The 144179-nt window shown below is 45.3% G+C and overlaps 3 protein-coding genes across 3 annotated transcripts in view; 1 reads left to right on the top strand and 2 right to left on the bottom strand.

Moving 5' to 3' along the window:
• LOC142704199 (uncharacterized) overlaps nt 1-1982 on the top strand; it is a 6049-nt gene extending 4067 nt beyond the window's left edge. The window contains exon 4 of the mRNA XM_075848261.1: nt 784-1982. Within this exon, the coding sequence (XP_075704376.1) occupies nt 784-1982 (1199 nt within the window). The remainder of the gene's footprint in view (nt 1-783) is intronic.
• A 60229-nt stretch (nt 1983-62211) lies between these two features.
• On the bottom strand, nt 62212-103303 carry LOC142704037 (uncharacterized). Its single transcript, XM_075848257.1, has 4 exons — nt 103192-103303; nt 99628-99725; nt 99347-99461; nt 62212-64476 (listed from the first exon to the last, which is right to left on the bottom strand). The coding sequence occupies exons 1-4, from the start codon at nt 103301-103303 to the stop codon at nt 63167-63169; spliced, it is 1635 nt and encodes a 544-aa protein (XP_075704372.1). The 3' UTR covers nt 62212-63166.
• Nucleotides 103304-106931: 3628 nt separating this feature from the next.
• On the bottom strand, nt 106932-111945 carry LOC142703875 (oocyte zinc finger protein XlCOF29-like). Its single transcript, XM_075848255.1, has 3 exons — nt 111770-111945; nt 107641-107804; nt 106932-107165 (listed from the first exon to the last, which is right to left on the bottom strand). Exons 2-3 carry the CDS (start codon nt 107716-107718, stop codon nt 106932-106934), a joined length of 312 nt encoding a protein of 103 aa, XP_075704370.1. The 5' UTR covers nt 107719-107804; nt 111770-111945.
• Between the last annotated feature and the right edge of the window lie 32234 nt (nt 111946-144179).

Here is a 144179-nt window from a genome sequence, read left to right as displayed (position 1 = left end):
CATGCAGCCTAATAGGACATAAATGTCTGCTATGTGTTTTGAAAAATATAAAAATCACAAAATCAATTTTTAATCCTGTACAGGAAAGTTTACCGCTCAAACAGCACTGGTTACAGTCCAATATCACATCGGTATGGACACTCCCAGAAAAATGCAGTAGACAATCCGCAATTTAGTGAGGGTGTAGATGGAAATTCTTGTCTCTGTTGTCCCACAGAGCTCCGTATCGTCTCTAGACTCCTGGTAGGGAAAAGATCCTATATCTCTAAAAGTTGAACGAAGGAGACATAGTGCAACACCCTCTGAAAACTGATCGCTCCAGGCTAAGTTTAATCCATACTCACAGAAATAACAAGGAATAAAAGCATCAAATTAGGCAAAAATTCCTAGGCGGCACGCAAAACACTATCATAGAGGGTGTTGCACTATGTCTCTTTCTTTCATCTATTAGAGATATAGGATCTTTTTCCTTACCAGATGTCTTTTAAACATCTAGAGACGATACGAAGCTCTGTGGGACTACAGTGACAAGAATTTCCATCTACATCCTCACTGAGTTGCGGACTGTCTACTGCATTTTTCTGGGAGAGAGTGTCCATACCCATGTGATATTGGACTTTAACCAGTGCCATTTGAGCGGTAAACTTTACTGTACTTTATGCCATTTAGGGTATTCTTTGGATCATACCCGATTTAATTTTACCTGCTCCGGTCTGAGGAATATACTGTGGGTATTAGAGCCAGGAGAAACTGCTGCATTTGTACAATTTTTAATCCTAACAGAAGATGCCAATGAGAACTCGATCAATTATGAAGTAGAAGATATCAAGCAGCAGTCTTCAGGAGAAAACCTGATTACCATTAATGTACATCCAAGACATCACAGTAAAGATCTGTTGTATATTTCCCCTAATCATGAGGAACCGTCTTCTGACCAATCACAGATTGTTACCACAAGTATAGCTCAGAAAGGGGGTAAAAGATTTCAATGTGGTAAACAGGTCACAAAAATCTCAGGTCTTTTTAAGCACAGAAAGTTTCACACAAGGGAGAAGCCATATTCATGTTCAGAATGTCGAAAAAGTTTTAAACATAAATCAAATCTTGTTATACATGAGAAAATACACACAGGAGAGAAGCTATATTTATGTTCAGAATGTGGGAAATGTTTTGCACAAAAACAACATCTTGTTATACATGAGAGAAGTCACACAGGGGAGAAGCCGTATTCATGTTCAGAATGTGGGAAATGTTTTACAGATAAATCAAATCTTGTTATACATGAGAGAAGTCACACAGGAGAGAAGCCATATTCATGTTCAGAATGTGGGAAATGTTTTCCATATAAATCAAGTCTTGTTAAACATGAGAGAAGACACACAGGGGAGAAGCCATATTCATGTTCAGAATGTGGGAAATGTTTTCCATATAAATCAAGTCTTATTACACACAAGAGAATTCACACAGAAGAGAAGCCATATTCATGTTCAGAATGTGGGAAATGTTTTACAGTTAAATCAAGTCTTGTTAGACATGAGAGAAGTCACACAGGAGAGAAGCCATATTCATGTTCAGAATGTGGGAAATGTTTTCCATATAAATCAAGTCTTGTTATACATGAGAGAAGACACACACGGGATAAGCCGTATTCATGTTCAGAATGTGGGAAATATTTTAAATATAAATCAAGTCTTATTACACATGAGAAAAGTCACACAGGAGAGATGCCATATTCATGTTCAGAATGTGGGAAATGTTTTACAGATAAATCACATCTTGTTAGACATGAGAGAATTCACACAGGAGAGAAGCCGTATTCATGTTCAGAATGTGGGAAATGTTTTACAGATAAATCACATCTTGTTACACATGAGAGAAGTCACACAGGAGAGAAGCCGTATACATGTTCAGAATGTGGGAAATGCTTTGTACAAAAATCAAATCTTGTAGTACATGAGAAAAATCACAGAGGGGAGAAGTAATTTTAATGTTCTATATATGGAAAATGTTCTCATGAAAATAAAATTTTTAAACTTATCAGAGAATTAAAAAAAATATATATTCTTGTTTGGAATGTGGGAAAGGTTATATGAGCAAAAAAAGATTTTAAACTCATCAGGTTATTCACAGACAATAACCCCTGGGCGATGCAGCCAATTATGGCCGTGTGAACACAGCCCCATTGCTTTAAAATCTGATGTGTCACTTTGTGAGATTAATTTAATCGTCCTTTAACCTTCATATCTGCCGTGTAGCAATGTTGGAAAATCATTTCCATAAACCGCTGTACATGTATGACAGGGAGTCTGCCCCATCACCAGTGCGTGTCAGCTGTACAGTCCTGGCCAAAAGTTTTGAGAATGACACAAATTTTGGTTTTCACAAAGTTTGCTGCTTCGGTTTTTATTGTGGCAATTTGCATAAAAGGGGTTGGCCAGTTTACTATGAAAGGCTTTTAATATGTGGCTGGAGGCAAAACAAGACACTTACTGATATAAACTCTTCAGCCCTTCTGCCTTATTCTCCACTTTAAGAAAGCCATGTCCCAGGTGAAGAAAATCCTGTCCCCCTCTATCACGCCGCCCTCTTCCACAGTAGCACGCGATATTGGCAGGCAGAAGACTGAGCTCGTCCATGCCTAAACTATACTGAACTTCCGGCCCCTCTTCTGCGCTTGTGCTGGTTTCTGACTCGTCCAGAAACAGCGCAAGCGCACAGAATACTCTTCGGGTGCCATCTGTGCATGTCCTTTTTAAGTTCATTATTTACACATGCGATCGGCCTGTCAGTTCAGGGTGATCGCACATCAATTTATTGACAGTGGTACTTCTCTGCTCTCACCTAAATTCAAGTATGCAGTTCCCCACTAGTAACTCAGAGAAAGATAGAGGCTCAACCTGGGCTATCCAGTGTCCACCCTATGTTCCCGATCCGGTGACAGGCAGCACACAGATATTGGAGCCTCAACCAGCGGCTGCCTTCACAAATTGCAGTGAGAACCTCTCAGTGGCATGCCTTCCCACCCTGCTTCCCACACGTTCCAGGAGCTATAGGTCATCAAAGGCCTCTTCTACACTCCACACAACCTGCTATATACTACTGTGGATTCGGTCTCCTCTCTGGGTATCTAGCACAGCGCAAAAGACTTGCACAAAGGCCGTGACACAGGTTCCCCACCGATTCCTCTGATAGGTGACTGGCCTGCAACCTTACCAGCTCCTACCCTGAGCAGCCACATTAGTACCAGTCATACTATTATATATATATATATATATATATATATATATATATATATATATATATATATATATATACACTACCGTTCAAAAGTTTAGGGTCACTTACAAATTTCCTTATTTTTGCAAGAAAAGCACAGTTTTTTTCAATGAAGATAACATTCAATTAATCAGAAATACACTCTATACATTGTTTATGTGCTAAAGGACTAGTCTAGCTGCAAACGTCTGGTTTTTAATGCAATATCTACATAGGTGTATAGAGGCCCATTTCCAGCAACCATCACTCCAGTATTCTAATGGTACATTGTGTTTGCTAACTGTGTTAGAAGGCTAATGGATGATTAGAAAACACTTGAAAACCCTTGTGCAATTGTGTTAGCACCGCTGTAAACAGTTTTGCTGTTTAGAGGAGCTATAAAACTGACCTTCCTTTGAGCTAGTTGAGAATCTGGAGCATTAAATTTGTGGGTTCGATTAAACTCTCAAAATGGCTAGAAAAAGGGAGCTTTCATGTGAAACTCGACAGTCTATTCTTGTTCTTAGAAATGAAGGCTATTCCATGCGAGAAATTGCCAAGAAACGAAAGATTTCCTACAACGGTGTGTACTACTCCATTCAGAGGACAGCACACACAGGCTCTAACCAGAGTAGAAAGAGAAGTGGGAGGCACCGCTGCACAACTGAGCAACAAGGCAAGTACATTAGAGTCTCTAGTTTGAGAAATAGACGCCTCACAGGTCCTCAACTGGCAGCTTCATTAAATAGTACCCGCAAAACGCCAGTGTCAATGTCTACCGTGAAGAGGCGACTCCGGGATGCTGGCCATCAGGGCAGAGTGGGAAAGAAAAAGCCATATCTGAGACTGGCTAATAAAAGGAAAATATTAATATGGGCAAAAGCACACATACATTGGACAGAGGAAGATTGGAAAAAGGTGTTATGGACAGACGAATCGAAGTTTGAGGTGTTTGGATCACACAGAAGAACATTTGTGAGACGCAGAACAACTGAAAAGATGCTGGAAGAGTGCCTGACACCATCTGTCAAGCATGGTGGAGGTAATGTGATGGTCTTGGGTTGCTTTGGTGCTGGTAAAGTGGGAGATTTGTACAAGGTAAAAGGGATTTTGAATAAGGAAGGCTATCACTCCATTTTGCAATGCCATGCCATACCCTGTGGACCGCGCTTGATTGGAGCCAATTTCATCCTACAACAGAACAATGACCCAAAGCACACCTCCAAATTATGCAAGAACTATTTAGGAAAAAAAAAAAACACTGAAAAAGGCCATACTTACAAATGGACACAGCCGGGTCAGAAACGCTGATGAAGGAGAGTGAGCAGGTGCTTTAAATAATAATAGCCACTCCTACTAGTCTTGAGGGGAGTGGTGTATGGTGCATGGGATGTGTAGTAAGAAATAATAAATGAATAGTGTATGTGCAAGTGTAATAATGTAAGTGAAATATATGGGGCAGTAATGAGTAAAGTGCCTCAAAAATAAATGAATATTGGGGTGCAAGTGTGTGAAACATGGAGGGATAGTGTGTAAGTCATGAGGCGCAACGTGTATAGCCAGGTAGAAGCCTATTTGTGACGCCTTCATATCATAGAGCGGGCTACCCTGCTTGCTAAGCCAAACAACAACACACCGTGCTTTCCCAGCATCAAAGACCCGGCTGTGTCCAAAATAAGGAAATATAAGTAATAATGAAAAATACCAGACTTGTGGGAGTGGCTATTATTATTTAAAGCACCTGCTCACTCTCCTTCATCAGCGTTTCTGACCTGGCTGTGTCCATTTGTAAGTATGGCCTTTTTCTGTGTTTTTGTATATAAGAACTATTTAGGGAAGAAGCCGGCAGCTGGTATTCTATCTGTAATGGAGTGGCCAGCGCAGTCACCAGATCTCAACCCTATAGAGCTGTTGTGGGAGCAGCTTGACCGCAAGAAGTGCCCATAAAGCCAATCCAACTTGTCGGAGGGGCTTCTGGAAGCATGGGGTGAAATTTCTCCCGATTACCTTGGCAAATTAACAGCTAGAATGCCAAAGGTCTGCAATGCTGTAATTGCTGCAAATGGAGCATTCTTTGACGAAAGCAAAGTTTGAAGGAGAAAATTATTATTTGAAATAAAAATCATTATTTCTAACCTTGTCAATGTCTTGACTATATTTTCTAGTCATTTTGCAACTCATTTGATAAATATAAGTGTGAGTTTTCATTGAAAACACAAAATTGTCTGGGTGACCCCAAACTTTTGAACGGTAGTGTATATATATATATATATATAAAATAAATAAATCTTGCAGCACTCCAACAGGATGAATGAAAGAACTGTGATTTATTCAAGCCAGCATACAGCGGTGCGACGTTTAGGTCCAACATTAGGACTTTTTTCAAGCATGCTTGAAAAAGTCCTAATGTTGGACTGAAACGTCGCACCTCTGTATGTTGGCTTGAATAAATCACAGTCTTTTCATTCATCCTATTGGAGTGCTGCAAAATTTATTTCTTCCGAATATTGATACAGTCCTAAGATCTGGACTGCTTGCTGGCACCCGTTCACATATGTAAGCCTTCTCTTTTATATATATATATACATATATATATATATATATATATATATATATATATATATATAAAAGCAACTTATGAGGAGCACTCAAGTAACATAAACATTTTAATCACCAGGACATCAGACAGCGACGTTTCACTCTCTCAATGACAGCTTTTTCAAGCAATACAAAGAATAGTGTTTACAGGGTGTGTATATAAGGAGCCAGAGCTCATTACACATCATATGTGAATAGTTCTACAAAAATCCAACATACAGTGAAATATCTACATGCAATATACCATACCAATAAAATATCTATGTGCAATATACCAAAAAAGTATAATAAAAACAGTGATAAAGTGCAAATTGCCATATACAATGTTTAAAAAGATCTAAAATGTTAAGTACATAATTACAGAGTCACGTTTGTTATCCCCATATTCAAATTAAAAACAAATCAGCAGTCGCCATTACACATGACAAGTTAGATACCGCGTGGAGAAGGTACAGTGAATAGCGGCGTCCCCACCGCTGTACTGCACAGAAACAACGAAGAAAGATGTTCATTGGATAAAACACGACATGTGGTCAGAATCAGCTGGACCGCACATAATAGAGGTACGGGATCGGTTTAACACCAGTGCAGAGCTTGCTCAGGAATGGTAGCAGGCAGGAGTCAGTGCATCTGCACGCACAGTGAGGCGAAGGCTTATGGAGGCTGTCGTGGTGTCAAGAAGGGCAGCAAAGAAGCCACTTCTCTCCAATAAAAACATCAAGGACAGACTGACAATCTGCAGGAAGTAGAGTGATTGCACTGCAGAGGACTGGGGTAAAGTTAATTTCTCTGATGAAGCCCCCTTGAGACTGGGACATCTGGAAGAATGATTGTCCGGAGAAGAAAAGGTGAGCGTTACCATGAGTCCTGTGTCATGCCAACATAAAGCGTTCTGAGACCATTCATGTGTGGGGTTGCTTTTCATCCAAGGGAGTGGGCTTACACAATTTTGCCTAAGAACTGTTCCATAAATAAAGAATGGAATCTAAACATTCTCCAAGAGCAACATCTCCCAACCACCCAGGAGCAATTTGGTGATGTACAATGTTTTTTCCAGCATGATGGAGCAAAAGTGATAACTATGGATAGAGATGAGCGAACTTATGAAAAGTTCGGTTCGGCTAGTTCGCCGAATTTCACGAAAAAGTTCGATTCGGACCGAACTAGTTCTGACCGAACCTGTAATTTCTGTGCGCCAAGCATGGTACTATTCAGGATGCTGAAAGAGTTAATGGGCTGCACTAACACTTTCAGCAACCTTGACAGTACCATGCTCGGTGGGGAAAATACAATTTTAATGTAACAAAAAAAAATAAAAAATACGTTCATACTTACATTCCTCCTGTCCGGCCTCCAGCGATGACATTTCATCCATGTCTCCGCTTGCTGCAGCCAATCACAGGCTGTAGTGGTGGTCACGCACGTCACGTGACCGCCTCTGCAGCCAATCACAGGCTGCAGCGGCCTCTGCAGCCAATCACAGGCTGCAGCGGCCTCTGCAGCCAATCACACGCTCCTCTCCTGAAATATTCTGTGCTGCTGTGAATTTTGCTCTTACCATTACGTAGCTCACAGTCTGTTGCCTCTCCTCCACTCCTGTCCTCAATAACACCTTCACATGATTGGCAAGTCACCACCCTGCACAAGATCCGCACGCTCATCTCCTGAAATACTCTATGCTGCTGTGAACTCTGCTCTTACCATTACGTGGTGACTTGCCAATCATGTGAAGTTGTTATTGAGGACAGCAGTGGAGGAGAGGTAACAGACTGAGAGCTACGTAATGGTAAGAGCAGAGTTCACAGCACCACAGAGTATTTCAGGAGATGAGCGTGCGGATCTTGTGCGGGGTGGTGACTTGCCAATCATGTGAAGGTGTTATTGAGGACAGGAGTGGAGGAGAGGTAACAGACTGAGAGCTACGTAATGGTAAGAGCAGAGTTCACAGCAGCACAGAATATTTCAGGAGAGGAGCGTGCAGATTCTGTGCTGCTGTGAACTCTGCTCTTACCATTACGTAGCTCAGTCTGTTGCCTCTCCTCCACTCCTGTCCTCAATAACACCCTCACATGATTGGCAAGTCACCACCCCGCACAAGATCCGCACGCTCATCTCCTGAAATACTCTGTGCTGCCTTAAACTCTGTGGACAGGTCAGGATCCTGTTTCTTTTAAATGCTGCTGGGGAACCCGCTCGATCCACTATATAAGGCTGCGCCTCCATCCTCTTCTGCCCCAGTCACTTATTCCCAAGCACTGTAGTGCATCTTTATATAGTGGATCGAGCGGGTTCCCCAGCAGCATTTAAAAGAAACAGGATCCTGACCTGTCCACAGAGTTTAAGGCAGCACAGAGTATTTCAGGAGATGAGCACGGCCGGCCACGGGCAGCCGGTCGTTTTTCCGAGCCGTGCTCCCATTATAAAGTATAGGAGCACGGCCCGTAAAATAAAAAAATAGAACATGTTCTATCTTTATAACGGCACGGGCACCTTCCCGTGAGAAAATGGGAAGGTACCCGTGGCTAACAGAAGTCTATGGGCCCGCTATTTCGGGTCGTAATTACGACCCGTAATAATGGGTATTTTTACGGTCGTGTGCATGAGGCCCCGTAATGACGTGTGGCTACATGTGTGCACCCGTCATAACGGCAGCGTTGCTAGGCGACGTCAGTAAATAGTCACTGTTCATACTTACCGAAAACTTTCTGCTTCCTCCAGTCCGGTCTCCCGGCCGTTGCCTTAGTGACGCGTCCCTCTCGACATCCGGCCCGACATTCCTGGATGACGTTACAGCCCATGTAACCGCTGCAGCCAATCACAGTCTGCCGCGGCCTCTGCAGCCAATCACAGGCTGCAGCGTCCTCTGCAGCCAATCACAGGCTGCCGCGTCAGGAAAGAAGGTCAGACTGGAGGAAGAAGAGGGACTCGTCACCAAGACAATGACCGGGTACGCATGAAATGCTTTTTATTTTATTTTTAATCAGCAGCCTCTTTTCTCTATCAGTGATTGATAGAGACAAGTGGCTGCCGATTTGTATAATATTTTTGACCGGGTTCGGTCAAAACGCGTTCGGCCGAACCCGGTGAAGTTCGGATTCGCTGCGAACAGAACTTTTCCCGATGTTCGGACCGAAACCGGGTTCGGTTGTCCCGGTTCGCTCATCTCTAACTATGGATGTAGCCAACTTTAACTTGACTCTGATAACTTGCTGCAGTGTGATGTCACACAACAAAAGCCATTGTAAAGTAATAGAGAAAGTCAAGATAAGGGTTCTAGCCACTGTTTTTTTAATGTGTTAAAAGTCAAGGTAAAGACGGCTACATCTGTAAGGGGCTCAGTGAATAAAACATTACAATTTTGGGTCCACGGCCAGGAAACTCCCCAGATCTCAATCTCTTCGAGAACCTGTGTTGAATACTCCAAAAGCAGGCGGACAAACAAAAACACAGAAATGGTGATAAACTCCAAGCACTGATTAGGCAAGAATGGGTCATCAGTCAGGATTTGGCCCAGAAGCTGATATCCAGCATGCCAGGGCATATTTCACAAGTCTTGAAAAAGAAGGATCAACACTGTAAATATTGAGTCTTTGCATAAACTTGATGTATTTGTCAATAAAAGTGTCAAAACGTATGAAATGCTTATAATTGTACTTCAGTTACCATAGAAACATCCGACTAAAAGATCTAAAAACACTGAAGCCGCAGACCTTGTGAAAAACAAAATTTGTGTTAGTTTCAAGACGTTTGGCCACTACTGTGCACTGACACTAGCCAGAATCGGCGAGGATCTGAGCTACCACCGATTCTGGCTATTTAACTCATTAGATGCCGGGATCAATAGCGACCATGGCAATTAAGTGATTAGAACACTTTTGCCCTCCCCCTCTGCGATGCAATTGCAGATTGTCCATTGTAGCTTTTGCAACAGCAGGCCTAACAATTGCCTCCATGATTGTTTCTATGAAAGACTGTTAGTATAAAGCTGACCAGCATAATGAACTGAAATGACATCGTTACATAGTTTGTACGGTTGAAAAAAAGACGCATGTCCATCAAGTTCAACCAAGGGATGGGATAGGGGAAGTAAAAACTATCTACACATAGGAGCTAATATTTTTTTGTTCTAGGAAATGATCTAACCCTTTTTTAAAGCCATCTCCTGTCCCTGCTGTGACGGCTCCTGCAGTGTCTACTGTCCCTGCTGTGACCAGCTCCTGCGGTAGGCTATTCCATAGATTCACAGTTCTCACAGTAAAGAAGGCTTGTCGCCTCTGCAGGTTGAACCTTTCTTTTTCCAGACGGAGGGAGTGCCCCCTTGTTTTTTTAGGGGGTTTTACATGGAACAGGATTTCACCATATTTTTTGTATGTGCCATTCATATATTTATATAAGTTAATCATGTTCCCCCTTAGTCGTCTTTTTTCAAGGCTAAATAGGTTTAGTTCTTTTAATCTATTCCTCATAACTTCGATTCTCCATGCCCCATATTAGCTTCGTTGCTCTTCTTTGTATTTTTTTCTAACTCCAGGGCATCCTTTCTATGACTGGAGCCCAGAACTGGACTGCATATTCTAGATGAGGCCTCACTAATGCTTTGTAAAGTGGTAATATTACATCCCTGTCCCGCGAGTCCATGCCTCTTTTAATTCACGACAATATCTTGCTGACCCTTGAAGCAGCTGGTTGACATTGCATGCTGTTATTCAGTTTATGATCTACAAGTACACCCAGATCCTTCTAAAAAAGTGACTCCCCCAGTGTAGCTCCCCTAGGACATATGATGCATGCAGGTTGTTGGTACCTAAATCTGCTTGCAATTCACGAACATCTTCCGTAGCCCGAACTATACTACATAGTGTTATCACAGGTGTTATCTACAAAAATAGAAATAGTGCTATTAATCCCATCCTCTATATCATTAATAAATAAGTTGAATAATAGTGGTCCCAGCACTGAACCCTGTGGTACACCACATAACCGGGGACCATTCAGAGTAGGAATCATTTACCACAACTCTCTGGATACGGTCCTTGAGCCAATTCTCAATCCAATTACAAACGATACTTTGTAAACCTATAGTCCTTCATTTACCCATTAGACGTCTATGAGGGACAGTGTCAAATGCCTTTGCAAAATCCAAAAACACTATATACACAGCGGCCCCTCTGTCTAAGCTTCTGCTCACCTTTTCATAAAAACAGATCAGGTTGGTTTGACAGCTTCTGTCCTCAGTAAAACCGTGCTGGCTGTCACTTATAATACTATTTATTGTCACAAAATTCTGTATATAGTCCCTCAATAGCCCCTCAAACATTTTCCCCATAATGGATGTTAGGCTTACTGGTCTATAATTACCCGGGGAAGACCTAGAGCCCATGCATACGTATTGCAGTAACTAGCCTCCTAGTGGGACTATAAAAAAAAAGTAAAACATTTTGGCACAACATATCGGGGACTGAAATGGCATATCTGTGCAAAAATTGCAATTTTCACATCGCTACATCCAAAAAAACCTGTGCCGTCAAATGCTCACTACACTCCTTGAAAAATGCCTTGAGGGGTTAAGTTTCCAAAATGGGTTTCTTTTATTTCACCTCAGAGCCACTGTAATTGTGAACCAATGTTCTATTAAATCGCCAAATTTGGCCTCAAAATACGCATGGTGCTCTTTCACTCCTGAGCCTGGTCACATGTCCAGGCAAAGGATTAGGGCCACATGTAGGGTGTTTATAAAACCAGGAAAACGGCATAATAATTAAAGAGCTGTCTTTTCACAGTGGCACAAGCTGGGCACGCTATATTGGGCACTGAAGTGGCATAATTTTTTTTGTTAATGACCTTGTGAATGGGATTGATAGCAAGGTGCCAAGTTTTGCTGACAATATAAAACTTTATAGGATATTTAAAACTCAGTTTGACTATAAAATATTACAGAAAGACCTAGATAAGCTGCAGCATGGGCAAAGACATGGCAGATGAAATGTTGATAAATGTAAAGTAATGCACATAGAACGCAATAATAGTATTAATGCATATACATTAAATGGAATAGAACTGGGGATAACGGAACAAGTAAAGGACCTGGGTATTCGGGTTACAGATAAGCTAAGCAGTAACACTCAATGTCAGGCAGCAGCTGCAAACGCAAATAGGATTTTAAGAAAAGAGAGATTAACCCATTAGTGGCCGCCCATTAGTGTTTTTACGGTGGCCACTTACAGGCTTTATTCCAATGCAGTAGTCATTTTACGGCGCTGCATCAGAATAAATAAACAGAGCAGGGAGCCATTAAACCTCCTTGCTTTTTTGCTACCAGAGGTAGCTGAGAGCAGGGAGCAGCCCTGCTCGAACTGGCGAGATCGATATCAGTATCGGTCTCGCGCTTCTAACCCCTCAGATGCGGCGCTCAATAGCGATCGCCACATCTGAGTGGTTTTGGAGAGAGGGAGGGAGCACCCTCTCTCACCCCACTGGCACCCTCTGAAAAGATCGCAGGTTACCTGTGTCTTCTATGGCAGCCAGGGGCCTAATAAAGACCCCCAGGTCTGCCTGTTGTGGATGCCTGCTAGGCCATGCCTCTGGCATGACCTAGCAGGTGCCTGTCCGTTTTATACTGACAGGCAATAATACGCTGTAATACAGAACTATAGCAGTATATTATAAAAGCAGTCGGATGATCACATAGTGAAGTCCCCGAGTGGGACTAAAATTAAAGTTATCAAAAAGAGTAATAAATAAGTGAAAAAGAAATGAAAAAAAAACAAACACTTTTTCCCTTTACAAAATGCTTTATTATTATTAAAAGAAAAAAAGTTACACATATTTGGTATCGCCGCATCCGTAACGATCACAACTATGAAGTGTTTACACTATTTAACCCGCTCAATGAACTCCGTAAAACATAAAATAAAAAACAATTTAAAAATTGCTGTTTTCTGTGAATCCTGCCTTAAAACATGTGATAAAAAGTGATCAAAAAGTCGCACCTACTCCAAAATGATACCAATAAGAACTACACGTTGTCCCGCAAAAAAAAAAAAAGCCTCTCATACAGCTGCATTAACAGAAAAATAAAAAAGTTATGGCTCTTCAAATATGAAGACACAAAAACAAATCATTTTGAAGAAAAAGTGTTTATACGGTGTAAAAATAGTAAAACATAAGAAAATTATATAAATTTGGTTTCGTTGCAATCACAACAACCCGCTGAATAAAGTTATTGGGTTATTTATACCACACAGTAAATGGCATAAATTTAGGACGCAAACTAGTGTGGCAAAATTACTGGGTTTTTTTCTATCCCCCCCCCCAAAAAAAGTTAATAAATCACATGTACCCCAAAATGGTGCTATTAAAAAATACAACTTGTCCCACAAAAAACAAGACCTTACACAGCTATGTCGACTTTCAATGAGACGATGGAAAAACTTAAAAAAATAGCTTTGGTCATTACGGCCTAAGACAGGCTGGTCACTAAGGAGTTAAATACTGATGATTAAAATGTAATATTACCCTCTATAAATCCTATGCAAGGCCACATCTAGAATATGGAATTCAGTTTTGGGATACAAATTGTAAGAAGGACATACAATGCACTCGGAAAGGCTTCAGACCCTTTACATTTTTCACGTTTTGTTATGTTGAGACCTTCTGCTAAAATAAAAAAAAATCAGGTGATTAATTTTTCCCCATAATTCTGCACTCAATACTCAATAATGACAAAGTGAAAACAGAATGTTAGTTCTTTACTAATTTATTCGAAAGGAAAATATAGAATATTATATCGACAAAAGTATTCAGACCCTTTACTCAGTACTTAGCTGAAGCACCTTTGGCAGTGATAACAGCCTCCAGTCTTCTTGGGTATGATGCCACATGGTTTGCACCTGGATTTGGGATTTTCTGTCATTCTTCTCTGCAGATCCTCTCAAGCTCTGTCAGGCTGGATGGGGACCGTTGGTAGACGGACATTTTCAGGTCTCTCCAGAGATGTCCGATTGGGTTCAGGTCAGCGCTCTGGCTGGGCCACTCATGGACATTCACAGAGTTGTCCCCCCCCCCCCCCCCCCGTCACTCCTGTGCTGTCTTGGCTGTGTGCTTAGGGTCATTGTCTTGTTGGAAGGAGAACCTTCGGCCCAGTCTGAGGTCCAGAGCACTCTAGATCAGGTTTTCATTAAGAATATCTCTGTACTTTGCGCCATTTATAATTCCCTCAACCCTGACCAGTCTCCCTGTCCCAGCCACTGAAAAACACCCCACAGCATGATGCTGCCACCACCATGCTTAACTGTAGGGTTGTACTGGGCAGGTGATGAGCAGTGCCTGGTTTCCTTCAGACATGACACTTAGAATGGAGGCAAAAAAATTTAATCTTGGTTTCATCAGACCTCACAATATATAAGGACGTTTCGGCCTTTGTCACGGTCGCTGTATGAGATGTAATAAAGGGCCTGTTAATCCACAGGGAGCATCTGGCAGATGCTATCACAGCTAACAGGCCCTTTATTACATCTCATACAGCGACCGTGACAAAGGCCAAGGTTTGGCCGAAACGTCCTTCTATATTGTCGCTCGCTACTTCATTACATGAAATTAATGTGTGAATAAATTTGCAACAAAATCTCTAAGTATTATTTGCATCCAGAGTGCAGAGGTTGTCTACATCCTGATTTAGGGGTTACCCAACCTAAACCTTGCCATCACCAGAATTTTTACCATAAGGAGTGCATCCCATCTTACTTTCCTGTACTCATCAGTAAGGGCTGTGCCCGGGATTGCAGCTCAGTTTCATTCACTTGAATGTGATGAGAACTGCAATCCCAGACACAGCAGCTTCAGAAGTGTACAAAGCTGTGTCTGTAAATAGCCAAAAGGCTGCATCAATGAAAGCTGCGGCCCTATCAATCAGGTAATTGGTGGGGGAGTCAGACCCCCACCGATCTGATATTGATGACCTATCCTAAAGATAGGCAATCCATAAAAAATGAAAATGCTGTTAAAAGACAGGTGTTTAAGTCTTATCTCCTCTAAAGGTTTAATGGGAGGTTTAGAGAGGCACTTAAGGAACACATTTAAGCCCTATTGATATGTGCGTGTTCTAATTGAGGGTCTCAATGTCAAAGTAGCTTTCTCAAAAGCATCTTCACCCTAAAAATGCACTCAAAGTAGAGGCCCGAACTCTGAGGGTGCTAGGTTTTAATCCTAATTCAAGGCCTTGTTGAATGAAATCTAAAATCTGATATAGGGTTGGTTTAGTTTTGTCTTGAATCCCATTCCCACACCATGAACAGAATCTTCTCCAGAACTTTAAATATATGAATGGTGTGTTACTCTGAAGAGTGGAAATTACACTGACAACCCTTATTCAAGAACGCCCTCTCAGGATCTAAGCTGATAGCTGAAATTGTTATAGGCTTTGGTGAAGCAACAAACCCTGGCAGAGAAGATGGTGTCTGGGTGGAAGAATTAATAGATCCTCTATTGCTAGTAGAGGAAAGAGAGCCAGCTTCTTTTTGCTCAAAGAGAAACAATAAGTATTACTGTAGAGAGTTCCCATTGTATATTTTAAAGAACATTTGGTATTAGAAGGAAAAACATAGGCCATATCTACCTTCCACTGCTGAGAAAAGAGCATCTACTTATCTGGACTTGTCTATGGAATTTATTGAGAATAAAGTAGGAGACTACCTCCTTTGTAATAGGAACATCTGTCCAATTTTTTTTTTCTTATATGCCTGAGTTTGAAATTTAGGAATCCAAAAGGACTGATTCTTTTTGATTTTTTTTTTTTCCTCACGAAAGCCCTTCATTTTGTCTACGATGCTCTCAAAAATACTGTCAAACACGGGCTTAAAGACATATTAAAGACATATACCCTGCTAAAACTGATGGAGCACCTCTTATTTTTGGACACAGTAGCTCCATCCAGGATATCATCCACAATGCTCCTGTAGTGAAATTAGAAAGTACTCATTCACAAGCCACAATATCGATTGTTTCGGCAGATGCATCATTTCAAATGATTCTTCAATTCCTATACATTATATATATATATGTATATAGCAGACAAAAAGAGTGTACCATCTCTTCTTCCTCCCACTTCAGTCTTTATATTATGTATGTACATTCACCTCACCACCGATGCATATTAACACACTTTTTGATTACTAATGTTCCCATCTATCTGATGGATATTGATCACATTAATGGTACATTTACATTACATGTCACATGACCAATAGGCGATATTATGAGTTGCACAAACACTAATTATTACTATTTTTTTCACAATGTATATTTGCTTTTACTTATGTACATTTGATTTTAACACTGTATGACCAGGGTATTTACCCACACTTGAGTGTCAGTCACCGCTTCAGAAAGATCCCAGTAAGCCGGATCGAAACGTTGCCTGTGGGGTGAATAAACGTACCTCTTTTTCACTCACTACTTTGGAGTGCTGCCTCAATACTTTTTGTCTGCTATTTATCTGAGGCCTAGTAGCCGGAGCCTAGGGGGAGTTGCACCCACTACTGGAGCTGTGTTGCTTTCTTTTTTTGTCTAAATTCTTGGCCTATAAGCTAAGCACGCATTTTTTTCAACAATTATGCTTCGTTCACAGGATATTAACCATGAATCTTCACCCTCAGATGTCTTCTCCTACAGCAGCATTGAGGAAGAACACATACTGCGTGGATTACAGGGTGCCTGCCTTTTTACTGACTCCATCTACCATCGATCTTAAAAAAGAAATATGAGAATGATTCTAAGAGACGCATCCACTTGGAACTGCATCTTGCCACCCTTGGGGAATATCCCAAGCTACGCAGGATCCCACGAGGTATGAGGTCTCAAACCTTTTTGCCAATGATACTGACTTTAAAATACGTTTTGCTCAGATTGCTAATAAGTATGCACTTGATACTATTTTACAGAATATTGAGTTTCTCTCCAAGGAATTAAGTGCATTGAAACCCAAGATCTCTGAAACGGAGACAAAGTTAAAGACTGTTTTGACCACTCAAGAGCTTGATACATATTTTGACTCACACCATTTTTAAGCAAACATAGGATGGAGCTTGAAACGACTAAATGACATAAATGGTGAAGAGACGCTGATGATTACGGAAAAGGTTACATTTATAATTGCCAAGCCAAAACCAGGAGATCTGAACAGCGTGATGACGGGAACAGGAGAATGATTAAGCCAAGTACTTACCCACATGGCACTTTCACTTAAAGGGAATGTGTCGCAAATTAAACCTTTTTTTTAAAGTGTCGTTACTTATTTCTATTATATTTTTTAAGTTTTTTGCTGTATTTTTTTTTTTTTTTCCGTATGGTGGAAAGTATTAAAAATTAAATAAGAATTTGACATGTTTTCCAATGTTGGCCACCAGGGGGAGCACTTCCCAGAATTACAGCAAGGTGAATAAGGCTAAGCAACCTGACTCACAGCTGCTGTAAATGTGGGAGGGAACCTCACCCCCCATCTCACAAGCCAGGTAAAGGTGTCTTCAAATTGCTAAGAAGTGTCCGGCAGCCATATTGGGTGTGTTATAGGACACACCAAAAGGCTAAGGGTATGTTCACACGCTTACTAAACAAAGGGAAAACAGCTCCTGATTTTCAGCCATATTTAATCAAACTCACATTTTTTAACGGCCGTTTGGTGTGAACCCAGCCTTAGAATGATGAAAGTGAAGTGAATGACTTTTCAGTTGACCGGTTCACACGCCGTATATTTGACATTATAAGCGGCTATGAAGTATCAGCGGCGCCCGTGCACACTCCGCTCTGCCACACACACAAGGGAAAAGTCTTAAAGGGGTCGTCCAGGAAAACATGGCGCCGCACCTGTCCGCAGGTCGTGTGTGGTATTACAGCTCTGTCCTATTCACTTCAATGGAGGTGAACTGCAATACCAGACACAACCTGAGGACAGGTGCGGCGCTGTGTCTCCAATCCGGACACCCCTTCTGTCCTGAAATGACCCGACGGGGAGGCGGGTGTCAGAGTCACCCACCGCCATCACCGCAGACAGAACCACAACTACGGCATGAGGGCAGGGCTTGTCCTGAGTGCACTGTCTCTTGTTATGGACAGATTTATAGTCGCATGAACCCCGTCTGATGAACCGGTAACCTAGGTCCGATCACATGACAGAGGGGGATCACCAAAAACCCTGTGCACCCTCAGCCCGTCCATCCAGCCCTTTCCTGCTTATATCTGCGTCTGGGAAAGCTGGGTGACCACCATTACCCCTCCTACTGGAGTGTTTAGGGATGTGACTAATGAATCTCTCACACTCCAGTAGGAGGGGTAATGGTGGTCACCCAGCTTTCTCAGAACTCTGAACGATAAATCTCTCTAGTTGTGCTGAGACTATTTGGGGATGTGACTAATGAACCTCTCAGTCTTAGCACAACTAGAGAGATTTATCGTTCAGGTGTCTGGGAAAGCTGGGTGACCACCATTACTCCTACTGGAGTGTGTTTGGGGATGTGACTAATGAACCTCTCACACTCCAGTAGGAGGGGTAATGGTGGTCACCCAGCTTTCCCAGACCCCTGAACGATAAATCTCTCTAGTTGTGCTGAGAATGAGAGGTTCATTAGTCACCTCCCCAAACAGTCTCAGCACAACTAGAGATTTATCGTTCAGGGCTTTCCCAGTACAGTTTCATCATGTGTCCTTCATACAAGGGAGGGGAGGGGGGGCTGTTTCGGGGGGGGCCGTCGGAGGGGGGCCGTTGGGGGTCACGAGAGCGGGGGTCTGTGAGGTAGAGAGTGGGACATGCAGAGACACACATCTTACCTGCAGTGCAGCTGGTCTTCAAGATGGCGCCTGCTCTCTCCCTGCAAACAGCTGCTCTGCTCTGTGTGACTCTGACCTGCGTCTGCGCAGTACAGAGCCATAGAGCAAAGTCAATGGAACGTCTCCCGTTCATTGACTCCTATGCACTGTAGCTGCCGTATTCCATCACTGTATGTGTCGTTAATTCGACACATACAGAGATGGAAAACAAAATGGCAGCCCCCATAGTAAAGTAAAAGTTAGAAAAAAGAAAAAAGTAAAAAACAAACACACACATAAATAAAAGATTTTATAATAAAACACTAAATGCAAATTGATATAAAAAATTTTTTTTTCGTGACACTGCTCCTTTAAGCCCACTTCAAACCTTTTTTCCATCAATTCTTTTTTCAGGCGACCGGACCAAAAGAGGAGGCAGAAGGCAGCACAGCAGGAACAAAGACCAAACCACCGGAATCTCAACCAACATTGACTCCACGTCAGGCGACACTGAGGATGAAGGATATCACACAGATTTAGTGGTAAATATCTCCCCTAGTACGGTGACTGTTGAACAACATGGGAATTTAAACAATGGCCTTTCTTTTTGCCCAAGCACCAAGGCCGACTGGTTTAATTTGGAGGTGGATCTTCACAGATTCTTCCACTCCATTAAGCTGAGGACCTGGTTTTCTGAGGGACAATGCATTACAGATGGTACCATTGACTCAAATCACATTGAACTCACTTTAACCCCTTCCCGACATTTGTCGTAAGTATACGTCATGGAAAGCCAGTGCTTCCCGCAAAATGTCGTATACTTACGACAAATGTTTGGCACCGGCTCAGAAGCTGAGTCAGTGCCATCATCGCCGGATCTCAGCGGTATCTTACCGCTGACATCCGGCTGTAATGGCGAGGACCGAAATTAGCTTCGATCCCCGCCATTAACCCCTTAAGTGCAGCGCTCAAACGCGAGTGCTGCACTTAAGGTGTTTGCAGCTCATCGGAACCCCAGCAATGAAATACTGGCCTCCCGGTCTGCCTAGCACTGAAGCCGGTCAAGATCCGCCCGGCAGCGGAGCCTGATCGGCTTCTGTAGCCGCCGGCAAGATGGCGCCGGCTCAGGAGCTTATCCGGCGTCATCAGTGGTGGAAGTTAGCTGTATGTTACAACTGACATCCACCTGTAACGGCAGGAACCGGAGCTAGCTCCGATCCCTGTCATTAAAGGGAATGTGTTGCCAGAAAAACATGTTTTTTTTTTAAAAATTAAACATTTAGTGTGTGGGTGATTAAACATTGTTCAAATTTTTTTTATTTTTTTGCACGAGTCCATGTAATATTATAAATTATTTCTAATTTATAATACTACCCATTTTTGGTCACTAGATGGAGCTGTTCCCAAAATTGCAGCATTGCAACATTGGGTTAAAAGCCCTCGCTCTAGTGAGCTCTCAGCATCCCCCCCTCCTTTATCCTGGCTAGTGCCGGGATAAACGAGGGGTTTGAAAGGTTTAACCTCCTACACTGTGTGTCGCCATTTTTTGAGGTAACCCACAGTGTAGTAGGTTTACATACAGTAGTAAACACACACAAACACTAACATACATTGAAATCTCTTACCTGCTCCTGCCGCCGCGGCTCCCTCCGGCCCGTCCGCTCCCTTTGCTGCCGCTGTTCCATGTGCACAAGTCCGGAAGCCGCGACCGGAAGTAGTAATATTACTGTCCGGCCGCGACTTCCGGTCCACAGGAAAATGGCGCCGGACGGCGCCAATTTCGAATAGGACTGTGTGGGAGCGGCGCATGCGCAGTTCCCACACAGACGCCGTACACGGCAGTCAATGGGACGGGAGCCGTTCGCAGTCCCTATGGGACTGTGGCTGCCGTATTCCATGTCTGTGTGTGCCGTTAATCGACACACACAGAAATGGAACAAAAAATGGCAGCCCCCATAGGGAAGAAAAAGTGTAAAAATAAGAAACAGTAAAACACAAACACACAAATGAAAATAAACGTTTTTATTAAAGCACTAACATCTTTAACATATAAAAAAATTATTTGTGATGACACTGTTCCTTTAACCCCTTCGATGCAGCAATCAAAAGCGATTGCTGCTTCGTAGCGGTTACTAGCAGATCGCCAGCCCTGACAGGCAATCAGGACTGGCTATGGCAACAGGAGACACAATGGTCTCCTGCTCTGCCAATACGGAAGCCGATTTAGACCCCGCCGGGAGGCGAAGCCTAGTCGGCTTGCTGTCAGTGAATGACTGACAGATCTAATACATTGCACTATGTAGGTAGTGCAATGTATTAGAAAAAAAAAAATCTGACCGTTGGACCTTCAAGTCCCCTAGTGGGACTTGAGAAAAAGTGTAAAAAAAAGTATAAAAAAGTTTAAAAAAAAGTGCAAAAAATAAAAGTTTGAAAACAATAAAAGTTTCAAGTAATAAAATAAACACAATCCCCCTTTTACTCTTATCAAGTCCTTATTTGGTATCTCCACAACCGTAACGACCTGAGGTATTAAAATATGATATTATTTGTTGCACGCGGTGAACAGCGTAAAAAAACGTAAAAAACTTTACCAGAGTTTCTGTTTTTCGGTCACTTTGCCCTACAAATATTGGAAAAAAAAGTGATCAAAAAGTCGCACGTATCCAAAAATGGTACCTATAAAAAAGATAGCTCGTCCCGCAAAAAACAAGCCCTCATACAGCTCCGTCGACGAAAAAATTAAAAAGTTATGGTTCTCACAACTTGGCGACAGAAAAAACACATTCTTTTTACAAAAGTAATTTTATTGTGCAAAAAGTTTTAAAACATAAAAAAGTGCTATAAATTAGGTATCGCCAGAATCGTACTGACCCACAGAATAAAGTTAACATGTAATTTATAACGCATGGTGAACGCTGTATAAAAAAAACTAAAAAAGCTGTGCCAGAATTGCGTTTTTTTGTTTACCTGGCCTCCCAAAAAATAGGATAAAAGGTGATCAAAAAGTCGCATGTACCCCAAAATGGTATCAATAATAACTACAGCTCGTCCCGCAACAAACCAGCCCTCATACCGCTACGTCTATGAAAAATAAAATTAGTTATGGCTCCAATAAGTCAGGAAATAAAAAAATATGCATTTGTGCAGGACCGAGGGGAACGTTTCTTCTGTTTCAAGAGGCGATTTATCAAGGACCTAAAATTAGGGAACCAGGAAGGGGAGAGCCCAAACATATCTGCTGGAAGCGAGGGTGCCCGTATTATTCCAGGACAACACTTCCCAGCAAAATTCCCCAAACTGCAATGGTGCGGAGTGTGGACCAAAAGGGGGATAAGAAAGGACGCCATTTATCAGTGCGACACCGGCCTGTGCAGAAAGGATTGCTTCACAGCGTAACACACATCTATGGATCATTTTATTATTTTTTGACCGCATTATTTACCACCTGACTATGCCCCTTATATACTCCGCCCGGCTTACATGTACCCCCACATTATAAATGTAAACACCAGCAATACTCAAATAAATCAACTACCAAGCAAAATCCGCTCTCCAAAAGGCAAATGGCGCTCCCTCCGCTCTGAACCCTACAGCGTGCCCAAACAGCAGTTTTCTTCCACATATATGGCATCGTCATACCTGGGAGAACCCTTTTAAAAATTTTTGGGGTGTGTGTCTCCAGCGTCATAAGCTGGGCAAGACATATTTGCCACTGAATGGCATATCTAGGGAAAAATATAAAATTGTTAATTTGCACTATCCGCAGTGCAATCATTTATGGAAAAGACCTGTGGGGTGAAAATGCTCACTACACCCCTTAATAAATGCCTTGAGGGGTGCAGTTTCCATAATGGGGCCACTTCTCAGGGGTTTCTTTTTATTATTTCACATCTGAGCCTCTGCAGTTGTGAACCAATACTTTGTAAATCGCCAAATTAGGCCTCAATTTGACATGGTACGCTTTCACTCCCGAGCCTGGTCGAATGTCCAGGCAAAAGATTAGTGCCCCATGTAGGGTGTTTCTAAAACCAGGAAACCCAGCATAATAATTAGAGAGCTGTCTTGTTATGGTGGCACAAGCTGGGCACCACATATTGGCATATATATGGAAAAAATCCCATTTTCACTCTGCAACATCGAGTGCACACCAATTTCTGCCAATCACCTGCAGGTTTAAAATGCTTACTAAACCCCTAGGTAAATGCATTGAGGGGTGTAGTTTCCAAAATTGGGTCACTTCTGGGGGGTTTCCACTGTTTTGGGCCCACAGGCGCCCAGAAACCAATCCAGCAACATCTGCACTCCAAATGGCGGTCCTTCCCTTCTGAGCCCTGCCGTTTGCCCAAACAGCAGTTTATGACCACATATGGGGTATTGCCGTACTCGGGAGAAATTGCTTTACAAATGTTGGGTTCTTTTTTTTCTTTATTTGTTGAGAAAATAAAACGTTTGCGCTAAAGCTACGTCTTATTGAAGAAAAAGGATTGTTTTTATTTTCACTGCCCAATTCTAATAAATATCTGTCGGTCAAAACGCTCACTACACCCCTAGATGAATTCCTCAAGAGGTGTCGTTTCCTAAATGGAGTCACTTTTTGGGCATTTTCATTGTTTTGTCCCCTCAGGGGCTTTGCAAATGTGACCTGGCCTCCGCAAACCATTCCTGCTAAATGTGATCTCCAAAAGCCAAATAGTGCTCTTTCCCTTCTAAGGCCTGCCGTGTGTTCAAACAGCCGGTTATTACCACATGTGGGGTATTGTTTTACTCAGGAGAAATTGCTTTGCAAATTTTACAGTGCTTTTTCTCCTTCAGTCCTTGTGGAAATGAGAAAAAATTAGCTAAACCTACATTTTCTTTGGAAAAATTTAGATTGTCATTTTCAGGGCCTACTTCCAATAATTTATGCAAAAAACCTGTGGGGTCAAAACGCTCACTATACCCCTAGATAATTTCCTCAATGGGTGTAGTTTCCAAAATGGGGTCACATGTGGGGGGGTTTCCACTGTTTTGTCCCCTCAGAGGCTTTGTAAATGTGACATGGCCTCCGCAAACCATTCCTGCTAAATGTGATCTCCAAAAGCCAAATAGCGCTCTTTCCCTTCTAAGCCCTGCCGTGTGTCCAAACAGCCGGTTATTACCACATGTGGGGTATTGTTTTACTCGGGAGAAATTGCTTTACAAATTTTGCGGTGCTTTTTCTCCTTCAGTCCTTGTGGAAATGAGAAAAAAAATCGCTAAACCTACATTTTCTTTGAAAAAATGTAGATATTAATTTTCACGGCCTACTTCCAATAATTTCTGTAAAAAACCTGTGTGGTCAAAATGCTCACTACACCTCTAGATAATTTCCTTGAGGTGTGTAGTTACCCAGATGGGGTCACTTTTGGGAGATTTTCACTGTTTTGGCACCGCAAGAGCCCTTCAAACCTGACATGGTGCCTAAAATATATTCGAACAAAAATAAGGCCCCAAAATCCACTAGGTACTCCTTTGCTTCTGTAGCCTGTGCTTCAGTCCAGTAGCACGCTACGGCCACATGTGGGATATTTCCTAAAACTGCAGAAACTGGGCAACAAATATTGAGTTGCATTTCTCTGGTAAAACCTTCTGTGTTATAAAAACAATTGTATTAAAAATTTATTTCTACAAAGAAATATGAAATTTGTAAATTTCACCTCTACTTTGCTTTAATTCCTGTGAAATGTGTAAAGGGTTAAGACATTTTCTAAATGCTATTTTGAATACTTTGAGGGTGAAGTTTTTAAAATGGGGTGACTTTTTGGGGGTTACTAATATATAAGGCCCTCAAAGCTACTTCACAACTGAACTGGCCCCTGCAAAAATAGCCTTTTGAAATTTTCTTGAAAATGTGAGAAATTGCTGCTAAAGTTCTAAGCCTTGTGATGTCATAGAAAAATAAAAGGATGTTCAAAAAACTATGCCAATCTAAAGTAGACACATGGGGGATGTTAATTAGCAACAATTTTGTGTGGTATAACTGCCTGTATTACAAGCAGATATATTTAAATTGAGAAAAATGCTAATTTTTGCAATTTTTCGCCAAATTTTTGTGTTTTTCACAATTAAATACTGAACAGATCGAGCAAATTTTGCCAATAACTTAAAGTGCAATGTGTCACGAGAAAACAATCTCAGAATCACTTGGATAGGTAAAAGCATTCCGACGTTATTACGACGTAAAGTGAAACATGTCAGATTTGAAAAATGAGGCTCTGTCAGGAAGGTCAAAAGTGGCTAAAGAGGGAAGGGGTTAAAAAAATTGACTGTTTTCCATAAGAGTGATTTTGTCCCTCCATTTTCCCACCAGCTATAGATACATTTATCACTGCAGTCAAATTGGATGTAGGTAGACTGAGGGATGAATATAAAAGTACACGACTAATACAACCCAACATGACCACCAGGGAGATAGGAGCACTGTCTGAACTGACTAAAAACAAAGAAATAACAATTAAACCCGCGGATAAGGGGGGGGGTGCAATAGTTATTTTGAATACCTGTGACTATATAGAAGATTTTCAGACAGTTACAGGATGATACGGTTTATAAAAAGGTGAGTAATGATCCCAAATCTGATATTGCGAGGAGACTCAGGAGAGTGATGCCATTTCTGACAATCTCATAGATGAATCGGTAAAGATGTTTCTGATCATAGATCACCTTGTAACCCTTACTCTGTATATTTTACCCAAGATGCATAAAACCCTTATCCACCCTCCAGGGCGCCCGATTGTCTCAGGCATGGATTGTATTTTTTCAAGTGCAGCTATTTTCTTGGATAAAAACCTTAGGGATTTTGCGGTTAATAGACCGTCATATATCAGAGATACAGGTGATTTCTTACTTAACCCCTTAGTGACCAGCCCATTTTAGGCCCTAATGACCAAGCTATTTTATTTGTTTTTCTATAGTCGCATTCAAAGAGCTATAACTTTTTTATTTTTTCGTCGACATAGCTGTATGAGGACTTGTTTTTTTTGCGGGATTAGTTGTACTTTTTAATAGCACCATTTTATGGTACATATAATTTTTTTATTAACTTTTATTAACTTTTTTTGGGGGGATTATAAAAAAAACCCTGAAATTCCATCATTGTTATATGCGTTTTAAATTGACGCCGTTCACTGTGCGGCGTAAATAACACGTTACCTTTATTCTATGGGTCGGTATGATTACGGCGATACCACATATGTAGAGGTTTTTTATGTTTTACGACTTTTGTACAATAAAAACACTTTTGAACTAAAATTATTTGTTTTTGCATCGTCGCTTTCCAAGAGCCGTAATTGTTTTATTTTTCCATCAATATAGTGATTTTTTGGGCTTGTTTTTTTGCGCGACGAGACGTAGTTTTGATTGGTACTGTTTTGGGGTGCATGTGACTTATTGATTCATTTTTATTATGACTTTTTTGGGGGGCAATGGGAAAAAATTGCAATTTCGCCATTGTTTTTTGCGTTTTTTTTTTACGGTGTTCACCTTGCGGTTTAAATTACATATTAACTTTATTGGGTCATTACGGTCGCAGCGATACCATATATGTGTACTTTTAATTATTTTTTACACTTTTACTAAATAAAACCACTTTTTATGGAAAAAAATGGTTTGATTTATTTTTTTACTGTCATTTTTATTATTAATCTTTATTTCACATTTATTACTTCTTTTATTAGACCCACTAGGGGACTTTACTGTGCGATCTTCAGATCGCTGCTATAATGCTTTGGTATACTTCGTATATCAGAGCATTATTGCCTGTCAGTGTAAGGCCTCATTTACACGAGCGTAATATACGTGCGTGCGACGCGCGTGCTTTTCACGCGTGACGTACGCACCTATATTACTCTATGGGGCAGTTTAGACGATGCGTGAATTTTGCGCAGCGTGAGTGCCTTGCGTAAAACTCACGACATGTTCTATAATCGTGCGTTTTTCATGCAACACGCACCCATTGAATTCAATGGGTGCGTGAAAACAACGCATGCCACACGGACGCTACTGCGTTGCATGCGCGAAAATCACGCAAGAGCTGTCAAAAGGATGAATGGAAACAGAAAAGCACCACGTGCTTTTCTGTTTACAAACATCCAAACGGAGTGTCAAATTAGAGATGAGCGCACCGAACTTCACCGGGTTCGGCCGAACTCGTTTTGACCGAACCCGGCAAAAAATGTTCGGGTACGCGACGTCAGGAGACAGTCACTGCCCACGGTGCTGAAAGACTTAAACTGTTTCAGCACCATGGACAGTGACTTTCGATCACAATATACATATACGTGTAAAAAAAAACAGAAGTTCGGACTTACCGATAAGTCCCGGCTCCTTCCTCCAGTCCGACCTCCCGGGATGACAATTCAGGCCAAGTGACAGCTGCAGCCAATCACAGGCCAAGCACAGGCTGCAGCCAATCACAGGCTGCAGCGGTCTCATGGACTGCCGCGTCATCCTGGGAGGTGGGGCCGGATGACAAGAAAGGGACGCGTCACCAAGGCAACGGCCGGGAGACCGGACTGGAGGGAGCAGGCAGTTCATGGTAAGTTTGAACGTCTTTTTTTATTCACAGGTTGGTGTATATTGTGATCGGCATTCACTGTCGAGGGTGCTGAAAGAGTTACTGCCGATCAGTTAGCTCTTTCAGCACCTTGGACAGTGACGGGCGTCAACTAGCCTCATCTCTATGATGGCGACTGCGCGAAAATCACACAGCCGCGCATCATACACGGATGACACACGGAGCTGTCAAATGCCTTTTGCGGGCGCAAAACGCAGCGTTTTTTGCGCGCGCAAAACGCACACGCTCGTGTAAATCAGGCCTAAATCTGACAGGCAATCTATTATAGGGCCAGCTTGCGCATATGTAATTAAATAAGTAATTATGCTCAGATCACCTTGAACTATAAAAAGGGCCCTGCCCTTTCGATCCTTGCCTGAGCGTTGTTTGTAGTTCCCATGTTAGTCTTGCAAATGGCAAATGGTCCCTTAGTGTTATCCTGTTCCCAGTGTTCCCGTGCCATGCTACCTTTATCCTGTATCCGTGCTGTGTTATTGTTCCTGATCCTGTTTAGTGATTGGAGTCGTGTCCTGCTGCTCCTGTTGTCATCCGCCATGTTTGGCGCAACCTACTGCACTTGTTGTCATCCGCCACGTCTGGCGCAACCTACTGCACCTGCTGTCTTCCACCACGTCTGGCGCAACCTGCTGCACCTGCTATCATCCGCCACATCTGGCACAACCTGCCACATCCACCTCCATCCGTGCTAAAGCCCCTGCCAATTGTGTGGACTATCTCAGGTACTTTCGTGCTACGTACTTCTTGTAGGGACTTGTGCATTGAATGTAAATTGGCCAGCTGCCTCTCCGCTATGGCGGAGTGGCCTAGTGGGTCCACATACCCCTAGATCGTGAGAGTACGGTCAGGCCATGGAACCCGCTGGCCAGCCCAAGACCGCAGTTCAAAAGATACAGACGGAGATGCATAACCTATGGACACTTCAGGATCAACCTCCACCTCCGGGTCCTTCTCCAGAGACTGCTGCCGCTCCACTGCCCGTTGATCCCCCTGTTTGTACCGGATCCACAGTTTCGCTGCCTATTGCTCCTCGTTAAGACGGTGACCCCAGAGCATGTAGAGGGTTCATCAACCAATGCATGGTTCATTTTAGACTATAAGCTCATCTCTTCCCTCTAAGGAGGCCAAAGTAGCATTTATTATCTCCCTCCTCGCTGGCAAGGCCCTTGCATCGGAAAATCATCTTGGAACAACAGGGACCTAAATCCTCATACCTAGTCTTGTTCCCGCATTATTTTCGTGCAGCGTTCGAGGAGCCGGGCCAAACATCTTCTGCTGTAGTCACTCTGCTAACTCTCAAGCTAACTCTTCTGGTTTATGTCTGTATTGTGGCCTTAAGGGTCATTTTGTGCGCCAATGTCCTCAGAAGAAGGGAAACTCCAGCACCTAGGGTTGGTTGGAGAGGCAACTCTAGGGGGGGATGTCTTTAAATGTCAAAACCTCTTCCTAATTATCTGTGACCATCATATCTGGAGAGACATCACATTCCTCCTCTGCCTATTATGATTCTGGAGCAGCTGCAAACTTCATCCAGCAGGATCTAGTGAATTGCTTACATCTACCCACAGTTCTTCTGGAGAGATACCTGTCTGTTGCTTCTATGAATGGTCTACCATTGCCCGATCCAAATGTGTTCATTATGGAACCACTGACACTACCAGTCGGAGTTCTTCACTTAGAACAGATTGCCTTCCTTGTATTGCCTAAAGCTATAAACCCTTTTCTGCTGGGCCTGCCATGGCTTTGTCTACATGCTCCGATTCTCGACTGATGTCCCGGAGAAGTCCTCCAATGGGGCCCCAAATGCCTTAACCACTGCCTGCTACAAGTTCATCCAGTTTTGCCTCCCCTGTCTCAGTCACTCTCCGATCTTCCCTCACACTATGCTAGTTTTGCAGACATATACAGCAAAAAGGAGGCAGGGACTCTTCCTTCCCATTGCAGCTATGATTGCCCAGTGGAGTTACTTTCTGACGCCTCACGACCCAATGGGCGAGTCTATCCCCTCTCCCTGCCAGAGACCCTAGCCATGCCTGCCTCTGTTAAGGAGAATCTGGAGAGAGGGTTCATCCGGAAGTCCTCCTCCCCGGCCGGAGCCGGATTCTTCTTTGTGAAAAAGCAGGATGGATCTCTTACATGGTTTGAACCAAATCAGGGTGGATAAAAAGTACACCTTGCCACTCATTTCAGAACTTTTCGATAGAATTTGTGGTGCCAAGGTGTTCACGAAGCTGGATCTACGTGGGGCCTATAACTTGATCCGTATCCGCAAAGGTGACGAGTGGAAAACCACATTCAACACCCGAGACAGTCACTACGAATAACTCATGATGCCCTATGTGACATGCTCCAGCTGTGTTCCAGGAGTTCGTGAATGACATCTTCCAGTATCTGCTGTATGTCTATGTGGTGGTATATGTGGACGACATCCTGATCTATTCACCTGATTTGACAACACATCGGAGGCATGTTCACCAAGTTCACTCTCGGTTAAGCGCCAATCTCCTGTATGCTAAACTCGAGACGTGTGTGTTCGAGAGGAACTCTGCCCTTCCTGGGTTACATCGTGACCGACCGTGGACTCAAGATGGATCCAGAGAAGGTGAAATCTGTCTTAGAGTGGCCACGTCCACAGGGGGCTTCGGTCCATACAACGATTTCTAGCATTTGCAAACTTCTATCGGCAATTTATCCCGAACTTCTCATCTCAGACTGCCCCAATCTCTGCCCTTACCAAGAAGGGGGTGAACACCAAGGTTTGGCCTCTGGAGGCAGAGTCAGCATTTATAAACCACAAGAACACTTTCACCTCAGCCTCCGTTCTTCATCATTCTGATGCATCTCGGCCATTTTCTCTGGAGGTGGACGCATTCTCTATTGGTGCTGGAGCACTACTATGTTGAAAAAAAACTCTGAGGGCAAGATTGTGGCCTGTGGCTGCTTTTAGAAACGGTTCTCTCCGGCTTAACGTAATTATTCCATAGGGGATCGGGAGTTGTTGGCTGTCAAGTTGGAATTAGAGGAGTGGAGACACTTGCTCGAGGGCACGGTTCACCCTATTACCATCTATACGGGTCACACCTCACGTACCTACAGTCAGCACAACGACTAAATCCTCCTCAAGGCAGGTGGTCGTTGTTCTTCGCCTGATTTCAATTCTTGCTTCATTTCTCTCCTGCTGATAAGAATGTGAAGGCTGATGCCCTGTCTAGATGATTTGAGACTAATGACTCTGAGGAGATCCCTCAATATATTATAGATCCTCTAGAATTATTGCCGCTAACCCTTTGCAAATTAGAGACATTGCTCCCGGAAAGACTTTTGTTCGGCTTGCAGACAGGAAGAGAATTCTCCACCGGGGACACAGTTCCAAACTGGCGGGGTACTCTGGTGTTTGAAAGAATCTGGACTTCATAGCCCGTCAGTACTGGGGGCCCAGGCTGCCTAGAGATGTTGCAGACTACGTGTCTTCATGTATCAACTGTGCCTCGAGCAAGTCTACCCGCTCCATACCAGCTGGTCTGCTCCTACCACTGCCTGTCCCTGATGCCTCTTGGCAGCATATCACTATGGACTTTATTACAGACCCTTCCCCCCCTCAGCTGGATGTACTACGGTCTGGGTGGTAGTGGATCGTTGCTCCAAAATGGCACATTTTTGTAAAGGATCTGCCAGACACAGCTTCTGTGTCGACGCCCGTGGGTGATCGTTCTGCACCTGCTCCTAAGTCTGAGGGGGTGACACGATCTTCTACCAGTCAGGCTTGGAGGCTGAGGAGTGGGAGAGCCTATCACAGCCTGGCCAGACGGAGCTAGCTCCCGCCCTCTGTCTATTTATACCTGCATTTCCTGCTCCTCCTTTGCCTGTGATTCTTTTCTGTTTCCTGGCTCTGCTGCTCCTGCTGTGATTGTTGACCTTGCTTCGTTTTTGGCCCTGGCTTTGCTGGCTGCGCTCCTGCTCTGCAATTTGTGCCTCGTGCACTCCTGGTTTGACTCGGCTCGTTCACTGCTCTTGTTGCTCGCTGTGTTGCCGTGGGCGGCTGCCCCATTTCCCTTGGCTGCTGTGTGCCCTTGTCTGTCTGTCGTGCACTTGTTGAGCGTGGGGACCGTCGCCCAGTTGTACGCCGTCGCCTAGGACGGGGCCGTTGCAGGTAGGCAGGGACTAAGTGGCGGGTAGATTAGGGCTCACCTGTCTGTCTCCCCAGGGGCGTAGCTAGGGGGGGCAGGCGGGGCATGTGCCCCGAGCGCAGCTCAGAGGGGGGCGCCAGCGCCCCCTCCTCCTGCACTATAATTGTACCTGTGTCGCAAGGACACAGGTACAATTAGAAGCAATGAATGACCGGGCACGTTCCGTGCCCGGCCATTCAGCGCCTCTCCACGAATGAAGCGACTGGTACCTTTTGTACTAGTGATGCTTCCGTCGATGAAAGTTGCTGACTGACTGGCAGGGAAAGTCATCCTGCCCAGCCAATCAGCGCCTTTCATAGACGCTGTGTTCAACCCCCTGGAGACCTGCACAGAAGAGAGCAGGTCTCCATGGCTGCCGGACGGCGTGGGAGCGGGAATAAGGTGAGTTTGAATATTTTTTATTTTTTTAAATTGTAATAGAAGTGTGTGACTGTATCTGCGGGGGGGACGGACTATATCTACAGGGGGGGGGCTATATCTACAGGGGGACTATATCTACAGGGGGGTGGTCTATATACAGGGGGACTGTATCTACAGTGGGGCTATATCTACAGGGGGTGGGCTATATACAGGGGGACTATATCTACAGGGGGGTTATATCTACAGGGGGTGGGCTATATACAGGTGGACTATATCTACAGGGGGTGGACTATATACAGGTGGACTATATCTACAGGGGGTGGGCTATATACTGGGGACTATATCTACAGGGGGACTATATCTACAGGGGGGCTATATCTACAGGGGGTGGGCTATATACAGGTGGACTATATCTACAGGGGGTGGGCTATATACAGGGGGACTATATCTACAGGGGGGCTATATCTACAGGGGGTGGGCTATATACAGGGGGACTATATCTACAGGGGGTGGGCTATATACAGGTGGACTATATCTACAGGGGGTGGGCTATATACAGGGGGACTATATCTAAAGGGGGCTATACACTGGGGTGGGCTATCTACAAGGGGACCATATCTACAGGGGGTGGGCTATATACAGGTGGACTATATCTACAGGGGGGCTATATACTGGGGTGGGCTATCTATGGAGCACCATATACATGGGTGGGCTATATCTACAGGGGGGGCTATATAGTATATAGCCCCCTGTAGATATAGCCCACCCCTGTAGATATAGCCCACCCCTGTAGATATAGCCACCCCTGTAGATATAGCCCACCCCTTTAGATATAGCCCAGCCCTGTAGATATAGCCCACCCCTGTATATAGCCCAGCCCTGTAGATATAACCCACCCCTGTATATAGCCCAGCCCTGTAGATATAGCCCAGCCCTGTAGATATAGCCCAGCCCTGTAGATATAGCCCAGCCCTGTAAATATAGCCCAGCCCTGTAGATATAGCCCAGCCCTGTAGCTATAGCCCAGCCCTGTAGATATAGCCCACCCCTGTAGATATAGCCCACCCCTGTAGATATGGTCCCCCTGTAGATATGGTCCCCCTGTAGATAGCCCACCCCTGTAGATATAGCCCACCCCTGTAGATATAGCCCACCCCTGTAGATATAGCCCAACCCTTTAGATATATCCCACCCCTTTAGATATAGCCCACCCCTGTAGATATAGCCCACCCCTGTAGATATAGCCCACTCCTGTAGATATAGCCCACCCCTGTAGATATAGCCCACCCCTTTAGATATAGCCCAGCACTGTAGATATAGCCCACCCCTGTATATAGCCCAGCCCTGTAGATATAACCCACCCCTGTATATAGCCCAGCCTTGTAGATATAGCCCAACCCTGTAGATATAGCCCAGCTCTGTAGATATAGCCCAGCCCTGTAGATATAGCCCAGCCCTGTAGATATAGACCACCCCTGTAGATATAGCCCACCCCTGTAGATATAGCCCACCCCTGCAGATATGGTCCCCCTGTAGATAAGGTCCCCCTGTAGATATGGTCCCCCTGTAAATATGGTCCCCCTGTAGATAGCCCACCCCTGTAGATAGCCCACCCCTGTAGATATAGTCCCCCTGTAGATATAGTCCCCCTGTAGATATAGCCCACCACTGTATATAGTATCCCACAAATAGCTCCCCTATAGTGCTCCACAGAAAGCCCACCCCTGTATATAGCCCCCTTGTACATATAGTCCACCCCTGTATATAGTGCTCCACAGATAGCCCACCCTTGTATATAGTATATACAGGGGTGGACTATCTGTGGAGCACTATATACAGTCATCATAGAGGTCTGGACCGGATGGAGAAAAAGAACTAGAATGTGAGACGTCACCGGTGAGTCACTTAATGTAAATGTTTATTCTGCCTCTAATCAGCACTGTAGTCACTGTATGATCTGCAGCGAGATGATGGGTGGTGTGATTATGATAGGATTTATTTTTTGTGAAACGGCATCTCCCAGCATATCCTTATCATTGTTTGGGCCATGCTGGGAGCTGTAGTTTTACGCCGTACACACCTATACGGCAGGGGTTGCACTAAATTGAGCCGTATTTGTGCTGGTGTAGTATATATGTAGTGAGCTTGCTTCTGGGGCTGTATATATGTACTGAGCTTGGTTCTGGTGTTGTGTATAGAACCATATTGCTTGTAAAATGTACAAATGTTTTTATGCTCGCGTTACATAAAAATAAATGACACGTCGATTGGTAGAGAAAACAAACACGGCGAGGGGGAAGGAGATGTCGGGAAAGAGGTTGGGGGGGGAGGGGCGCCAAACTGAATCTTTGCCCCGGGTGCTGGAGAACCTAGCTACGCCTCTGTGTCTCCCTATCCCGTCATTAGATAATCACAGGCCCATATACCTTTTCTACCCTGGTCCCTGACACAACTATGGACCCCCTTGAGACCCTGGCTCAGCAAATGCAGGGCCTCTCCCTACAGGTCCAAGCCCTGGCTCAGAAGGGCAACCAGCATGATGTTACCCTGGTAGTCCCACCCACCTTACCTCTTGAACCCCACCTCAAGTTGCCTGACCGGTTCTCAGGGGACCGGAAGACTTTTTTCTCCTTTCGGGAGAGTTGTAGGCTCTATTTCCGTTTAAAGCCCCACTCCTCAGGTTCTGAGAGCCAGCAAGTGGGTATAATTATGTCTCGGCTCCAGGACGGGCCCCAAGAATGGGCCTTCTCCTTGGCTCCTGACGCCCCTGAACTTTCCTCTGTTGATCTTTTTTTTCCGCTCTCGGGCTCATATATGGCGAGACTGACAAGACTGCCTTTGCCGAGAGTCAGCTGGTGACCTTACGTCAGGGTAAGAGACCCGTTGAGGAGTACTGTTCTGACTTTAGGAAGTGGTGTGTAGCTTCTCGGTGGAATGACCCTGCCTTGAGGTGCCAGTTTAGATTGGGTCTGTCGAACGCCCTGAAAGACCTGTTAGTTAGCTATCCCTCTTCTGACTCCCTAGATCAGGTTATGGCTTTAGTGGTACGTCTTGACCGACATCTCAGGGAACGACGACTGGAACGTTTTTGTGCCTTCCCCTCTGACCCCCCCATGATGGCTCCCGAGTTTCCGTTGCTTCATTCTTCCACGGAAAACTCGGATGCACCTATGCAACTCGGGGCCTCCGTCTCTCCCCAACAGAGAGTTCCGCAGGAAGAATGGTCTCTGCTTCTACTGTGGGGATGACAAGCATCAAGTGAACAACTGTCCTAGGCGTAAGAATAAGCAGCCGGAAGAACTTCCGCGCCTAAGTGACCTTCGGGGAGGTCATTTGGGCGCACAGGTATTTCCCGTATATATGAAACCTAATATGAAACCTAATAAGATCTTGCTTCCCTTTCAGGTCTCTTTTGAGGGTAGGTCTGCCACCGGCAGTGCCTTCGTGATATCAGGGTGTCTTGACTCGACACAGCCATGACTAAGAGCACAGCCTAGTGCTTGAAACGCGTAGGCTATTCAATTGCCACATCACCACTTTGTTTTTTCCTCCTGATGTTCTATTTCAAGCTTTGACAGCTTGCATTCAATAAAGTGGAAACTCAGTTTTTCCTATTTTTGACATCACTATCGCTGGATCCTATCTGTTTTTTTCTACTATTGCTGCCGTGTACCGTCGCGGCTTACCAACACAGGAGCGTCAGATCGGTGAGCTGGAGGTTTCCTCCCATTTCCCTCTTCCTTCTACACTATTCTGCTAATATTATGTCTGTGGAATTTGCTATGTCTCTAGCTATGCCATTGATTGACTTGCCTAAACCTGTCCCGGTAGTGGGTATCGACTCAACTCCTCTTGCTAATGGTTATTTTACACAGCATACTCCTGTTTTTGAACTCCTTGTTCGCTCCATGCATTTGGAGCAGTGCTCTGTACTGGTGATGCAGGGATTATCGTCCGATTTGGTTTTAGGCCTTCCCTGGTTGCAGATACATAATCCCACGTTGAACTGGAATACTGGGGATGTTACCAAATGGGGTAATGAATGCATGACGTAATGTTTTTCTGTTAATTTTATCTCTCTCCCTGAGAAGGTGAACACTCTACCTGAGTTTATTCAGGACCTCGCTGATGTTTTTTTCTAAAAAGTCCTCCGAAGTGTTACCTCCTCATAGAGAATTCGATTGCGCAATCGATTTGGTACCAGGAGCTAAGCTCCCTAAGGGTAGGATATTTAATCTCTCTTATCCCTAACGTGAAGCCATGAGAGAGTATATCCAGGAATGCCTGGCCAAGGGTTACATTTGCCCCTCTACTTCTCTGGTAGGTGCTGGCTTCTTCTTCGTAGGGAAGAAGGATGGTGGTCTTAGGCCGTGCATTGACTACCAAAACTTGAATAAGGTCACTGTAAGGAACCAGTATCCCCTTCCTTTGATTCCTGATCTCTTCAATCAGGTTCAGGGGGCCCAATGGTTCTCTAAGTTTGTTCTACGGGTTGCTTATAACCTTATCCGCATCAAAGAGGGGAATGAGTGGAAGACTGCGTTTAACACGCCCGAAGATCATTTTGAATACCTCATCATGCCCTTTGGGTTGTGTAATGCTCCCGCGGTCTTCCAGAATTTCATAAATGAGATTTTAAGAGACTACCTGGGGGTATTTCTTGTAGTGTACCTTGATGACATACTTGTGTTTTCCAAGGACTGGTCCTCCCACATTGAGCATGTCAGGAAGGTGCTCCAGATACCATTTTTGTGTCAAATCCTCACTCCTCATGAATTCCGCATGAACCCTGCCAAGGTTCAGGCTGTGGCTGAATGGGTCCAACCTGCCTCCCTGAAGGCGTTACAGTGCTTCCTGGGGTTTGCTATTATTACAGGAGATTTATTGCTAACTTCTCGATCATCGCTAAGCCTCTTACGGACCTCACTCGCAAGGGTGCTGATCTCCTCCGCTGGCCTCCTGAGGCTGTCCAGGCTTTTGAGGTCCTTAAGAAGTGCTTTATCTCGGCTCCTGTGCTGATTCAGCCTAACCAAATGGAGCCATTCATCGTGGAGGTTGACGCCTCCGAGGTGGGAGTGGGTGCAGTCTTGTCCCAGGGTACCAGGTTCCTCACCAATCTCCGTCCCTGTGCCTACTTCTCCAGGAAGTTCTCGCCCACTGAGAGTAACTATGATATTGGCAACCGCGTACTCTTAGCCATTAAATGGACATTTGAAGAGTGGCGCCACTTCATGGAGGGGGCTAGGCACCAGGTAACGGTCCTTACCGACCACAAGAATCTGGTTTTCTTAGAATCTGCCCGGAGGCTAAACCCGAGACAAGCTCGATGGGCGTTATTTTTTACTATATTCAACTTTTTGGTCACCTATAGGGCTGGGTCTAAAAATATTAAGGCTGATGCACTGTCGCGTAGCTTTAATGGCCAGTCCTCCTTCGGAGGAAGATCCTGCTTGTGTTTTGCCTCCAGGTATAATCATTTCCTCTATTGATTCTGATTTAGTCTCCGAAATTGCGGCTGATCAAGGTTCAGCTCCCGGGAACCTTTCTGAGAACAAGCTCTTTGTTCCCCTGCAATTCTGGCTAAGGGTACTCAGGGTAAATCATGACTCCGCACTATCTGGCCATCCAGGCATCCTGGGTACCAAGCACCTCATTGCCAGAAACTATTGGTGGCCTGGGTTGCTTAAAGACGTTAAGGCCTACGTCGCCGCTTGTGAAATTTGTGCTATGTCCAAGACTCCGAGGTCCCGACCAGCAGGCTTACTATGTTCTTTGCCCATTCCCAAGAGACCTTGGACCCATATCTCCATGGATTTTATCACCAATTTGCCTCCATCTCAAGGCAAGTCGGTGGTGTGTGTTGTAGTAGACCGTTTCAGTAAGATGTGCCACTTTGTGCCCCTCAAGAAACTACCCAATGCTAAGATGTTAGCTACCTTGTTTGTCAAACACATGCTGCGTCTCCATGGGGTTCCTGTCAATATTGTTTCTGACAGAGGGGTACAATTTGTTTCATTGTTTTGGAGAGCCTTCTGTAAAAAGTTGGAGATCGGTCTGTCCCTCTCCTCGGCCTTCCATCCTGAAACTAATGGCCAAACTGAGAGGACTAATCAGTCTCTAGAACAATATTTAAGGTGTTTTATCTCTCACTGTCAATATGATTGGGTCTCCTTCATTCCCCTCGCCGAATTGTCCCTTAATAACCGGGTCAATAACTCGTCAGGGGTCTCCTCCTTTCTCTGTAATTTTGGGTTTAATCCACGGTTCTCCTCCGTTTCACCTGGTAGTTCCAACAATCCCGAGGTAGATGTCGTTCATCAGGAACTGTACACAGTCTGGGCCCAGGTTCAGAAGAACCTAGAGGCGTCCCAGAGCATACAAAAGACTCAGGCAGATAGAAGACGTTCTGCTAACCCCTTGTTTGTGGTCTGGGATCTGGTGTGGCTATCTTCTAAAAATTTGCGCCTTAAAGTCCCGTCCAAAGAATGTGCTCCCTGATATATAGGGCCGTACAAGGTCATTGAAGTCCTTAACCCTGTCTCCTTCCGACTGGAGTTACCCCCGTCTTTTCGAGTACACGACGTGTTTCATGCCTCCATCCTTAAACGCTGCTCCCCGTCCTTGGCTCCCTCGAGGAAACCTCCGGTCCCTGTTCTCACCCCTGAAGGGGTAGAATTCGAGGTGGCCAAGATTGTGGACAGCAGGATGGTCCAAGGCTCCCTCCAGTACCTGGTCCATTGGAGAGGAGACGGGCCTGAGGAGAGGACTTGGGTACCCGCCCGGGATGTTCACGCTGGGGTATTGCTCAGGAGGTTCCATCTTCGCTTCCCCAATAAGCCAGGTCCACCTAGAAAGGGTCCAGTGGCCCCTCTTAAAAGGGTGGGGGGTACTGTAAAGGATCTGCCAGACACAGCTTCTCTGTCGACGCCCGTGGGTGATCGGTCTGCACCTGCTCCTAGGTCTGAGGGGGTGACACGATCTTCTACCAGTCAGGCTGGGAGGCTGAGGAGTGGGAGAGCCTATCACAGCCTGGCCAGACGGAGCTAGCTCCCGCCCTCTGTCTATTTATACCTGCATTTCCTGCTCCTCCTTTGCCTGTGATTCTTTTCTGTTTCTGCTCCTGCTGTGATTGTTGACCTTGCTTCGTTTTTGGCCCTGGCTTTGCTGGCTGCGCTCCTGCTCTGCGATTGGTGCCTCGTGCACTCCTGGTTTGACTCGGTTCGTTCACTGCTCTTGTTGCTCGCTGTGTTGCCGTTGGCGGCTGCCCCATTTCCCTTGGCTTCTGTGTGCCCTTGTCTGTTGTGCACTTGTTGAGCGTGGGGACCGTCGCCCAGTTGTACGCCGTCGCCTAGGACGGGCCGTTGCAGGCAGGCAGGGACTGAGTGGCAGGTAGATTAGGGCTCACCAGTCTGTCTCCCTACCCCATCATTACAATTTCATTCCATTGACTGGTCTTCCGTCTGCTCCTCGTCTGGCAAACATGTTTATTCTTCACATTTTCTGCACATTGTATCGGTTCAGGGTGTACAGTTCACGTCCAAGTTCTGGAGAGCCCTGTGCAAACTGCTAGATGTTAACCTGGACTTCTCCTCCACCTACCACCCACAGTCCAATGGTCAGGTGGAGAGGACCAATCAAATTTTGGAGAACTATCTTTGTCATTTTGTTTCCGCCTAACATGACAATTAGGTACAATTTCTGCCTTGGGAAGAATTCTTGTAAAACAATCACACAAGTGAGCCTACTGCTTCGTTTCCCTTCTACATTGTGTACAGTCAGCATCCCCGAGTTGCGCTTCCTGTGCCAGCCATGACTCAAGTACCGGCAGCTAACTCTTCAGTTGGGACTTTTATTCACATCTGGCAGCAAACTAAGGCTGCCATTCTCCAATCAGTGAAACCTAAGGGGGAAAAAAAAAAGTACACAGCGCCACATGGTGCAAGATAAACCTGGTGGATAATGTAGAAAAAAAATGCAAGAAGATGTGATTAGGCTCACCTATAAGGGTTGTACAAGTCAGGTACAACACTGATGTAAGCATGTATAGATTTAAAACAGCTGCAGCTCCCCAATCCAGATACCGGTAGCGTGAACGTGCTACCGCAATACGGATGAATATAATGGAAGAAAATGTATGGATATACAGGAAAGTGCTTTCCTGTGTATACATACATTTTCTTCCATTATATTTATTCTCCAATCATTGGCCCGCATAAAAAAGCAGGCCGACAAAAAAAGAAAAGTTCCTCCTCAATTCTCTCCTGGAGTCAAAGTCCGGCTGTCCTCGAGAAACATTAGACTCAAGATGCCTTCTCACAAATTCGCTCCCAGGTTCCTCGGTCCTTTCGAAATCCTGCAAAGGATAAACCCTGCATCCAATAAACTTCAGTTGCCTTCCTATGCTCAAGATTCCCAACACTTTCCACATGTCCCGCCTTAAACCTGTGGTCCTGAACCGCCACAGTAAAACTCATGGTCCTGTGGTTGCTCCCAGCGGTTCCCCTCATGTGTTTGAGTTGAAGGAGATCCTGGACTGCAAAAGGTTAGGAGGAAGGACTTTCTATTTGGTGGACTGGAGAGGGTTTATAATAATAATAATAATAATCTTTAGTTATATAGCGCCAACATATTATGCAGCACTTTTCAATTTAGAGGGAACATAAACAGACAATATCAGACATAACATAGTGAAAAAGCTGATTTACAATTCAGACAGGAGGATTGAGGACCCTGCTCGCAAGAGCTTACAATCTATGAGGAAATCAGGGAGACACAAAGTGTAAAAGTGTTTGTTCAGTACAATGGTCCAGCCATCTTTTATACACATGGGGTGGTACACAAAAAGCTGCAGGAGCCGGTTACCAGCCAGTGTCCGTGTATGACGGACATGAAATGCATTAGGGTGCAAGGAGTGTGAGGGAATCTTATTCTGATGACTAATGGGGCCAGGCATAGGAGTCAGATCAGGGAATTTTATAGGCCTGTCTGAAAAGATGTGTTTTCAGGGCACTGTGTGTTTTAAAATTGTGGATATTGGGAATTAATCTGATTGTCTGTGGTAGCGCATTCCAGAGGACTGGTGCAGCACGAGAAAAATCTTGGAGACGGGAGTGGGAGGCTCGGATTATGGAGGATTTTAATCTAAGGTCGTTGGTAGAACGTAGAGCGCGAGTAGGCTGGTAGACAAAGATGAGGGAGGAGATGTAAGGAGGTGAAGCACTGTGGAGAGCTTTGTGGGTGAGAGTAATAAGCATGAATTTAATTCTGAAGGGGATGGGTAACCAGTGTAGTGATTGGCACAGGGTAGAGGCGTTGGTGTAGCGGTTGGTCAGAAAGATGAGCCTGGCTGCTGTAAGGGGGATAGATTGGAGAGGGGAGAGCCTAGTGAGGGAAAGACCGACTAATAATGAGTTACAGTGTCACGGTCACAGGGTATGTGAACCCACTAGGCCGCTCCGCCGTAGCGGAGAGCCAGCTGACCAGGTCACAGTCTATACGAAAGTCAATAGTAGATAGTAACACTTGGGTACCTGAACTAGTCCAGACGGTGGCTGTGGCTTCAGCACTGATGGAGGTTGGTGCAGCAGGTAGCGCCAGATGTAGCGGGCAGTACCCGATGTGGCAGAAGACACTGGACGTGGAAGAAGACACTGGACATGGCAGAAGACACTGGACGTGGCAGAAGACACTGGACGTGGCAAACAACAGCAGGTGCAGTAGACATGACTCCAACACTGGTAGGCACAAGAACAAGAACAGCACAAGATGCAGGAACAGGTAACAGGGCACGGGTAACAACTGGAACGGGAAACACTAAGGGACCATTTGCAAGACAGACTTGGGATAACTAACAACGCTCAGGCAAGGATCAGAAGGGCTGGGGCCTTCTTAGAGGCCAGGAAATAATGGGCCGTTGATTCTCTTCTGGCTCCCAGGACCTCTCCTCAGGACCAAACCCTCTCCAGTCCACCAAATAGAAAGTCCTTCCCCCTACCCTTTTGCAGTCAAGGATCTCCCTCACCACGAACACATCAGAAGAACCGCTGGGAGCAACTGTGGAACTAGAAGTCTTGCTGTAGCAGTTTAGGACCACGGGTTTCAGGAGGGACACATGAAAGGAGTTGGGGATTCTGAGGGTAGGAGGCAGCCGCAGTTTATAGGAGACAGGGTTTATTTGTTGCAGAATTTCGAAAGGACCAAGGAACCTGGGAACAATCTTCTATGAGGGCACCTTCAAATGAATGTTCCGAGAGGACAGCCAGACTTTGGTACCCGGAACATACTGAGGCGGTTCGCTTCTCTTTGTATCTGCCTTTCACTTCATGCGATCGACTGCCAGCAAAATAGAGGACCGGGTCTGTTGCCAGATTTGCAGAAAGTCCCCATATGCAGAGTCAGCAGCGGTTACCTGAGATGAAGTCGACACTGGAAGAGGGACTCTAGGATGTTGACTGTACACAATGTGAAACGGAGTGGAAGTGGTAGATTCACTTGTGTGGTTGTTGTACGAGAACTCGGCCCATGGTAGAGGTTGTACCCAATTATCATGCTCTGAAGAGATGAAGTGGCGGAGATAATTCTCCATGATCTGGTTGATCCTCTCAACTTGCCCATTGGACTGGGGGTGATAAGCTGAGGAAAAGTCCAATCTCACATTGAGGAGTTTACAGAGGGCTCTCCAGAACTTTGAGGTAAACTGAACACCCCGGTCGGACACAATGTGAAGAGGCAAGCCATGCAAGTGAAAGATGTGTTGAATGAAGAGACTCTCCAGTCGGGGAGCAGAAGGTAGGCCGGTCAGCGAGATAAAATGTGCCATCTTAGAGAACCGGTCCTCCACCACCCAAACAGTGTTGCATCCTGCTGAGGGGGAAGGTCTGTGCCAAAGTCCATTGCAATGTGCTGCCAGGGGGCATTGGGTACAGGCAGAGGATGAAGAAGGCCAGCAGGCTTGGAGTGAGTAACTTTGTTAGAAGCACACACCGTGCAAGAAGAGACAAAGTCCAGAACATCTTTAGGTAGCGTGGGCCACCAGAAGTGACGAGCAGTCAGGTCTCTGGGTTTTACGGACACCAGCGTGCCCAGCCAGTTTAGTACTGTGTCCCCAGCTGAGAATTCTTCTTCGGTCTGCCAACCGAACAAAAGTCCTCCCCGGAGGGATGTCTCTAACCTGCAGAGGATTAGTAGTGACAATGCAGGACGGGTCTATGATAGTCTGAAGGGACTCTACCGTGTCTTCCGTATCAAACGATCTGGACAGGGCATTGGCCCTCACATTCTTGTCAGCGGGACGGTAGTGGAGCAGAAATTGGAAACGGGTGAAGAACAGCGACCACCTGGCTTGACGGGGATTTAGTCATTGAGCGGACTGAAGTTAGGTAAGGTTCTTGTGGTCAGTGTAGATCCAGATAGGGTGAGCTGCGCCCTCTAGAAGATGTCTCCACTCCTCCAGGGCCAACTTGATGGCCAGTAGCTCCCGATCTCCAATAGAGTAATTGCGCTCAGCAGAAGATTAAAAGTTTTGAGTAGTAGCCACATACTACTGCCTTTCCTTTGGAGCTCCTCTGGAACAGAAGTGCACCTGCACCAACAGAGGAAGCGCCCACCTCCAAAGAGAACTGCCGAGATACGTCAGGATGATGGAGGATCGAAGCTAAGGTGAAGGCTTTCTTGAGGCTAATGAATGCGGACTTTGCCTCTGGAGTCCATACCTTGGCATTCACACCCTTCTTGGTAAGGGTAGAGATGGGAGCCGTCAGAGATGAAAAGTTTGGAATAAACTGCCGGTAGAAATTGGCGAATCCCAGGAACCGCTGAATGGCCCTTAGGCCTTGAGGACGTTGCCATTCCAGGACAGACTTTAGTTTCTCAGGATCCATCTTAAGACCTTGATCCAAGATGATGTAGCACAAGAAGGGCAAAGACTTCTTTTCAAAGACGCACTTCTCCAACTTGGCAAATAAACTATTCTCTCTTAGTCGCAGAAGAATGTGACGGACATGCCTCCGATGGGTCATCAGATCTGGGGAGAAAATAAAAATATCATCGAGATAAACTACAACACACATAAAGGGGAGATCTCGGAAAATATCATTGACAACTTCCTGAAATACTGCGGGAGCATTACACAGTCCGAAGGGCATCACTAGGTATTTGTAGTGCCCATCACGGGTGTTAAATGCCATCTTCCATTCGTCACCCCGACGAATCCGGAATAGGTTATAAGCCCCACCCGCAGATCTAGCTTAGAAATTTTTTGGGCTCCTCGTATGCGATCAAACAGCTCGGATATACAGTGAAGAAAATAAGTATTTGATCCCTTGCTGACTTTGTAACTTTGCCCACTGTCAAAGTCATGAACAGTCTAGAATTTTTAGGCTAGATTAATTTTACCAGTGAGAGATATATTATATTTAAAAACAAACAGAAAATCACATTGTCAAAATGATATATATTTATTTGCATTGTGCACAGAGAAATAAGTATTTGATCCCCTACCAACCATTAAGAGTTCAGCCTCCTCCAGACCAGTTACACGCTCCAAATCAGCTTGGTGCCTGCATTAAAGACAGCTGTCTTAAATGGTCACCTGTATAAAAGACTCCTGTCCACAGACTCAATTAATCAGTCTGACTCTAACCTCTACAACATGGGCAAGACCAAAGAGCTTTCTAAGGATGTCAGGGACAAGATCATAGACCTGCACAAGGCTGGAATGGGCTACAAAACCATAAGTAAGACGCTGGGTGAGAAGGAGACAACTGTTGGTGCAATAGTAAGAAAATGGAAGACATACAAAATGACTGTCAATCGACATCGATCTGAGGCTCCATGCAAAATCTCACCTCGTGAGGTATCCTTGATCCTGAGGAAGGTGAGAGCTCAGCCGAAAACTACACGGGGGGAACTTTTTAATGATCTCAAGTCAGCTGGGACCACAGTCACCAAGAAAACCATTTTTAACACATTACTCCGTAATGGATTAAAATCCTACAGTGCCCGCAAGGTCCCCCTGCTCAAGAAGGCACATGTACAGGCCCGTCTGAAGTTTGCAAATGAACATCTGGATGATTCTGAGAGTGATTGGGGGAAGGTGCTGTGGTCAGATGAGACTAAAATTGAGCTCTTTGGCATTAACTCAACACGCCGTGTTTGGAGGAAGAGAAATACTGCCTATGACCCAAAGAACACCGTCCCCACTGTCAAGCATGGAGGTGGAAACATTATGTTTTGGGGGTGTTTCTCTGCTAAGGGCACAGGACTATTTCACTGCATCAATGGGAGAATGGATGGAGCCATGTACCGTCAAATCCTGAGTGACAACCTCCTTCCCTCCACCAGGACATTAAAAATGGCTCGTGGCTGGGTCTTCCAGCACGACAATGACCCAAAACATACAGCCAAGGCAACAAAGGAGTGGCTCAAAAAGAAGCACATTAAGGTCATGGTGTGGCCTAGCCAGTCTCCAAACCTTAATCCCATCGAAAACTTATGGAGGGAGCTGAAGATCCGAGTTGCCAAGCGACAGCCTCGAAATCTTAATGATTTACAGATGATCTGCAAAGAGGAGTGGGCCAAAATTCCATCTAACATGTGTGCAAACCTCATCATCAACTACAAAAAATGTCTGACTGCTGTGCTTGCCAACAAGGGTTTTGCCACCAAGTATTAAGTCTTCTTTGCCAAAGGGATCAAATACTTATTTCTCTGTGCACAATGCAAATAAATATATATAATTTTGACTATGTGATTTTCTGTTTTTTTTTAAATATATTCTGTCTCTCACTGGTAAAATTAACCTAGCCTAAAAATTCTAGACTGTTCATGTCTTTGACAGTGGGCAAACTTACAAAATCAGCAAGGGATCAAATACTTATTTCCTTCACTGTAAGTTGCAATGGGTATTTGTTCTTGACCGTGATCTGATTGAGACCACGGTAGTCAATGCAGGGTCGAAGAGATCCATCTCTTTTCTTAACGAAGAAGAAGCCAGCCCCAGCCGGGGAGGAAGATTTTCAGATAAAACCCCTCTCCAAATTCTCCTTGATATAGGCTGACATAGATAAAGTCTCTGGCAAGGAGAGAGGATATACCCGTCAATTGGGAAGAGAAGCATTAGGAACCAGTTCAATGGGACAGACATAATTCCGATGTGGAGGCAACGTCTTAGCTTCTCGTTTGCAGAAGACATCCGAAAAACTGGCATACTGAGATGGTAAACCGGAGAGTGATTGAGGCAGAGGGGGCATAACAGGACGGACTTGTGACAGGCAATGGCTATGGCATCTGGAACTCCATTGAAGAGCTTCTCCAGAACTCCAGTCAAGAACCGGGGCGTGTAGGCGTAGCCATGGCAGACCCAGCAGGATAGGATTGATAGCCTTAGGTAGTACCAGGAAGGCGATCTGCTCCGAATGAATAGCTCCAACCCGTAGTGTCAATGGCTCCGTGATGAGCATAATCGGATCGGGCAATGGTAGACCATTCACAGAGGCAATGGTAGACAATTCACAGAGGCAACAGCCAGGGGTCTCTCCAGATGGACTGTGGGTAGACGTAAACGATCCACTAGGTCCTGCTGGATAAAATTAGCAGCCGCGCCAGAGTCAAGATAGGCAGAGGAAGGATGTGACGTCCCTCTAGAGATGATGGCCACAGGAATCGATAATTTGGGAGAGGTTTTAACGTTTGGAGATGTTCTACGTAGAGTTGCCTCTCCAACCAACCCTAGTTACTGGAGTTTCCCGGTTTCTGTGGGCATTGGCGCACAAAATGACCCTTAAGGCCAAAATACATACATAGTCCAGAGGAGCGTCTGCACTGCTTCTCCTGTTAAGATAACCGGACTCTGTCTACCTGCATGGGTTCTTCAGGTAGCGCACTAGGGGAAGGCAATAGTGGTCTCTGGACCGAGGGTGCTGGTCTGTGGACAAGGCTCTCCTGTCGAACCTCTTGAGTGCGCTCCCGGATTCCCATATCAACCCGGTGGCTAACAGGATGAGGGCAACCAAGGTAGAATGAAGGTCACAGGCTGCCAGTTCGTCCTTGATGTGAGAGGACAGTCCCTGCCAGAAGGTCGCCACCAGTGCCTCATTGTTCCACGCTAGCTCGGCTGCCAGGGTACGGAAGGAGATAGCATACTCCCCTACTGTGGAACCCTCTTGCTTGAGGGTCAAGTATCTGCGGCAGAGGATGTTCGACCCGGCTCCTCGAACACGGCATGAAATGACTGCAGGAACAAGGCTAGGTCCGAGGACACAGGTCCTTGTTGCTCCAAGATTGGGTTCGCCCATGCGAGAGAAGGGAGATGATAAATGCTACCTTGGCCTCCTCCTAGACGAGATGAGCCCGTAGCCTAAAATGAACCGTGCATTGATTAATAAATCTTCTACATGCTGTGGGATCACCGTCGTAGCGAGGAGGAAGAGGCAGAGGAACTGTGGATCTGGAACAAACAAGAGGAGCAACGGGCAGTGGCACAGCAACAGCCTCTGGAGGAAGAACCGTGAGTAGATCCAGATGGACCATGATAGTATTTACCGCCTCAAGGAGTTGATCCTTTTGTGTGCGTATTTCATGCATCTTCGTCTATATCTTCTGGACTGCGGTCTTGGGCTGGCCAGCTGGTTCCATGGCCTGACCCTACTGTCACGGTCACAAGGTATGTGGACCCACTAAGCTGCTCCGCTGTAGCGGAGAGGCAGCTGACCAGGTCACAGTCTATACGAAAGTCAATAGTAGATAGTAACACTTGGGTACCTGAACTAGTTCAGACGGTGGCTGTGGCTTCAGCACAGATGGAGGCCAGTGCCGCAGGTAGCGCCAGACGTGGCGGGCAGTATCCGATGTGGCAGAAGATACTTGATGTGGCAGAAGACACTGGACGTGGCAGAAGACACTGGATGTGGCAAATGACAGCAGGTGCAGTAGACACGACTCCAACACTGGTAGGCACAGGAAGAACAGCACGGGATACAGGAACAGGTAACAGGGCACGGGTAACAACTGGAACGGGAAACACTAAGGGACCATTTGCAAGACAGACTTGGGATAACTAGCAACGCTCAGGCAAGGATCAGAAGGGCTGGGGCCTTCTTATAGACCAGGAAATCATGGGCCGTTGATGATGATGATTTCCTGATGTGCGCACGCTGGCCCTTTAAGGCCGGGCACGAGCGTGCGTGCGCACCCTACGGGATACAGCAGAACAGAGCGGAAGTTAGCGCTGGCATCTCCTAGGAAGGAGATGGGGACCAGCGCTCACGGATCCATGGCTGCGGGCGTCGGGAGGTGAGTAAACCTGACGGCCCGTGGCCATGGACGCTACGTACAGTAGTCAAGACATGAGTAAATCAGAGCAACAATAAGAATTGTGGCTGTTTCCTCGGTAAGAAAAAGGCGGATTCTGGAAATGTTTTTGAGGTGAAAATGACAGGAGCGTGAAAGTGATTGAATGTGAGGAGTAAAGGAAAGATCTGAGTCAAAAATAATCCTGAGACAGTGGGCATGCTGCTTAGGAGTTATGATAGTGCCACACACAGAGATGGAGACATCAGGTTTATGGAGGTTAGTAGATGGTGGGAACACAAGGAGCTCAGTTTTAGAAAGATTAAATTTCAGATAGAGAGAGGACATGATGTTAGAGACAGCGGATAGACAATCACTGGTGTTCTGTATTAGAACAGGGGTGATGTCACGGAAAGAGGCATATAATTGGGTGTCATCAGCGTAAAGATGGTACTGGAAGTCAAATCTGCTGATGGTTTGTCCAATAGAGGCTGTGTTGAGCGAAAAGAGGAGCGGACCTAGGACTGATCCCTGAGGAACCCCGATAGCAAGGGGAAGAGGAGAAGAAGTGGAACCAGCAAATGACACACTGAATGAGCGGTCAGAGAGATAGGAGGAAAACCAAGAGAGAGCCGCGTCCTTGAGGCCAATAGAGCGGAGCATGTTAAGTAGGAGTTTGTGGTCCACAGTGTCAAAGGCTGCAGAGAGACGCAGAAGATTCAGGAGAGAGTATTTACCATCCAATTTAGCTGCCAAGAGATCATTTAAGACTTTAGTAAAAGCAGTCTCTGTGGAGTGTAGAGTGCGGAAACCAGATTGTAAGGGGTCTAGAATGGAGTTAGCAGTGAGATAGCGGATAAGGCGAGAGTAGACCAAGCGTTACAGGAGTTTGAAGATGAAGGGCAGATTAGAGACTGGTCGGTAGTTAGCAGCTCTGGATGGGTAAAGAGTTATTTTATTCAGTAATGGGTTTATGATGACATGTTTAAAAGAGGAGGGAAAGATTCCAGAAGAAAGAAAGAGGTTAAATATTTTATTCAGGTGACTAGTGACAGCCAGGGAGAAGAAGAGAGGAGCCTAGTGACGACTTCTTCTGTTATTGGGTCAAATGCTGAAAATTAAGAAGAGGGAGTGCGGGAGGGAAGGGGATCGATGTTACTAGGGGACTGGGAGATAATATCATGCCGGATGTTGTCAATTTTAACTTTAAAATAAGTGGCCAGGTCTTCAGCACTGAGATCTGGGATTGGTGTCTGCACTTTAGGACTAAGGAGGGAGTGAAAAGTTTCAAAGAGGCGTTTTGGATTATTAGATAGTGTGTAGCTGAGAGAGGTGAAATAGACTTGTTTGACTCTGTGAAGGGCAGAGTTGTAAATTTTGAGCATAAATTTGTAATGGAGGAAGTCTACAGCAAAATGCGATTTTCTCCACAAATGTTCGGCCAATCTTGAGCACCGCTGAAGAAAGCGGGATTGAGGCGTGTGCCAGGGTTGTCTTTGTAGGGTCGTTCTGAGTGTAGGGGGGGGCTGCTTCTTCCAAAACATTTTTGAGAGTGTTATTGTAATGTTTGGTGGGCAGATTGGGACATGAGAGGGAAGACATAGGGGACAATGAGGACTGTAGACTGTCTATAAGTTGCTGAGTGTTAATGGCATGTAGATTTCTGTATGTCTGATACGTAGGCATGACCTGAGGAGGCAGAGAACGTTTGATAGTAAAGGAGAGAAGCTTGTGGTCAGAGAGTGGGAGATGAACGGCGCTGCTTAATGAAAATGATTTAATAACGGAGAATGCTACGCGTTTCGACGCCGGACCGGCGTCTTCATCAGGCATATCAACAGGATAATACAAAAACCACATATATATACACATATGTACAAAGTTAATAACAAGATGATTGGACCAGTTCAGACCAGCCTCCTGGCCAAAAAACCGCCAAAACCAGCAGGTCAGAGTTCAGCAATGACAAAAAAGGTAAACAGTAAAAAGAGGTGAATAAAGGTCACAGATAGGTTACTAACAGCCATTAAAAGCATGTACCAATCATACTTAGTAAAAATAACAGATAAGCGCAATGGAGGATGATCCGTTCAATCGAAAGAAAAAGAGTTGATGCACATAGTAAAAACATTATATTGTACATAAAAGTAAGTCGTTAGGGTGGTCAAATAATACGATGTCGGAAACAGTACGGGATCTTAATGGAGCGCATAGTGGGGCGTTGTCATGGTGACCGTAAACAACGTCATACCGGAAGAGAGGGGAAATTATGATGGAACGCATGGTGGAGCGCAGGGCACAGAGAATGCGCAGGGGGGGAAAGTTTTACCCGAATACAGATTAGCCTATATTTGTATTTAGGAAGGCATAGATAGGAAAATAGAAGCGGATAGAAGATGTGTTTATTCTAAATTTATCAAAAATAGCGAACAGACTATGGAGAAAATGTGGTCATGACGACCACTAGCAACTACGGTGGCCGGGCAGGTTCAAGCCGTTTTCTGGGGACGAAAACGCACATGGCACTAAACAGATGATGCATGAAGAAAAAAGAAAAGAAGAATCAATGCAAGGAGCAAGAAGATCAAACGGCTGAATGAGACATATAGCACAATTGCATCATAATTAGAGCAATTGGACAAAGAATGCATTGTAAATGGGTATGCCGTATGTATTGCAAGAAATAAAATAAAAAATTTAAAAAATTAAAATGAAAAACATTCCTTAGTTATGAAAGTATATATATCCTCAATTAACAAGGGCGGGGGGTTATATAGACAAATGAATGGAAAGGAGAATATTGTCATTAGTCCAATGCGGACTCTGTAATATCATTGAGGCCATTTGGATATAATGTCACCAGTTTGTATATCCAAATTTTTTTTAGGGCTTCTTAGGGGTTAAGCTGCCATCGCCAGCCTGCTACACGATAGCGGGCCGTGATGGCTACTATGGCAACCAGAATCCTAACAATGGACTCTGGCTACGCCATCGACGGAAGCCTAGTGGGTCCCGACAAAATCAGGACCCACTATGCTTGCTGTCAGCGAACAGCTGACAGCTCTAATACACTGCACTACGCATGTAGTGCAGTGTATTAGAATAGTGATCAGAGCCTCCTGCCCTCATGTCCCCTAGTGGGACAAAGCAAAAAAAGTGTAAAAAAGTAAAAAAAAGGTTGTGTAAAAATAAGAAAATAAAAGATTTAAAAGTAATAAAAGTAAAAGTCCCCCTTTTTCCCTTATCAGTTCTTTATTATTAATAAAAATATATAAACAAACAAATAAACTATACATAATTGGTATCGCCGCGTCCGTAACGTCCTGAACTACAAAACCATGTCGTTATTTATCACGCGCGGTGAACGCCGTAAGAGAAAATAATAATAAACCGTACCACAATCACAATTGTTTGGTCACTTCACCTCCCAAAAAATGGAATAAAAAGAGATCAAAAAGTCGCATGTACCTAAAAATGGTACTGATCGAAACTACAGTTCGTTACGCAAAAAATAAGTCCTCGCACGACTTTCCTGATGGAAAAATAAAACAGTTATGGCTCTTAGAATAAGGTAACACAAAAAATAAATTATATTTTACAAAATGTATTTTATTGTGCAAACGCCATAAGACATAAAAAAAACTATAAACATCTGGTATCGCCGTAATCGTATCGCCCCGCAGAATAAAGTGAATATGTCATTTATAGCGCACTGTGAACGCTGTAAAAAAAAATTGAATAAAAAAAAATAGTAAAATTGCTGTTTTTTTAGTCACCACGCCACCTAAAATTAGAATAAAAACTGATCAAAAAGTCGCATGTACCCCAAGAAAACTACAATGGATTCCTCAAGGTCTCTAGTTTCCAAAAAGGGGTCACTTTTGGGGGGTTTCCACTGTTTTAGCACCACAAGACCTCTTCAAACCGGACATGGTGCCTAATAAATTAAATTAAATTAATTAAATGTCACCTCTACTTTGCTCTAAATTCCTGTGAAACGCCTAAAGGGTTAATAAACTTTTTAAATGCTGTTGTGAATACTTTGAGGGGTCTAGTTTCTGAAATGGGGTGTTTGATAAGGGTGTCTAATATATGGGCCCCTCAAAGCAACTTCAGAACTGAGCTGGAAACTAAAAAATAAAATAAAAATGAGGCAATACTTCGCTTCTTACATTATACTCATAATGAGCCGTGCCCACCCCGAGATGACCCCAGTTTTGACCGTTTGTATAAACGGAGACCCCTATTAGACCATTTCAGTGCCCGGTTTTCCCAGCATTCACCCCCGAGAAGTGTATTTCTATAGATGAATCCCTGGTACATTTGAAAGGGAGGCTTCAATTCCGCGAGTACCTGCCGGGTAAGAGGGCAAGGTATGGCGTGAAGATGTATAAGCTGTGCGAGAGTGCATCCGGGTATACCTACAAATTTAGGATATATGAAGGGAAGGACACCAGTTCTCAGCCCCCAGAATGCCCCCCCCCCCTTACTGGGAGTTAATACAAAAATTGTGTGGGATTTGGTGCACCCACTGCTGGACCAGGGTTACCACCTCTACCTGGATAATTTTTATACCAGCGCCCCACTCTTCAACTGCCTCGCTTCCAGAAGTCCTGCGGCATGCAGCACTGCTAGAAGAAACCTGAGAGGCCTCCCTACGACTCTGCTTGGGCAAACACTCAGAAGGGGTGAGAGCAGGGCACAATCTAGCAGCAACATATTGTGTGTCAAGTACAAGACCAGGGAGATGCCACACCAGTACCCATGTACCTGTACGAGGTACCAGTACAGGGACCCCCAAACTAGACTGCATCCTGGACTACAATAGGTACATGGGAGGGGTGGACTTGTCAGATCAAGTCCTGAAGCCTTACAGTACTTCTGGAAGCGGGGCCACAGGCATCGTACCAGGGCAACACTTTTTAGGAGAAGTTCCCCAAACTGGCAAGAAGGGAAAAAGTCAAAAGAGGTGCAGAGTCTGCTATAAGAGGGGGATAAGGAAGGACACAATATATCAATGTGACGCGTGTCCCGAAAAACCAGAGCTCTGTATGAAAGAGTGTTTTCAAATTTATCATCCATCCCTTTATTTTTAATTTACCCCAGTTTTACTCGCTCTGATCCACTTCGCACAGCTTACCCCTCCTCATCTTTCCCCTCTGAGCCCTGCTGTGTGCCCAGGCAGCTGATAACAGCCACATGTAGGGTATTGCCGTACCCGGGAGAGCCAACATTACAGTTTATGAGGTGTATATCTCCGGTGGCGCATGCTGGGCACAATATATCGGACACTGAATTGGCATATATGTATAGAAAATTGCACATTTCACTCTGCACCAACTGCTGCACATTATCTTTTACACAATACCTGTGGGGTCAAAATGCTCACTACACCTCTAGATGAATGCCTTAAGGGGTGTAGATTTTAAAACAGGGTCACTTCTTGGGGGTTTCAACTGTACTGGTACCTTAGGGGCTTCTGCGTACAAGACTTAGCACAAGAAAAGCTCCAGTAGGCCAAATGGTGGTCCTTTCCTTCTGAGCCCTGCCGTGTGCCCAGGCAGCTAATAACAGCCACATGTAGGGTATTGCCGTACCCGGGAGAGCCCACATTACAGTTTATGGGGTGTATGTCTCCGGTGGCACATGCTGGGCACAATATATCGGACACTGACATGGCATATATATAGAAAATTGCAAATCTCACTCTGCACCATCTGCTGCGCATTATCTTTTACACAATACCTGTGGGGTCAAAATGCTCACTACACCTCTAGATGAATTCCTTAAGGGGTGTCGTTTTTAAAACGGGGTCACTTCTCGGGGGTTTCAACTGTACTGATACCTCAGGGGCTTCTGCACACACGACTTAGCACCAGAAAATTCCCAGTAGGCCACATGGTGGTCCTTTCCTTCTGAGCCCTCCCATGGGCCCAAACGGCAGTTTATCACCACAAATAGGGTATTGCCACACTCAGGACAAATTGGGCAACAAAATGCGGTATTTTATTGCTTGTGAAAATAAGAAATTTTGAGCCAAAACTACCTCTTATTGGAAAAAATATTTTTTTTTTAATTCACAGCCCAATTCCGACATCGTATTATTTGACCATCTCCCTGACAACGCCAGATTGTATATTCCTCTCACATACAATATGCTTATTCACCCTAACGACTTACTTTTATGTACAATATAATGTTTTTACTATGTGCATCAACTCTTTTTCTTTATCTGTTATTTTTACTAAGTATGATTGGTACATGCTTTTAATGGCTGTTAGTAACCTATCTGTGACCTTTATTCACCTCTTTTTACGGTTTACCTTTTTTGTCATTGCTGAACTCTGACCTGCTGGTTTTGGCGTTTTTTTGGCCAGGAGGCTGGTCTGAACTGGTCCAATCATCTTGTTATTAACTTTGTACATATGTGTATATATATGTGGTTTTTGTATTATCCCGTTGATATGCCTGATGAAGACGCCGGTCCGGCGTCGAAACGCGTAGCATTCTCCGTTATTAAATCAATTTCATTAAGCAGCGCCGTTCATCCCGTTTTTTTCCTATTGTATTTCTACTACCTTGGCAACCCCGTGGGAGTTTGCATTGGGATTGGCAGCAGCTTTCTACTACGAATTACATGCCGGTAATTTGCAACCTTGGAGGTGAGCATTTATGTGCGTTATCTCCGCTCATTATCTATTGATTCCGCAAGTTTTGGCGCCGTGTCCTTTTTGTTTCATTTTTAGAGAGTGGGAGAGGAGAGTTAATAAATTCAGAAACTGAGCAGAGACGGAAGACCAGGTCAAGCGAATGTCCGTCTTCATGTGTAGGAGAGTTAGTAAGTTGTGAAAGACCTAGGGAAGAGGTCAAAGATAGAAACTGGGAGGCAGATGGGAAGATTGGGTTAGAAATGGGGATGTTGAATTCACCCATGATGAGAGTGGGTGTTTCAGAGGATAGAAATTGTGGAAGCCAGGCAGCAAAATGATCCAGGAATTGGCGGGGTGAGCCCGGGGGGTGGTAGACAACTGCCACTCTGAGGGAAAAAGGGTGAAAGAGTCTGAGGGTGTGGACTTCAAAGGAGGGGAATGTGAGTGAGGGGACAAGGGGAATGACCTGGAAAGTGCAGTGTGGGGAAAGGAGTATACCTACTCCTCCACCCTGCCTGTTCTCTGGTCTGGGGTATGAGAGAAGTGGAGACCACCATAAGATAGAGCAGCAGGGGAAGCAGAGTCAGTTGTAGCCATGTTTCTGTAAGAGTCAGAAGGTTGAGAGAGTTAGAAAGGAATAAGTCATGAATAAAGGTGAGTTTGTTGCCCACGGACCGAGAATTCCAGAGCGCACAGTTAAAAGGACCAGGAGAAGACGTACTAGAAATGTTGAGGAGATTTGCAGGGTTTCTATGTGTGGCAGGTAAGGGGTTGAGCTTGGCAGAAGAAAAGGGAGGACCATGGTTGGTAGAGATGTCCCCTGCAGATAGTAGCAGGAGAATGGAGAGAGACAGCAGATGGTTCAGTGATTTATGGGAGCGACCTTTGTGTTGAGCAGTGGGATGAGATGGGTTAAGGTGATTTAGCAAAGTGAAAAGTGCATGGGAGCTGTACATGGGCGAGGGAAGGAGAGAGGGACTGATGTGGACAGAATTTACTAAAGGCATGAATGGGCGGTAGGCTTATAAACCAACAATAGCTACAATGACGAGTGAGGCAGCAAACATGCGATGGTTTGGTCGTCGGTAAGTGAGAAAGATTATAAAGTATTAATTATAATATATGCCAGTTTGTTTTTTTTAGTCCACACTGCTTACCTGTCACTTACCCTGTCTAAGTGCCATATATAACTGCCAGGACGCTTTGCCAATATGACACTTAGACAGAGATGACTTCTGCTCTCGTGCACATCTGCATGAGTGCCTTCCCTTTATGCTACATCTAAATTTATAGGGGAGTATATACTCAGATCTAGGCCTAATTAAGCTATTAATAAAATAAATTAAACACATAAGGTGAAAAAGCTCTGAAGAGATAAACAAACAGACTAGCTGGTCTGGAGGGATCATAAAACGTAATAACGGTCAAATAGTTTCTTAACATTTCAGAGATAACAGACTATATAGGAAGACAGGAAAGCAGAGTTATATACCATAAAATAAATCTTTCAGCGTTTGAAATGACATTTAGCACAGAAGATAGGTTAATGCAGGAATGGAATGGATTACATACCTGTATGAAGAGAAGGGAGGAGAGATGGATGTTAGATCTGTGCCATGGAACCAAAGGAGAACCTCAATGCCCCTACCCTCATTAAAAAATTCCTCTCTCGCTCTGGACCCAAGAAGAGGGGGCATTTGGGGGGATACTGTTACGACCGTGGTCACGGACCGCAACCTCCCCTTACCTGCCTCCCGCAGGGCTTCCTCTTCCTGCCAATGTCTTCCTCCCCGGAGACACCAGAACATGCGTCCGCTCTGTCACGCAGGGCACGCGCTGGTTCTGGCCTTAAAGGGCCAGCGCGCATATGTAATTAATTATGGAAATTTGCACAGATCATCTTAAACTATAAAAAGGGCCCTGCCCTTTTAATTCCTGCCTGAGTGTTGTTTGTAATTCCCATGTTAGTCTTGCAAATGTCCCTTAGTGTTATCCTGCTCCCAGTGTTCCCGTGCCCTGCTACCTTTATCCTGTATCCCGTGCTGTTATTTTTCCTGAGCCTGTTTAGTGATTGGAGTCGTGTCCTGCTGCTCCTGTTGTCATCCGACATATCTGGCAAAACCCACTGCACCTGTTGTCATCTGCCACGTCTGGAGCAACCTGCTGCACCTGCTGTCATCCGCCACGCCTAGCGCAACCTGCTGCACCTGCTGTCTTCCGTTAGGTGCAACCTGCCACATCCACCTCCATCCGTGCTAAAGCCCCTGCCAATTGTCTGGACTATCTCAGGTAATTTTGTGCTACGTACTTCTTATAGAGACTTGTGCATTAACTGTAGCTTGGCCAGCTGCCTCTCCGCTATGACGGAGCAGACTATTGGGTCCACATACCCCTAGATCGCGACAGGTACGTTGGAGAAAATACATTAGAACCGAAAGTATGCGTTAAGAATCACCATTTCACAATCAGGAATAAGAGACTAGATCTACCTTTTTCCAAACATTTTGCTGAACTTGGTCACACTGAAAAGCAGTTGAGGTTCAGGCTAGTCGACCACATTCCACCTCTGAAACGAGGTGGTGATAGGGTGGCATCACTGAAAAAAAGAGAAATTGAGTGGATATTCAGGCTCAATACACTCAGACCATATGGCCTTAACGTAGATTTTAAATTAGGTGGAGCAGGCCCTGGATGAGCGACCCTGTGGTCCATTGCAGTATGCGTTCTTTCTCTCCCCCTCTGTAGTAGTTGACAATATGCTTTTAAATTTATTGTATTTTTATGCTTTGTTCCTGGGGACTCTAACTTCTCCAAAAAAAAAGTTGGAAGATGAATCCTCCCCCGTTTTGGACACACATAGTTTTTCAGTATACTTTTGTTTTGATCCTGCTTTCGGTTTGGCAACTGTACTTTTCTCTTTTTTCATATTATACCAGGATCATTCTTTATTGTCCCTCATTGTCCCACATATATTGATATTATGTATTGATCGATATACTTTGTATTGTTTCATAATAAATTCTGGCTATTTATAGCACCTGGTGTCTCTGTGTCTTTGCATCACTCCACAATGTCGACACAACTAATTTCCTTACATTTTTGGGGTACTGGGTGGGGGGGGGGGAGCTTACTTATGCGACAGTAGGTGACTTGTCCCTCGACCTTTTATACCCCTGAGTTCCCTATGACGTGGGGTCCCTGCGACGGGTTGTACCCTTTTAAACTGGGCTCAGAAGTCGCATGTGGTTAAATATACTTCCCACCTGGATTTATCTGATTTTGCATTTATGAACAGGTCTCCATTCTTGTTGTTTTCCAATTTATTTTATTACAGCCAGCTTTTCTTTATTCTATATGTCTTACCTGTTCATCCTAGTCATGACATGCATTGTCTCATCTACACTGCTAGGTGGCGCTATTGACTTTTACTTCCCTTAGCATCTATTTATATATCTTTCCCTGTGCTAATTATTCATATTGCCAGGTTTTGATCCGGTTATAAAAACACAAATTATTACTATTTTTTTTCACAATGTATATATGCATTGTGACACTGTATGACCAGGGTATTTAAACCCACACTTGAGTGTCAGTCACCGCTTGAGAAAGATCCCAGTAAGCCGTATCGAAACGTTGCCTGTGGGGTGAATAAACGTATCTCTTTTTTCACTCACTACTTTGGAGTGCTGCCTCAATTCTTTTTGTCTGCTCTCTATCTGAGGACTCGTAGCCTGAGCCTATGGAGAGTTGCACCCACTACTGGAGCTGTGCTGCTTTCTTTTTTTGCCTATGTATGTATATATGTATGTTTGTATCTAGAATATGTAGGTTTATATATGTATGTATGTATGTATGTATGTGTGTATATGTGTATGTGTGTGTCTACAATATGTATGTGTATATATGTATGTATGTATGTATGTGTCTATAATATGTATATATATGAATATATATGAATATATGTATTTATGTATCTATAATATATGTGTCTATAATATGTATGTTTATATATGTATGTGTGTATGTATATATATATATATATATATATATACACACATGTATGTGTGTGTCTATAACATGAATGTTTATGTTTGTATGTATATATGTGTGTGTAAAGGGATATGTCCCTATATATATATATATATATATATATATATATATATATATATATATATATATGTGTGTATATATAATACATATAATGTCCCATGAGCCAGGGCTGTAGAAACACAGCCCTGGTCATGAGTACGGTGGTAAACAAAGCAGGACAATTAGCATTGCCCTGCTTTGTTTGGAAATCATGGAGACAGGAGATCGTTTTATATCCTGTCTCCATTTCAAATCTCCCGCGTGCACGGATGGCGGGAATACGCGCGGGCGCTCATGAGTCGGCTGGTGATACATTAGGGGTTAAACCACCCTGCGTCAGTACACTCAGCAGCTGAAAACCACTCCACCAACGAGGAGCAGCTAGGACCTGCCTGCCTCCCACACCACCACGGACCGGCTCACCTCTCCTGTCCTGCCTCTCCTCCAACGACCTGCTCCTGCTATGGCTCCTGCTCCATCAAGGATACGCTAAGTAACAAGTGTAGCAACAGCTACACTTAACCCTCTCTCCTCCTGCTGTCCCTGAAGTTAACCCTTGCTGCCCTAAGTTAACCCTTGTTGCCCTGAGTTAACCCCTTGCTGTCCCTATTAACCCTTGCTGCCCTGAATCCGCTGACCCTTGCTTCCCTGAGTTAACCCTTGTTGCCCTGAGTAACCCTTGTTGCCCTGAGTTAACTCTTGCTGTCCCAGAGTCCCTGAAGTTAACAATTGCAGTCCCTGAAGTTAACCCTTGCTGTCCCTTCTACCTGATTAACACTTAGTGTACAGGGATAGTTATGTTAGGAGGGAGTGGGACAGAGATAGTGAGCGTGTGAGAATTACAAGTAACTTATGTGTATTGTATTGTAACGTAACTTCTATGTATGTTTAGGTAAGTGGGTGGTGGTATAATTAGGATTGTGATACCGTGTTTATACTGTACTGTGATTAGTTACTGTATTTTATATATGAGAGTGATTACTGTATGTTAATAAATATCTTTATTTACTATACGGTCTTATTACCTTGAGTAGCAGCAAAAGCAATTAGATCGACGTTAGTCTAAGGAAAATGTAGGGGAACTACAAAGGCATAACCCTAGTGACCCTGATTATAAAGGAGGTAGTAATAGTGGGTGACACTAAACAGTGAATCCCGCAATTACCCCACCCTCTTTAACAGTGTGTATGAATACATTTCTCTGTAAAGGATGAATGTGATGTATGTGTTTGACAGAAATTAGTCTACGCACTGTTTTTATCACTTTGAGCACTCGCAGGCACCGTGTTTATATATTGTTTATATAAATAGCAGGAATTAGATATCAATCGAAAACCGAACTGCCATAGTCACCTTGAGAAGTACAGGGCATAGTCTACTGAAAACTGTTCTGAAGAAGATTTTTCTTTGTGGTGTGCAGAGTACCCTCAAGAGATACACCAAAATTGGTGATTGACCATGACCTGGGCAACCTTGAGAGAATAAAAAGCAGGACAATTTTATCAGCGTGTGTTCCAAACGGGACAGATTCAAAACAGCTTGTCAGATACATGCTGCTCTGACGGAAACAGGGAAGAAAACTGTATCAAATGTGATTGTCAAATGCCGCATTGTAGCCAGTGGCTTGAAGGGAAACCGTTGCTTAGGCCTATTAATAAAAATAAGTGGCTATTGTGGGCTGTAACGATGGCGCTCTGCACTCGTTGGCGTACTACCTCTCCCAGGAAGCACAACTGCCAGGATACCTGTGATACACATACCTATAGGTGATCCATATAATGTAATGATGGTTTAAACTTCCAAGCATATATCAAACCAAACAAGACCCACATAAGAGCATAGAAATCAAAAAAATCTTCATGAATATATTTAAAAATTAGTAATTTTAATTCCACATTGTTATAGCAACATAAATACAAAAAAAATATATAAAAAATGAGTAGCAAAGACAAAGTCAACAAGAAAAAAGCAGGAGACTTTGTATGTTTTGCAGAAGGGAATAGATCTATTTGCGGAATGCAACATGGATGATATCGACATAGACCTCTTGGTTTAAGGGCCACTCTGCTGTATCCAGATGGCATGTGATGGCCTCCAGTGGCGCAGTACACACCCGAAAACTATTTATCGGAAATAAGTAGGTTTTTGTAACACCCACACTTACCCCTCGATGGCTGCGACCGCAGACCTCTGTGTTCTGGCCAGCATTTCCATCCTAGGAGACGCCAGCACTCATGGCCGTACTGCTCAACAGTGTTCTCGAGGGTGTGCGCATGCTCGTTTTTGGTCTTAAAGGGCCAGAGCGCGCACATAAAAATAATTACAAATTATCTCCAGATCACCCAGGACTATAAGAAAGACTCTGCCCTTCCACTCCTTGCCTGAGCGTTGTTATGTATTCCCATGTTAGTCTTAGCAAATGGTTCCTTAGTGATATCCTGTTCCCAGTGTTCCCGTGCCCTGTGTTTGTTCCTGGGCCTCTTCCAGTGTTGGAGCCACGTGTGTTGTCATACACCACGTCTGGTGTCATCTGCCACGCCTGGTATCATCTGCCTTGTTTGGCGTCATCTACCTTCAAGTTCCATCTATGCCTAAGCCTCTGCTACTGTCTGGACTATTACAGGTACTCTTGTGCTAGGACTTGTGAAATTTAAACAAATTAAAGGTTGGGGGGGGGGGGAGTGTCTATAAATACATACTTTTTGGATCAAGTAGTACCTATAGGATATAATACTTTAGTTCAAATTTTTGGGGCTCAACCTTATAAAAAAATAGGTATACTGTACCTTTCCTTACATAAAGTATGGAAAGATATTAGGAAGCTATTATTAGCGGTTGGGTACTTTGACTGATTCAGGCCCATTTGTATATTACCAAAGAGCCTATTTGAGAATTTACAGGTTAAGCTAATGTGCAATGGTAAATACTTTTGTGTCAAAAAGGACAAAAGTATAGAAGGTATGATAACTTTATTGGCTAACCATAAAATTTCTATATGCGGCTTTCAGAGCACACAGGCTCCTTCTTAAGGCAGTTTACAAATTAATGTCTTCGAAAAAAGCACAACATTTAGATGTTACACAAAGACAATTCGTACATGAGGTGATACATGATTAAGATCCAGGGCAATAAAATTGAGGTTATAGGGGTGATGACTTAGGAGTTATTATTCTGTTAAACTATATGCACAAAGTGAAAAAAAATAGAAAACAAATATATACACTACGAAAAGAAAAACATGTCCTCTGATATCACATAATAACAGTCTGGACATGCTGGGAGTTGTAGTCCTCTCCTCTTATACCTCCTCCCTGTAATGTCCTCTGATATCACATAATAATAATAATAATAATAATAATAATAATAATAATAATAATAATAATAAAAACTTCCATCAATGCTATAATAAAGAATATCTTTCCAATACAGAAAAAAATACAAAATTCTTTATTAAGACACAAAACAGTTGACCATACCATTTAAAAAGCAGCCATAAAACCAAAATGTACATAAAATATAAAAAGAGGACAGTGTATAATCGTCAGGCAGGACATATATGGTGGTAACATAGGTCAAGATCACTCAATATCATGACTCTTCAAACACAAAACTGAGCCTTTAAGACAAAATGGATTCCAAATATCCAAGATGGAGTCCACACAGAATGTACTTATTTAAACATCTGTTAATCACTTTCACATACACTTAATTATAAGAACACAATAACAGATGATATTGGTTTCCTTAGACTTATTTCTTCTTTTGCTCTTCTGGTGAAATAATGAGAAGCAGAACAGCTAGGGGAATCATATCACTGACAAACAATCCCATTCTGTCCCTGAAATGCGTTGGAGCTTTATTGTCCATGCGGATACCCCATGCTACTATCTTTTACATTACAGTTTAGTTTTTGAATACTAACTACACCAGTCGGGCCTCTCCACAATACAAGCAATCCTCAATTACTTTAATAAATGGTAAAAAACAACAACAAACCAGGATGTGGTGCCAACTCCTGAGCATGAGAGAATAGCCCAACCGATCCTCAACACCCATCTGCCCAAGTGGCGAATTTTCTGGTATCTTAGCTAAGTATCTTCCCTGTTTACATTTTAGATGTACTAGCTTACTTACCTACTGCATGAAATACTTAGTGAGCGAAGTTGTGTGGACTGTAGGACTTTGACAAGGTGAATTATCCCTTTTTCCTGGTCCATGGTGTATGACTGTTCCCTGGATTAGCAATCCCTAGAATTTTATTTCTCACATTCCAAACAAGAATATGGTTTCATGAAAATTCTATGCGTTTAAAAAACGTATTTCCTTGTAAAATATATTCCACATATAGAGCATCAAAATAGCTTCTCTCCTGTGTGACTTCTCTGATGAACCCCAAGTTTGCCTTTAGTAATAAAACATTTCCCACATTCTGAACATGAATATGGCTTCTCTCCTGTGTGACTTCTCTCATGTATAACAAGACGTGATTTATCTGTAAAACATTTCCCACATTCTGAACATGAATATGGCTTTTCTCCTGTGTGACTTCTCTCATGTATAACAAGATGTGATTTATAGGTAAAATATTTACCACATTCTGAACATGAATACGGCTTCTCTCCTGTGTGACTTCTCTCATGTATAACAAGACGTGATTTATAGGTAAAACATTTCCCACATTCTGAACATGAATACGGCTTCTCTCCTGTGTGAATTCTCTTGTGTACAACTAGACTTGATTTATGTGAAAAACCTTTCCCACATTCTGAACATGAATATGGTTTCTCTCCTGTGTGACTTCTCTCATGTCTAACAAGAGTGAATTTATATGTAAAACATTTCCCACATTCTGAACATGAATACGGCTTCTCCCCTGTGTGACTTCTCTCATGCAGAATAAGATTTGATTTATGTATAAAACATTTCGCACATTCTGAACATGAATATGCCTTCTCCCCTGTGTGACTTCTCTCATGTTTAGCAAGATTTGATTTATGTGTAAAACATTTCCCACATTCTGAACATGAATATGGCTTCTCCCCTGTGTGACTTCTCTCATGTATAAGCAGATATGATTTATGTGTAAAAAATTTCCCACATTCTGAACAGGAATACGGTTTCTCTCCTGTGTGACTTCTCTCATGTATAACCAGATATGATTTATGTGTAAAACATTTCCCACATTCTGAACATGAATATGGCTTCTCTCCTGTGTGACTTCTCTCATGTTTAACAAGATTTGATTTATGTGTAAAACATTTCCCACATTCTGAACATGAATATGGTTTCTCTCCTGTGTGAATTCTCTTATGTGTAACAAGATGGGATTTCTTTGTAAAACATTTCCCACAGTCTGAACATGAATATGGCTTCTCCCGTGTGTGAATTCTGTGTGTAAAAAGACCTGAGATTTTTCTGAACTCTTTACCACATTGAAACCTTTTTCCGCCTTTCTGAGCTGTACTTGTGGTAATAATCTGTGATTGGTCAGGAGAAGGTTCCTCATGATTAGGGGAAATATATGATAGATCTGTACCGTGAAGTCCTGGATGTACATTAACGGTAATGAGGTTTTCTCCCTCAGACTTCTGCATATCTTCATCTTCTACTTTATAATTTATCGATAGCATGGAGTTTCCCTCAGACTTCTTACTGGAGTTTTCTGTTAGGATTAGGATGAATTTAATTTTCTTTTTTTAAACCACAAAGTAGACAATATTTATAACATTAATTTCAGACTGAAACACAAATGCAGTTTTGAAGCAGTTTTTTTTTTTTTTTAAATCAAAGCCAGAAGTGGATCAAGCAGGAAGGAGAAGAATAAGTAATTTGTTTTGATTCTACTCCAGGCTTTGGCTTAAAGAAAAAAAACTTTGATAACAAAATAAAATATATTGATGATAAAGTGCAGTTTTCTGGTCTATTTCTAGTCGCCGCTTTTATTACATAAACCGTGACTTAATAAAACAAATAAATGTGAGCGCCACCTTACCTGGCAATCAAGCCTTTCTTCCACCAACACATTTGGCCCTTCAATAACAATTAGAAATCATTTTAATACTACAACTTAAAGCAACCCTTCGGTTCCAGGACAAATGTTTTTATTATGATAGTGTATATGGTTTAACATTACCTGGTGCCCTTCAGTTGCGTCCCTCTGACGTGGCTTTGCCATTTTAGGGTCCCCTCTGTGCTGTCCCAAAATCACTGCAGCGCTTCTTTGACTTTGAGACCCTCGAACTGTTCTCGGATTTGCCAGAGCACCTAACTTGAGCAGTTCTGTCCAATACGTGAACAGATGGAGTATCTTAGACAGTCAGAGAAGCGCTATGGCCTTTTTGAGAGAACACAGAGGGGACCGTAAAAACAGTGTATCAACGGCAGAGGGGCACAACTAAACGGCACCAGACAATATTACCCCATATATCCCATCAGATTTATAATTTTGTCCTGAGACCGGGGAGGCCGCTTTAATATATTTACTGAAAATATAACCTAACCCACAGTCTACATTTAACAGGATAATTTTAGAGATTCATGGACATGAAAATGAGATAATAATGGCTGCACCGTCACCAGATCTCCATTTTATGGAACACATTAAGTAAATAGCAGATGCGGTGTCATGTCCATGGCCACGGGCTGTCAGGCTTACTCACCTCCTGGCGGCTGCAGCCATGGGTCGGCGAGCGCTGGCCCCAGTCTCCTCCTCAGGAGACGCCAGCGCTCACTTCCGCTACCTTGGCCGGGTCCCGTAGGGTGCGCGTGCACGCTCGTGTTCGCTCTTAAAGGGCCAGCCCGCGCATGCCTGACATCTGCCTGCTGCCTAAGTCCCAGTCGAGCCGGTCATTGCTGCTGTCCGAGCTGCCACAGGTACATTATACGAACTGTAGACTGTGACCTGTTGGCCAGTTGCCATACCGTCAAGGCGGTACGGTCCAGTGAGTCCACGCACCAAACGTGCGGGAAGCTAAGGCCATGGACCCCGCTGGTCAATCCAAGACCAAGATGACGTCACAAGAGATGTGGACAGATATGATGGACCTCCGGTCTCGACAGGAACAACTCCTCCAGGCCTTGAACATTCGTGCACGTCGGCAGGAGGTACAAGCTGCCGTTCCTCTTCCTACACCTCCTGGCAGTGTGGATCATTGATTTTCTTTGCCACTTCCTGACCGCTATGATGTAGACGCATGGACCTGTAGTGGATTTTTGAACCAGTGCTAGATCGACTTCACCCTGTATGCAAGGGCATTTTCATGTGATGGCGCAAGAGTCGCTTTCATCATCTCTCTCCTCGCTGGCAGGGCCCTTGCATGGGCGAATCCTATCTGGGAGAGACAAGGACCAGAGACCCGTGACAACCAGGGGTTCCTCTGGACATTTCGCACGGTGTTTGAGAAGCCTGGATGAGTCTCGTCTGCAGCAGCCTCCATGCTGAACCTACGCCAAGGAGACACCTCCGTGGGCGAGTACGCCATCCACTTCCGCACCCTGGTGGGAGAACTGTTGTGGAACAATGAGGCCCTGGTGGCTACATTCTGGCAGGGACTGTCTCCTAAGATTAAAGGGAATGTGTCGCAAATTAAACCTTATTTTTTTAAGTGTCGTTACTTATTTCTATTATATTAAATGAAATAATAATTTGACATGTTTTCCAATGTTAGCCACCAGGGGGAGCACTTCCCAGAATTACAGCAAGGTGAATAAGGCAAAGCAACCTGATTCACAGCTGCTGTAAATGTGGGAGGGAACCTCACCCCCCCCCCCCCTCACAAGCCAGGTAAAGGTGTCTTCAAATTGCTAAGCAGTGTCCGGCAGCCATATTGGGTGTGATTCTGCAGCTGGAAGAAGTTATAGGACACACCAAAAGGCTAAGTGTATGTTCACACGCTTACTAAACAAAGGGAAAACAGCTCCTGATTTTCAGCCATTTTTTAATCAAACTCGCGTTTTTTAACGGCCGTTTTTGGAGCTGTTTTTCTATAAAGTTAATGAAAAACGGCTCCAAAAACGTCCCAAGAAGTGATGTGCACTTCATTTTGGTCGGGCGTCTTTTTACGCGCCGTTTTTGGAAAACTACCACGTAAAAAACGCCCTGTCGGAATAGAACGCCGTATTTCCCATTGAGACCAATGGGCAGATGCTTGTAGGCGTTCTGCTTCCGATTTTCCAGCTGAAAACATTGTGTGTGAACATACCCTTAGGGTATGTGCATACGCTAACTGCATTTACGTCTGAAATGACGGAGCTGTTTTCAGGAGAAAACAGCTCCGTCATTTCAGACGTAATTGCTCGTACTCGCGTTTTGCGAGGCATCAATTACGGGCGTAATTTGGAGCTGTTCTTCATTGAATTCAATGAAAAATGGCTCAAATTACATCCCAAGAAGTGTCCTGCACTTCTTTGCCGAGGCTGTTATTTTACGCGCCGTCTTTTGACAGCGACGCGTAAAATTACAGGTCGTCGGCAGAGTACATCGGTGTGTGAACCCAGCCTTAGAATGATGAAAGTGAAGTGAATGACTTTTCAGTTGACCGGTTCACACGCCGTGTATTTGACAGGTTTGTTTTTTGCACATTTTACGTGCAAAAAAACACAGAAAAAAAACGCTTGATTACACTTGATTTTGCGTGTTTGGGGGATTTGTGTGTGTGTGTGTGTGTGTGTGTGGGGGGGGGTGCTCGCCGCTGATTCTTCAAAACAGCTGATAAGCGGCTATGAAGTATCAGCGGCGCCCGTGCACGCTCCGCTCTGCCACACATACACGGGAAAAGTCTTAAAGGGGTCATCCAGGAAAACATGGCGCCGCACCTGTCCTCGGGTTGTGTTTGGTATTACAGCTCTGTCCTATTCACTTCAATGGAGGTGAACTGCAATACCAGACACAACCTGAGGACAGGTGCGGCGCTGTGTCTCCAATCCGGACACCCCTTCTGTCCTGAGATGACCCGATGGGGAGGCTGGTGTCAGAGCCACCCACCGCCATCACTGCAGACAGAACCACACAACTACGGCATGAGGGCAGGGCTTGTCCGGAGTACACTGTCTCTTGTTATGGACAGATTTATAGTCACATGAACCCCGTCTGATGAACCGGTAACCTAGGTCCGATCACATGACAGAGGGGGATCACCAAAAACCCTGTGCACCCTCAGCCCGTCCATTCAGCCCTTTCCTGGTTATATCTGCGTCTGGGAAAGCTGGGTGACCACCATTACCCCTCATACTGGAGTGTTTAGGGATGTGACTAATGAACCTCTCACACTCCAGTGGGAGGGGTAATGGTGGTCATCCAGCTTTCCCAGACCCCTGAACGGTAAATCTCTCTAGTTGTGCGAAGACTGTTTGTGAATGTGACTAATGAACCTCTCAGTCTCAGCACAACTAGAGAGATTTATCGTTCAGGGGTCTGGGAAAGCTGGGTGACCACCATTACTCCTACTGGAGTGTGTTTGGGTATGTGACCAATGAATCTCACACTCCAGTAGGAGGGGTAATGGTGGTCACCCAGCTTTCCCAGACCCCTGAACGATAAATCTCTCTAATTGTACTGAGACTGAGAGGTTCATTAGTCACATCCCCAAACAGTCTCAGCACAATGAGAGATTTATCGTTCAGGGCTTTCCCAGTACAGTTTCATCATGTGTCCTTCATACAAGGGGGGGCCGTCGGGTGGGGGGGCCCGTCGGGGGTCACGAGAGCGGGGCTCTGTGAGATAGAGAGTGGGACATGCAGAGACACTCATCTTACCTGCAGTGCAGCTGGTCTTCAAGATGGCGCCTGCTCTCTCCCTGCAAACAGCTGCTCTGCTCTGTGTGACTCTGACCTGCGTCTGCGCAGTACAGAGCCATAGAGCAAAGTCAATGGAACGGCTCCCGTTCAATGACTCCTATGCACTGTAGCTGCCGTATTCCATCTCTGTATGTGTCGTTAATCGACACATACAGAGATGAAAAACAAAATGGCAGCCCCCATAGTGAAGTAAAAGTTAGAAAAAATAAAAAAGTAAAACACAAACACACACATAAATAAAAGATTTTATAATAAAACACAAAATGCAAATTGATATAAAATTTTTTTTTTTCCGTGACACTCGTCCTTTAAGGACGAGCTTGCCGCTCAAGATCTACTGTCTACCCTGGATGAAGTCATCCTTCAGGCCGCCCAGATTGATAGAAGGATCCTAGAATGACTCCAAGAAGCTTGTCGGGAGGGAGGCCTTCCTAGTCCGGTCCCTACTTTGCAGCAACCCCTGCTATCTTCATATGTCGATCCTCCTAAGGAGTCTGTGAGGATGGACCAGTTAAAGCTATCTACCCAGGAGAGACAACGCAGATGCACTTCGGGACACTGTCTATATTGCGGCCTCGGAGGCCATCTTGTGCATCTGTGTCCCCAAAAGCCCCAAAGCCTAGGGTTGGTAGGAGAGACAACCTTGGGTAAAGAAGGACTTCTCTCTAAATTGTCCATACCCATAGTGTCCGGCCAGAAAATGCATCGGGTCTCTGCGTATCTGGACTCTGGATCCGCTGCTAATTTAATTTGTAGAGACCTGGTGGATCTTCTCCAATTACCCTCTACCCCTCTGGAGAGGCTGTTGATGGTTGCATCGGTAAATGGGCTACCTATGCCAGTCTCAGTTATAGCTGTGACCAAGCCGCTGTCACGTTGGGTTCGTGGACCCCTAGGAACGTACCGTATTGGCGGTATGGCAGCTGGCCAACAGGGCGCAGGTCAGAGTATATTGTTCTATAGGGTACCTGTAGCAGCTCGGACAGTAGCAAAGCAGGCTTGGATGGGACTAGGCAGCAGGTAGATGTCAGGCGTGGAGTATCAGGACAGACATAGAAAACAGCACAGCACGGCTCCAGCACAACATGGCACTAGATAGCATGGGTTACAGGGACACACTAGGAGACCATCGCATAGACAAACTTAGGGTACGACAACAACGCTCAGGCATAGAAGCAAGGGTCTGAACCCCTCTTATAGTCCAAGGACTCATGGGCTGATAGTCCATCAAAGTACGGTAGGTGCGCTGCCCCTTTAAGAGCGGGCACGAGCGTGCGCGCGCACCCTACGGGATCCGGCTGAGGTGAGTGGAAGCGAGCGCTGGCGTCTCCTGAGGAGACTGGGGCCAGCGCTCGCCGACTCGTGGCTGCAGCTGTCAGGGGGAGAGTGGAGCTCACGGCCCGCAGCCACGGACATGACAGCCGCTGAAGCTCCAAGAGGGAGTTCTCCACTCCAAGCTTCTATCGTTCTTTGTCTTGTCCAAGGCCGTTAACCCCGTGCTGCTGGGCCTGCCTTGGCTCCGACTATATGCCCCAGTCCGGGACTGGAACTCTACAGAGGTTCTCAAGTCTGGCCCCGAGTGTCACAACCGTTGCCTGGTAAAGATTCGTTCGGCTCAGCCTGCTCTGTCTCGGTCATTAGCAGGATTGCCTGGTCATTATACTGCATTTTCGGACGTCTTCAGCAAGAGGGATGGAGACGCTGCCTCCACATCGGGCGTATGACTGCCCTATCGAGCGGATTCCCAGTGCATCCCTTCCCCGTGGTAGGGTACATCCTCTCTCCTTGCCAGAGACTCTGTCCATGTCCACCTATGTTAAGGAGAACTCGGAGAGGGGCTTCATACGGAAGTCTTCCTCCCGGCAGGAGCCGGGTTCTTCTTTGTCAAGAAGAAGGATGGTTCCCTGTGTCCTTGTATTGACTACCGGGGTCTCAACCAGATTACGGTGAAAAATAAGTATCCGTTGCCACTGATCTCAGAACGGTTTGATCGTATACGTGGTGCAAAGATATTTTTCCAAACTAGACCTGCGTGGGGCTTACAATCTAATCCGAATTCGCCGGGGTGACGAATGGAAGACTGCATTTAACACCCGTGACCGACACTATTAATATCTAGTAATGCCCTTCGGCCTTTGTAATGCTCCCGTGGTCTTCCAGGAGTTCGTTAATGACATTTCCATGACCTCCTCTATGTTTGTGTTGTGGTCTATCTTGATGACATCTTGATTTTTTTCTCTAGATCCTATAACTCATCAGAGACATGTCCGTCAAGTTTTGCTGCGGATAAGGGAGAATCGCCTGTACACCAAGTTGGAGATGTGCGTGTTTGAAAGAGATGCTCTACCCTTCCTGGAATGGCCACGCCCTCAAGGCTTGCGGGCCATACATTGCTTTCTCGGCCAATTTTTACAGACAGTTCATTACAAACTTCTCCTCACTGACTTCTCCTATCTCTAACTTCAGCAAGATGGGCATGAACGCCAAGGTGTGGACTCCCGAGGCAGAGTCCGCATTCAATAGCCTGAAGAGTGCCTTCACGTCAGCCTCTATCCTCCATCATCCAGATGTTTCTCAACAGTTCTCGTTGGAGGTGGAGGCCTACTCTGTCGGTGCTGGTGCACTACTGTTCTAGAAAGGTTCCAAGGGCAAGTCAAAGGTATGTGGATATTTCTCTAAGCTCTTCTCTTCTGCAGAACGCAATTACTCGAGTGGGGATTGGGAGTATCCGGCCATCAAATTGGCCCTTGAGGAGTAGAGACATCTATTAGAGGGCACAGCTCATCCCATCCTGATTTTTACAGACCACAAGAATCTCACCTATCTCCAGACGGCCCGACGGCTGAACCCTCGTCAGGCCAGGTGGTCGCTGTTCTTTACCAGGTTCCAGTTTGAGCTCCATTATCGCCTGGCCGACAAGAAAGTGAGGGCCAATGCCTTGTCCAGGTCATTCGAGACAGAGGACACTGTGGAGATTCCAGAAAATATTATTGATCCGTCTTGCATTGTCTCTGTCCTTGCAAGTTAGGATAATAATGAATGGAGAAAGAGATGGCTGGCACCGCCCTTTTCAGACACTATACAATCACTGCACAAAGTTCCTTGTTGGTTAGAACACTTGTCAAATTGCTGCCCACAGGGTGCTCATCGCTACAAAACAGCACGTAAGTAACTTGAATGAAGATAGTAGAAGTACGAAGCACTCACCGTCTGTGCAATAAAAAGATTTTTTATTGAAACATGATCTCGGTCTGTTAGATATGGAATAGCCTACGACCGTTTCACGCTCCTTCGCAAGTTAGGGACATCCCTCCGGGAAGGACCGTTGTGCGCCGGGCTGACAGAGGGAGAATCCTCCGCTGGGGACACTGCTTTAGACTTGCAGGTCACGCGGGTACCCGTAAGACTCGAGACCTGATTGCCCGTCACTTCTGGTGGCCCACGCTGCCCAAAGACATCATGGACTTTGTTTCTTCCTGCTCTGTGTGTGCAGCTAACAAAGTTGCTCACTCCAGATCTACTGGTCTGCTCCAGCCGCTGCCTGTGCCTGATGCTCCCTAGCAGCATATAGCTATCAACTTTATTACTGACCTGCCTCTCTCTGCGGGATGCAGTGCTGTCTGGGTGGTGGTGGATCGATTTTCTAAAATGGCTCACTTCGTTCCACTGACAGGCCTTCCTTCTGCTCCTCAACTGGCAAACCTTTTCATCCAACACATCTTCCGCCTGCACAGCTTGCCGCGGCATATTGTGTCTGATCGGTGGGTTCAGTTCACCTCAAAGTTCTGGAGAGCCCTCTGTGGACTCCTCGGTGTGAAGTTGGACTTTTCCTCAGCCTACCATCCTCAGTCAAATGGTCATGTCGAGAGGATCAATCAGATCTTGGAGAACTACCTACGCCACTTCATCTCCAAGTAGCATGATGACTGGGTGCAGCTGCTTCCGTAGGCTGAATTCCCATATAATAAATCACACCAGCGAGTCCACAAGGAATACACCGTTCTTCATTGTCTATGGCCAACACCCACAAATTCCTCTCCCGATGCCTGATAAATCCGAGGTACCAGCAGCTGACACTGCTTTTAGGGACTTCCTGCAGATCCGGCAGCAGACTCGATCCTCCATCCTACTGGCAGTCGACCGCATGAAACGGAAGGCAGACACAAGGAGAAGAGAACCTCCTCAATTTCTCCCTGGCACGAAGGTCTGGCTGTCTATTAGGATATCCGACTGAGGGTGCCATCATACAAATTTGCTCCCAGGTTCCTCAGACCCTTCAAGATCCTACAGCAGATCAAACCTGTCGCCTACAAGCTTCGGCTGCCTCCTACCCTCAAGATCCCCAACTCCTTCCATGTCTCCCTCCGGAGGCTGGTGGTTCTGAACTGCTATACCAAGACTCCTAGCCCTCCAGTGGCCCTTCAGACACCTTCGAGGTTAAGGAGATCTTGGACACCAAGAGGGTAAGAGGAAGAACATTTATTTGGTGGATTGGAAGGAGTTTGGTCCTGAAGAGAGGTCCTGGGAGCCAGAGGAGACCGTCAATGCTCCTACCCTTCTGAAGAAGTTTCTCTCCAGCTCTGGTCCCAAGTGGAGGGGGCGTAAGAGGGGAGATACTGCCATGTCCATGGCCACGGGCCGTAAGGCTCACTCACCTCCTGATGGCCGAAGCCATGGGTCTGCGAGCGCTGGCCCCAGTCTCCGTCTCAGGAGACGCCAGCGCACACTTCCGCTTACATTAGCCGAGTCCCGTAGGGTGCGCGTGCACGCTCGTGCCCGCTCTTATATGGCAAGTGCACGCAACGGAGTTAAATGTCAAAATTAGCCCATGAGTACCCTGGACTATAAGAAGGGCCCAGCCCATTTCTCCCATGCCTGAGCATTGTTGTCGTACCCTAAGTTTGTCTATGCAAATGGTCTCCTAGTGTTTTCCAGTTCCCAGTGTTCCCCGTTCCTTTACCTGTATCCCGTGCTACCTGGTCAAGTGCCGTGCTGAGCAGTAGTTATGCTGTGCTGTATTCCACGCCTGTCCTGCTACACCACGCCTGACGTCTGCCTGCTGCCTAAGTCCCAGCCAAGCCTGTCATTACTGCTGTCCGAGCTGCAACAGGTACACTATACGAACTATAGACTGTGACCTGTGTCCTGTTGGCCAGCTGCCATACCGTCAAGGCGGTACGGCCCAGTGGGTCCACGCACCCAACGTGACAGGCGGCTCTCTCCTTTTAATATCCGCTTTTCGCTTCATGCGCTCAACTGCTAGCGGAATAGAGGACAGGGTCTTTTGCCAGATTTGCAGAAAGTCCCCAAATGCAGAGTTTGCAGTGGGTACCTGAGAGGTAGCTGACACAAGAAGAGAAATTCTAAAATGTTGAACGTACACAATGTAGAATGGTGTGGAAGTGATGGACTCACTTGTGTGAGTGTTGTATGAGATCTTGGCCCATGGAAGAAGCTGTACTCAGTCATCATGCTGCATGGAGATGAAATGGCGGAGATAATTCTCCATGATCTGCTTAATCCTATCGACTTGACCATTGGACTAGGGGTGGTAGGCTGAGAAAAAGTCCAATTTCACATCCAGGATTTTACAGAGAGCTCTCCAGAATTTCGAGATGAACTGAACCCCCCACCCGACACGATGTGAAGAGGCAAGCCATGCAAGCGGAAGATGTGCTGAATGAAGAGATTAGCCAGTCGAGGAGCAGAAGGTAGGTCGGTCAGCGGAACAAAATGAGCCACCCCCACCAAGTCCGTATTGCATCCCACTGAGGGAGGAAGGTCAGAGACAAAGTCCATTGGAATATGCTGCGATGGGTGTTGGGCACAGGCAGAGGTTGGAGCAGACTAGCAGGATTGGAGTGAACAACCTCGTTAGAAATACACACAGTGCAGGAAGAGACAAAGTCCACAACATCCTTGGGCAGCGTGGGCCACCAGAAATTATGAGTTATCAGGTCTCGAGTCTTACGAACACCCGCGTGTCCAGCCACTTTGGAGCAGTGTCCCTAGAGAAGGATTCTCCTCCTTTCTGCCAACCTCCCGGAGGGATGGCTCTAACTTGCAGAGGATTAGCCGCAATAATGCAGGACGGGTCTATGATATATTGCGGGGACTCCACATGTTTCAAACGACCTGAATAGGACATCGGCCCTCACATTTTTGTCAGCAGGACGGTAGTGGAGCACAAATTGAAAACAGGTGAAGAACAGCAACCACCTGGCTTGACGGGGATTTAGCCGATGAGCCGACTGAAGATAGGTGAGGTTCTTGTGGTCAGTTTATATCAGGATGGGATAAGCTGCGCCCTCTAGCTCCTCCAGAGCCAATTTGATGGCCAATAACTTCCAATCCCCAATAGAGTAATTGCGCTCAGCGGAGAAAAAAGTCTTGAATAATAGCCACACACCACTGCCTTTCCTTTGAAGCTTCTCTGGAACAGAAGTGCACCTGCAACAGGAAGCGTCCACCTCCATCGAGAACTGTCCAGAGACGTCAGGATGATGGAGGGTTGAGGAGGAGGTAAAAGCACTCGAGGTGCAGATTCTGCCGCTGGAGTCCACACCCTGGCGTTCACACCCTTCTTGATAAGGGTAGAGATGGGAGCCGTCAGTGATGATAAGTTTAGGATAAACTGCCGGTAGAAATTGGCGAATCCCAAAAAACGCTGTATTGCCCGCAGGCCCAGTGGAGGTGGCAATTCCAGGATGGACTTTACCTTCTCAGGGTCCACCTTGATCCGAGATGATATAGTCCAGGAAGGGCAGAGAATTTTTTTCAAAAATGCACTTCTCCAGCTTGGCATACAGACGATTCTCCCTTAATCGCAATAGAAGTTGACGAACATGCCTCCGATGAGTCGTCGGATCTGGAAAGAAAATCAAAATATCATGAGATAGACCACAACTCAGACATAGAGGAGATCTCGGAAGATATCATTGACTAATTCATGGAAGACCGCGGGAGCGTTACACAGACCGAAGGGCATCACCAGGTATTCGTAGTGCCCATCTTGAGTGTAAAACGCCGTCTTCCACTCGTCACCTTGACGGATCAAATTGTAAGTCCCACGCAAGTCTAGTTACAAAAAAATCCTGGCTCCTCGTATACGGTCAAACAGTTCGGATATTAGTGGCAATGCGTATTTGTTCTTGACCGTGATCTGGTTGAGTCCACGGTAGTCAATGGAGGGTAGAAGAGATCCGTCTTCTTACCGAAGAAACCAGCCCCGGCCAGGGAGGAAAACTTTCATAAGAAACCCCTCTCCAGATTCTCCATGATGTAGGAGTGGATTGAGTCTCTGGCAAGGAGAAAGGATATACCAGTCCACGTTAAGGAGAAGCCAGTTCAATCGGACAGTCGTAAGACCGGAGTGGGGGAAGCATCTCAGCCTGCTTTTTGCTAAAGACGTCTGCAAATTGAGAAAAATGAGCAGGATCCCGCTAACGACTGAGACAGAGAAGGCTGTACGGGATGGATCTGTAACAGGCAGTGGTGGGGACATTTGGGACCCCATTGGAGAACTTCTCCGGAACTCCAATTGCCACAGATCTGGAGTCCAGATAGGCAGAGACCCGATGCGTCTTCTCGCCAGACACTATGGTCACAAGAGTGGTCAGTTTGGAAGATAATTTTTTGTTTAGTGCCGTTCTGCCTAGGGTTGTCTCTCCAACCAATTCTAGGAACTGGAGTTTATTTTGCTTCTGGGGATACAAACGCACAACATGGCCACTGAGGCCACAATACAAACAAAGTCCTGAAGTGCGTCTGCGTAGTTTCTCCTGGGTAGAAAATTTGACCCGGTCCACCTGCATAGGCTCCTCTGGTGGAACAACTGATGATGACAGTAGGGATTGCTGGAAAGTAGGAGCTAGCCGAGGAAATCCTCTCTCCCGGCGAACCTCTTGGGAAAGCTCCCGGATCATCATGTCAATCCGGGTAGGTGGCAGAATGCGAGGGGCAAGCTCATCTTTAATCCCAGAAGAAAGTCCCTGCCAGAATGTAGCCACCAAGGCCTCGTTGTTTCAGGTTAGTTCAGCAGCCAGGGTACAGAACTGGATGGCATACTCACCCACGGAGATGTCTCCCTGGTGTAAGGTCAGCAGCAGAAGCAACTCTCCCAGAATCTTCAAATTTAGAACGGAAAGTCTTTAAAAAAACTACTGCAAGTCACGAGTGTCTGGTCCCTGATGTTCCCACAGGGGTTTCGCCCAGGCCAGGGCCTTGCCAGTAAGTAAAGAAAGGCGATCCTTGCGTCATCAAAGGGGAAGGTCTTTGCCTGTAGTCTGAAGTGGATCTGGCACTGGTTCAGAAATCCCCTGCAGGACTTCGTGTCACCGTCATAACGAGGAGGTGATGACTGCGGCTTAGTTATTCCTTCCTGTAGTTGTTCTCACGTAGCAGTTACAGCTCTGCTATGTCGAGCTATGTTTGAGTTGCGAATACACTCACACAGCTGATCGCGGCTCACTTACTCTCTACCCTTCTTATGTGTATGTGACTGACTTTGGCAGCATAATCTGCACAAAGAACACACTCTTTCCTGTAGAATTGTCCTCACGTAGCAGTTACAACTCTGCTATGCCGAGCTATGTTTGAGCTGTGAATACACTCAAACAGCTGATCGCGGCTCACCTCCTCTCAACCCTTCCCATGTGTATGTGACTGACTTCGGCAGCCTTATCTGCACAAAGAAAACACACCTCGATTTAGTGATACAACTGCCTGACAGGCAGAATACTAATGGTTACGTGGGACTGGAGATCACTGTGTGAGCACACTATCTGATCAGTTACTGCTCCTGCAGAGTTGTCCTCACGGAGCAGTTACAGCTCTGCTATGTCAAGCTTATACATAGAGGACTAGATGTGAATTGCCTGACATTCTGAAAATTTACTAATACGCTAACTAGAGATTATTATCTAGGCAACTCAGCTGAGTGGCCGCCCGTCAGTGATTGTTACTCAGCCTATTTTGCTAGCACGCAACAGTCTCAACTCTGCTGTGCCGTGTCTACTTGCATAGGACACATGCACATACAACCCATATGGTTGTATTGATGCAGGGATTTCTCCACCGCAGGGCTTTAATTACAGCCCGTTGGAGGAACCTTTAGTGTCATATGGAGGTTGACTGTCTCGTCATTGATACTGAGGGGGACAGCCATTTGCTAGTATTTAACACTTTAATCTCTGGATCAGGGACTATTACAGAGCCTCCTCGCATATACATAGGGGGAGGCTAGACACATATCTTTAATAAAACGGAGCAATTAATTTAGACATAATATTGTCTTAGTGTGCCAATCTAGGGGACTTTGGCACAACGTCATCATTTTTTCATCTAACATTGTTTTTAATAATTATTCAATAAAGTATTTTTTATTTTTAACATTGATGTAACACACTACTTTTCCCACTCCCCGTTCCTTTGTTCATATATCAATAATTGGTGGTGTACACCTAGTGTGAATTACTCCAACATATTATATATAAAATTGTAAGAGGGTAATACCTATCTAAATATATCACTGGTTCAGAAATCTCCTGCAGGACTTCGTGTCTCCGTCATAACGAGGAGGTGACGACTGCGGCTTGCATATCCAGCCGATGTGCAATGGTGTTCACTGCCAGGTGGAGTTGGTCTTGTCGTGACTGAAGGTCTTGCATGTCTGCCTGCATGGCTTGTGACGTCTTCAAGGTCTTGGGTTGACCATGGCCTGAGTGTACTGTCACGATCTGTGGGTATGTGGACCCACTAGGCCGCACCGCCATAGCGGGGAGGCAGCTGGCCAAATAACAGAGTACCCAATAAATACAAAGTCCAGCATAAGGGTACCTGAATAGTCCAGACAGTCGCAGTAGCTAGCACAGATGTAACTTTAGACGGCAGAGGATGCCATACGTGGCAGAGGATATCAGGCGTGGCAGAGGACACCAGACGTGGTGTACGACAGCAGACGTGACCGATGTCAGAACACGACTCCAACACTCGATAGGGCTCAGGAACCAACGCAGCACAGGATACAGGAACAGGCAGTAGGGCACGGGAACAGGAGAATACTGAGGGACCATTTGCAAAGACTAACATGGGAATTACACCTACGGGACACAGCCGAACAGAGCAGAAGTGAGTGCTGGCGTCTCCTAGGAAGGAGATGCCTGCCAGCACTCACAGATCCATAGCCGCGTCCGATGAGGGGCGCGTAAGAACGGCAGTCTGCGGCCATGGACCATTAAGTGGTATACACAGAGTGAGGTTATCAATCACAATCTGTAATAAAGTTTTCCAGTACATTGTTGAAAAGCCTGCTTCACACAGCCGTGTTCGTACCGTATGTTGGACGGATTTCCCGGTCCAAACACAGTTCAGGGAGCCGGACTTCTACCATTATAGCTGTTTATAATATTAGGAGTCCCTGCCCCATGCTGCAATTTTGTCTTTAGTACGGTAGTCTCATAGAGAGGCAGTGACTCATAGTATCATGCATCATTATGCTGCTAGGAGTCTGGCTCCCTGAACTGTATTTGGTCAAGGAAATACAGCCAACATACAGTCTGAACACAGCCGTGAGAAGCAGGCCTCAGAATTGAGGCTGGTCAAAGTGGAAAGAGGTTTCTATCTAGCACTGAAAAGGTGAATCTAGTGCAGTGGTCTCTGAGAGCAGGTGATCATCACTGAAACGTTGTTGTATGTACAATAATTAAATGTGAAATACAAGGTTCCTAATAATTATTAGATTTGGAAGATTGCCCCGAAAGTTAAAAAACAAACAAAAAAAAAAACCCACATTGCTAAAGCCACTATAAAAGCTTAAAAGGAGAGACCTACCAGAAGACATGTGTCAAAAAATGTACAGTAGATTACAGCAGAGATCTGAGTGCTTGATATTGAGGCCTAAGGTTGTACTACGGAAATATCCTGAAGACAACATGTCTCCTTATGACTTGTGTGCAGAGTTGTCATGGGGACCTTGTGTGTTTTCTAACAGTTCCTCAATTCTTGTCACAGTCCCATATTAAATATAGATCTAGAAGGAGGATCTTTCTTTTCAGCAGTTATTATTTAGGGGGATCACTAATGGAAGAACACAAAAAATGGCAAAGTACAAAGGAAATCACCAAAATGTATGTGTTTATTTCTTTCTATTTATGTCGACTATTCCAAAATTATGCTTAACCTCTTCCCAACATGTGCCATATATATATACACAGCGCAGTCAGGAAGTAGTTCCCACAAAGCACAGTACATTGCGGTAATAACGCGGGCTCAGAAGCCAAGCCTGTGCCATCACTGCTGGGTGTCAGCTGTATATTACAGCTAAGATCCTGCTCTAATGGACAGGATTGGAGTTAGCCTCCGATCCAGCCTGATTAACCCCTTAGATGCCGAGGTCAATAGCAATCACGGAATCTAATGGTTTTTTAGCCGATAGGCACCCCTGCGAGCCGATCACGTGGGTGCCAATGGTTGGTATGGCAACCGGAGGCCTAACAATGGCCTCCTGGTCTGCCAAGTCCGGAGGCCTGTTAGGAGACGCCTCCGGCAGGTCCTTATTAGCTTGCTGACAGTGTCACACTGACAGCTCTAATACATTGCACTACGTAGGTAGTGTAATGTATTAGTATAGTGATCAGTGTTGCAGGCCTTCAAGTCCCTTAGTGAAACAGTTAATAAAAATGTTGTATAATAATAGAAAAGTTTCAAGTTAAAAACCCAAAATTACCTTTTTTCCCATAATAAGCCTTTTATAATTGTAAAAAAATTAAATATATATAAAAAAAAACTATACATAAATTGGTATCATTGCATCCATAAGGACCAAAACGATAAAACTATTATGTAATTCATCCCACACGGTGAACGCACAACAAGAATAAAATATAAAAAAATAACACCAGAATCGCTGTTTGTAAGTCACATCTCCTAAAAAAATGGAACAAAAAGTGATGAAAAACTCATATTTACCCCAAAATAATACCAAAATAATACCAATATAAATGACAGCCCGTCCTGCAAAAAAAAATGCCCTGACACAGCTTTGTCGATGCAAAAATAAAAAAGTTATGGAGCTTAAAAAAAAGAAAAACATTTGCCATATTCGAAGTGATTTTATTGTGCAAAAGCTGTAATACTAAAAATTATATAAATTTGGTATCGCAATAATCAGATCGACCCTGCAGAATAAAGTTAACATGTAATTTAAGGTGCACGGGGAACGCTGGAAAAAATAAATCCCCCAAAAAAACCAAAACATTCCATAATTGCTTGTTTTTTATAGATTTCCTCTTCCAAAAAATTAAACAAAAAGTGATAAAAAAGACGCAAGCGACCCAAAATGGTACCAATAAAATCTACATCTTGTCCCGCAAAAAACAAGCCCTCATACATCTCCAACAACCGAAAAATAAAAAAGTTATGTCTCTAGAAATACGTAGAGTAAAAAACAGCTTGAAACGGAGGAACATTCCTTCCTGTAGCAAAACATAAAAAACTATATACATTTTGTAATGCCGTAAACGTACTGACCTGCCAAATAAAGTTAACGTCATTTATACTGCACAGGAACCACCGTAAAGAAAAATAAATAAGGGAAATTGTTTTTTGGTCCCTAGCCTCCCAGAAAATGTTACAATAAAAACTACAGATCGTCCCGCAAAAAAAGGCCTTGATACGTTTACGTGGATAGAAAAAACAAAAAAAGTTATGCCACTTGTAAGGGTTTGCTGAAAAAAGATCGATTACTTACCGGTAATCTGTTTTTCAAGAACCCATGACAGCACCCCTGGAGAGACGTCCCATCCGCTGGACAGGAAACTATGAGGATATAAAATGGACACACCTCTCCACACACCCAGTCTTTAGGAAGAACTCAGGATGAGAAGTAGTTTAATTTATATGTGTGCCTTTTTTTTTTGTGAAAGTCCCTCACACCTTAACCCCTTCCCGCTCCTGGACGTACTATTAGGTCATGGTAACCATAGCGTTCGCGCTCCATGACCTAATAGTACGTCTCGGGAGTAACGGCCATTTCGGCCGTCCTCCCAACACATACAGGAGCTGTGACAGCTGCTGTCTCGTACAGCAGCTGTCACAGCTCCTACAGCGGGGAACGATCGCTGTGTCCCCGCTGATTAACCCCTGAAAATCCGTGTTCAATAGCGATCACGGCTTTTTAGGAGGTAAGCTGCCATCGCCAGCCTGCTACACAATAGCGGCCGGCGATGGTGACTATGGCAACCGGACACCAAACAATGGCGTCCGGCTATGCCATTGACGGAAGCCTAGTGGGTCCTGACGAAGTCAGGACCCACTATGCTTGCTGTCAGTGAGTAGCTGACAGCTCTGATACACTGCACTACGCATGTAGTGCAGTGTACTAGAATAGCGATCAGGGCCTCCTGCCCTCAAAACCCCTAATGGGACAAAGTAATAAAGTTAAAAAAAAGTAAAAAAAATAAGATGTGCAAAAATAAGAAAATAAAAGATTTAAAAGTAATAAAAGTAAAAATCCCCCTTTTCCCTTATCAGTCATTTATTATTAATAAAAAAATATAAACAAACAAATAAACTATACATAATTGGTATCGCCGCGTCCGTAACGGCCTGAACTACAAAATTATTTCGCTATTTATCCCGCGCGGGGAACGCCGTAAAAGAAAATAATAATAAACCGTACCACAATCACAATTCTTTGGTCACTTCACCTCCCAAAAAATGGAATAAAAAGAGATCAAAAAGTCGCATGTACCTAAAAATGGTACTGATCGAAACTACAGTTCGTTACGCAAAAAAAAGACCTCACACGGCTTTATTGATGGAAAAATAAAAAAGTTCTGGCTCTTAGAATAAGGTAACACAAAAAGTGAATGATTTTTTACAAAACTTATTTTTTTGTGCAAACGCCATAAGACATAAAAAAAAACTATAAACATCTGGTATCGCCGTAATCGTATCGCCCCGCAGAATAAAGGGAATATGTCATTTATAGCGCACGGTGAACGCTGTAAAAAAAAAAAGAAAAAAAAAACAATAGTAGAATTGCTGTTTTTTAGTCACCACGCCACCTAAAAATAGAATAAAAACTGATCAAAAAGCCGCATGCACCCCAAGAAAACTACAATGAATTCCTCAAGGGGTCTAGTTTCCAAAATGGGGTCACTTTTGGGGGGTTTCCACTGTTTTGGCACAAGACCTCTTCAAACCGGACATGGTGCCTAATAAAAAAGAGGCCTCAAAATCCACTAGGTGCTCCTTTGCTTTGGAGGCCAGAGCTTCAGTCCATTACCGCACTAGGGCCACATGTGGGATATTTCTCAAAACTGCAGAATCTGGGCAATAAGTATTAAGTTGCGTTTCTCTGATAAAACTTTTTGTGTTATAAAAAAAATTGTATAAAGAGGATTTTCCGACAAAAAAAAATAATGTAAATTTCACCTCTACTTTGCTCTAAATTTCTGTGAAACACCCAAAGGGTTCATAAACTTTTTAAATGCTGTTGTGAATACTTTGAGGGGTCTAGTTTCTAAAATGGGGTGTTTGATAGGGGTTTCTAATATATGGGCCCCTCAAAGCAACTTCAGAACTGAACTGTAACCTAAAAAAAAATAAAAAATTAGGCAATACTTTGCTTCTTACATTATACTGATAATGAGCCGTGCCCACCCCGAGATGACCCCAGTTTTGACCGTTTGTATAAACGGAGACCCCTAATAGACCGTTTCAGTGCCCGGTTTTCCAAAGCATACACCCCCGAGAAGTGTATTTCTATTGATGAGTCCTTGGTACATTTTAAAGGGAGGGTTCAATTCCGCGAGTACCTGCCGGGTAAGAGGGCAAGGTATGGCGTGAAGATGTATAAGCTGTGCGAGAGTGCATCAGGGTATACTAACAAATTTAGGATATATGAAGGGAAGGACACCAGTTTTCAGCCCCCAGAATGCCCCCCTTACTGGGAGTTAATGCAAAAATTGTGTGGGATTTGGTGCACCCACTGCTGGACCAGGGTTACCACCTCTACCTGGATAATTTTTATACCAGCGTCCCACTCTTCAAGTGCCTCGCATCCAGAAATACTGTGGCATGCGGCACTGCTAGAAGAAATCTGAGAGGCCTCCCTAAGACTCTGCTTGGGCAAACACCCAGAAGGGGTGAGAGCAGGGCACAATCTAGCAGCAACATATTGTGTGTCAAGTACAAGAGAGATGCCACACCAGTACCCATGTACCTGTACGAGGTACCAGTACAGAGACCCCCAAACCAGACTGCATCCTGGACTACAATAGGTACATGGGAGGGGTGGACTTGTCAGATCAAGCCCTGACGCGCCATGCGGTGTGGTATAAGAAGCTGGCCGTGTACATCATACAGATGGCATTGTACAATGTGTATGTGCTACGTCGATGTGCAGGCCAGACGGGAACTTTCCTGACATTTCAAGAGGTGATCAAGAACCTAATCTTTAGGGACCAAGAAGGGGGGGGCACCCAGTACTTCTCGAAGTGAGGCCACACGCATCGTACCAGGGCAACACTTTCCAGGAGAAGTTCCCCGAACTGGCAAGAAGGGAAAAAGTCAAAAGAGGTGCAAAGTCTGCTATAAAAGAGGGGGATAAGGGAGGACACAATATATCAATGTGACACGTGTCCCGAAAAACCAGAGCTCTGTATGAAAGAGTGTTTTAAAATTTATCATACATCCCTTGGTTTATAATTTACCCCAATTTTACTTACCCTGTGCGGTCAAAATGGTAACAACAACCATAAATCAATTCCTTGAGGGGTGTAGTTTCCCCTCTGGGCCCTGCTGTGTGCCCAGGCAGCTGATAACATCCACATGTAGGGTATTGCCGTACCCGGGAGAACCCACATTACAGTTTATGGGGTGTATGTCTCCGGTCAAAATGCTCACTACACCTCTAGATGAATGCCTTAAGGGTGTAGTTTTTAAAACGGGGTCACTTCTTGCGGGTTTTAACTGTACTGGTACCTCAGGGGCTTCTGCATACATGACTTCGCACCAAAAAATCCCCAGTAGGCCAAATGGTGGTCCTTTCCTTCTGAGCCCTCCCATGGGCCCAAACCGCAGTTTATCACCACAAATGGGGTATTGCGGCACTCAGAACAAATTGTGCAACAGAATGGGGTATTTTGTTTCTTGTGAAAATAAGAAATTTTCAGCCAAAACTACATATTATTGGAAAAAATTAATTTTGTTTTAATTCCCAGCCCAATTCAAATAAGTTCTGTGAAAAAATTATGGGGTCAAAATGGTCACAACACCCATAAATGAATCCCTTGAGGGGTGTAGTTTCCAAAGTGGGGTCATTTCTGGTTGGTTTCCATTGCTTTGATACCTCTGGGGCTCTGCAAATGCGACATGGCACCCGAAAACCAATCCAGCAAAATCTGGACTCCGACAAACACATAGCGCTTCTTTCCTTCTGAGCCCTCCCATGGGCCCAAACGGCAGTTTATCTCCACAAATTGGGTATTGCCGCACTAAGGACAAATTGGGCAACAAAATGGGGTATTTTGTTCCCTGTGAAAATAAGAAATTTTGATCAAAAATGACATCTTATTGGAAAAAATGACTTTTTTAATTTCACAGCCCAATTCAAATAGGTGCTGTGAAAAAACTGTGCGGTGAAAATGGTAACAACAACCATAAATTAATTCCTTGAGGGGTGTAGTTTCCAAAATGGGGTCACTATTGGGGGATTCCTTCTGTTTTGGCACCTCAACACCTTTTCAAACCTGGCATGCTGACTAAAATATATTCTAATAAAAAAGAGGCCTCAAAATGCACTAGGTGCTTCCTTGCTTCTAGGGCTTGTGTTTTATTCCACGAGCGCAGTAGAGCCACATGTGGGACATTTCTAAAAACTGCAGAATCTGGACAATACATATTTAGTAGTATTTCTCTGGTAAAACCTTCTGTGTTACAGAAAATGTTTTTTAGAATATTGAAATTCAGCAAGAAAAATGAAATTTGCAAATTTCACCTCCACTTTGCTTTAATTCCTGTGAAATGCCTGAAGGGTTAAAAAAAAACGTTCTAAATGCTGTTTTGAATACTTTGAGGGGTTTAGTTTTTAAAATGGGGTGTTTTATGGGGGTTTCTAATACATAGGCCCCTCAAAGCCACTTCAGAACTGAACAGGTACCTTAAAAAAAAAGCTTTTGAAATTTTCTTAAAAATATGAGAAATTGCTGTTTATGTTCTAAGCCTTGTAACGTCCAAGAAAAATAAAAGAATGTTCAAAAAACGATGCCAATCTAAAGTAGACATATGGGAAATGTGAACTAGTAACTATTTTGGGTGGTATAACCGTCTGCTTTACAAGCAGATGCATTTAAATTCTGAAAAATGCTATTTTTTCAAAATTTTCTCTGAATTTTGCAATTTTTCAACAATAAACACTGAATATATGGACCAAATTTTACCACGAACATGAAGCCCAATGTGTCACGAGAAAACAATCTCAGAATTGCTTGGATAGGTTTAAGTAATCTGACGTTATTACCACATAAATTGAAATATGTCAGATTTGAAAAATGGGCTCTGAGCCTTAAGGCCCAAACTAGGCTGCGTCCTTAAGGGGTTAATATGTACAATATTTACAGGGATGCTCAAATTAAAAGGTAGCGATCCAGTTTATGAGGGTCATCTACTACAGACATGGGAGGGTAACAGCGGGGTGCTGTCATAGGTTCTTGAAAAACAGATTACCGGTAAGTAAATCGATCTTTTACCTATTCACCTATGACAGCACCCCTGGAGATGTAAAATAGAAAACAATATTTTTAGGGTGGGACCACAGCTTGTAGTACCTTCCTACCGAAGGCCAAGTCAGAGGCTGTATGTACTTGTAATCTGTAGTGTTTAAAGAAGGTGTGAGGAGAACTCCATGTGGCAGCCTTACATATTTGGTCTAGGGATGCATCTGCTCTTTCTGCCCATGAAGTGGATACGGTCCTAGTGGAGTGTGGCCCGAAGAATCCAGGGGGTTTGAGTTTTTTATTTATGTAGGCTAGCCGCATGACCTGCTTGATCCACTTTGCTGTGGTAGCTTTGCTGGCTGCTGAACCCTTGTTGTGACCCTGAAACTGGATAAACAAGTTTTGTGATCTCAGATCTTGGGTAACCTTTAGGTACTGGACTAGACATCTTCTTACATCTAGGCAGTTAAATTGTTGTTCCCTCTGATTCTTTGGGGAGTCACAAAAGGAGGGAAGGACAATGTCTTGGTTTAGGTGAAAGGGTGAAACCACTTTAGGAAGGAATTCTGGTAGTTGTTTTTAAGATGACTATCATCTAGCAGTAGGGTATGTGGAGGAAAGGCAGAGAGGGCCTGGATCTCGATCACTCTACGGGCTGATGTAATGGCTAATAGAAAGGTCCTTTTGAGTGTTAGCATCTTCAAGGAAATAGAGTCTATGGGTTCAAAGGGTGGTTTTATCAAAGCCTGGAGAACGAGGTTTAAGTCCCAGGGAGGAACTGGGGACCTTATCTGGGGTTTAAGTCTGCAGGTGGCCGCTAGAAATCTTTTGATCCAGGGGTGTTCTGCTAATTTAAAATTGAAAAAGGAACTTAAAGCAGAAATCTGAACCTTTAATGTAGTAGGCCTAAGGTTTTTATTTAGTCCCGCCTGGAGGAAATCCAATATTAGGGGAATATCTGGTTTGGTTAAAGGATTAATATCCCTGTGAAGTTTAAGAATGCGTTCCATGACCTCAGATATATTTTTGAGGTAATCGGTTTCCTACTGGCTAGTAGGGTGGAGATGACGGATTCTGTAAATCCTCTCTGCCTAAGGATTATCCTTTCAGTTTCCATGCTGTCAAGTGGAGCTTCTGAATGTCGGGGTGTAATACTGGGCCCTGATATAGAAGATCTGGCCTGTTTGGAAGAACCCATGGTTGGTGTGACGACATTTTCCTTAGCCACGTGAACCATGGTCTCTTTGGCCAGAAGGGGTCTATCAGTATCACGCTGGCCCTGACTTCTCTGACCTTTATTAAGACTCTTGGGAGGAGGTTCAGGGGGGGGGGGGGAGGCGTAGCCTCTCTCTAGACTCCAGCACTGGGAGAATGCGTCTATTGCTGTTGGGTGGTCTGAGGGATTTAGGGAGAAGAACCTCTGGGTTTTTCTGTTTCTTTTGGATGCGAACAGATCTATTGATGGGGTTCCCCATCTGAGGATGATCTCCTGAAATACTGTGGTGTTCAGGCACCATTCTGATTGGTGAAGCCTTTCCCGGCTTAGGAAATCTGCCACCAGGTTGTCCTTCCCTCTGAGATGGACGGCTGATAGAGTTAGCAGGTGGTGTTCTGCCAGAGAAAATACCTGTGTGGCTAGGCCCATCAGTGAGGCCGATCACATACCCCCTTGCCGGTTTATATAGGATACTGTAGTTGTGTTGTCCGAATAGATATTTAGGTGCTGACCTGAGATTGCCTGTATGGATCCCCTCAGGGCCTGAAGAATTGCTGCTAGTTACCTGAAGTTGGAGGATCTGAGAGCGGTCTGTTGGTCCCACTGACCCTGAAGAAAAGATGAGTCGTAATGGGCTCCCCACCCCCAGGGACTCGCATCTGTGGTCATATTGAGAGTAGGGGTTAACCTCCATGGAATACCCCTTGTGAGATTTTCCCTGCTTAGCCACCATCTGAGGGACAGTCTTGCTGTGGAAGAGATGTGAAAGGGTTGGTCCAAGGAGAAACTGCTCCTGTCCCATTGGTCTAGGATGTCCCACTGCAGTGGTCTGGACTTGAAGTGAGCCCATAGCACGGCTGGGATGATTGACGTCATGATTCCTAAGACTGACATAGCTTCCCTGAAACATGTCGTATGGCTCATGTAGATCTCTGATATCCTGTCCATCAGGGGCCCGATTTTTTCTTCTGGTAGGAAGGTCATCTGTTTGGAGGAATACAGCAGGGTTCCTAAGAATATACATCTTTTCGATGGATTTAGATTCGATTTTTTTAAATTTATGTTCCATCCTAATTTTGTCAGTATGTCCCGGACTATCTGTATGTGTAGGGTCAGAGTTGTAACTATTTCTGCTACCACCAGGAAGTCGTCTAGATATGGAATCAGGAGAATGTCGTTCATCCTGATGTATGAGGTCATTTCCGCTATCAGCATGGAAAATACCCTTGGGGCTTGAGAGATGCCAAAGGGGAGGGCTCTGTATTGTAGATGGCATACGGACCCGTTGAGTGTTACTGCTACCCTTAGATACTTTTGATGATGATGACATATGGGTACGTGATAATAGGCATCCTCTAGGTCTATTGAGGCCATCACGCAGTCTCTGGAGAGGAGGTTTATAGTTGACGTGATGCTCTCCATGCAGAATTTTTTGTAGGTCAGATAGCAGTTCAGTTCTTTTAGGTTTATAATGACCCTGTGTTTTCCTCCTGGTTTGTTCACTAGGAAGAGGGGGGAATAAAAGCCCCGACCTATCTCTGTGTCTGGAACCTGGATTAGGACCTCTTTTTTTTATAAGTGACAGAACTTCTATTTCTAGGATCTTTTGTTGGACTGGGTTCCTTAGGTCCCTCGTGGGAAGGAATCTGTCTGGGGGGAGGGTTGTGAACTCTAGTATGTACCCTGTTTTTAGGATTCCCAGAATCCAAGGATTTGCTGAAATCTTCCGCCAATCTTTGAGAAACAGGGAAAGGCGACCCCCCACTGCCCCCTTGGCGTCATTGTTGGTCCCTATTTTTAGGGTCCTTCTAGGGCCTGAAAAGAAAGGACTTGTTATTTCTAGGAAATCTCGAGGGTCTAAAGTCCTGTGCCCTAGGGTTAGGGTACCCCCCTCTTTTGTTACTTGGCCCTCTGGGACGAAAGGACTCTTTTGTTGGCCTTGTTTGTGCCGGGAACCCCTTTTTACTGTCTGATGCCTTTTCCAGCAGGTCATCAAGTGGGGGCCCGAAAAGGTAATCTCCTGAACAGGGGATAGCGCACAGCTTCCCTTTGTATCCGGTGTCCCCCTTCCAGGTCTTTAGCCAGATAGCTCGTCTAGCTGAATTCGCCAGGGCCGCTGATCTGGCGGAAAGGCGTACCGCGTCTACTGAGGCGTCTGCCAAGAAGTCTGCTGCTTTAGAAAGTGTTGGGAGGGAGGCTAAGATTTGATCCCGAGGGGTCTTGTCTTTTAGATGTACCTCCAGTTGTGCAAGCCACACTTTCAGGGATCTGGCCACGCAGGTGGCTGCAATGGCTGGTTTGAAACCCCCCGTAGAGGCTTCCCAGGCTCTCTTGAGGTAGAATTCGGCCTTTCTATCCATAGGATCAGACAAGGAGCCTAGATCTTCAAAGGGAAGGGAGCGTTTCCTTGAGATCTTGGCTACTGGAGCGTCGAGCTTGGGGATGTTATCCCAGTCCCTGCATGCGTCCTCAGAGGGATACTTCCTTTTGAGAAACTTGGGAACGCTGGTCTTTTTATCAGGAGCTTTCCATTCCTTTTTAATAAGGTTAGATATGTTCCTATGGATGGGGAAGGTCCTATTCTTTTTAGGTCCTAGCCCTTGAAACATAGCGTCCTGGATGGACTGTGGTTCTTTGGCGTCGTCTATATTCATAGTCGCCCTGACTGTTTTTAGGAGTAGGTCAACGTCCTCCATTGGTAACAGATTTCTCTCTCCCTCCTCCTCACCTGAGGAGTCGTAGGAGCTGTACTCCCCTTCTTCGCCTAGCTGGGGTTCCCCTTCGGCTGAGGAATCGGAATCCATCCTGCTAGAAGAGGCGACCGGAGGATCTCTTCTCTTTCTAAGGGACCTTAGTGAGCTCCTCACTTCGGCCCTTACAATATCCTTAATGCTTGTGGCTAAATTTGTGGACTCTTCTGATATAATATTATCTAGACATTTCTGACAGTCTTTTGTTATAGGAAGATGCGAGTTTATTTTTACATATCGCACGTTCCTTGTTATGGGCCTTATCCTGCTTTTTCCTAGGACAATCCCTGGCCTAAACATATGCACAAGAGAAAGGGGAACAGTATTAAGTAAGGGAGAGGTCTCTTACCCCACTCCTGGCGTCCTCAAGTACCGGACTGGAGGACTTGGCATCCGGGGATGATGGACCGGGAGAGGAGAGAGTACCTATCCCATACTAAGGTTGCTCCCAAGAGGGAGACATACCTTTCCAGAGCACCCCTAGTGGAATAAGGTAAGCCTTGCTAGGGGGTCTGCAATCCCGGGAGAAGTGTATTTTCCTCAGGAGAATCTTCCATCCGGAGGACACGAAACCTGACTGGGTGTGTGGAGAGGTGTGTCCATTTTATATCCTCAGGTTTCCTGTCCAGCGGATGGGACGTCTCTCCAGGGGTGCTGTCATAGGTGAATAGGTAAAACAACCCGATATGCAGGCCGGAGGGGAACATTCCTTCAGTTTCTAGAAGTGATTATCAAGGCCCTAGTATTTAGGAACTGGGGAGGGTCATAGCACATCTGCCAGTAGTGAGGGTGCCCGCATTATACCAGGGCAACACGCTCCAAGCTAAATTTCACAAATTACAAAAGGAGAAAGTCCCAAAAAGGGCACTACCAAGCAAAATCCACGCTCCAAATGGCGCCTTCCTTTCTAAGCCCTACAGTGTGCCTAAACAGCAGTTTATGAGCACATATGGGTTGTTTGCTTTACAAATGTTGAGGTTCTTTTTCTCCTTTTAGTCCTTGTGGAAATGAAAACAATTTGAGCTAAAAATACAACTTATTGGGGAAAAAAAATATGTTTAATTTTCACTTCCCAATTCTAATAAAATCTATGAAACACCCGTACGGTCAAAATGCTCACTGCACCCCTAGATTAATGTCTTAATTTCTTGTGGGGTATAGTCTCCAAAATGGTGTATTTTTTGGGTTTTTCCTATGTTTTGGCACCACAAAACCTCTTTAAACCGGACATGGTGCCTAAAATATTATCTAATAAAAAGAAAGCCCCAAAATCCCCCCAAAAAAGCATTACAATTGAATTTAAAAAAATGAAAATTTGAAATGTCACCTTCACTTTGCTTTCATTCCTGTGAAATGCCTAAAGGCTTAAGATACTGCTGTTTTGAATAATTTAAGTGTTGCAGCTTTTAAATGGGGCGATTTACGGGGGTTTGTAATATATAGGCCCCTCAAAGCCACTTCAGAAGTGATCTGGTCCCTAAAAAAATAGGCTTTTGAAATTTTCTTGAAAATGTGAGAAATTGCTGCTAAACTTATAAGCCTTGTAAGGTCCTAGAAAAATAAAAGGACGTTCAAAAAATTATTTTTCTGCTGCTCTGCTCTTAACCCCTTAAGGACGCAGCCTTGTTTTGACCTTAAGGTTCAGAGCCCATTTTTCAAATCGGACTTATTTCACTTTATGTGGTAATAATGTCGGAATGCTTAAAGAGGCTCTGTCACCAGATTATAAGTGCCCTATCTCCTACATAATCGGATCGGCGCTGTAATGTAGAGAACAGCAGTGGTTTTTATTTTGAAAAACGATCATTTTTGAGCAAGTTATGAGCTAGTTTAGATTTATGCTAATGAGTTTCTCAAATGGACAACTGGGAGTGTTTTTACTTTTTACCAACTGGGTGTTGTACAGAGGAGTGTATGACGCTGACCAATCAGTGACTAATCAGTGTCCTACACTTCTCATTGCTCCAGCCCAGCATGATCCACAGCACAGTGTGATTGTGCAGTGAAAGAAGTAAACACGCCCAGTTGCTAAAAACACAATACACGCCCAGTTGGAAATAAGAGAAAACAGTTGTCCATTAGAAAGGCTCATTTGCATAAATATAAAATTGCTCATAACTTAGCCAAAAATGATCGTTTTTAAAAAAAAACAAAAAAAACGTTACTGTTATCTACATTGCAGCGCCGATCACATGCAATAGAACATAGGGATTTGATAATCCGGTGACAGAGCCTCTTTAAACCTATCCAAGCGATTCTGAGATTGTTTTCTCGTGACACATTGGGCTTTATGTTAGTGGTAAAATTTGGACGATATATTCAGTGTTTATTGGTGAAAAATTGCAAAATTCAGAGAAAATTTATAAAAAAATAGCATTTTTTAGAATTTAAATGCATCTGCTTGTAAAGCAGACGGTTATACCACCCAAAATAGTTACTAGTTCACATTTCCCATATGTCTACTTTAGATTGGCATCATTTTTTGAACATTCTTTTATTTTTCTTGGACGTTACAAGGCTTAGAATATAAACAGCAATTTCTCATATTTTTAAGAAAATTTCAAAAGCCTTTTTTTTAAGGTACCTGTTCAGTTCCGAAGTGGCTTTGAGGGACCTATGTATTAGAAACCCCCATAAAACACCCCATTTTGAAAACTAGACCCCTCAAAGTATTCAAAACAGCATTTAGAAAATTTATTTAACCCTTCAGGCATTTCACAGAAATTAAAGCAAAGTAGAGGTGAAATTTGAAAAATTAAATTTTTCTTGCTGAATTTTAATTGTATTACATTTTTTTCTGTAACACGGAAGGTTTTACCAGAGAAATACTACTAAATATGTATTGTCCAGATTCTGCAGTTTTTAGAAATGTCCCACATGTGGCTCTACTGCGCTCGTGGAATAAAACACAAGCCCTAGAAGCAAGGAAGCACCTAGTGCATTTTGAGGCCTCTTTTTTATTAGAATATATTTTAGGCAGCATGCCAGGTTTGAAGAGGTGTTGAGGTGCCAAAAGTGACCCCATTTCGGAAACTACACCCCTCAAGGAATTAATTTATGGTTGTTGTTACCATTTTGACCCCACAGTATTTACACAGCACGTATTTGAATTGGGCTGTGAAATTAAAAAAATGTCATTTTTTTCCAATAAGATGTAATTTTTGATAAAAATTTCTTATTTTCACAGGGAGCAAAATACCCCATTTTGTTGCCCAATTTCTCCTGAGTGCAGCAATACCCCATATGTGGCGATAAATTTCCGTTTGGGCCCATGGGTGGCCTCAGAAGGGAAGGAGCGCTGTGTGTTCTTTGGAGTCCAAATTTTGCTGGATTGGTTTTCGGGTGCCATGTCGCATTTGCAGAGCCCCAGAGGTATCAAAGCATTGGAAATCCACCAGAAGTGACCCCACTTTGCAAACTACACCCCTCAAGGAATTAATTGATGGGTAACGTAATCATTTAGACCCCATAGTTTCTTCACAGAAATTATTTGAATTGGGCTGGGAATTTAAAACATTTTTTTTTAAATAATATGTAGTTTTAGCTCAAAATTTCTTATTTTCACAAGAAATAAAATACTCCATTTTGTTGCCCAATTTGTCCTGAATGCAGCAATACCCCATTTGTGGTGATAAACTGCCGTTTGGGCCCATGGGAGGGAGCGCTATGTGTTTGTTGGAGTCCAGATTTTGCTGGATTGGTTTTCGGGTGCCATGTCGCATTTGCAGAGCCCCAGAGGTATCAAAGCAATGGAAACCCAACAGAAGTGACCCCATTTTGGAGACTACACCCCTCAAGGATTTCATTTATTGGTGTTGTGACCATTTTGACTCCATAGTTTTTTCACATAACTTATTTGAATTGGGCTGGGAATTCAAACAAAATAATTTTTTCCCAATAATATGTAGTTTTGGCTGAAAATTTCTTACTTTCACAAGAAATAAAATACCCCATTTTGTTGCCCAATTTGTCCTGAGTGCGGCAATGCCCAATTTGTGGTGATAAACTGACGTTTGGGCCCATGGGAGGGCTCAGAAGGAAAGGACCACCATTTGGACTACTGGGGATTTTCTGGTGCGAAGTCATGTATGCAGAAGCCCCTGAGGTACCAGTACAGTTGAAACCCCCAAGAAGTGACCCCGTTTTAAAAACTACACCCCTTAAGGCATTCATCTAGAGGTGTTGTAATGACAGGGTAGGGAGACAGACAGGTGAGCCCTAATCTACCCGCCACTCAGTCCCTGCCTACTTGCAACAACCCGTCCTAAGCGACGGGGTAGAACTGGGCAACGATCCCTACGCTCAGTAAGTGCAAGACAGACAAACAGACAAGGGTACACAGAAGCTAGGGAAACGGGGCAGCTGCCCACGGAGACACCGTGAGCAACAAGAGTAGTGAACGAGCCGAGTCAAACCAGGAGAGAACGAGGTACAAAACGCTGAGCAGGAGAGTGGTCAGAAAGCCAAGGTCGATAACAAGCAGATGATGAGAAGTACAAGCAGCAGCAGCAAGCCAGGAAACAAACAGAGCAGAATCACAGGCAAAGGAGGAACAGGAAGGCAGGTATAAATAGACAGTGGGCGGGAGCTAGCTCCGTCTGGCCAGGCTGTGATAGGCTCTCCCACTCCTAAGCCTGCCATCCTGAGTGGTGGAAGATGGAGTCAGTCTCACAGACATAGGAGAAGGTGCAGACGGATTGCCCACAGGCGTCGACACAGAAGCTGTGTCTGGCAAATCCTTTACAGGTGTAGTGAGCATTTTTACCGGAGACATACACCCCATAAACTGTAATGTGGGTTCTCACGGGTTTGGCAATACCCTCAATGTGGCTGTTATCAGCTGCCTGGGCACGCGGCAGGACTCAGAAGGGAAAGATGAGGGGGATAAGATGTGCGGAGTGCATCAGGGTAAGTAAAACTGGCGTAGCTTAAAAATCAAGGGATGTATGATACATTTTGAAGCACTCTCATATGGAGCCTTAGTTTTTCGGGACACGCGTCACATTGGTATATTGTGTCCTCCCTCATCCCCCTCTTATAGCTGACTTTGTACCTCTTTTGACTTTTTCCTTTCTTGCCAGTTTGGGGAACTTCTCCTGGAAAGTGTTGCCCTGGTACGATGCGTGTGGCTTCGCTTCCAGAAGTACTGGGTACCCCTCCTTCTTGGTCCCTAAAAATTTGTTTCTTGATAACCACCTCTTGAAATTCCAGGAAAGTTCCGCTCTGGCCTGCACATTGACGTAGCACGTATGTGTTGTACAATGTCATCTGTATGATGTGCACGGCCAGCTTCTTATACCGAACCGCATGGCGCTGCAGGGCTTGATCTGACAAGTCCACCCCTCCCATGTACCTATTGTAGTCCAGGATGCAGTCTGGTTTGGGGGTCTCTGTACTGGTACATGGGTACTGGTGTGACATCTCTCTTGTCCTTGTACTTGACAGACAATATTTTGCTGCTAGAATGTGCCCTGCTCTCACCCCTTCTGAGTGTTTGCCCAAGCAGAGTCTTAGGGAGGCCTCTCAGATTTCTTCCAGCAGTGCCGCATGCCGCAGGACTTCTGGAAGCGAGGCACTTGAAGAGTTGGTAACCCTGGTCCAGCAGTGGGTGCACCAAATCCCACACAATTTTTGCATTAACTCCCAGTAAGGGGGGGCATTCTGGGGGCTGAATAGTGGTGTCCTTCCCTTCATATATCCTAAATTTGTAGGTACTGATGCACTCGCACAGCTTATACATCTTCACACCATACCTTGCCCTCCTACCCGGGAGGTACTGGCGGAATTGAAGCCTCCCTTTAAAATGTACCAAGGACTCATCAATAGAAATACACATCTCGGGGGTGAATGCTTGGGAAAACCGGGCACTGAAACGGTCTAATAGGGGTCTCCGTTTATACAAACGGTCAAAACTGGGGTCATCTTGGAGTAGGCAATGCTCATTAGGAGAAGCGAAGTATTGCCTATTTTTTTTGGTTTTTTTTAGGTTCCAGTTCAGTTCTGAAGTTGCTTTGAGGGGCCCATATATTAGAAACCCCTATGAAACACCCCATTATAGAAACTTGACCCCTCAAAGTATTCACAACAGCATTTATAAAGTTTATGAACTCTTTAGGTGTTTCACAGGAATTTAGAGCAAAGTAGAGGTGAAATTTACATATTTATTTTTGTCAGAAAATCCTTTTTATACCATTTTTTTTCTATAACACAAAAGGTTTTATCAGAGAAACGCAACTTAATACGTATTGCCCAGATTCTGCAGTTTAGAGAAATATCCCACATGTGGCCCTAGTGCGGTAATGGACTGAAGCACCGGCCTCCGAAGCAAAAGAGCACCAAGAGGATTTTGAGGCCTCTTTTTTATTAGGCACCATGTCCGGTTTGAAGAGGTCTTGTGGTGCCAAAACATTGGGAAACCCCCCAAAAGTGACCCCATTTTGGAAACTAGACCCCTTGAGGAATTAATTGTAGTTTTCTTGGGGTGCATGCGGCTTTTTGATCAGTTTTTATTCTATTTTTAGGTGGCGTGGTGACTAAAAAACAGCAATTCTACTATTGTTTTTTTATTCTTTTTTTTTTACAGCGTTCACCGTGTGCTATAAATGACATATTCACTTTATTCTGTGGGGCGATACGATTACGGCGATACCAGATGTTTATAGGTTTTTTTTATGTCTTATGGCGTTTGCACAATAAAATACGTTTTGTAAACAATCATTCACTTGTTGTGTTACCTTATTCTAAGAGCCAGAATGTTTTTATTTTTTCATCAATAAATCCGTGTGAGGCCTTTTTTTTGCATAACGAACTGTATTTTCCATCAGTACCATTTTTCGGTACATGCGACTTTTTGATCTCTTTTTATTCCATTTTTTGGGAGGTGAAGTGACCAAACAATTGTGATTGTGGTACGGTTTATTATTATTTTCTTTTACGGCGTTCACCGCGCGGGATAAATGACGAAATGATTTTGTAGTTCAGGCCGTTACGGACGCGGCGATACCAATTATGTATAGTTTATTTGTTTATATATTTTTATTAATAATAAAGGACTGATAAGGTAAAAAGGGGGATTTTTACTTTTAATTTCTTATTTTTACACATCTTGTTTTTACTTTATTACTTTGTCCCACTAGGGGACTTGAGGCCCTGATCGCTATTCTAATACACTGCACTACATGCGTAGTGCAGTGTATCAGAGCTGTCAGCTACTCACTGACAGCAAGCATAGTGGGTCCTAGGCTTCCGTCGATGGCATAGTCGGACGCCATTGTTTGGTGTCCGGTTGCCATAGTCACCATCGCCGGCCGCTATCGTGTAGCAGGCTGGCGATGGCAGCTTAACCCCTAAAAAGCCGCAATCTCTACTGAACGCAACTTTTAAGGGGTTAATCAGCGGGGACACAGCGATCGGTCCCCGCTGTAGGAGCTGCGGCAGCTGCTGTACGAGACAGCAGCTGTCACAGCTCCTGTATGTGTCGGGAGGACGGCCGAAATGGCCGTTACTCCCGAGACATACTATTAGGTCATGGAGCAGGAACGATACAGCTACCATGACCTAATAGTACGTCCAGGAGCGGGAAGGGGTTAAATCCACTGGATAACACGGGCTATGTCTTGCGCTCCCAATCTTCCCAGCACACCTCAGGCGCACTCCCAATCTTCCCAGCACACCTCATGTGCGCTCCCAACCTTCCCAGAACACCTCAGGCGCGCTCCCAATCTTCCCAGCACACCTCAGACGCGCTCCCGTACACAGGCTTCTCAGCATCCAGAGCCTGTGTTTCCTGTACTGCAGCCTCTCCAATCTGGAGTTCCCTCTCTTTCGGTCTATGCTATAACCACTCCTTTCTCAGAGGTGTAATCTGTAGATTATTTCTGATACAATTATACCTTCTACAGAGCTCCTGACTTGTAAATCTACTTCCCCTCCCCCATCCTCCCGCTTGTCTGTATGGGTATCGTAACTATCATCTTCTTCATAGTCAGCTGTTCATACAATCTACAGAGCTCTTGGCTTGTGTGTCATATATTGTATGGGCATCATAACGGGGGATCCTCTGCATAGACTATGAAAGGGATCTTAGTTACGATACCCATAGAGACAAGTGGAGGGGGAGGGGGGACGGTTGTATTACACATACAAGGAGAGAGAGACATACCATGGGACGACTTTGCATTTTGTTGCATTATATTTCACTTTTATGTAACATGGACAACACAAAAAATGTGCTGTGACACCACTAGCCCCTATCAGCATTGATGTGGTGTTTAAGAGGTTAAACTGAGTTCTCTCAGATCCCAGATCCATAGAACACCATGTAGAGAACTTCTAAGGGTCTGTGGATACACTGGCCCGTACCGCCTTGGCGGTAAGGCAGCTGGCCAACAGGGAGCAGGTGAAAGTCTATCGTTTTTATAGGTACCTGTGGCTGCTCGGACAGCGGCAGGGCAAGCTCGGCTTGAACTAGGCAGCAGGTAGACGTCAGACAGGGTGAAGCAGGTCAGACGTGGATACAGCACAACATGACTTTGGCACAGCACAGTGCTCTACCAGGATGGTATGGAAATGCAAGGAACAGGAACTGGGACAGGTACAGGAACAGGTAACACACTAGGAGGCCATCACATAGTCAAACTAGGGAACAGAAAAACGCTCAGGCAAAGAACTAGGGGGCTGGACCCCTCTTCTAGTCCAGGGTACTCACGGGTCAAAGTTCATCAACAAGGTCCGATGCGCGCGCTGCCCATTTAAGAGCGGGCACAAGCGTGCGCTCGCACCCTACGGTATCCGGCTGAGGCGAGTGGACGTGAGCGCTGGCGTCTCCTGAGGAGGAGGCTGGGGTCAGCGCTTGCCGACTCGTGGCTGCGGCTGTCAGGGGAGGAACGGAGCTAACAGCCCGCAGCCACAGATATTACATGCAGTCACAGGTCCCTCAGGTCCTGCACTATGTATAACACATTGTCTGACGTGTTACTGTAATGTAGAACTAAGGAGGAACCCCACCTTAACAAACCTCCCAATTCACTTTCTAAATTCATTATTACTGACCTGTGGTAACACCTCCTGGAATTTCCTCCTCCACTTCACTCTTACACGGTTGATCGCCCCTCATCCGCTCTTCTTCTTCTTCATCCTCCGTATTAATATTAGTCAGATCTTCCCCCTGATTTCACATATGTAACAATTCAGTACAATACAGCAGAGAGTGTGAAGTATCTAACAGATCAACATAAGAAACCACCAAAATCTATGACCCCATCTATGACCGCAGGACCAAAAAGCTCCACACCCCCCTATATAGATCTGGTATAGGGCTCAGCTTCATCTACCTGATGATTCTCTGGGACATTGTGATTTTCCTCTGGACAGTCCTGGGAATACAGAGGACTGGGACATCTCTCTGGTGGATTTCTCCTACTGGATCCATCTGCAGGAAACACGCAGTGACTGAATACATGACTACTGTATATCTGTCTATATATCAGACACTTCTCTCTACACTTCTATGTTTACTGATCAGAGCCGAAATTACAATGTTGAGGTCCTCACTACCTGTGTCGATGTTCCTGCTCCTTGTAAGCCTCCGGCCTAAAGTAGACTGTGACCCACCAGAGTGAACGACGGGGCGCTGACATCTCCCTGCTCTGACATAGTATATAACTGTATCTGCGTTCTGTGGACGTGGATACACATGAAAGTGGCAGGACACAGGGCGCCTCTATATCGAGAGTTCCCTACAACCAAAGAAAAAGTGTCTGGGCGTCACCTGCTTATTATCCTCTTAAAGGCTGTGTACACCTCTGTAGGCAATATTGTCTATACATTATTATTAACCCCTTCACGACAGCCATACGGCTATATACGTTCCAACTGCTGATGCCCCGGGCAGTTGTCACATATATAAATGTTGGCAGAATGGGACAGAGGTTTAATGTGTGCAGCGCTGCACTTTCATGTCTGCCGTCTCTCTCCACAAGTGCCAGAACATCTCCCCCTTAGTTTCATCAAACTAGATGCCAAACCCCTGAAGATAGCACCTTATCCCCCCTGTAGAAAGTGCCACACACCCCTGTAGATAGCGCCACACACCCCCTGTAGATAGCACCACACCCCCCCTGTAGATAGCACCACACCCCCCCTGTAGATAGCGCCACACCCCCCCTGTAGATAGCGCCACACCCCCTCCTGTAGATAGCGCCACACCCCCTCCTGTAGATAGCGCCACACCCCCTCCTGTAGATAGCGCCACACCCCCCCCTGTAGATAGTGCCACACCCCCTCCTGTAGATAGCGCCACACACCCCCCCCTGTAGATAGTGCCACACACCCCCCCCTGTAGATAGAGCCACACCCCCCTGTAGATAGAGCCACACCCCCCCCGTAGATCGCGTCACTGAACTCCCTCTAGGAGCGGAATCCCTTGCCAGAGCGCTGCCGTCATTTTTGGCCGGGAATTGTGTTCCTAGAGGGAGCCCCTGAAGTCTCTGTCATTATATGGACAGGGAGAGTGATTTCAGGGACTCCTCTGGGAGTAGAATCCACGGCCTAGTTAAGAGAGGATCATTTCTCAAATCGGACGTGCCACTTTAAAAGGTATGTGCACATGGGGCGGATAAGCTGCAGATTTTCTACAAAGTATTTCAATGCGGGAAAATCTGCACCGTCCTACAGTAGAAGCAGTGAGGATGAGATTTCAACAAATCTCATCCAGAGGCTGCGGAAAAAACACGCAGAAAAGAAGTGCGGTGCAGATTCTCAATCTACAACATGTTAATATCTCCTGTGAAAATCCCGCTGAATCTCCACACAGAAAATCCGGTCAGACGTTCCGCAGTGTTTACACGGTTATACTGACATTATATAGAAAACTATTATACTGCCAGAGTGTGCCGATAATCGTCTTTCTAAGTGACTTGTATTATCATCTGCACACTCCGGCAGTATAATAGTTTTCTATATAATGATATAATGTCAGTATAATCGGAGGTTCTCTTTAATATTACAAGTTATGGTACTAGATTCTGGAGACGGGACGGTGATCCAGGGATTTATTGTGATTTCCAGATTTGAAGTCGGGGGAGGAGGTTTCCCCTAATGAGACAATTGTCATCCACCTCATGGGGGTTTTGTCTTCCTCTGGATCAACACGGTGGGATTATAGGATGCACTTGATGGACTTGTGACTTTTTTCATCCTTATTTACTATGTAACACAGAATGTATGGGGAGGTTGTAACGATCGGTAACTTATTTTGTTTTCTGTCTTATTAGTCTATATAAAGCTGTTTAAATGGTGATTATTAAAGTTAGTTTTTAAGTCTCTACCATTTACTAATTCCTTTATATGAGTTTTGAGGACACGATTTTTTCTTAACCCCTTAGTGACCACCAATACGTCTTTTCATGGCGGTCACTAAGGGGCCTTAGGCTAGGCCGCCACCTTTTCACGGCGGCCCAGTCCATGTCCTGCACGGGTGCCCCGTGCAGGATGGAGCCGGGACTGTGCTGTCCAATGACAGCTGGGCTCCTGCTCCACCGGCCAAGATCGAAGTTTACTTCGATCGCGGCCGTTTAACCCGTTAAATGCCAGTCTTTACTGACCACGGCATTTAAATAATTTGCAGGGGGAGTGAGCTCCTTCTGTCCTCCATTGGTGACCCGCAAATGAAATCGCAGGCCTCCCATAGGGTGTCATGGCAGCCGGGGGCCTGATAAAGGCCCCCAAGTCTGCCTTGGGCATATGCCTATTAGGACGCGCCAGAGGCTGACAGGCAATTACACTGACAGGCAATAATGCTTTGGTATACTAGGTATACCAAAGCATTATAGCAGCGATCTGAAGATCGCATAGTAAAGTCCCCTAGTGGGACTAAAAAAATAAGTAATAAATGTGAAAGATTGATAAAAATTACAGTAAAAAAAATAATCCATTTTTTTTCCATAATATATGTGGTATCGCCGCGACCGTAATGACTCAATCAATAAAGTTAATATGCAATTTAAACCGCAAGATGAACACCGTAAAAAAACACGCAAAAAACAATGGCGAAATTGTTATTTTTTTCCGTTGCCCCCCAAAAAGCCATAATAAACGTTAATCAATAGGTCCCACATACCCAAAAAAACAGTACCAATCAAAACTTAATCTCGCCCCGCAAAAAACAAGCCCTCATATAACTACATTGATGGAAAGACAAAAAAAATGACGAGTCTTGGAAAGCGACGATGCAAAAAATTTTAGTTCAAAAGTGTTTTTATTGTGCAAAAGCGGTAAAACATAAAAAACCTCTACATATGTGGTATCGCCGTAATCATACCGACCCATAGAATAAAGGTAACGTGTTATTTACACCGCATGGTGAACGGCGTAAATTTATAACACATAGAACAATGGCAGATTTTCAGGGGTTTTTTTTCTATTCCCCCCCAAAAAAAGTTAATAAAAGTTATTTGAAAAATGATATCTACCCCAAAATAACGGCATTAAAAAGTACAACTAATCCCGCAAAAAACAAGTCCTCATACAGCTATGTCGACGGAAGAATAAAAAAGTTATAGCTCTTTGAATGCGACTATAGAAAAACGAAAAAGAATGGCTTGGTCATTAGGGCCTAAAATGGGCTGGTCACTAAGGGGTTAAATGATTTGCAGCAATTATCTGAGACCTGCAGAAGTTCTTAGTTTGTGAACTACTAGTCTAAAGCCGGTCATACACTCTAGATGTCAGGTGAACCATCGTTCCTCCGCTCCTCCATGTACATGAACGCTCGGTCGGGTGTGTATGGGTCTTCAATAGGGGAAAGTCGCTGCCAAACTCCTCCGATAGTGAGTGATCTACTAACAAAAGGATCCGGCATGTTCAAATTCCGCAGCCCGATCCTTCTCTCTCCTGACATCGGACGTCCGGGGAGAGTTGGGAAGTGGCTCCGGCATTGGCCCCATCAGGAACATCTGTCACACCCTCAGATTTTATGAGCAGAATCACAAAGGAAAAGCTGTCAATCATTCTGAGTGGGCGGGGGATGCAGGACTCACAGGCTTTCTCTAGGAGTCCTGGCAGCATTTAGAAGGGAACCGGTCAGTAAGTTTGGAGCCACTGAACCCCCAGCATGTCGTTATGTAGCTGGAGTTTAGTGTTCCAAACCCTGCCCACGTCCAAACCCTCCGTTTCAGCAAAAGTAAAAGAAATTACAAGTTACTGAGAGGAGTCCAGGAGAGGAGTCCGGTGGGAATGAGAGCATGAACATTACACACATGAAGCCGAGGACGGTGCACCTTGCTTTACTGCGCTCGTACAGTGTACTGCTCTGGGCTTCATTTCTGGCAAAGACAAAATCTGTCTGGTGAATGGAGCGCTCTGGATTTATTGGACAAATACAGGAAACATAAGGATCTAACGTGATGTGAAAAGAGCAGAAATTGCGGAGCTTCTACATTACATGTCATTGTACACACGTGTATATGTACTGCAAATGACGGTATTAAGACTTCAACATGGCCGCCAGTCCAGCCTGTGCCCCCAGTAATGTCAATATACAGTGAAGGAAATAAGTATTTGAACCCTTGCTGATTTTGTAAGTTTGCCCACTGTCAAAGACATGAACAGTCTAGAATTATTAGGGTAGGTTAATTTTACCAGTGAGAGATAGATTATATAAAAAAAAAGAAAATAACATTGTCAAAATTATATATATTTATTTGCATTGTGCACAGAGAAATAAGTATTTGATCCCTTTGGCAAACAAGACTTAATACTTGGTGGCAAAACCCTTGTTGGCAAGCACAGCAGTCAGACGTTTTAAGTAGTTGATGATGAGGTTTGTACACATGTTAGATGGAATTTTGGCCCACTCCTCTTTGCAGATCATCTGTAAATCATTAAGATTTCGAGGCTGTTGCTTGGCAACTCGGATCTTCAGCTCCCTCCATAAGTTTTCGATGGGATTAAGGTCTGGAGACAGGCTAGGCCACTCCATGACCTTAATGTGCTTCTTTTTGAGCCACTCCTTTGTTGCCTTGGCTGTATGTTTCGGGTCATTGTCGTGCTGGAAGACCCAGCCACGAGCCATTTTTAATGTCCTGGTGGAGGGAAGGAGGTTGTCACTCAGGATTTGACGGTACATGGCTCCATCCATTCTCCCATTGATGCGGTGAAGTAGTCCTGTGCCCTTAGCAGAGAAACACCCCCAAAACATAATGTTTCCACCTCCATGCTTGACAGTGGGGACGGTGTTCTTTGGGTCATAGGCAGCATTTCTCTTCCTCCAAACACGGCGAGTTGAGTTAATGCCAAAGAGCTCAATTTTAGTCTCATCTGACCACAGCACCTTCTCCCAATCACTCTCAGAATCATCCAGATGTTAATTTGCAAACTTCAGACGGGCCTGTACATGTGCCTTCTTGAGCAGGGGGACCTTGCGGGCACTGCAGGATTTTAATCCATTACGGCGTAATGTGTTACCAATGGTTTTCTTGGTGACTGTGGTCCCAGCTGCCTTGAGATCATTAACAAGTTCCCCCCGTGTAGTTTTCGGCTGAGCTCTCACCTTCCTCAGGATCAAGGATACCCCACGAGGTGAGATTTTGCATGGAGCCCCAGATCGATGTCGATTGACAGTCATTTTGTATGTCTTCCATTTTCTTACTATTGCACCAACAGTTGTCTCCTTCTCACCCAGCGTCTTACTTATGGTTTTGTAGCCCATTCCAGCCTTGTGCAGGTCTATGATCTTGTCCCTGACATCCTTAGAAAGCTCTTTGGTCTTGCCCATGTTGTAGAGGTTAGAGTCAGACTGATTCATTGAGTCTGTGGACAGGAGTCTTTTATACAGGTGACCATGTAAGAGCTGTCTATAATGCAGGCACCAAGTTCATTTGGAGCATGTAACTGGTCTGGAGGAGGCTGAGCTCTTAACCCCTTAGTGACCAGCCCATTTTAGGCCCTAATGACCTAGCTATTTTATTCGTTTTTCTATAGTCGCATTCAAAGAGCTATAAAGTTTTTATTTTTTCATCTACATAGCTGTATGAGGACTTGTTTTTTGCGGGATTAGTTGTGCTTTTTAATAGCACCATTTTTGGGTACAAATAATTTTTATATTAAACTTTTATTAACCTTTTTGGGGGGGGATTATAAAAAAAAACTGAAATTCCGCCATTGCTCTATGCGTTTTTAAATAGACGCCGTTCACTATGCGACGTAAATAACATGTTACCTTTATTCTATGAGTCGGTACGATTACGGCGATACCACATATGTAGAGGTTTTTTATGTTTTACGACTTTTGCACAATAAAACACTTTTGAACTAAAATTATTTGTTTTTGCATCGTCGCTTTCCAAGAGCCGTAATTTTTTTATTTTTCCATCAATGTAGTGATTTTTTGGGCTTGTTTTCTGCGGGACAAGACGTAGTTTTGAATGGTGCTGTTTTGGGGTGCATGGGACTTATTGATTAATTTTTATTATGACTTTTTTGGGGGGCAATGGAAAAAAATTGCAATTTCACCATGGTTTTTTGCGTTTTTTTTTTACGGTGTTCACTTTGCGGTTTAAATTACTTATTAACTTTATTAATGGAGTCATTACGGTCGCGGCGATACCACATATGTGTACTTTTTTTTTTTTTACACTTTTACTAAATAAAACCACTTTTTATGGAAAAAAATGGATTTATTTTTTTACTGTACTTTTTATTAATAATCTTTATTTCACTTTGATGACTGATTTTATTAGTCCCACTAGGGGACTTTACTGTGCGATATTCCGATCGCTGCTATAATGCTCTGGTATACTTCTTACCAGAGCATTATTGCCTGTCAGTGTAAATCTGACAGGCAATCTGTTAGGACGTGCCTCCGGCCCTAACAGGCATATGTCCAGGGCAGACCTGGGGGCTTTTATCAAGCCCCCGGCTGCCATGACACCCCATCGGAGACCCGCGATTTCATTCGCGGGCCGCCGATGGGTGACAGAGGGAGCGCACTCCCTCTGTAAACAAAGTTAAATGCCGCGGTCGCTATTGACGGCGGCATTTAACGGGTTAAACGGCCGCGATCGAAGTAAACTTCGATCGCGGGCGTTGGAGCAGGAGCTCAGCTGTCATCAGACAGCAGAGCCCCGGCTCCTGCCTGCATGGGAGACCCGTGCAGGACTTAGACTAGGCTGACGTGAAAAGGCGTCAGCCTAGCCTAAAGCCCATTAGTGAATCACGTGAAAAGGCGTATTAGTGGTCACTAAGGGGTTAATGGTTGGTAGGGGATCAAATACTTATTTCTCTGTGCACAATGCAAATAAATATATATAATTTTGACTATGTGATTTTCTTTTTTTTTTATATAATCTATATCTCACTGGTAAAATTAACCTAGCCTAAAAATTCTAGACTGTTCATGACTTTGACAGTGGGCAAACTTACAAAATCAGCAAGGGATCAAATACTTATTTCCTTCACTGTATATATATATATATATATATATCTTGTTACCTTGTGATGTGCGCGGCCGGTAGTTCTCCCTCATGACCTCCTCGTACAGATCCTTGTGTCCTTCTAGATACTCCCACTCCTCCATGGAGAAATAGACAGTGACATCCTGACACCTTATAGGAACCTGACACACACAATGATACAGTCATCACCCAGACACCTCCAGTGCTGTTACTGTAGAATTTCCCAGCATTCCCAGCAGTGTCACCTCTCCAGTCAGCAGCTCAGTCATCTTGTAGATCAGATCTAAGATCTTCTTCTCATGTATCCGGGAGTGAGGGGGAGGCTCTGTGATGGGGCTCTGACTACTGCTCCAACCTCCTGACTCATGGATGATGGGAGTCGTACAGTCACCCGATGTCTTCTTCACTATTGTGTATACCTGTGTATGGAGAGAGACACTTAGAGAACTGAACACAGTATTCCCCCCTCAGTAGAGAGAGAGAGATTGTGACTCCGCTGTATAGAGCTCTAGTGACCCCACATCTGTAATACTGGAGACCTCATCTACAAAAAGACATTGAGAAAATAGAACGAGGCCAAAACTAAAAAGGAAATAATATTGGGGGACTAGATGGACCATGTGCTCTCCTCCTGCCGTCATCTCCTATGTTTCTATATAGAGGTCATCCTGATCCTCCTGGTTCCTGGTCATTCTCATTGCTCTACAACATTACTATTGCTGCATTGGTGACATGACACATAACTGACCATATTGGTGGCTGATCTGCAGCTTCTTGACGTCACTTGGAAGGTCTGGACGCTGTTATACAGGACACTGGATTCTTCCTATTACTTCCTATTATGTATTGTCCCTTCCCTATGTGTGACTTGTTCTATAATGTAGAAAAGTTTACCTCTCCGCTCAACAGGTAGATGATCTCCAAGGTGAAGTCTAATAATCTTCTGCTCATCTCATTCCTGTCCTTGTCCATCCTTGGTGGGTCACTCAGGAGAAGGAACGTTGTGGAGGATAAGATGAGAAAACTGGAGGAACTGGAGGATCTAGTACTGCAGACGTCTTTATGAAGAAAGGAGAAGATGGAGATCATACAGGGGACAACATCATGTGTGACATACAGAACCTCACTTATTCATCATTGAGAGAAACATCTTCTCAGAGCCGTCACCACATGGAATAAAGGGGTATTCCCAACACGGACATTTCTCCCCAGGATATGCCAGAAATGTCTGATAGATGCGGCTCCACCTCTGGCCGTGCTCGGCTGTTTCTGGAACTCCTATACAGGTCAATGGAGAGAGTCGTGCACATGTGTGGTCACCTCTCCATTCATTCTCCACCTGGATGTAGTCATCACCTCACCAGGCGGGTCAGGGGACCCCCGTTCTCCACATAGAGGTGGGACCCCCATATATCAGACATTTATGACATATCTCTCAGATGAGAAGAGTAAAATGAAGACATTTCCCCCCCAGACAATGAAGACCTGACTCCTGACAACCTGACACATGGCGGATACCGGGGAGACATTGCTGACATCTCACAAGACGTGGTGCACACTATGCAGTCAGTGTTTGATATGAACTGTGAGGTTCTGCAGCAGCTGAGGTGACATTATATATAGGGAACATGCAGTGTGATGTCTTATGTTATAGCGCAGGTGGAGCGGAGCAGAGTGATACATTGTTTTGTGGGATAAGATTCAGTATAAACTTGTATTTTACTCATTTAACCCCTTCCTGCACAGGACATTTACCGCTCAGGACTTGTTCACATGACATAGGGAAGACCTGACACCTGCTGCAAAGATCGGAGACCTGAGGGAACGCCGACCCCGGACATTTAACTACTTAGATGCCGTGGTCAATATCGACTGCAGAATCTAAGCTGTAAGAAAGAGGGGGGGTCCTCTGTGACAGATCATCAGCCCCTCGCGACACGATCACGGGGTATGGATGGTTGTCATGGCAGCCTGGGGGCTAATGAAGTTCTGCCATCTTTCTGCTCCTATTAACCCCTTCATCTGAATCGCGATATTAGTATTACAGTGTATTGTACCAGCGATCTAATCGTCACTAGTTCACGTCCCCCAGGGGAGTAATACAATTTGCTAAAAATATTCAAATAAAGCGTTTAGTTCTCTACAAAATATTAAATATAAAATAAAACCTTTTCACAATTTGTCTTTAAAGGAACGTAAAGAACACAAACAATAAACATAACTGGTATCACCGCATCCGTAAACAGAAGGATTATAATAAAAGGTTATTTACCCGCACGGTGAACGATGCAAGAAAAAAAAACCCCCAAAAAAACACTAGAAGCTCCAAAAAAAAATAAATTATAAAATGTGATCAAAAACTGCAGCTCGTCCTACAAAAATAAGCCCTCATTCCGCTCCATCCACAGAAAAATAAAATAGTTCTGGCTCTGTATACATGGTTGCCAACATTTGCTTCCCCAGGGACACTTAGGGTGTGGCTTATTTTTGTGGGTGTGTCTTATGGGCGTGACTTATACAGTGGATGTGGGTTATGGGGCGTGACTTATACAGTGGGTGTGTCTTATGGGCGTGACTTATACAGTAGGTGTGGGTTATGGGGCGTGGCTTTCTTCCCAGAATTTCTCCATATTAATAAACAGACCAAATATTCTGCACTAGTTTGGCTGACAACCACTCTGGTGGCCGGTGTCTCTCTCTGGGTATGTGGTTGTTTACAGGCAGGTGATGTCTCACTTTATCACTAGGGCGAGGAGATATGTGCTGACCGCTACTGGCAGTGTAAAACCCAGCGTAGATAGTGCCACACTCAGTGCCCCTTGTAAATAGCGCCACTCACTGTTTCCTGTAGATAGCGCCATAACCCCCTGTACATAGTGCCACACACAACCCCCTGTACATAGTGCCACACACAACCCCCTGTACATAGTGCCACACACAACCCCCTGTACATAGTGCCACACACAACCCCCTGTAGATAGTGCCACACACAGCCCCCTGTACATAGTGCCACGCACAACCCCCCCTGTACATAGTGCCACGCACAACCCCCCCTGTACATAGTGCCACACACAACCCCCTGTACATAGTGCCACACACAGCCCCCCTGTAGATAGCTCCACACACAGCCCCCCTGTAGATAGTGCCACACACAGCCGCCCCTGTATAGTGCCACACACAGCCCCCCTGTAGATAGTGCCACACACAGCCCCCCTGTAGATAGTGCCACACACAGCCCCCCTGTAGATAGTGCCACACACAGCCCCCCTGTAGATAGTGCCACACACAGCCCCCCTGTAGATAGCGCCACACACAGCCCCCCTGTAGATAGTGTCACACACAGCCCCCCTGTAGATAGTGTCACACACAGCCCCCCTGTAGATAGTGCCACACACAGCCCCCCTGTAGATAGCGCCACACACAGCCCCCCTGTAGATAGTGTCACACACAGCCCCCCTGTAGATAGTGCCACACACAGCCCCCCTGTAGATAGTGTCACACACAGCCCCCCTGTAGATAGTGACACACACAGCCCTCCTGTAGATAGTGACACACACTGCCCCCTGTAGATAGTGACACACACTGCCCCCTGTAGATAGTGACACACACTGCCTCCTGTAGATAGTGACACACACTGCCCCCTGTAGATAGTGACACACTGCCCCCTGTAGATAGTGACACACACTGCCCCCTGTAGATAGTGACACACACAGCCCTCCTGTAGATAGTGACACACACAGCCCTCCTGTAGATAGTGACACACACTGCCCCCTGTAGATAGTGACACACACAGCCCCCTGTAGATGGTGACACACACAGCCCTCCCTATAAGAGTAGAATGCCCAGCCAGCGTGATGCCGACGCTCTGGACGGGGATTCCACCCCAGAAGGAGTGAATGGCAGAGCAGGAAGCGGATAGTTTCCTGCTCCACCATAGTATTTAACTGTATCTGTGTCCTGAGGATGCAGATACAATTGTATATGGCCGGGACACGTCCAGTACAGTAATTTGCCGGGACTGTCTCTGTAAATCCAGGACTGTTGGCAACTATGAGAATCTGGCAACAGAAAAAAAACAAAAAACATTGAAACAAAAAGGTTTTTTTGTAAATGTCGCACATCATGAAAAACTCTAGAAATTTGTTATCACGGTAACCGCACGGTCCTGCGGAATAATGTTACGTGGCCGTTTTTACAACACGGTGATCGCCGTAAAAATAAGACCGAAAAACATTGGAGGAATCACAGATTTTCCCCATTTCCCTCACATAGAAGTTTTGCAGTTGCAGTGACATTATGTGATACTTTATACGACGCCCTGAAAATCTACAACTCGTCCCGCAGAATCTAATCCTCGCACCGCGGCACCGACAGAAATACACAGAAGTTATAGATCCGAGAAGACGGAGAGGGAAAAACGACAACAGAACCTGGCCTGGAGGTTAAGGGGTTAACCTGCGGTGCGGATTATAAACACGCAGGATATCGGATTTATACCGCGGATTCGCGGCGCATTTGTTGCAGAATTTCCCCATTAAGTTCAATGGAAAAGTCAAGTTCCGCAACAACCGCCATTGTTCCCAGAATCCTCTGCGGCTCCACCGCGTGTTCACAGCAACGCTGCAGGTTACACATGTATAGAAAAGAAGGCGTCATGTGACCCCTGCAGCCAATCACAGGCCGGAGAGGTCACATGTCATTATAGGGGTCACCTGGACACAGCCGGAAGAGCAGGGACGTGTTGCTATGGTAACGCTCGGGGAGGTGAGGATCGGCCTTGTTGTATTTCTGTAGTAGATATTCGGGGGGATTATACGGCCACCATTTGGGGTGATTTCCTGGCGTGTTGTGGGTCGTATTCGCTACGTGTGAACATTCCCTTAAACCGCACGGTGAACGACATTAACAAGAAATGTATAAAAGTCAGTGAATAAGTTGTATGTCCCGAATATTATGTCATTACAAAACACGACTCGTCCCACAAAACATCCGCCCACTACAAAGACCAGAAATAACCACTTACCCCAAAGAGGCCGGCACTGGAGGGGTTAAATCCCGGCTAGGAGTCCAGTGGGCGGGGTCACTCAATGATTGACAGCTCTCTGTATACACACTCATACAGGGGTGACTGATAACAGAGAGAACACCCGACCAGCGCTGCTCTCTACCTCATACACGGCAATAGCTGAAGGACCTGTGATGACGTCACCAACACGTGACCGAGGTAGGAGGGGCGGAGCTTATCAGTGGAAAGACGTGGTGGGTGAAGGCCTTATGAAGATCACGTGGCAGCGGCATCAGGGGCGAGGCTTAGAAGTGGAAAGAGCGTATGAAAGACCTGTGACAAGATTCACGTGACATGAGAGGCGGAGTTCTGTCCCCTCACGCCCCGGTCACATGGTGGTGACGTCATCACAAGTCCTTCAGCTGTTGTCATGTCTGAAGTGAAGCAGCGATAGTCGGGTGTACATGGTCACCGCTTCCGGTCACCGCTGTTGTTTAGTGGTCTCTCTGTTATCAGTCGGGAGATTTCCCATGATGCAGTAGTAAGGTAAGGTTACATGAGGTCATTTCTGTCCGGTTTTGGTGCGTTTTTGTCTGGCACAGTGCTGGTGATTATTATTAGTGCTGTAAATATGAAATACAGGAGGGTTTAACCCCTTGATGACATCAGATCTATAGTATTATGTTGGACGTGCAGCGTCACACTAGAAGGAGCGGAGCCGGCACCGTACACGACTTCTGACAGCCGCCAAGATCAGAGACAGCGCAATCCCGGCCGTTTAACCCCTCAGATGCCGAGATCAATAGCGACGGCGGCATCTGATCAGTTAGAGATCGCAGTTTCCTCCGAAGAAACTGCGCGATGCCGACCGGTTACCATAGTAATAAATTTTTTGTTTTATTTTTGTCTTTTTACAATTAATGATGTAAACATTAAAAATAAGTAACGTAATGTCCAAATTATTAAAATATCAAGTTATAACCGGCAGAAATAAGGCTGGGTTCACACACTATTTACGGACGTAATTCGGGCATTTTAGCCCCGAATTACGTCCGAAAAAGCGTCGGCAAACATCTGCCCATTCATTTGAATGGGTTTTACGATGTTCTGTGCCGACGGTTATTTTTTTTACGCGCCGCTGTCAAAAGGTGGCGCGTAAAAAAGACGCCCGCGTCAAAGAAGTGCTTGTCACTTCTTCAGACGTAAATGGAGCTGTTTTCCATGGACTCCATGCAAAAACAGCTCCAATTACGTCCGTAATGGACGCAGCGAAAGACGCCTGCACATGCCATTACAGGTGAAATTACGGTGCTGTTTTCTGAAAACAGCACCGTAATTTCAGCCGTAACGGACGCTGCCGTGTGAACATACCCTCATTCACATCTGAACGTCACTGTTATTGGTCGCCGCGCTTCTCCCACATATGGAATAAAAAGTCCCCAAAATATCACCCACAAAATTTACATCTCGCGCCACAAAACCCCTCACACCGCGCAATCACCGGAAATATAAACCCTTCACACCGCGCAATCACCAGAAATATAAACCCCTCACACCGCGCAATCACCGGAAATATAAACCCCCCACACCGCGCAATCACCGGAACTATAAACCCCTCACACCGCGCAATCACCGGAAATATAAAACCCCTCACACCGCGCAATCACCGGAAATATAAACCCCCCCCCACCGTGCAATCACCGGAAATATAAAACCCCCCACACCGCGCAATCACTGGAAATATAAAACCCCCCACACCGCGCAATCACCGGGAATATAAACCCCTCACACCGCGCAATCACCGGAAATATAAACCCCTCACACCGCGCAATCACCGGAAATATAAACCCCCCACACCTCACAATCACCGGAAATATAAAACCCCTCACACCGCGCAATCACCGGAAATATAAAACCCCCCACACCGAGCAATCACCGGAAATATAAAACCCCCCACACCGCGCAATCACCGGGAATATAAACCCCTCACACCGCGCAATCACCGGAAATATAAACCCCTCACACCGCGCAATCACCGGAAATATAAAACCCCTCACACCGCGCAATCACCGGAAATATAAAACCCCTCACACCGCGCAATCACCGGAAATATAAACTCCTCACACCGCGCAATCACCGGAAATATAAAACCCCCCACACCGCGCAATCACCGGAAATATAAACCCCCCCCCCACACCGCGCGATCACCGGAAATATAAACCCCTCACACCGCGCAATCACCGGAAATATAAACCCCTCACACCGCGCAATCACCGGAAATATAAACCCCTCACACCGCGCAATCACCGGAAATATAAAACCCCTCACACCGCGCAATCACTGGAAATATAAACCCCTCACACCGCGCAATCACCGGAAATATAAACCCCCCACACCTCACAATCACCGGAAATATAAAACCCCTCACACCACGCAATCACCGGAAATATAAAACCCCTCACACCGCGCAATCACCGGAAATATAAACCCCCCACACCGCGCAATCACCGGAAATATAAAACCCCTCACACCGCGCAATCACCGTAAATATAAACCCCCCACACCGCGCAATCACCGGAAATATAAAACCCCTCACACCGCGCAATCACCGGAAATATAAACCCCTCACACCGCGCAATCACCGGAAATATAAATCCCTCACACCGCGCAATCACCGGAAATATAAATCCCTCACACCGCGCAATCACCGGAAATATAAACCCCCCCCCACACCGCGCAATCACCGGAAATATAAACCCCTCACACCGCGCAATCACCGGAAATATAAACCCCCTCACACCGCGCAATCACCGGAAATATAAACCCCCTCACACCGCGCAATCACTGGAAATATAAAACCCCTCACACCGCGCAATCACCGGAAATATATAACCCCTCACACCGCGCAGTCACCGGAAATATAAACCCCCCTCACACCGCGCAATCACTGGAAATATAAAACCCCTCACACCGCGCAATCACCGGAAATATAAACCCCTCACACCGCGCAATCACCGGAAATATAAAACCCCCTCACACCGCGCAATCACCGGAAATATAAAACCCCTCACACCGCGCAATCACCGGAAATATAAACCCCCCCACACCGCGCAATCACCGGAAATATAAAACCCCTCACACCGCGCAATCACCGGAAATATAAAACCCCTCACACCGTGCAATCACCGGAAATATAAACCCCCTCACACCGCGCAATCACCGGAAATATAAAACCCCTCACACCGCGCAATCACCGGAAATATATAACCCCTCACACCGCGCAATCACAGGAAATATAAAACCCCCCACACCGCGCAATCACCGGAAATATAAAACCCCTCACACCGCGCAATCACCGGAAATATAAACCCCTCACACCGCGCAATCACCGGAAATATAAACCCCTCACACCGCGCAATCACCGGAAATATAAAACCCCTCACACCGCGCAATCACCGGAAATATAAACCCCCTCACACCGCGCAATCACCGGAAATATAAAACCCCTCACACCGCGCAATCACCGGAAATATAAACCCCTCACACCGCGCAATCACCGGAAATATAAACCCCTCACACCGCGCAATCACCGTAAATATAAAACCCCTCACACCGCGCAATCACCGGAAATATAAAACCCCTCACACCTCGCAATCACCAGAAATATAAACCCCCCTCACACCGCGCAATCACCGGAAATATAAAACCCCTCACACCGCGCAATCACCGGAAATATAAAACCCCTCACACCGCGCAATCACCGGAAATATAAACCCCCTCACACCGCGCAATCACCGGAAATATAAAACCCCTCACACCGCGCAATCACCGGAAATATAAACCCCTCACACCGCGCAATCACCGGAAATATAAACCCCTCACACCGCGCAATCACCGTAAATATAAAACCCCTCACACCGCGCAATCACCGGAAATATAAAACCCCTCACACCGCGCAATCACCGGAAATATAAAACCCCTCACACCTCGCAATCACCAGAAATATAAACCCCCCTCACACCGCGCAATCACCGGAAATATAAAACCCCTCACACCGCGCAATCACCGGAAATATAAAACCCCTCACACCGCGCAATCACCGGAAATATAAAACCCCTCACACCGCGCAATCACCGGAAATATAAAACCCCTCACACCGCGCAATCACCGGAAATATAAACCCCCCACACCGCGCAATCACCCGAAATATAAAACCCCTCACACCGCGCAATCACCGGAAATATAAAACCCCCCACACCGCGCAATCACCAGAAATATAAAACCCCTCACACCGCGCAATCACCGGAAATATAAACCCCCCACACCGCGCAATCACCGGAAATATAAAACCCTCCACACCGCGTAATCACCAGAAATATAAAACCCCTCACACCGCGCAATCACCAGAAATATAAAACCCCTCACACCGCGCAATCACCGGAAATATAAACCCCCTCACACCGCGCAATCACAGGAAATATAAAACCCCCTCACACCGTGCAATCACCGGAAATATAAACCCCTCACACCGCGCAATCACCAGAAATATAAACCCCTCACACCGCGCAATCACCGGAAATATAAAACCCCTCACACACCGCGCAATCACCGGAAATATAAACCCCTCACACCGCGCAATCACTGGAAATATAAACCCCTCACACCGCGCAATCACCGGAAATATAAACCCCCCACACCGCGCAATCACCAGAAATATAAACCCCTCACACCGCGCAATCACCGGAAATATAAACCCCTCACACCGTGCAATCACCGGAAATATAATACCCCTCACACCGCGCAATCACCGGAAATATAAACCCCTCACACCGCGCAATCACCGGAAATATAAACCCCTCACACCGCGCAATCACCGGAAATATAAAACCCCTCACACCGTGCAATCACCGGAAATATAAACCCCTCACACCGCGCAATCACCGGAAATATAAAACCCCTCACACCGCGCAATCACCGGATATATAATACCCCTCACACCGCGCAATCACCGGAAATATAAACCACTCACACCGCGCAATCACCGGAAATATAAAACCCTCACACCACGCAATCACCGGAAATATAAACCCCTCACACCGTGCAATCACCGGAAATATAAAACCCCTCACACCGCGCAATCACCGGAAATATAAAACCTCCCACACCGCGCAATCACCGGAAATATAACCCCCCCCACACCGCGCAATCACCGGAAATATAAACCCCCCACACCGCGCAATCACCGGAAATATAAACCCCTCACACTGCGCAATCACCGGAAATATAAAACCCCTCACACCGCGCAATCACCGGAAATATAAACCCCCTCACACCGCGCAATCACCGGAAATATAAAACCCCCCCACACCGCGCAATCACCGGAAATATAAACCCCTCACACCGCGCAATCACCGGAAATATAAAACCCCCTCACACCGCGCAATCACCGGAAATATAAACCCCTCACACCGCGCAATCACCGGAAATATAAAACCCCTCACACCGCGCAATCAGCGGAAATATAAACCCCCTCATACCACGCAATCACCGGAAATATAAAACCCCTCACACCGCGCAATCACCGGAAATATAAACCCCCTCACACAGCGCAATCACCGGAAATATAAAACCCCTCACACCGTGCAATCACCGGAAATATAAAACACCCCACACCGTGCAATCACCGGAAATATAAAACCCCCTCACACCGCGCAATCACCGGAAATATAAAACCCCCCCACACCGCGCAATCACCGGAAATATAAACCCCTCACACCGCGCAATCACCGGAAATATAAAACCCCCCACACCGCGCAATCACCGGAAATATAAAAACCCCTCACACCGCGCAATCACCGGAAATATAAACCCCCTCACACCACGCAATCACCGGAAATATAAACCCCCCCACACCGCGCAATCAACGGAAATATAAAACCCCTCACACCGCGCAATCACCGGAAATATAAACCCCTCACACCGCGCAATCACCGGGAATATAAAACCCCCTCACACCGCGCAGTCACCGGAAATATAAAACCCCTCACACCGCGCAATCACCGGAAATATAAACCCCCCACACCGCGCAATCACCGGGAATATAAAACCCCCTCACACCGCGCAGTCACCGGAAATATAAAACCCCTCACACCGCGCAATCACCGGAAATATAAACCCCCCACACCGCGCAATCACCGGAAATATAAACCCCCCACACCGCGCAATCAACGGAAATATTAAACCCCTCACACCGCGCAATCACCGGAAATATAAACCCCCCACACCGCGCAATCACCGGAAATATAAAACCCCCCACACCGCGCAATCACCGGAAATATAAACCCCTCACACCGGCCAATCACCGGAAATATAAACCCCTCACACCGCGCAACCACCGGAAATATAAAACCCCCTCACACCGCGCAATCACCGGAAATATAAACCCCCCACACCGCGCAATCACCGGAAATATAAACCCCTCACACTGCGCAATCACCGGAAATATAAAACCCCTCACACCGCGCAATCACCGGAAATATAAACCCCCCACACCGCGCAATCACCGGAAATATAAACCCCCCACACCGCGCAATCACCGGAAATATAAACCCCTCACACCGCGCAATCACCGGAAATATAAAACCCCTCACACCGCGCAATCACCGGAAATATAAAACCCCTCACACCGCGCAATCACCGGAAATATAAAACCCCTCACACCGCGCAATCACCGGAAATATAAACCCCTCACACTGCGCAATCAACGGAAATATAAAACCACTCACACCGCGCAATCACCGGAAATATAAACCCCCCACACCGCGCAATCAACGGAAATATAAAACCCCTCACACCGCGCAATCACCGGAAATATAACCCCCCCCCCTAACCGCGCAATCACTGGAAATATAAAACCCCTCACACCGCGCAATCACCGGAAATATAAAACCCCTCACACCGCGCAATCACCAGAAATATAAACTCCTCACACCGCGCAATCACTGGAAATATAAACCCCTCACACCGCGCAATCACCGTAAATATAAAACCCCCTCACACCGCGCAATCACCGGAAATATAAACCCCTCACACCGCGCAATCACCGGAAATATAAACCCCTCACACTGCGCAATCACCGGAAATATAAAACCCCCTCACACCGCGCAATCACTGGAAATATAAAACCCCTCACACCGCGCAATCATTGGAAATATAAAACCCCTCACACCGCACAATCACCAGAAATATTAAACCGGTCACACCGCGCAATCACCGGAAATATAAAACCCCTCACACCGCGCAATCACCGGAAATATAAAACCCCTCACACCGCGCAATCACCGGAAATATAAACCCCTCACACCGTGCAATCACCGGAAATATAAACACCCTCACACCGCGCAATCACCGGAAATATAAAAGCCCTCACACCGCGCAATCACCGGAAATATAAACCCCTCACACCGCGCAATCACCGGAAATATAAACCCCCCACACCGCGCAATCTCCGGAAATATAAACCCCCTCACACCGCACAATCACCGGAAATATGAAATCCCCGGAGATATAAAACCCCTCACACCGCGCAATCACCGGAAATATAACACCCCTCACACCGCGCAATCACCAGAAATATAAAACCCCTCACACCGCGCAATCACCGGAAATATAAAACCCCCCACACCGCGCAATCACCGGAGATATAAACCCCCCCCCCACACCGCGCAATCACCGGAAATATAAACCCCTCACACCGCGCAATCACCGGAAATATAAAACCCCTCACACCGCGCAATCACCGGAAGTATAAAACCCCCACACCGCGCAATCACCGGAAATATAAAACCCCTCACACCGCGCAATCACCGGAAATATAAAACCCCTCACACCGCGCAATCACCGGAAATATAAAACCCCTCACACCGCGCAATCACCGGAAATATAAACCCCCCACACCGCGCAATCACCGGAAATATAAAACCCCCTCACACCGTGCAATCACCGGAAATATAAACCCCCTCACACCGCGCAATCACCGGAAATATAAAACCCCCTCACACCGTGCAATCACCGGAAATATAAACCCCCTCACACCCCGCAATCACCGGAAATATAAAACCCCTCACAACGCGCAATCATCGGAAATATAAAACCCCTCACACCGCGCAATCACCGGAAATATAAACCCCTCACACCGCGCAATCACCGGAAATATAAACCCCCCACACCGCGCAATCACCGGAAATATAAAACCCCCTCACACCGCGCAATCACCGGAAATATAAAACCCCCTCACACCGCGCAATCACCGGAAATATAAACCCCTCACACCGCGCAATCACCGGAAATATAAAACCCCCTCACACCGCGCAATCACCAGAAATATAAAAACCCCCACACCGCGCAATCACCGGAAATATAAAACCCCTCACACCGCGCAATCACCGGAAATATAAACCCCCTCACACCGCGCAATCACCGGAAATATAAACCCCTCACACCGCGCAATCATCGAAAATATAAAACCCCTCACACCGCGCAATCACCGGAAATATAAAACCCCCTCACACCGCGCAATCACCGGAAATATAAACCCCCCACACCGCGCAATCACCGGAAATATAAAACCCCTCACACCGCGCAATCATCGGAAATATAAAACCCCTCACACCGCGCAATCACCGGAAATATAAAACCCCCCACACCGCGCAATCACCGGAAATATAAACCCCTCACACCGCGCAATCACTGGAAATATAAAACCCCTCACACCGCGCGATCACCGGAAATATAAACCCCTCACACCGCGCAATCACTGGAAATATAAAACCCCTCACACCGCGTAGTCACCGGAAATATAAAACCCCTCACACCGCGTAATAACCGGAAATATAAACCACCCACACCGCGCAATCACCGGAAATATAAACCCCTCACACCGCGCAATCACCAGAAATATAAAACCCCTCACACCGCGCAATCACCGGAAATATAAAACCCCTCACACCGCGCAATCACCTGAAATATAAAACCCCTCACACCGCACAATCACCGGAAATATAAAACCCCCCACACCGCGCAATCACTGGAAATATAAAACCCCCCACACCGCGCAATCACCGGAAATATAAAACCCCTCACACTGCACAATCACCGGAAATATAAACCCCTCACACCGCGCAATCACCGGAAATATAAACCCCCTCACATCGCGCAATCACCGGAAATATAAAACCCCTCACACAGCGCAATCACCGGAAATATAAACCCCTCACACCGCGCAATCACCAGAAATATAAAACCCCTCACACCACGCAATCACCGGAAATATATAACCCCTCACACCGCGCAATCACAGGAAATATAAAACCCCCCACACCGCGCAATCACCGGAAATATAAAACCCCTCACACCGCGCAATCACCGGAAATATAAACCCCCTCACACCGCGCAATCACCGGAAATATAAAACCCCTCACACCGCGCAATCACCGGAAATATAAACCCCTCACACCGCGCAATCACCGGAAATATAAACCCCTCACACCGCGCAATCACCGTAAATATAAAACCCCTCACACCGCGCAATCACCGGAAATATAAAACCCCTCACACCTCGCAATCACCAGAAATATAAACCCCCCTCACACCGCGCAATCACCGGAAATATAAAACCCCTCACACCGCGCAATCACCGGAAATATAAACCCCCCACACCGCGCAATCACCAGAAATATAAAACCCCTCACACCGCGCAATCACCGGAAATATAAACCCCCACACACCGCGCAATCACAGGAAATATAAAACCCCCTCACACTGCACAATCACCAGAAATATAAACCCCCCACACCGCGCAATCACCAGAAATATAAACCCCTCACACCGCGCAATCACCGGAAATATAAAACCCCTCACACACCGCGCAATCACCGGAAATATAAACCCCTCACACCGCGCAATCACTGGAAATATAAACCCCTCACACAGCGCAATCACCGGAAATATAAACCCCCCACACCGCGCAATCACCGGAAATATAAACCCCTCACACCGCGCAATCACCGGAAATATAAACCCCTCACACCGTGCAATCACCGGAAATATAATACCCCTCACACCGCGCAATCACCGGAAATATAAACCCCTCACACCGCGCAATCACCGGAAATATAAACCCCTCACACCGCGCAATCACCGGAAATATAAAACCCCTCACACCGTGCAATCACCGGAAATATAAACCCCTCACACCGCGCAATCACCGGAAATATAAAACCCCTCACACCGCGCAATCACCGGATATATAATACCCCTCACACCGCGCAATCACCGGAAATATAAACCACTCACACCGCGCAATCACCGGAAATATAAAACCCTCACACCACGCAATCACCGGAAATATAAACCCCTCACACCGTGCAATCACCGGAAATATAAAACCCCTCACACCGCGCAATCACCGGAAATATAAAACCTCCCACACCGCGCAATCACCGGAAATATAACCCCCCCCACACCGCGCAATCACCGGAAATATAAACCCCCCACACCGCGCAATCACCGGAAATATAAACCCCTCACACTGCGCAATCACCGGAAATATAAAACCCCTCACACCGCGCAATCACCGGAAATATAAACCCCCTCACACCGCGCGATCACCGGAAATATAAAACCCCCCCACACCGCGCAATCACCGGAAATATAAACCCCTCACACCGCGCAATCACCGGAAATATAAAACCCCTCACACCGCGCAATCAGCGGAAATATAAACCCCCTCACACCACGCAATCACCGGAAATATAAAACCCCTCACACCGCGCAATCACCGGAAATATAAACCCCCTCACACAGCGCAATCACCGGAAATATAAAACCCCTCACACCGTGCAATCACCGGAAATATAAAACACCCCACACCGTGCAATCACCGGAAATATAAAACCCCCTCACACCGCGCAATCACCGGAAATATAAAACCCCCCACACCGCGCAATCACCGGAAATATAAAAACCCCTCACACCGCGCAATCACCGGAAATATAAACCCCCTCACACCACGCAATCACCGGAAATATAAACCCCCCCACACCGCGCAATCAACGGAAATATAAAACCCCTCACACCGCGCAATCACCGGAAATATAAACCCCTCACACCGCGCAATCACCGGGAATATAAAACCCCCTCACACCGCGCAGTCACCGGAAATATAAAACCCCTCACACCGCGCAATCACCGGAAATATAAACCCCCCACACCGCGCAATCACCGGGAATATAAAACCCCCTCACACCGCGCAGTCACCGGAAATATAAAACCCCTCACACCGCGCAATCACCGGAAATATAAACCCCCCACACCGCGCAATCACCGGAAATATAAACCCCCCACACCGCGCAATCAACGGAAATATTAAACCCCTCACACCGCGCAATCACCGGAAATATAAACCCCCCACACCGCGCAATCACCGGAAATATAAAACCCCCCACACCGCGCAATCACCGGAAATATAAACCCCCCACACCGCGCAATCACCGGAAATATAAAACCCCTCACACCGCGCAATCATCGGAAATATAAAACCCCTCACACCGCGCAATCACCGGAAATATAAAACCCCCCACACCGCGCAATCACCGGAAATATAAACCCCTCACACCGCGCAATCACTGGAAATATAAAACCCCTCACACCGCGCGATCACCGGAAATATAAACCCCTCACACCGCGCGATCACTGGAAATATAAAACCCCTCACACCGCGTAGTCACCGGAAATATAAAACCCCTCACACCGCGTAATCACCGGAAATATAAACCCCCCACACCGCGCAATCACCGGAAATATAAACCCCTCACACCGCGCAATCACCAGAAATATAAAACCCCTCACACCGCGCAATCACCGGAAATATAAAACCCCTCACACCGCGCAATCACCTGAAATATAAAACCCCTCACACCGCACAATCACCGGAAATATAAAACCCCCCACACCGCGCAATCACTGGAAATATAAAACCCCTCACACCGCGCAATCACCGGAAATATAAAACCCCTCACACTGCACAATCACCGGAAATATAAACCCCTCACACCGCGCAATCACCGGAAATATAAACCCCCTCACATCGCGCAATCACCGGAAATATAAAACCCCTCACACAGCGCAATCACCGGAAATATAAACCCCTCACACCGCGCAATCACCAGAAATATAAAACCCCTCACACCACGCAATCACCGGAAATATATAACCCCTCACACAGCGCAATCACAGGAAATATAAAACCCCCCACACCGCGCAATCACCGGAAATATAAAACCCCTCACACCGCGCAATCACCGGAAATATAAAACCCCTCACACCGCGCAATCACCGGAAATATAAAACCCCTCACACCGCGCAATCACCGGAAATATAAACCCCTCACACCGCGCAATCACCGGAAATATAAACCCCTCACACCGCGCAATCACCGTAAATATAAAACCCCTCACACCGCGCAATCACCGGAAATATAAAACCCCTCACACCTCGCAATCACCAGAAATATAAACCCCCCTCACACCGCGCAATCACCGGAAATATAAAACCCCTCACACCGCGCAATCACCGGAAATATAAAACCCCCCACACCGCGCAATCACCGGAAATATAAACCCCTCACACCGGGCAATCACCGGAAATATAAACCCCCTCACACCGCGCAATCACCGGAAATATAAAACCCCTCACACCGCGCAATCACCGGAAATATAAACCCCTCACACCGCGCAATCACCGGAAATATAAACCCCTCACACCGCGCAATCACCGTAAATATAAAACCCCTCACACCGCGCAATCACCGGAAATATAAAACCCCTCACACCTCGCAATCACCAGAAATATAAACCCCCCTCACACCGCGCAATCACCGGAAATATAAAACCCCTCACACCGCGCAATCACCAGAAATATAAACCCCCCACACCGCGCAATCACCAGAAATATAAAACCCCTCACACCGCGCAATCACCGGAAATATAAACCCCCACACACCGCGCAATCACAGGAAATATAAAACCCCCTCACACTGCACAATCACCAGAAATATAAACCCCCCACACCGCGCAATCACCAGAAATATAAACCCCTCACACCGCGCAATCACCGGAAATATAAATCCCCTCACACACCGCGCAATCACCGGAAATATAAACCCCTCACACCGCGCAATCACTGGAAATATAAACCCCTCACACAGCGCAATCACCGGAAATATAAACCCCCCACACCGCGCAATCACCGGAAATATAAACCCCTCACACCGCGCAATCACCGGAAATATAAACCCCTCACACCGTGCAATCACCGGAAATATAATACCCCTCACACCGCGCAATCACCGGAAATATAAACCCCTCACACCGCGCAATCACCGGAAATATAAACCCCTCACACCGCGCAATCACCGGAAATATAAAACCCCTCACACCGTGCAATCACCGGAAATATAAACCCCTCACACCGCGCAATCACCGGAAATATAAAACCCCTCACACCGCGCAATCACCGGATATATAATACCCCTCACACCGCGCAATCACCGGAAATATAAACCACTCACACCGCGCAATCACCGGAAATATAAAACCCTCACACCACGCAATCACCGGAAATATAAACCCCTCACACCGTGCAATCACCGGAAATATAAAACCCCTCACACCGCGCAATCACCGGAAATATAAAACCTCCCACACCGCGCAATCACCGGAAATATAACCCCCCCACACCGCGCAATCACCGGAAATATAAACCCCCCACACCGCGCAATCACCGGAAATATAAACCCCTCACACTGCGCAATCACCGGAAATATAAAACCCCTCACACCGCGCAATCACCGGAAATATAAACCCCCTCACACCGCGCGATCACCGGAAATATAAAACCCCCCCACACCGCGCAATCACCGGAAATATAAACCCCTCACACCGCGCAATCACCGGAAATATAAAACCCCTCACACCGCGCAATCAGCGGAAATATAAACCCCCTCACACCACGCAATCACCGGAAATATAAAACCCCTCACACCGCGCAATCACCGGAAATATAAACCCCCTCACACAGCGCAATCACCGGAAATATAAAACCCCTCACACCGTGCAATCACCGGAAATATAAAACACCCCACACCGTGCAATCACCGGAAATATAAAACCCCCTCACACCGCGCAATCACCGGAAATATAAAACCCCCCACACCGCGCAATCACCGGAAATATAAAAACCCCTCACACCGCGCAATCACCGGAAATATAAACCCCCTCACACCACGCAATCACCGGAAATATAAACCCCCCCACACCGCGCAATCAACGGAAATATAAAACCCCTCACACCGCGCAATCACCGGAAATATAAACCCCTCACACCGCGCAATCACCGGGAATATAAAACCCCCTCACACCGCGCAGTCACCGGAAATATAAAACCCCTCACACCGCGCAATCACCGGAAATATAAACCCCCCACACCGCGCAATCACCGGGAATATAAAACCCCCTCACACCGCGCAGTCACCGGAAATATAAAACCCCTCACACCGCGCAATCACCGGAAATATAAACCCCCCACACCGCGCAATCACCGGAAATATAAACCCCTCACACCGCGCAATCAACGGAAATATTAAACCCCTCACACCGCGCAATCACCGGAAATATAAACCCCCCACACCGCGCAATCACCGGAAATATAAAACCCCCCACACCGCGCAATCACCGGAAATATAAACCCCCCACACCGCGCAATCACCGGAAATATAAAACCCCTCACACCGCGCAATCATCGGAAATATAAAACCCCTCACACCGCGCAATCACCGGAAATATAAAACCCCCCACACCGCGCAATCACCGGAAATATAAACCCCTCACACCGCGCAATCACTGGAAATATAAAACCCCTCACACCGCGCGATCACCGGAAATATAAACCCCTCACACCGCGCAATCACTGGAAATATAAAACCCCTCACACCGCGTAGTCACCGGAAATATAAAACCCCTCACACCGCGTAATCACCGGAAATATAAACCCCCCACACCGCGCAATCACCGGAAATATAAACCCCTCACACCGCGCAATCACCAGAAATATAAAACCCCTCACACCGCGCAATCACCGGAAATATAAAACCCCTCACACCGCGCAATCACCTGAAATATAAAACCCCTCACACCGCACAATCACCGGAAATATAAAACCCCCCACACCGCGCAATCACTGGAAATATAAAACCCCTCACACCGCGCAATCACCGGAAATATAAAACCCCTCACACTGCACAATCACCGGAAATATAAACCCCTCACACCGCGCAATCACCGGAAATATAAACCCCCTCACATCGCGCAATCACCGGAAATATAAAACCCCTCACACAGCGCAATCACCGGAAATATAAACCCCTCACACCGCGCAATCACCAGAAATATAAAACCCCTCACACCACGCAATCACCGGAAATATATAACCCCTCACACAGCGCAATCACAGGAAATATAAAACCCCCCACACCGCGCAATCACCGGAAATATAAAACCCCTCACACCGCGCAATCACCGGAAATATAAACCCCCTCACACCGCGCAATCACCGGAAATATAAAACCCCTCACACCGCGCAATCACCGGAAATATAAACCCCTCACACCGCGCAATCACCGGAAATATAAACCCCTCACACCGCGCAATCACCGTAAATATAAAACCCCTCACACCGCGCAATCACCGGAAATATAAAACCCCTCACACCTCGCAATCACCAGAAATATAAACCCCCCTCACACCGCGCAATCACCGGAAATATAAAACCCCTCACACTGCGCAATCACCAGAAATATAAACCCCCCACACCGCGCAATCACCAGAAATATAAAACCCCTCACACCGCGCAATCACCGGAAATATAAACCCCCTCACACCGCGCAATCACAGGAAATATAAAACCCCCTCACACTGCACAATCACCAGAAATATAAACCCCCCACACCGCGCAATCACCAGAAATATAAACCCCTCACACCGCGCAATCACCGGAAATATAAAACCCCTCACACACCGCGCAATCACCGGAAATATAAACCCCTCACACCGCGCAATCACTGGAAATATAAACCCCTCACACAGCGCAATCACCGGAAATATAAACCCCCCACACCGCGCAATCACCGGAAATATAAACCCCTCACACCGCGCAATCACCGGAAATATAAACCCCTCACACCGTGCAATCACCGGAAATATAATACCCCTCACACCGCGCAATCACCGGAAATATAAACCCCTCACACCGCGCAATCACCGGAAATATAAACCCCTCACACCGCGCAATCACCGGAAATATAAAACCCCTCACACCGTGCAATCACCGGAAATATAAACCCCTCACACCGCGCAATCACCGGAAATATAAAACCCCTCACACCGCGCAATCACCGGATATATAATACCCCTCACACCGCGCAATCACCGGAAATATAAACCACTCACACCGCGCAATCACCGGAAATATAAAACCCTCACACCACGCAATCACCGGAAATATAAACCCCTCACACCGTGCAATCACCGGAAATATAAAACCCCTCACACCGCGCAATCACCGGAAATATAAAACCTCCCACACCGCGCAATCACCGGAAATATAACCCCCCCACACCGCGCAATCACCGGAAATATAAACCCCCCACACCGCGCAATCACCGGAAATATAAACCCCTCACACTGCGCAATCACCGGAAATATAAAACCCCTCACACCGCGCAATCACCGGAAATATAAACCCCCTCACACCGCGCAATCACCGGAAATATAAAACCCCCCCACACCGCGCAATCACCGGAAATATAAACCCCTCACACCGCGCAATCACCGGAAATATAAAACCCCCTCACACCGCGCAATCACCGGAAATATAAACCCCTCACACCGCGCAATCACCGGAAATATAAAACCCCTCACACCGCGCAATCAGCGGAAATATAAACCCCCTCACACCACGCAATCACCGGAAATATAAAACCCCTCACACCGCGCAATCACCGGAAATATAAACCCCCTCACACAGCGCAATCACCGGAAATATAAAACCCCTCACACCGTGCAATCACCGGAAATATAAAACACCCCACACCGTGCAATCACCGGAAATATAAAACCCCCTCACACCGCGCAATCACCGGAAATATAAAACCCCCCCACACCGCGCAATCACCGGAAATATAAAACCCCCCACACCGCGCAATCACCGGAAATATAAAAACCCCTCACACTGCGCAATCACCGGAAATATAAACCCCCTCACACCACGCAATCACCGGAAATATAAACCCCCCCACACCGCGCAATCAACGGAAATATAAAACCCCTCACACCGCGCAATCACCGGAAATATAAACCCCTCACACCGCGCAATCACCGGGAATATAAAACCCCCTCACACCGCGCAGTCACCGGAAATATAAAACCCCTCACACCGCGCAATCACCGGAAATATAAACCCCCCACACCGCGCAATCACCGGGAATATAAAACCCCCTCACACCGCGCAGTCACCGGAAATATAAAACCCCTCACACCGCGCAATCACCGGAAATATAAACCCCCCACACCGCGCAATCAACGGAAATATTAAACCCCTCACACCGCGCAATCACCGGAAATATAAACCCCCCACACCGCGCAATCACCGGAAATATAAAACCCCCCACACCGCGCAATCACCGGAAATATAAACCCCTCACACCGGGCAATCACCGGAAATATAAACCCCTCACACCGCGCAACCACCGGAAATATAAAACCCCCTCACACCGCGCAATCACCGGAAATATAAACCCCCCACACCGCGCAATCACCGGAAATATAAACCCCTCACACTGCGCAATCACCGGAAATATAAAACCCCTCACACCGCGCAATCACCGGAAATATAAACCCCCCACACCGCGCAATCACCGGAAATATAAACCCCCCACACCGCGCAATCAGCGGAAATATAAACCCCTCACACCGCGCAATCACCGGAAATATAAAACCCCTCACACCGCGCAATCACCGGAAATATAAAACCCCTCACACCGCGCAATCACCGGAAATATAAAACCCCTCACACCGCGCAATCACCGGAAATATAAACCCCTCACACTGCGCAATCAACGGAAATATAAAACCACTCACACCGCGCAATCACCGGAAATATAAACCCCCCACACCGCGCAATCAACGGAAATGTAAAACCCCTCACACCGCGCAATCACCGGAAATATAACCCCCCCCCTAACCGCGCAATCACTGGAAATATAAAACCCCTCACACCGCGCAATCACCGGAAATATAAAACCCCCCACACCGCGCAATCACCGGAAATATAAAACCCCTCACACCGCGCAATCACCGGAAATATAAAACCCCTCACACCGCGCAATCACCAGAAATACAAAACCCCTCACACCGCGCTATCACCGGAAATATAAACCCCTCACACCGCGCAATCACCGTAAATATAAAACCCCCTCACACCGCGCAATCACCGGAAATATAAACCCCTCACACCGCGCAATCACCGGAAATATAAACCCCTCACACCGCGCAATCACCGGAAATATAAAACCCCCTCACACCGCGCAATCACTGGAAATATAAAACCCCTCACACCGCGCAATCATTGGAAATATAAAACCCCTCACACCGCACAATCACCGGAAATATAAAACCGGTCACACCGCGCAATCACCGGAAATATAAAACCCCTCACACCGCGCAATCACCGGAAATATAAAACCCCTCACACCGCGCAATCACCGGAAATATAAACCCCTCACACCGTGCAATCACCGGAAATATAAACACCCTCACACCGCGCAATCACCGGAAATATAAAAGCCCTCACACCGCGCAATCACCGGAAATATAAACCCCTCACACCGCGCAATCACCGGAAATATAAACCCCCCACACCGCGCAATCTCCGGAAATATAAACCCCCTCACACCGCACAATCACCGGAAATATGAAATCCCCGGAGATATAAAACCCCTCACACCGCGCAATCACCGGAAATATAACACCCCTCACACCGCGCAATCACCAGAAATATAAAACCCCTCACACCGCGCAATCACCGGAAATATAAAACCCCCCACACCGCGCAATCACCGGAGATATAAACCCCCCCCCCACACCGCGCAATCACCAGAAATATAAACCCCTCACACCGCGCAATCACCGGAAATATAAAACCCCTCACACCGCGCAATCACCGGAAGTATAAAACCCCCACACCGCGCAATCACCGGAAATATAAAACCCCTCACACCGCGCAATCACCGGAAATATAAAACCCCTCACACCGCGCAATCACCGGAAATATAAAACCCCTCACACCGCGCAATCACCGGAAATATAAACCCCCCACACCGCGCAATCACCGGAAATATAAAACCCCCTCACACCGTGCAATCACCGGAAATATAAACCCCCTCACACCGCGCAATCACCGGAAATATAAAACCCCCTCACACCGTGCAATCACCGGAAATATAAACCCCCTCACACCCCGCAATCACCGGAAATATAAAACCCCTCACACAGCGCAATCATCGGAAATATAAAACCCCTCACACCGCGCAATCACCGGAAATATAAACCCCTCACACCGCGCAATCACCGGAAATATAAACCCCCCACACCGCGCAATCACCGGAAATATAAAACCCCCTCACACCGCGCAATCACCGGAAATATAAAACCCCCTCACACCGCGCAATCACCGGAAATATAAACCCCTCACACCGCGCAATCACCGGAAATATAAAACCCCCTCACACCGCGCAATCACCAGAAATATAAAAACCCCCACACCGCGCAATCACCGGAAATATAAAACCCCTCACACCGCGCAATCATCGGAAATATAAAACCCCTCACACCGCGCAATCACCGGAAATATAAAACCCCCTCACACCGCGCAATCACCGGAAATATAAACCCCCCACACCGCGCAATCACCGGAAATATAAAACCCCTCACACCGTGCAATCATCGGAAATATAAAACCCCTCACACCGCGCAATCACCGGAAATATAAAACCCCCCACACCGCGCAATCACCGGAAATATAAACCCCTCACACCGCGCAATCACTGGAAATATAAAACCCCTCACACCGCGCGATCACCGGAAATATAAAACCCCTCACACCGCGTAGTCACCGGAAATATAAAACCCCTCACACCGCGTAATCACCGGAAATATAAACCCCCCACACCGCGCAATCACCGGAAATATAAACCCCTCACACCGCGCAATCACCGTTAATATAAACCCCCCACACCGCGCAATCACCGGAAATATAAACCCCTCACACCGCGCAATCACCGGAAATATAAAACCCCCTCACACCGCGCAATCACCGGAAATATAAAACCCCCTCACACCGCGCAATCACCGGAAATATAAACCCCTCACACCGCGCAATCACCGGAAATATAAAACCCCCTCACACCGCGCAATCACCAGAAATATAAAAACCCCTCACACCGCGCAATCATCAGAAATATAAACCCCTCACACCGCGCAATCACTGGAGATATAAAACACCTCACGCCGCGCAATCACCGGAAATATAAACCCCCCCCCACCGCGCAATCATCGGAAATATAAAACACAGCGCAATCACCGGAAATATAAAACCCCTCACACAGCGCAATCACGGAAATGTAAAAACCCCCCACACCGCGCAATCACCGGAAATATAAAACCCCTCACACTGCGCAATCACCGGAAAAATAATTCCCCCCACACTGCTCAATCACTGGAAATATAAAACCCCTCACACCGCGCAATCACCGGAGATATAAACCCCTCAAATCGCGCAATCACCGGAAATATAATACCCCTCACACCGCGCAATCACCGGAAATATTAAACCCCTCACACCGCGCAATCACCGGAAATATAAACCCCCCACACCGCGCAATCCACGGAAATATAAAACCCCTCACACCGCGCAATCACTGGAAATATAAACCCCCTCACACCGCGCAATCACCGGAAATATAAACCCCTCACACCGCGCAATCACCAGAAATATAAAACCCCTCACACCGCGCAATCACCGGAAATATAAAACCCTCACACCGCGCAATCACCGGAAATATAAAACCCTCACACCGCGCAATCACCGGAAATATAAAACCCCTCACACCGCGCAATCACCGGAAATATAAACCCCCCCACACCGCGCAATCACCGGAAATATAAACCCCCCCACACTGCGCAATCACCGGAAATATAAAACCCCTCACACTGCGCAATCACCGGAAATATAAACCCCCCACACCGCGCAATCACCGGAAATATAAAACCCCCTCACACCGCGCGATCACCGGAAATATAAACCCCCTCACACCGCGCGATCACCGGAAATATAAACCCCTCACACCGCGCAATCACCGGAAATATAAAACCCCTCACACCGCGGAATCACCGGAAATATAAACCCCCCCACACCGCGCAATCACCGGAAATATAAAACCCCTTACACCGCCCAATCACTGGAAATATAATCCCCCACACCGCGCAATCACCGGAAATATAAACCCCCCACACCGCGCAATCACCGGAAATATAAACCCCGCACACCGCGCGATCACCGGAAATATAAAACCCCCCACACCGCGCAATCACCGGAAATATAAAACCCCTCACACCGCGCAATCACCGGAAATATAAACCCCTCACACCGCGCAATCACCGGAAATATAAAACCCCTCACACCGCGCAATCACAGGAAATATAAAACCCCTCACACCGCGCAATCACCGGAAATATAAAACCCCCCACACCGCGCAATCACCGGAAATATAAAACCCCTCACCGCGCAATCACCGGAAATATAAACCCCTCACACCGTGCAATCACCGGAAATATAAAACCCCTCACACCGCGCAATCACCGGAAATATAAAACCCCTCACACCGCGCAATCACCGGAAATATAAAACCCCTCACACCGCGCAATCACCGGAAATATAAAACCCCTCACACCGCGCAATCACCGGAAATATAAACCCCCCCACACCGCGCAATCACCGGAAATATAAAACCCCTTACACCGCCCAATCACTGGAAATATAATCCCCCACACCGCGCAATCACCGGAAATATAAACCCCTCACACCGCGCAATCAGCGGAAATATAAACCCCTCACACCGCGCAATCACCGGAAATATAAACCCCTCACACCGCCCAATCACTGGAAATATAATCCCCCCACACTGCGAATTCACTGAAGTGACAGTTGAGTAAAATATACCTTTTATTATAGTAACTCGCTAAAAACAGGGGTAACACACCACTGTGAATAAAGCCCCATCGTGTATATTAAAAAATGTATTAAACAATAAACACTGAGTAATTGAGATAAGTATATCTCAGTGTTTGTATAGATATTCACCGGAATCAGCATTTGACCTGGGCACAACAAAAGTACAAGCCCAAAGAACACACCGGGGTCCGTGATTAACACCGGAATCTCCTAGTGCTGGGTCCACTACAATGCTACTGTCCCCTATGCAACAATCCCACATACAAAAACGACCCTACGCATTTCAAATACTCATCCTCAGGGGTCTTTATCTTGGTCACTCTGGCCTCATTACCAGCGATAAATATTCAACAACAGATATTCTGCTGCGCATCACGGAAGGATGCTCGCGTCGATGTCAGCGGCATACTTCATTTCGGGCACTGAGTTGCTATAAGCACCAGACTCCACCCCTCGTACTTGGCGGCGCTGTCCGAACTAACCAATCACAGCACCCTCTGAATTCGTGACGCCTGTCCATGTGACTCCCGGCCGTCAGCTGACGGCCCAGAACCATCATCGACCGCATCAGAACGAACACGCAGGCGCAGTGGAAGCCACGGACACGTCGCCCATGCTGCCAAGAAAGAGCAAGGTAAGAGCAGAACGATATAAAATATAGGATATATCTTGTGAGTCAGTTCCACATCGCAAGTGGACTACCTTAAACCAACTCTTTTTCTGTAACCACATATTGGAAAAATAAGTGCGGTGTCCCTCACATTATGAAGTTTAAATTAAAATTTATACTGTTAATTATACTGACACTTCTGAATCTTTTTTGTGAGATTCCAGCAACGGATACGAAATCTCGGAGCTAAACGAGATTTGGTTTCACTTGCCGGAATCTCACAAAAAAAGATTCAGAAGTGTCAGGATTGTGAGTACACATGACGTCCAGGCTGGATTTCATGTGTATTCATTATCAGGACACTAGTAATGTTAGGGCTTGTGTATGAGGCTGCACATAGCGATATATCTATATCGCTAGTGCAGTGTAAATGAATGGAGAGGAGTGCATGATGCTGATTGGTCAGCGTCATGCACTCCTCTGTACAACGCACCCACTTGGTCAAAAGTAAAAGTACGCCCACTTGGGCATTAAGAAAGCTCATTAGTATAAACTTAAATCGCTCCTAACTTTGTGAAAAAAGATCGTTTTTTTAAAATAAAAAGCATTACTGTGACCTACATTACAGCGCCCATCTCCTTATATAGGAGATAGGACACTTATAATGTGGTGACAGAGTCTCTTTAAGGCTCAGAGCCCATTTTTCAAATCTGACATCTTTCACTTTATGTGGTAATAATGTCGGAATGCTTAAACCTACCCAAGCGATTCTGAGATTGTTTTCTCGTGACACATTGGGCTTCATGTTCGTGGTAAAATTTGGTCGATATATTCAGTGTTTATTGGTGAAAAATAGCAAAATTTTGAGAAAATTTTGAAAAAATTGCATTTTTCAGAATTTAAATGCATCTGCTTGTAAAGCAGACGGTTATACCACCCAAAATAGTTACTAGTTCACATTTCCCATATGTCTACTTTAGATTGGCATCATTTTTTGAACATTCTTTTATTTTTCTTGGACGTTACAAGGCTTAGAACATAAACAGCAATTTCTCATATTTTTAAGAAAATTTCAAAAGCCTTTTTTTTAAGGTACCTCTTGAGTTCTGAAGTGGCTTTGAGGGGCCTATTTATTAGAAACCCTGATAAAACACCCCATTTTAAAAACTAGACCCCTCAAAGTATTAAAAACAGCATTTAGAAAGTTTTTTAACCCTTCAGGCATTTCACAGGAATTAAAGCAAAGTGGAGGTGAAATTTGCAGAAGGTTTTACCACAGAAACACTAATAAATATGTATTGTCCAGATTCTGCAGTTTTTAGAAATGTCCTACATGTGGCCCTACTGCGCTCGTGGAATAAAACACAAGCCCTAGAAGCACCTAGTGCATTTTGAGTCCTCTTTTTTATTAGAATATATTTTAGGCAGCATGCCAGGTTTGAAGAGGTGTTGAGGTGCCAAAACAGTAGGAATCCCCCAATAGGGACCCCATTTTGGAAACTACACCCCTCAAGGAATTTATTTATGGTTGTTGTTACCATTTTGACCGCACAGTTTTTTCACAGCACGTATTTGAATTAGGCTGTGAAATGAAAAAAATTTCATTTTTTCCAATAAAATGTAATTTGTGATCAAAATTTCTTCTTTTCACAGGGAACAAAATACCCCATTTTGTTGCCCAATTTGTCCTTAGTGTGGCAATACCCCATTTGTGGTGATAAACTGCCGTTTGGGCCCATGGGAGGGCTCAGAAGGAAAGGAGCGCTATATGTTTGTTGGAGTCCAGATTTTGCTGGATTGGTTTTCGGGTGCCATGTCGGATTTGCAGAGCTTCAGAGGTATCAAAGCAATGGAAACCCACCAGAAGTGACCCCATTTTGGAAACTACACCTCTCAAGGAATTAATTTATGGTTGTTGTTAGCATTTTGACCACAGTTTTTTCACAGCACCTATTTCAATTAGGTTGTAACATTAAAAAAATGAAATTTTTTCCAATAAGATGTAATTTTTTATCAAAATTTCTTATTTTCACAGGGAACAAAATACTCAATTTTGTTGCCCAATTTCTCCTGAGTGCATCAATACCCCATTTGTGGCGATAAACTGCCGTTTGGGCCCATGGGAGGCCTCAGAAGGGAAGGAGCGCTGTGTGTTCTTTGGAGTACAGATTTTGCTGGTTTGGTTTTCAGGTGCCATGTCGCATTTGCAGAGCCCCAGAGGTATCAAAGCAATAGAAACCAACCACAAATGACCCCATTTTGGAAACTACACCCCTCAAGGAATTCATTTATGGGTAATGTGACCATTTAGACCCCATAGTTTCTTCACAAAACTTATTTGAATTGGGCTGGGAATGAAAACAAAATTATTTTTTTCAAATAATATGTAGTTTTTGCTGAAAATTTCTTATTTTTGCAAGATACAAAATACCCCATTCTATTGCGCAATTTGTTCTGAGTGCAGCAATACCCAATTTGTTGTGATAAACTGCCGTTTGGGCCCATTGGAGGGCTTAGAAGGAAAGGATAATCATTTGGCCTACTGGGGATTTTCTAGTGCGAAGTCATGTATGCAGAAGCCCCTGAGGTACCAGTACAGTTGAAACCCGCAAGAAGTGACCCCGTTTTAAAAATTACACCCTTAAGGCATTCATCTAGAGGTGCAGTGAGCATTTTGACCGGAGACCTACACCCCATAAACTGTAATGTGGGTTCTCCCGGGTATGGAAATACCCTACATGTGGCTGTTATCAGCTGCCTGGGCACACAGCAGGGCTCAGAGGGGAAAGACGAGGGGGGATAAGCTGTGCGGAGTGCATCAGGGTAAGTAAAATTGGGGTAAATTATAAACCAAGGGATGTATGATAAATTTTAAAACACTCTTTCATACAGAGCTCTGGTTATTCGGGACACGGGTCACATTGGTATATTGTGTCATCCCTTATAGCAGACTTTGCACCTCTTTTGACTTTTTCCCTTCTTGCCAGTTTGGGGAACTTCTCCTGGAAAGTGTTGCCACCTTGGTACGATGCGTGTGGCCCCGCTTCCAGAAGTACTGGGTGCCCCCCGTTCTTGGTCCCTAAAGATTAGGTTCTTGATAATCACCTCTTGAAATTCCAGGAAAGTTCCCGTCTGGCCTGCACATCGACGTAGCACGTACGCATTGTACAAAGCCATCTGTATGATGTGCCCGGCCAGCTTCTTATACCACACCGCATGGCGCTGTAGGGCTTCAGGATTTGATCTGACAAGTCCATCCCTCCCATGTACCTATTGTAGTCCAGGATGCAGTCTGGTTTGGGGGTGGCCTTTCCTTCATATATCCTAAATCTGTAGGTATACCCTGATGCACTCTCGCACAGCTTATACATCTTCACGCCATACCTTGCCCTCTTACCCGGCAGGTACTCGCGGAATTGAACCCTCCCTTTAAAATGTACCAGGGACTCATCAATAGAGATACACTTCTCGGGGGTGTATGCTTGGGAAAACCGGGCATTGAAATGGTCTAATAGGGGTCTCCGTTTATACAAACGGTCAAAACTGGGGTCATCTCGGGGTGGGCACGGCTCATTATCAGTATAATGTAAGAAGCGAAGTATTGCCTCATTTATTTATTTTTTTAGGTTCCAGTTCAGTTCTGAAGTTGCTTTGAGGGGCCCATATATTAGAAACCCCTATGAAATACCCCATTTTAGAAACTAGACCCCTCAAAGTATTCACAACAGCATTTAGAAAGTTTATGAACCCTTTAGGTGTTTCACAGAAATTTAGAGCAAAGTAGAGGTGAAATTGACATTTTTTTTTTGTCAGAAAATCCTCTTTATACCATTTTTTTTATAACACAAAAGGTTTTTTCAGAGAAACGCAACTTAATACTTATTACCCAGATTCTGCAGTTTTGAGAAATATCCCACATGTGGCCCTCGGGCGGTAATGGACTGAAGCACCGGCCTCCGAAGCAAAGGAGCACCTAGTGGATTTTGAGGCCTCTTTTTTATTAGGCACCATGTCCGGTTTGAAGAGGTCTTGTGGTGCCAAAACATTAGAAACCCCCCAAAAGTGACCCCAATTTGGAAACTAGACCCTTTGAGGAATCCATTGTAGTTTTCTTGGGGTGCATGCGGCTTTTTGATCAGTTTTTATTCTATTTTGAGGTGTCGTGGGGACTAAAAAACAGCAATTCTACTATTGTTTTTTTATTCTATTTTTTTTACAGCGTTCACCGAGCGCTATAAATCACATATTCACTTTATTCTGCGGGGCGATACGATTACGGCGATACCAGATGTTTATAGTTTTTTTTTATGTCTTATGGCGTTTGCACAATAAAATACGTTTTGTAAAAATCATTCACTTTTTGTGTTACCTTATTCTAAGCGCCAGAACTTTTTTATTTTTCAATCAATAAAGCCGTGCGAGGAGACTTATTTTTTGCGTAACGAACTGTAGTTTCCATCATTACCATTTTTTGGTACATGCGACTTTTTGATCTCTTTTTATTCCATTTTTTGGGAGGTGAAGTGACCAAACAATTGTGATTGTGGTTCGGTTTATTATTATTTTCTTTTACGGCGTTCACCGTGCGGGATAAATAACGAAATAATTTTGTAGTTCAGGCCGTTACGGACACGGCGATACCAATTATGTACAATTTATTTGTTTGTTTATATATTTTTATTAATAATAAAGGACTGATAAGGGAAAAGGGGGGATTTTTACTTTTAATACTTTTATTTTCTTATTTTTACACATCTTTTTTTTACTTTATTACTTTGTCCCACTAGGGGACTTGAGGGCAGGAGGCTCTGATCGCAATTCTAATACACTGCACTTCATGTGTACTGCAGTGTATTAGAACTGTCAGCTACTCACTGACAGCAAGCATAGTGGGTCCTGACGTTGTCAGGACCCACTAGGCTTCCGTCTATGGCATAGCCGGACGCCATTGTTTGGTGTCCGGTTGCCATAGTCACCATCGCCGGCCGCTATCGCGTAGCAGGCCGGCGATTGCAGCTTAACCCCTAAAAAGCCGCGATCTCTATAGAACGCGGCTTTTAAGGGGTTAATCAGCGGGGACACAGCGATCGGTCCCCGCTGTAGGAGCTGTCACAGCTCCTGTATGTGTCGGGAGGACGGCCGAAACGGCCGTTACTCCCGAGACGTACTATTAGGTAATGGAGCGCGAACGATACAGCTGCCATGACCTAATAGTACGTCCAGGAGCGGGAAGGGGTTAATTGTAATAGTGAACTGGTGGTGTATGTCATTGAATGCAAACTCATGTATATAGGTTGTACTACCCGTAAGTTCAAAACTCGAATTCTGGAGCATTTGGGATACATCAGAAATCCGACCCTATCTAGTATTTTCAATGTAGCAAAACATTTCATTTTTTGCCATAACAGATCTGCCAAAACTTTCTGCTCATACGCAATAGAAAAAAATCAAAACCACAGTGAGAGGGGGCAATCAAAAACACACCCTCTTGGATAGGGAGGCCTTCTGGATATACCATTTAAATACACGGGTTCCAAAGGGCTTGAATTTGAGAAAAGAGCTTATGTTTCCTTACTGATACTGACAGATTCTCTTTTTCTCTTCACATCATAATGTTTGACTTGACATTACTGAATTGAGATCTAGATCGCTTTCTTCTCTTTTTCTGATAAACAAAATTATTGTTAGTAACTTTAAAATTGAAAATCTAATATCTCATGTTCAACATTAGACTTTATTCATTATTTTATTAATGTTTTTAAGCAAAATTTCAGTAGACACCATGCATTTGTGTGTGCCGACCATTCCAGTCTCTGGCCCAAAAATTCCAGCAAAACTATATCGGTAATAATGATATCTATTTAATATTGACCAAATTAGGCACTGTTCACACTGAGGTTTTGTTGTTTTTTTTGCCGCGTTTTTAACACGCTGCAATTTACACACAAAAAAAAGGCGTCAAAGGACACCTGTGGTGCATAACTATCCTCCAAAAAAAAAAGTTGATTGATTTTTTATCAGAATTGATTTTAGGCAGAATTTCCTGCATGCAGAAAGCTCCATGTAAGAGAGCCCTACAAAAACACATGTTTCAAGAATGTTTCATTCATTATAAATATTTACCTGATACTATACATCCATTTAGGCCCCTATCTCAAGTTATGTGCAACACATTGGAATATGTATAACATCTGTTATACAAACTTATTAGCAAAACAGGTGTATATTTACCTTTGTTTAGTTTGGGCAACAAATGGTTAATTGGCTGGAATTCCCTTGAGCTTTAATTTTCCTGGGAAAACTGCAGCATGATTAATTTTAGTTATTTTATAGTTGTAAAAGTTTATGAAACAAAAAGAATCAATGTTTCTTGGGAATTATTTTTTTTTCTTTCACTTTATAAAATGGCTCACTGTGAACAGGGTTTGAACCTGTGCAGGGTCAATCCCTTGGATTTCAAGTCCAACGCCTTAACCATCCGGCCACCACAGTTTATACTTTGCTGCTTTTCTCTGAAATCTTCTGGGAACTGTAGTTCAGGGACAAGGCCGCAAATATTGGAACAGGCTTTTGATTGGTGAAGGCAACTCTATAAATGTCAATAAGTTTTTTTTATAAGAACTATGTCAGATACAAAGTAATCCGACCTTATTTGGCACAGCTGTACAGCTGAGGAAGAGGTAAAACTTAGGCAGCTGTACGATAGTGGAGGAAGATGTTGAATCTTGCTGCTGGAGAAGAACATTTGCAGATGAAACCCTTCTCTAGGTTTTCCAAAATGTATTGTGATGTAGCTTCTGTCTCAGGGACAGACAAAGGGTATACACTGCCCAAAGAAATAGTAGAATTGGTTACCAGGTCAATGGCACAATGGTACAATCTATTTGCATCCCAGCATTTGAAACACAATCCTGCCAGAGATAGGAAGAGGTGGGGAGAGCAGGAAGTAGTGGAAATCAGAGGCATATAATGTATGACATCATATTCTACAGGAAGGGAAGTTTCTTTTATAAGAAGTCAGATACAAAGTAATCTGATTTTATTTGGCACAGCTTTAAAGCTTAGACATATCCAGTGAGACAGCAGTACGATAGGAGGAAGAAGTACGTTTTTGTCAGCAGTACCATAGTGGAGGAAGAAGTACGTTTTTGTCAGTATGATAGTTGAGGAAGAAGTTGAATAATGGAGCTGGAGAAGAGGATTTGCAGATAAAACCCTTCTCTGGGATTATAAAGGACATCCAAATCAAGATGACTCCATTATTTGCTTCAGATAACTATAAATTTAGTGCCCAGTGTTCAGATTGGCATATGAGGGCATGCATGTCGCCCCCATTGCCACGCCTCTTTTTTGTAAGAAGTATTGATCCTTAAAAAAGGAATAGATTATGATGTAACACATATTCTAATAGCAGAATCAGATGTTCAATCAGATCAGGTTCTGGGTTAGTTCTGTTCAAATAGAATCGAGTTGCTTCAATTCCATTCTTATGTTCAATTATGGTGTAAAGTGACTCTACGTCACATGTCACAGGGTAATCGTCTTATCCAATGAACACCCCCTCCAATCTATTGAGGACTTCCGTGGAGTCCTGAATATATGATGGATATTCGGCTTTAAAAGGTTTTAAATAAAAATCTATAAATCGGCAAACAGTCTCACACAAACTCCCCTTATCAGAAACTATAGGTCTTCCTGGGGGATCTGCTATGTTTTTGTGGATTTTGGGGAGCAAATAGAGGGAAGATATTACTGGTTTGTCTTCAATCAGACCTTCCAGTGTGGATTTAGGAATGATGATTAGTTCAAACGCGCACAACAAAATCCTATCAAGCTGCATTTTGTAGTTCATCAGGGGACAACTATCACGTTTCTGATAGTATGATTTGTCATTAAGTTGCCGAAATGCTTTCTTCTCATGTTTATCAATGGGCCATACCACCACGTTCCCACCCTTGTAGGAAGGCATCTCTTTATACCTTGTGCAAATTGTCATGGGTGCAATGTGGGGACAACTTCCTCAAATCACTTGTAACAAGTTTAACAAAAGTATCCACTGCAGGACACATGGACAAGGGGGGAACGAGGTGGAACGAGGTGGAACGACCCCTATTATCAGAAGGGAACTTGGGTTCATTAATTGGTTCCTGTTCCCTAAGTAGATCTTTCAGGATTCTAAGAGTCTGTTGATCATCCCTACCTAGGAATAAACTGGTATCATTTCTGGGAAAAAAAATAAAAATGTAAACGCAACTTCCGTGCAAACAAAAATAAACATCTTTAATTGCCTCAAAACAATCAAAATTAGATACTGGGAAGATGAGACCTATACTAAGTACTTCGGTCTGAGCTTGAGATAGAATCACATTAGAAAGGTTAATTATCTTTAGTTGGTCTTTGGTTTCTGTTCCTGAGATTCATTCCTCCATCTGAAGCTCTGGTCTTTCTCCATCTTTTGGTCCTGGACTGTGCCCCCAATTGGGGCGTTTGCCTAAAAAACGTCCACTGGAGGATCCATCATTAGAGGATGAAGATATATAGCCTGAGCATAATCTCTATCTTGCCCTATTAAGGTGCAACTGATTCCATTTTGATACACGATTATTATGATAATTTGACAGATCATGTTGACATTTTTTTGTTTTAAATCAGTCAGACAAAGGGTATACCCTGCCCAGAGGAGGAGTAGAATTGGTTACCAGGTCAATGGCACCACGATCTATTTGCGTCCCAGCATTTAAAACACAATCCCGCCAGGGATAGGAAGAGATGGGGAGAGCAGGAAGTAGTGGAAATAAGAGGCATACAATGTATGACATTATATTCTACAGGGAGGTGGCGGGAGATAACTAAGTGTTCTGTGTAGAAAACATCACACAGGTCAGAGATAAACACTGTAATCATAGTCATGTGACTGCATGTGAGACTGACATACAGAGGCATTTCAGCTACAGACAGTATATTGGTAAGTGACTACACTTACTGCAGTAAAACCATCTGCACACAATTTTTAAAGACTGAAAAGGCCTTTATCCACTTCTCCAACACAAATATTGCCTTTGCTACTTTTTTCTGATGTCTTTTGAGAAAATCAATTCATAGTCAGGGCTTAAAATGTAGGATTCGGATTCTGTTTAGTGACAGAGCTGTTGGGTAGGGCTCTATGAGTGTCAAATTGCTTTACAGAAAGAGACAGGTTTGATATAAGTTTTCTGAGAAGGATGATGGAAATTGTTCTTTTACTGGGAAAACTACAGCATGATTCATTTTATATATATTTTCAAAAGTTTGTTTGTTTGAAGACCGATTTTTCATTGATTTAAAATGGATCACGTCATTGAGGCCACCATACTAACAGGATGTGCCAAGGGGGAAGTTGTCTTTATTCCTCGCATTCCCCTCACTCCAAATGATGTT

The sequence above is a fragment of the Rhinoderma darwinii genome, chromosome 1, assembly GCF_050947455.1.
Source record: "Rhinoderma darwinii isolate aRhiDar2 chromosome 1, aRhiDar2.hap1, whole genome shotgun sequence".
Classification (NCBI taxonomy): domain Eukaryota; kingdom Metazoa; phylum Chordata; class Amphibia; order Anura; family Rhinodermatidae; genus Rhinoderma; species Rhinoderma darwinii.
This window is presented reverse-complemented; position numbering and strand designations above follow the sequence as displayed.

What these genes read in the sequence shown, in the direction of transcription:
- LOC142703875 (XM_075848255.1), bottom strand. Translation starts at nt 107,718, where the DNA reads ATGGACAAGGACAGGAATGAGATGAGCAGAAGATTATTAGACTTCACC. An exon ending in TCTACCTGTTGAGCGGAGAG is followed by an intron (nt 107,166 to 107,640) that starts GTAAACTTTTCT and finishes CTCCATACACAG; the next exon opens with GTATACACAATAGTGAAGAA.
- LOC142704037 (XM_075848257.1), bottom strand. Translation starts at nt 103,303, where the DNA reads ATGATTGACAGCTTTTCCTTTGTGATTCTGCTCATAAAATCTGAGGGT. An exon ending in ACTCTCCCCGGACGTCCGAT is followed by an intron (nt 99,726 to 103,191) that starts GTCAGGAGAGAG and finishes TGTTTCCTGCAG; the next exon opens with ATGGATCCAGTAGGAGAAAT. An exon ending in ATGTCCCAGAGAATCATCAG is followed by an intron (nt 99,462 to 99,627) that starts GTAGATGAAGCT and finishes ATGTGAAATCAG; the next exon opens with GGGGAAGATCTGACTAATAT.